Raw genomic sequence first — 144,179 nt, forward strand, 5'->3', positions numbered from 1 at the left:
ATCGTTGTAATAAATATCGCTTAAATTTTTATGTTTAAAATATCGAAGTATAAAATATAGATGTAGTAATATCGTTTGTAGATAATATCGATGTATTAGTGTTGTGAGAAATATCGCAAAATAATATATAGCGGTGCCGATTCCGATCCTGTAAAACCCAGGTACGAATGGTCGTACGGAGCGTATTCTCCGTACGACTCGTACCCGGGAAATCCTCCTTACAAACCAGCAAGTACGATTCGTACAGAAATACAATTTCTGTACGATTCGTACAAAACTACGTGCGGCTAAAAAATACCCACAATTCCGATCCGGGACATCGCGTACGTGACGTCCGGACGGAGTCAGGCAGCGTTTTACGGACCAGCAAGTACGATTCATGCCTACGTCACTCCGCACGGATCATTTTTTACGGCAGCCAAAAACTCCCGGGAAATTGAGGACGACGCGAAGAAGGAGCACCTGTACGCAACGGACAGCCATGGACCCCATCCTACGTGTAATCCCGGCCTTCCTAGCCTACGACCTGGTGCACAGAAACCGACGCAGACGCCGCAGAAGGTCAGAACAACACCAATGGTCAAAGGGAGGGGGCGAGGGGCATGAAACTTAACCCCTACCCAAATTATACCACAGATATCATGTACATACAGTACCTCCAGGGTCTGGTCACTTCGGGGGGCGTGTCCACCAAGCCCTGCATCCCGCCACAACGGAAATGGACGTGGACGCGTCCCGTCACCACAACAATGGTGGTACGGCCCGTACCCACGCCCTCAGAGCGTGGGTACGGGTCACACCACGCGTACCCCTACATCACCCCAAAAATGGTGGTACAGGCCATACAAACGCTCTGGGGGCGTGGGTACGGGCCGTACCACCATTGTTGGGGTGACGTAGGGGTACGGCCCGTACCCACGCTCTAAGGGCGTGGGTACGGGTCATACCACGCGTCACCCCAACAATGGTGGTACGGCCCGTACACATGCCCTCAGAGCGTGGGTACGGGCCGTACCCCTACGTCACCCCAACAATGGTGGTACGGCCCGTACCCACGCCCTCAGAGCATGGGTATGGGCCGTACCCCTACGTCACCACAACAATGGTGGTATGGCCCGTACCCACGCCCTCAGAGCGTGGGTACGGGCCGTACCCCTATGTCACCCCAACAATGGTGGTACAGCCCATACACACGCTCTGAGAGCATGGGTACGGACCGGACCGCATCACTCGTACGCCTAGGGCACTAGTACATTAGTGATACAAGGCGTACACACGCCACGAATGTTGTCATAGGGCCTGGAGCAGCAGCTAACCAGTATATTGGGGGGGGTGTATGCCCAGGAGAGCAGTGTACTGCACCAAGGGTGCAGGCGGGCGGGTGGGTGTCTGCCTAGGATTCACATCAGTGGACAGAGACATGTGAGGGGTGGGTGCCAATCACTCCCAGCAGTGGACAGACATATGAGGGGTGGGTGCCTATCACTCCCAGCAGTGCCCAGACATATGAGGGGTGGGTGCCTATCACTCCCAGCAGTGCCCAGACATATGAGGGGTGGGTGCATTTCACTCCCAGCAGTGGACAAAGACATGGGGGTGGGTGCATATCACTTCCAGCAGTGCCCAGACATATGAGGGGTGGGTGCATATCACTCCCAGCAGTGCCCAGACATATGAGGGGTGGGTGCCTATCACTCCCAGCAGTGCCCAGACATATGAGGGGTGGGTGCCTATCACTCCCAGCAGTGCCCAGACATATGAGGGGTGGGTGCCTATCACACCCAGCAGTGCCCAGACATATGAGGGGTGGGTGCATGTCACTCCCAGCAGTGCACAGACATTTGAGGGGTGGGTGCCTATCACTCCCAGCAGTGGACAGAGACATGGGGGTGGGTGCAGAGGAATACCAGAAGTGGATAGAGACATGTGAGGGGTGGGTGCCTATCACTCCCAGCAGTGGACAGAGACATGGGGTGGGTGCAGAGGACTCCCTGCAGTGCCCAGACATATGAGGGGTGGGTGCCTATCACTTCCAGCAGTGCCCAGACATATGAGGGGTGGGTGCCTATCACTCCCAGCAGTGCCCAGACATATGAGGTGTGGGTGCCTATCACTCCCAGCAGTGCCCAGACATATGAGGGGTGGGTGCCTATCACTCCCAGCAGTGCACAGACATATGAGGGGTGGGTGCATATCACTCCCAGCAGTGCCCAGACATATGAGGGGTGGGTGCCTATCACTCCCAGCAGTGCCGAGACATATGAGGGGTGGGTGCCTATCACTCCCAGCAGTGCCCAGACATATGAGGGGTGGGTGCAGAGGACTCCCAGCAGTGGACAGAGACATGGGGGTGGGTGCAGAGGAATACCAGCAGTGGACAGAGACATGGGGGTGTGTACTTCATCCTCAGATGACCACAACTCCATGGGTGTATGAACGCATCCCCATGTGCGACGACGTTGAGAGTGCCATAACAACACATTACTGACAGCAGTGTCCCACTCCCATGAGGATGGATGTCCTTCCCCCACTGCATGACACACCACATGTGTGTGTGATGACAAATGACACATGAATACCCACCCCTGGCGGATGCAGCACAATACACACACTGAGATCATGCCACAAGACTGTATAGTCATGCTAAAGCCTACTAAACTAAGAGAGCCAAAGGGAACACACACTGTCACGCACATTCCAGGACTGATAGAAATGTACAGGTGCTGGGACAGCCACCAAGTTGTTCTCTCCCATGGAAGGAATAGGGTGGAGTTCCCATTGATACAATGCCCACAATTGTGAGTCAGGTGCCCAAATACCCTGCAGAACAAGTAACATATGTGTGCTAGGTTGGGAGTACACACATGCATAGTGCGTAAAAGGGACCATTTCTACATGAAGGCATGGCAACATACTCTATACACAAGTACAGTGACTACCAAGGATGGCACAGACGATGCAGGCGGAGACATTGCTCAGCAGGCATGGCCATAGTTGAAGGGATCCGTCACCCACCAAGGAAATGTAGACACAGGTCAGCACAACAATTGTGCAACTCCCTGCAGGGAAGATGTCAGGTGCAACAGAGGAAGGAACACTCCTTGGGACAATGTCTCCAAACACAATGAGCATACACGACCAAAGAATCTTTGCAGAGACCTTGTGATGGCACACAGATACCAGGGTCCACCCCATGAGCAGCAGACTACAACATTTCCCAGACACCTAACACATTATCACCACCCCAACTCATGGAGCATCAGCACCAACATCAATACCAGAAAAGCAATAGTGTTCAAAGGAAAAACAAAATGCTTTATTCAGCATTAAATTAAAACGTCTAAAAGGACACTATTTACAAAGGCCATAGGCCAGTCCAGATGCGAAGTCCTGGGGGGGGACATATGGCCACGCGTCTCCCCTAGCTTGCCTGCACATTAGACACTTCATGTTCATCCACTGGGGGGGGGGTATCATGTGGGGAAGGACCAGGGACAGGAGGGGGAAGGGTAGGTGTTGTGGGTGCAGGGACGGACGACTCCACCACAGGGGGTGGGGCAGCGCCAAAGGTGGTGGTTAGCACGGCGCTGCACACTTCCGCAAGCTCGTCCAGCATCTCCCCTGCACCCGAGGAAACCACAGGCCCCATGGAGGGGGGGTTCAGAGGGATGGGTTGCAGCGCTACTGGGGGAGGGGGTGGACAGGGGGGGGGACTCAACTCCCCTACCCGTGGAGTGCCTTGCCCGTTTGCGGGCTGGTGAACCAGTGGGGCTGAGGCCCAGCACAGCCAAGTAGGTCTCCTTCTCAGATTGTGGGGCAGGGGAGCCGAGGGGAGTGACATTGGAGGGACTGGGGAGTGAGGAATGCGGACTCCGACTGTGGCTGCATGTCTGCCTGTGTGCCCCAGACCCAGTGGGTGTGCCTCCTTCCCCCTGAGTGTGCGTGACAGGAGGTGTGCGCTTGCCCTTCCGTGTTGGTGTGCTGCCTGTGTCTGGTGGGGTGCGTGCCTGGGAATGTCTGGGTGTGCTTGGGACAGGCATGGGAGTGGGAAGTGTGGATGGTGCAGGGGTAGGGGGGGGACGAAGCGCTGCAGGAGACTCACTGCTGCCGTCAGTGACGAGTCCATGGACCTCAGCAACATCCGTTGGTCAGACATTGCTGATGATATGCCCTCCATGTACAACACCATCTGTGTCAGCAGTCTGGTGTGGCCATGGAGGACACTCAGCAGCGATGTCTGGCCAACCTGCAACTGCCGCTGAATGTCCACAGACACGGCAGTGAGGGCAGCAGGGGAGACAGGGGCAGGGGGTGCGGTGCCTGGCACGAAGGAGACATGTTGTTGCCCTACATGGACAGAAGGGACCGGAGCAACTGGGAGGGTGGTGATGGGAATGGAGGGGGCGGTGACAGATGTAGTGCTGCTGCCAGCTGTTGGAGCAGCCTGCGCCCCCTCTGGGAGTTCAGCCTCGGACCCGTCTGCGTCGTAGTCGGTGTTGGTACTAGACAGGTCCTCCGCCTGACTCCCCTCGCCCTCCGTGCCACTTGCTGCGCCAGACTCGCCAGCACTGGTGGCACCGGTGCTGGATCCCTCCTCCACGTCCGTGCAGGTGTCTCCCTCGGTGTCCCCCGATGATGCTGTGGGCAAGGTGAAGAGACAGAAAATAATCAGACACCTGTATACATATGACACATGAGTCCAAACAAAATAGGTCACAGTGCATATCATGAAATGCATCATGAGTAACATCTAGAATACTCCGCACATATGTAAGCCCTGCACTCCCCAGTTGCTTGACCCATCATGCCACTTGGAAACAATAAAAATCAGGACACAACAGCAAATAACTCGATATCCAATTAGACAGAGGATATGGTGTCTGGGAATTGTTGAGCACAGCCAGACTATGAATGCATGCCACCTCTTGTTCACTGTGAAAGAAACAGTATTGGTGCACCCAAGTGCAAATAACAGACGCCAATGCTGAAGGTGTCCCCACACTCAGAGACCTGTGAGTAATTTGGAAAGCCAAAAGAAATACATTGTGAACCCTTCGGAATCACAACACTTTACACAATCGACGTGTTTGGAATGTGTGAATGTGCCACTTTTTGATCAGAAGACACATGTGCCTGTATAACAGAAGTCACACAAGAAGGTGCACACAAAACTACATTTACAGTCATTGTATGAGCTGGCAGCCTGAATCAAATAAGCCACTGCAAAGAAGAAATGGGGTATCAGTAAGTACATATACATGGCACCATGGTGGTCTGGATGACTTGACACTCGTAAGTTGGTATCATCAACAACCAAGGACTTACCCAAATGCAACCACACAGTGGGAACATGTATATGTATAATCTCTAAACAAATATTTTTCCAAACTGTGCCTTTGTTTTAAATGTGCCAGCGTGTCCCAGAAAAGTGTAAAGGTGGTGTCTTGAGCACTTCCTTGGGAGACATCTGTTATGCAGGCACATTATTATCATTCACCACAAAACATCAAAGTCATGCATATCAACTATTGAGACATGTTGACAAGTGTAGTGAGTGCCAACGTACAAGACTTCTTGACTAACAACTTGAATCATGCCACCTGTCACATGGCCATCCGTACCATCTTGACACATTTGGCAACACATCTGACCCACTACCTGTCATGTGGAGTGGCACACATGTCCAAACACAGGACAATGCATTAGCTAATGGCCCTGCAATTGTGTTGGAATAAGGAGCACCTGCACTGAGGAGACACCCTCATGGGAACCAAGATTGTCCACACAGATGTCAGCACACACAGACCAAACTACGTAGCATCTGGACCACACACCGTTGCCAAAAATGGATGAGCAGGAACCATGTCTTTTAACTTTTGACACATGCTGCAAAGCACAAACATTAAACCCTGCACAACATGACTGGGTCACTGCATGTTGAGTGTCTGTCCAGACAATTATCACACACAGGTCAGACCTGTTTTGGACATGTAGGCCTTGCCCGCACAAACCCCCCCCTACCTGAGACAATGTGATTGAGACAGAGCAAGTACTTACACCTCTTAATCTGGGTTTACTAAAATGTGCATCAAGAACTCCTAAATGTACTCAACATCACCTCGTAAGGCTGACCACACATATTAGTGACAAACAACCATCATCAGATAGTTGTACATAGAAACACCGGCACTGGCCAGTGTGAGTGTGCACAAGCCAAATGGGGTCACCCTGTACAGTGGACACATGTAGCACACTTTACGTAAATACAAATGAGGGCAGGGAACAATGCCACAGAGGCCAACCTATGCTGAACACACGAGAATGTCCACAGTGTTGGATGACACACATGATTCCTAGGAAAAGGTGTCTCAGGGGACTGTAGTGGGCACACTGCTCCATGGTCCTGGAATGATCTGACTGTAACAGGAGCAACCGTCCCGGCACTATGCATATCTCCCACTCATGCACATCATGTCTGAGGCCACAACATCAGTCATGCATGCTGCAAGTCTGTTCATTTTAAGCCTCACACTCCTATGTTGAGACATAGCATCAGTGCCAACAATTATGGACCCCCACATTACTGAACAGGACAGGGCACAGGCAAGGTACCAACACATGTCACAGACCACCCCCACACATGATACAGCAAGCATTGTGCACTTGGATTAACTGCCAGCCTAGATGACCATGTGCAAGAGGGATTACACACAGACCAGGGAACACATGTCAAGGAGGGAACGGGAGGAAGAACAGCCCCGGTTGACTTGGGGCAACAGGATATGCACTGCACATATAAACCCTGGCAGTGTATCCATGCGACTGAGCAGTTCCTAAAGCTGGTGACACACAACAAACACACATGTACCTACCCCCTCCTTGCTGCTGTCCCTCCTGTAACCGCCTATCCATGTCAGGGAAGACCACCGCCAGGACACGCTTCATCTGGTGGGTCAGTCGTCGATGCCCGCCGTGGGGGCGTGGAGGTGAGTCCCCCAGCAGGACCCGGGTGATCCTCCTGGTCCAGCACCGGATGTCCTGCCAGCGTTTCCTCACTTGGGGTAGGCGCCGACAGCGACCCTCCACCGACATCACAGCCCTGACGGCCCGCTACCAAATTCTCCCCTTCTCGTAGGCGGTTACCTGTGAGGATGACAAAGTGAGACAACATCACTACACCTGCCCCATTCACAGAGACACACATATGAACATCTTTGCTTTTTTGAACAGGGCATTGTATGGTGACAACTAATAGCACCTTTGTCATAGGGACATTAGCCTCTGGGGAAGCCCTAATGCACTACATGGCATTGAAAGTACACAGGCGGCATGAGGGGTGTGACACACTCCCTGATCATGGCTCACACTGTGCATCACAAGCAACACAAGGCTGATGGACAGCACCTCATAGCAGTCACATGCCCCAGGCCACTGACGCAACCTCAGCAGAGTACACAGACACACACAGGCACAGATCAATCACCTGCCATTGGCAACAGCGGATACAAACCTCAGTCTGCACATGTGCCACTTGCCTGGGGGGTGTCACAGGTGTGGGGCTAGCTCAGCATGTCAGACACACAGCACGGCTTCCTTCTCACATCAGATGGGTAGAGCATTTACCTCCTCCATGCAGGTGTGGTGCAACACTCCACATAGACACTCACCCACATGACAAGGAACATTCACACACATCAATGTCCAGGGGGCGTACACATCATTTGGACACTCTCACCACAGCTCCACTCAACTCAAACACATCTGTGGGTACAGTCACCTGTCCCACCGGGGGGACCACTGAATCACATCAGGACTATAGAACAAAAATGCCCAAGAGGATTAGCCAGGCTGAATGTGCCATGCACCATGCAGTGATTGTCACAGTAAGCACAATGCAAGTGAGGAGTGCAGACATGAACTACATCATGCTCTGCATGAGAGACATAAGGCATTCCCCCCCCTGGGACCCACTCTAAACAACATTGCATGTCTGTCACACCTGGACACAATGCCAGAAGTGACAGTCACAAAAAAGGTGCACAGTCAAAGCTAGTGGAGTCAGGACTCACCTGCTCCCCTGGTCTCCCATACAGGCTGGGGTACTGTGGGAGGATGACATCCAGCAACGCCTCATTCTCCTCCTGGGTGAATGGCTGGGCCCTCTCCACAGACCTGGACATGGTGACAGAGGAAGCAATGACAGCAGCAGTGGTGTCCAATGACGTGTTGTGCAGGCAAGTGCCCTCTCATGGGTTCTGGCTGCCTTATATCTGCTTTGCTGGGCTGTTTCATTTACAGGAGTACAGAGTGATTGGTCAGACTCATTTGCATCCTACGTTTCCTCCAATCCCTTTAAACATACACCAGTGAGTGCCTTTGCATGGTTCAAAATTTGAGCATCATGTCAAGTCAACAACCACTTTGCAACATTGTATATTGTCTCCAACCGACTTTTGCTGGCCACCTGATGAAAAAAATTGAACTGGAAACTCGGTCTCCATGACAACCAGCATGCATTTAGGCCATAATACTTGTCCCTCATGTGTCCCCTATGTAATTTTACAATCCACACACAGGTACGGTGCGTTTGACACGTACCCCTACGGCACCAGTTGCACAGTGCGTTTGACACGTCCGTGTACACACTGGTCGCAAACGTACATGTACACATTGGTCGTACACGTACGTGTACGACCAGTGTGTACACGGACGTGTACGACCAGTGTGTTCCCGGACGTGTACGACCAGTGTGTTCCCGGACGTGTACGACCAGTGTGTACACGGACGTGTACGACCAGTGTGTACACGGACGTGTACTACGGTAGTACACGTCCGTGTACACACTGGTCGTACACGTACGTGTACACACTGGTCGTACACGTACGTGTGTCCGGTCCTTACACATACACGTACTCCTACGCCAACACCAATATAGTGATACGTACCGTACACATGCCCTGAGAGCGTGTGGACGGTGCGTTTCACATCTTCCACTGGTGATAGGAGGTGCACAGGACAGGAATGGAGGTCTCAGACTCACACAAGGCTGTACATCAAGTCATTGTCAGTGCAGTCCTTCTTGTGCAGGGCCTATGTGTGTCAGGCAGTGATATGGCACATGTCTCCTCATGTTTTTGCACAATAGTTGTGTGATGACCTGTGTACACATGTCATGTGTGATGGGGCACTATGTGGCACACTTCCCCTTCACATTTTGCACATGTGTGCATGTAGTATAAACGTGTCAAGCACTGCATCACTGGTATGGCACAGTCACCAACACCCGCAACTGTCCCCTGATGCCAGGGACAGGGACACTGACACCTGACATCTGACTACCAGCGTGGCCCGATGTGACTATGTTGTGTGTGTCATGTGTTCCCATGAGCTTGCTGTTGGTTCCGTCAACTGCATCTGCTGTTGCTGCATCCAACATGTGTCTGTGCATAGATGGCCATGGCACACATATACGCACACCATGCCACATGTGGATTCACACGTTACGTGTGTCTGGATGCTTCGAACATGTTCTTTTGACATGAGGACCTATCTGCGTCATCTCCATGTCAGTGTTTTCTTTTTTCACGTGTACCCCTTCATCGCAATGTGTGTGAGCTGCTAATTTTTAATGACATGTGCCCTGTGCGTCTAGCTTGCCGCCAGCTGTCTGTATGAGATGAGATCCTTCAAATGCAGATATGTGGATGTATGTCACTCCTGTGATGTCTCTGGCTGTTCACTTACACTGGGCCACAGCTTGTTTCAGGGCATGTAATGTAGAACTTGACCATCATTGGTTGTAGCTGGCTCATCGTAGGAGTCTCATCTGGCTGGCATATGTATCCTGGATGTATTGCACAGACCAGACTCTGTATTTCGCAGATGTGTATTAGCTGTTGAACATGTGCTCAGTTTATTGACATTGGTGGTGTGATGTACTCACTCTTCGTTATTCCTTCCAAATTTCTGCAGGGCACCGCCTCTCCCCCGACCAATGCCAGACTTGGGTGCCATGAGGGAACGTGACTGCATAAGACGCTACCGCTTCTCGCAAGAGTTGATTGAGCACTTGACCGCCCGGCTAGAACCACAATCCAAACCGCTACACAGGTATCCTACTGTGCTGACCCCCAAGATGAAGGTGATGGTAGCCCTACATCTTTTTGCCACCGGTACGTTTCAATTCACCATAGCTGATGTGGGTGGCATGTCCCAGACCATGTTCAGCCGTGTCCTGCATGATGTTTTAGAAGCCATGTTGGAGCACCTGGATGATTTCATCCATTTTCCGACTCGTGAGCAGTTGACAGGTGTCAAGGGTGATTTCTATGCCCTGGGAGGGATGCCCCATGTAATTGGGTCCATTGATGGGACACATGTGGCTTTGGTACCACCACAGGCACAGGAGGTAGCCTATCGAAACCGAAAACATTATCACTCCATTAGTTCCCTTGTGGTGTGTCTACCTAACATGCTGATTTCCCATGTCTGTGCACGTTTTCCAGGGTCAGCACACGATGCCTACATCATGAGGCATAGCAGGGTGCCAGAAATGTTGCTGCGGCTGCACAACGAACGAGCATGTCTTGTTGGTGGGTATACTCTGTTTGTCCTGTATTTAGCGGTATCTTTGTATCTTACTGCATTTCCTGACCCACTTCTTTACATGATGTTTCCATGTAGGGGACTCTGGCTATCCCAACATGCCATGGCTGATGACGCCTCTCCGCAACCCCAGAACAGCTGCAGATCATCGTTACAACAACACCCATGGGCAGACCAGGCGAGTGATTGAGAGGACGTTTGGCCTCCTGAAGAGCCGATTCCGGTGCCTTCACAAGACAGGTGGATCCCTCCCATATGCACCGGTGAAGGTCTGCAAAATCTTCATTGTGTGCTGCATGCTGCACAACATGGCAGTGGAGAAAGCTGTGCCACTCATCCTGGATCCGGATGAGCAGGAACATCCACCCGTGGAGGATGAAGGGCTTGGTCACGAGGCAAGTGAGGAGGAGGAGGAGGAGGAGGACATCCGGAGTCAGCTCATACACAACTTCTTCTCATAATGGTGAGTCCCTGGGTCTGAGTGTGCACGCTTTGAGCCTTGTGTGGCATGTGTTGCGATGTGTGTGCCCAGCTGACTGTATGCTAAGTGACTTAGAGGTGTGTTCTGATGTGTCACTCGAGTGATGATGTCATTCCACACATTGTAGCTGAGACAGTAAATTTAAAACTAGCATGGTGACAACCTTATTCCTGTAGAGTCAATGACCTTGCATGTGGTTGACTATCTTTTCGGTGACTTCTTGTGTGTCTGTCATCCCCAGGTAGTTGCGCATGCTGTCTGCTCGTGGCATCGTTGGGCTCCTGCTATTCCTCATGAGTATTGCAACGTGTGCTGAATCAGCGTGACATGCACGGACATGGTGAAAAGTCTCCTTTGTGTAGGATTTCAGCAAGGCATTTTGGGTGTGGTAGTTGTTTTGAATGTGTGGGCACTGCTCCTGTGCATGTTTTGTTACTATGCATACATGTCGACTCACCATGGGGCACCTGACATGTAGCATGACTCCCATGAATTGATAGTCACCCTACGTGACAGTCATCTGTAATGGGATTGTGGATTGTGAGGAAGGCATCAATGTGTGTGAAACTTCCCTCTGAAACATACGGGAGGCTACGGGTGGACATAGTGTGGGACATCCCCATAAGAGGCTCAATGGGGAATTGCAGCCTCTCCGTGTGCAGCAGGGGTTGTTTGGCTCACCCCCTTCACTTGTGTGCCAGTTCAATGGATTTACAGCATCTGTGGTGTGAAGGGGGTGTCCAGTGTAGGTCCCACATGTTCAGCCAAATGACCTGTGAGTCCGTTCATATTGATGCATTTCCCTTAGTGTGGGCCTGAGTAATAAAGGTGTTCCTCACCCTCCAAGGTGCCTCATCTCTGTCAATGCAGGTCTCTTGCCACTGTGCATGCGGCATCTCTGGCATAGTTGTCAAAGATTGTGCATATGAGTCTATGTGTAGATTAGCAACATGCATGCTGTTCTACATGTATTAGAATCTCTATTGTGCATGATGTCCATGGTTGTGTATGTATTTGGTCATGTTGGTCCCCACAACGGGCCCTCAACACCTGCTGAGGGTGTGTTTCCTGTGCGCAGCTCGGCCTTCAGTTTCCTCATCAGGTGTCAGTCATCTTTGGTGATTGTGCATCCATTGTCTCTGGGTGTGCCATGGAAAACCGGACAGTCCTTCCTTTACATACGCCTGTTGCAGTTGGCCTTTCTGACATCCTTGTCTTTGTGTGCAACTTGTGGCATATTTTCCAGGACATGCCGCCTGCTGCTGCAGCACCTGCAGCAAGGGCACACAGAGTTTCCGGATTTGGCAACACACACGCCTCAAAGATGCTCCTCCCTTCCTCCCTCCACCCATTCATTTGGCTGTCATCAGCTTGTCTGTGCCACTGTTGCGGCCACGTGGTGCCAAAGGCTGGACCGTCTGCACATGCAACGTGCACATTGCACGACCCTCATGTCCTTGCATGACCCACATCACACTACAGTCTGATGTTGCAGCCACCCTCCATGCAATGTCCATCCGCATTTCTACCGCCTGCTCTCAGGCATACACTAAGTGCACACACAACACCTTTGCATGATGAGTGTGCAAATCCGACTGCCTACACAGCGCTGCCACGCCTTCCAGGCCCTGTCACACCAACCAGGTCATGTCCCTCCTACTCCCCACCGGCTCTGTACCCCAGCAAGGCCATGGGAGTGGGACTCAAGGCTTCTGCATGTAGTATAGTGTTGTCATCTGGCACATGGCACAGGTATCATCTCTCAGCGTGTCAATCTACAATGTGTCCAGGACCCCCCTCACCACCATCACATGCGCACAGCACCTCATCATCAGCTCGTATGCCATTGACAGCCAGGTGCTCCTCACCCTCACCAAAGACGCCGACATTGCCAGTTCCAATAATCAAGAATGCATGAGATCCATTGATGAATGGCTGAACATCAGCCACCTGAGGCTGGACTTGTACAGGACTGAGGTAATCATCTGTGGATTGTCCCCTTACAGCTGGGTCAACTGCTTGTGTCCCACCCGCAAGAGCCCTGCACAAGCACCCAGTGGGCACGCACACAAGATGGTGTGCATCATGTATTGCTCGCTCACATTTGCCATGGTAATCACCAGCATCTGTACCTCAGGCTGCAACACCCTCTGCATTATGCACATGATCCACAGATAGATCCACTCCAAGGAAAGACAGACCATCCCCCAGCTCCACAACAACATCCGTGTCAAATACTGCCCTGCCCTCTACGGAGCAAGTACATCCAAACTCCCGGGAAACTAGTACACATCCAGGGTGCATCTGCACACCTCAGCTTCAACATCCCGCGCCCCAGCCACATCACCGTCCAGCAGAGATAGCTGCAATGGATCACTGTGTGCTGCAGGATGACCTTCAGACTCCCCACCCACACTCAGGAGGCAGGCCACAACCCCGACCCAAAACCAACCTTGTACCACTGTCATCCGAGACCCCGTTGGGCCATCTCCGTGCATCCAACCTTGCCCTGGCCACCATTCTTCACATCCACCGTACTCCAGCATGCAGGACATAGTTCTCCCACCTGGGAAACATACCTGGGACTCCCTCCCCGGGAACCTCCACATGAGCCATGACCTCTATGCCTTAATGATACTCTTCCAAATAGGTCTGTCTGCACAGTATTGCAAGCCCACCCTCAGCAGCTTGAGGCCATCACAGGTGAGTATTGTTCTCCATGTCTGCATTGAATGATACATTGTGACCCATGTGTGTCCTGTACCAGACTCAGATCCAAGGGTATGGATGGGTGGAGTTAGTTCAACACTCAGGCATAGTTTGACATTTACACACACATATGTTGTGGACTAATGCAAAATGACTGCAACATCTCATAATACAAAATAAATCTTTTTATTTGCGGTGGGGTACGTGTTTTGGTAGATAAAATAAGGTGCTCTACCGGGTGCATGGAATCCAAAGTTCACAGGGGGAGATGGTATCCTTGTCAGTTGGAGTCATCAGAGTCCAGACCACAGTGTTGGTCATCATTGGTCAGACTGTGACCAGCAAGTCCATGTGGCAGAGAATTTCATTGGATGTGGTGCTGCTGTTGCGTCAGAGGGCCAGGTGCCAGGCCAGGTGACCTGGGAGATGTGGATGGTCCGCTGCCTCTCACGGTCTTTTCCGTGGACGACCCACCTTCCTCCGGGGACACTCAGATGCAGGCCTTGACAATGTTTGGGACGCTCCGTCGGACGAATCCTCCTCCTCCCTCCCTGTGGCTGGTGCTGGTCTGCGCCTGGTGTCACAGGAAGGGTTGCCCATGTTGTCGGCGATCCGACGGAGTGAATGGCTTAAGTCCCTTTGCACCGCCAGGAGCTCACCCAGTCTTGCCTCCATCCGTCCTTGGTGTTGTTATTGACTGGCATGTTGCTCGGCCTGCAGGTTCTTCATCTTGTCGAGGGTCCCCTTCATCTCTGTGAGGCTCCCCACTACCTGGCTGATGCCCCTGGTGTCACGCCGGTATGTGTCCAGGATGTGGCATATGTGTGACATACCGGTTGCCTCAGCTGGCTGGTCAGGTTTGCGCCTCCGCCTGCCTCCACTCCCACCACCCCTGCCCACACGAGCCTGGCCTGCCGTTGTGGGCACATCGGGTCTACGGGACCCGTGAGGGATGGCATTTGCGGGGTTGCCTGCCTCCTCCTGGGTGCCTGGAGAACCTTGTCCCTCCTGGTCAGACTGGCTCTATTGTTCAGTGCGAGCAGGGCTCCTGGGTGTCTCCTGGGATGTGGCAGGAATGGGGGTGGTGGTTGGCACAGATGTACCTGAAGCAGGTGCTGCAGGGGCTTGGGCACCAGAGGGTCCAGGTTGGTCGGGGTCATCCACGGAGTGGTGAGAGTCGTCGCTGCCGGTGGGATCATCTTCACGCCGAGCCTGCGACTGTGATTGTTCCCCCCCATTGTTGGGGGGAGATCCATGACATTGCCCTGTGTGTGAGAGAGAGACAATGTCAATGCTGTTTCATGCGACATCCATGTTTCAGACATATTCAAGTTGGCACAGTTCCTCCAGGTAGTTGGATGTGCCTAGCATTTCTCTCAATGTCCAATTGTGGATGGGTATGTTGCGGGGGACAGATTGATATGTTCTCCTGAGTGTTTGTAGAATTGTGGCTAGGATGCTTATTTGGCTATGGATTGGTCTTGTTGTGTCACATGTCCATTGTGAGAGTGGATGAATCCGTTGCCTGCCCCAGGGGAGTGTGCTTGTGTAAGGGGGGGTTGTGACTGGGCCTGCTGTTGTGTGTAGTGTGATTTGTCATTGGGTCTCCCAGGTGATGTGTCTGTCCCCTCATGGTGCATGCTGGCATGACAGTGAGTGTGAGTTCCTGTGCTAGATATCTGAGTTAGTGGAGTTGGTGTTTGAGTGTACAGTGGTCACAGGAGGGCCTTGTTCTGCATACAGCAGGGCCAAGTGTCAGCTACCTTGTCAGTACTTTGCCAGTCCCTGTGCCTTGGGCATGGTGCATGGGTATGTACCTAGGCCATATGGGCTGAGGGCATTGGTGTCTGCTTCTGAGTGTCACACTGTGTTTTGTGAGGCCCACCCTCCCAGCATCCCGGACATCCAGTCTTGGGTTTGTGGTTTGTGTAGCCTGGGACATGGCATGGCCTTGCTTTGTGAATGGAGCATGGACATGTTAGTGGCATGAGCGTGCTTTTTCAGTGTGGTTGTGTCCGGTGAGGGCTTGGGGGTAGTTGCGTGCATTTGGTGTATTTGGGGTGTGGATGCCATTGCCCCCATGTTACGTAAGTAGTTTGTGTACTCATCAGGCTCTGCTACTCCTTTGACTCCGTGTACTCCCACCGGCGGAAGCAGGGCCATCACCTTCTCCTCCCAGGAATGGTAATGTACGGGTCTGCGGGGCAGCCCACCTCCAGTGATGTTGCTCTGGGCGTATTCCTCGTTCATTTTCCGCTTGACTGCCCTGCGCAGATCGTACCACCTGGCTTGGCATTCATGCCTGGTCCTTCGGATGGGCGCAACAGTCTTCACCTTATCGACGATCCTATGCCACAGGCTTGTTTTTTGGGCTATGCTGGTCTGTCTGACTAATGTTCCAAACAGCTGTGGCTCGACTCTGATGACTTCGTTGACAAGGAGGTCCAGCTCCACCCTTGTGAGCTTTGGATTCTTGTTTGTGGGCATGGTGTGGGGTGTTGGTGTGGATGGTTGTGGGTTTGTGGGTGTGAATGTGACGGTGTTTGTGTGAATGTGAAGAGGGGGTGTTTGTGAAGGAGGTTGTGTGAAGGTGTGTAAGTTAAGGTGTAGTTAAGGTGTAAGTAAGGTGCAGTTGTTTGTCTGTGGGGTCTGGCAGCAGTGGGTCTGTTGCAAAGGCTCATGGGTTGTGTGTGTGGGCCCTTTTTATTGGTCCATTTGTGGGTGTGGCTGGGTTTGAATTTTTGGTGGGTGTGTTATATGAGGCCTCTGTTTGCCTGTTTGGATGTGCCAGGTCAGTCATTGAGATGTATTTTGTCATGTAGACGTGTTTTGTGGTGTTGTGCGATCCGAATTGACCCTCCTTGTGCTGTTTTACAGTGTCCTGGTTCTGTACGAGTCTTTTTCGCGTAGGTAAGGTCCGTACATACGCGATGCTGGGTGAGGGTGCTGGGGTACGGTGTTGGGGTACGGTGCGTACAGGTACGGGGCTGGGGTACGGGCCTGGGGTGCGGCGCGTACAGGCACTACGGTCCTGGGGTACGGTGCGTACAGGTACGGGGCTGGGAGACGGGCCTGGGGTGCGGCACGTACAGGTGCGGGGGCTGGGGTACGGTGCGTATGGGTACGGGGCTGGGGTACGCGCCTGGGGTGTGGCGCGTACAGGTGGGGGGCTGGGGTACGGGCCTGGGGTACGGTGCGTACAGGTACGGGGCTGGGAGACGGGCCTGGGGTGCGGCACATACAGGTGCGGGGCTGGGGTACGGTCCTGGGGTATGGTGCGTACAGGTACGGGGCTGGGGTACGTGCCTGGGGTGCGGCGCGTACAGGTGGGGGGCTGGGGTACGTGCCTGGGGTACGATGCGTACAGGTACGGGCCTGGGGTATGGTCCTGGGGTACGGTGCGGAGAGGGGGTACGGTGCTGACATACGGGGGTACGGTGCTGACATATGCAGGGGGAGTGGGGGCTGTACGACTCGTATCCGGGCACAAGTTTACTCGTGTACATGTGTGCTACTGCGTTCGCTCCGTACGGGGCCTTTTACATGCGGTTGTGTATTCGGACGGGCGGTAAGGATCGTACTTGCGCGCTCGGACTTCTGTTTTACGATTTGCACGTAAAAATGTCCGGCTCCCTCTCGTACACTTTTCCCGACGCTATTCGTATGTATTTTTAACGTACGAATCGTACTTCGCCGGTTGTAGGGCACTTGTACGATTCGTACGTAAAAATATACGGATACAAGTCGGACGCAAATTTTTTTTAACGGATCGGAATCGGCACCAGAATGTGCAAAATATCGATTTTCTATATATCGAATTAATAAATAGTTTTATTTTATGTATTATTACTTAAATTGTTTAAATATTATAATTAATTTATTTAAATAATTTTATGTAAAATATGTTTTAGGAGCGGGATGTTGGGTTATTAGGGGATAAGGGTGGGGAGTGTTTTAAAAATATTAATATAAAATTACATATAAATTACGAAATTTAGAATTTTAAATAATTAAACATTTAGAAATGTAAAAATAATTTCGAAATTATATAATTTACATTTGTAAGTAAATGTGAAAGTTATATTTGAAAATGTATTGAAAGATTGAGAATTTAGAGTTATAAATGTTAATTAAACTTTTAAGTAATTATTTTGTTTGAGGAGCGGGATTTGGGTTAATAGGGGATGAGGGTGGGGAGTGTTTTAAAAATAATAGTTTAAAATCAGATATAAAATAAGAAATGTATAAATATAAATATTATAAAAAAGCAAAATTTTTATTTAAATTAGAAATTATATATTTTTAATTTATAAATTCAAATTTACAAAAAAATTGTAAAATGCATAGTAATCTTGATATTATGGTGCCGATTCCGATCCTGTAAAACCCGGGTACGAATGGTCGTACGGAGCGAATTCTCCGTCCGACTCGTACCCGGGAAAAGCACCTTACAAACCCGCAAGTACAATTCGTACAGAAATACCATTTCCGTATGAGACGTACAAAACACCGACCGGCTAAAAAATACCCACAATTCCGATCCGGGACATCGCGTACGTGACGTCCGGACGGAGTCAGGCAGCGTTTTACGGACCAGCATGTACGATTCGTGCCTACGTCACTCCACACGTAGCATTTTTTACGGGAGCCAAAAACTGCCGGGAAATTGAGGACGACGCGAACAAGGAGCACCGGTACGTGACGGACAGCCATGGACCCCATCCTACGTGTCATCCCGGCCCTCCTAGCCTACGACCTGGTGCACCGAAACCGACGCAGACGCTGCAGAAGGTCAGAACAACACCCAGGGGCAAAGGGGTGGGGGGGCCGAGGGGCAGGAAACATAACCCCCCCCAAGTTAAAACATATATATCCTGCACATAACTTATCCCCATGGTCTGGTCACTTCGGGGGGCGTGTCCAACATCCCACGTACCGCCACAACGGAAGTGGACGTGGACGCGTACCTGTCACCACTACATTGGTGGTACGGGCCGTACCCATGCTCTGGGGGGCGTGGGTATGGGCCGTACCACCATTGTAGTGGTGATGGAGGTGTACGCGCCGTACCCACGCTGTGGGGGCGTGGGTACGGGCCGTACCACCATTGGGGTGGTGATGGAGGGGTACGCGCCGTACCCACGCTGTGGGGGCGTGGGTATGGCCCGTACCACCAGTGGAGTGGTGATGGAGGGGTACGCGCCGTACCCACGCCCTCACAGCATGGGTACGGCGCTTACCCCTCCATCACCACTCCACTGGTGGTACAGGCCGTACCCACGCCCCCCAGAGCGTGGGTACGGGCCGTACCACCATTGTAGTGGTGATGGAGGGGTACGCGCCGTACCCATGCCCTCACAGGGTGGGTACGGCACGTACACCTCCATCACCACCCCAATGGTGGTACGGGCCGTACCCACGCCCCCCAGAGCGTGGGTACGGCCCGTACCACCAGTGGAGTGGTGATGGAGGGTACGCACCGTACCATCGCCCTCACAGCGTGGGTACGGCACGCACACCTCCATCACCACCCCAATGGTGGTACAGCCCGTACCCACGCCCCCACAGCGTGGGTACGGCGCGTACCCCTCCATCACCACCCCAATGGTGGCACGGCCCGTACCCACGTACGGCGTGTAGCACCAGTGGAGTGGTGATGGAGGTGTACACGCCGTACCCACGCTGTGGGGGCGTGGGTACGGGCCGTACCACCATTGGGGTGGTGATGGAGGTGTACGCACCGTACCCACGCTGTGAGGGCGTGGGTATGGCCCAGTGCCCAGACATATGAGGGGTGGGTGCAGAGGACTCCCAGCAGTGCCCAGACATATGAGGGGTGGGTGCAGAGCCCTCCCAGCAGTGCCCAGACATATGAGGGGTGGGTGCAGAGGCTTCCCAGCAGTGCCCAGACATATGAGGGGTGGGTGCATATCACTCCCAGCAGTGCCCAGACATATGAGGGGTGGGTGCAGAGGCCTCCCAGCAGTGCCCAGACATATGAGGGGTGGGTGCATATCACTCCCAGCAGTGCCCAGACATATGAGGGGTGGGTGCAGAGGCCTCCCAGCAGTGCCAAGACATATGAGGGGTGGGTGCAGAGGCCTCCCAGCAGTACCCAGACATATGAGGGGTGGGTGCATCATCCTCAGATGACCACAACTCCATGGGTCCATGAACGCATCCCCAATGTGCGACTATGTTGAGAGTGCCATATCAACACATCACTGACAGCAGTGTCCCACTCCCATGAGGATGGATGTCATTCCCCCACTGCATGACACACCACATGTGGGTGCGATGACAAATGACACATGCATACCCACCCCTTGTGGAGGCTGCACGATACACACACTGAGATCATGTCACAAGACTGTATAGTCATGTGAAACCCACTAAACTAAGAGAGACAAAGGGAACACACACTGTCACGCACATTCCAAGACTGATAGGAATGTACGGGTGCTGGCACAGCCACCAAGTTGTTGTCTCCCATGGGAGGAATAGGGTGGACTTCCCACAGATACAATGCCCACAATTGTCAGTCAGGTGACCAAATACCCTGCAGAACAAGTACCATATGTGTGCTAGGCTGGAAGTACACACATGCATAGTGCGGAAAAGGGACCATTTCCCCATGGAGGCATGGCAACATACTCTATACACAAGTACAGTGACTACCAAGGATGGCACAGACGATGCAGCCGGACACATTGCTGAGCAGGCATGGACATAGTTGAAGGGATCCATCAGCCACCAAGGGAATGTAGACACAGGCCAGCACAACAATGGTGCAACTCCCTGCAGGGAAGATGTCAGGTGCCACAGAGGAAGGAACACTCCTTGGGACAATGTCTCAAAACACAAAGAGCATACACGACCAAAGAATCATTGCAGAGACCTTGTGATGCCACGCAGATACCAGGGTCCACCCCATGAGCAGCAGACTACTACATTTCCCAGATACCCAACACATGATCACCACCCCAACTCATGGAGCATCAGCACCAACATCAATACCTGAAAAGCAATTGTGTGCAAAGGAAAAACAAAATGCTTTATTCAGCATGAAAACAAAAAGTAGAAAAGGACACTATTTACAAAGGCCATAGGCCAGCCTAGACACGAAGTCCTGGGGGGGGACACATGGCCATGTGTCTCCCCTAGCTTGCCTGCACATCAGATACCTCTGGTTGATCGACTGGGGTGGGGGCATCATGTGGGGAAGGACCAGGCACCGCAGGGACAGCAGGGGGTAGGGCAGGTGTTGAGGGTGCAGGGACGGACGACTCCACCACAGGGGGTGGGGCAGCGCCAAAGGTAGAGGTCAGTACTGCGCTGCGCACGTCCGCAAGATCTTGCAGCGTCTCCCCTACACCCGAAGGAACCACAGGCCCCAAGGAGGGGGGGGGGGGGTCGGAGGGATGGGTTGCAGCGCTACTGGGGGAGGTGGTGGACAGGGGGGACTCTACTCCCCTACCCGTGGAGTGCCTTGCCCGTTTGCGCGCTGGTGAAACAGTGGGGCTGAGGCCCAGCACAGCCAAGTAGGTCTCCTTCTCAGACTGTGGGGCAGGGGAGCCGAGGGGAGTGACATCGGAGGGACTGGGGAGTGAGGCATGCGGGCTCCTACTGTGGCTGCGTGTCCGCCTGTGTGCCCTAGACCCAGTGGGTGTGCCTTCTTCCCCCTGAGTGTGCGTGACAGGAGGTGTGCGCTTGCCCTTCCCTGTTGGTGTGCTGCTTGTGTCTGGTGTGGTGCCTGCCTGGGAATGTGTGTGTGTGCTTGGGACAGGAATGGGAGTGGGAAGTGTGGATGGCGCAGGGGTAGGTGGGGGGACGAAGCGCTGCAGGAGACTCACTGCTGCCGTCAGTGAACAGTCCATGGACCTCAGCAACATCCGTTGGTCAGACATCGCTGATGACATGCCCTCCATGTACGACACCATCTGTGTCAGCAGTCTGGTGTGGCCATGGAGGACAGTCAGGATCGATGTCTGCCCAACCTGCAACTGCCGCTGAATGTCCACAGACTCGGCAGTGAGGGCAGCAGGGGAGACAGGGGCAGGGGGTGTGGTGCCTGGCACGAAGGAGACACGTTGTTGCCCTACACGGACAGAAGGGACCCCGAGCAAGTGGGAGGGCGGTGATGGGAATGGAGGGGGCGGTGACAGTTGCAGTGCTGCTGCCAGCTGTTGGAGCAGCCTCTGCCCCCTCAGGGAGTTCAGCCTCGGACACGTCTGCGTCATAGTCGGTGGTGGTAGGACCCAGGTCCTCCGCCGCACTCCCCTCGCCCTCCGTGCCACTTGATGCTGCCGACTCGCCAGGTGTGGTGGCACTGGTGCTGGATCCCTCCTCCACATCCGTGCAGGTGTCTCCCTCGGTGTCCCCCGATGATGCTGTGGGCAAGGTGAAGAGACAGGAAATAATCAGTCACCTGTGTACATCTGACACATGAGTCCAAACTAAATAGGTCACAGTGCATATCACGAAAAGCATCATGAGAAACATCTAGAATACCCAGCACATATGTAAGCCCTGCACTCCCCAGTTGGTTCACCCAACATGCCCCCTGAAATAATGAAAATCAGGACACCACAGCAAATAACAGGATATCCAATTATACAGAGAAGCTAGTGTCTGTGAACAGTGGAGCACAGGCAGACCATGACAGCATGCCACCTCCTGGTCACTGTGAACGAAATAGTATTGGTGCACCCAATGCCAAATAACAGACGCCAATGCTGAAGGGGTCCCCACACTCATAGACCTGTGAGTACTGTAGAAAAGCAAATGTAATAATATCTGATGCATTGGGAAGCACAAAACGTTACACAATTGACATATTTGGAATGTGTGAATGTCCCACCTGTGGAACAGAACACACATGTGCATGAATATCAGAAGTCACACAAGGAGGTGCACACAAAACTACATTTACACAGTCATAGTATGAGCTGCCCGCCTAATGGCAAGAAGCTAATGTTAAGAAGAAATGTGGTATCAGGAAGTACACATACATGGCACCACGTGGTCGGGATGACTTGACACCGGTAAGTTGCCTTCAGCAACAACCAAGGACTAACCCAAATGCTAACACACTGTGGGAACATGGATATGTATAAATCCTAAACAACTTTTGGCCTGAAATTTGCCCATGTTCTAATTGTGCCAGCGTGTTCCACAAAAGTGTAAAAGTGGTACTTGTGCACTCCCTTAGGAGACCTCTATCATGCAGGCACATCATTGTCCTTCACAAAAATCAAAGTGAAGCATATAAACTATTGGGACATGTTGACAAGTGTAGTGAGTGCCAGGGCACATGCCTTCTTGAATAACAACTTAAAACATGCCACCTGTCACATGGCCATCCGTACCATGATGACACAGTTGGCAACACATCTGACACACTACCTGTCATGTGGAGTGGCACACATGTCCAGACACAGGACAAGGCATTAGCAAATGGCCCTGAAATTGTGTTGGAATAAGGAGCATCTGCACTGAGGAGACACCCTGATGTGAACGAAGAATGTCCACACAGATGTCAGCACACACAGACCAAACCACATAGCATCTGGAGCACACACCCGTGCCAATAATGGATGAGCAGGAAACATGTTTTGTAACTTGTGACACATGCTGCAAAGCACAAACATGACACCCTGCACAACATGCCTAGGTCACTGCACGTTGAGTGCCTGTCCAGACAATCATCACACACTGGTCAGACCTGGCAAGGTGACATAAGGTATGGACATGTAGTCCTTGCCCGCAAAAACAACCCATACCTGAGACAATGTGATTGAGACAGCTCAAAAAGTGACACCTCTCAATCTGGGTTTACTAAAAAGTGCATCAGGAAATCCTAAATGTACTCCACATCACCTCGTGAGGCTGCCAACACATATTTGTGACACAAAACCTCAACAGATTGTTGGACATAGACACACAGGCACTGGCCAGTGTGAGGATGCAGAAGCAAAATGGGGTCAGCCTGTACAATGGGCACATGTAGCACACTTTAGATAAATACAAATGAGGCCGGGGAACAATGCCACAGAGGGAAAACTATGCTGAACACATTGAGAATGGGCACAGTGTTGGATGACACACATGATACCGAGGCAAGGGTGTCTTAGGGTACTGAAGTGGGCACACTGCTCCATGGGCCTGGAATTATCTGACTGTAACATGAGCTACCGTCCCGGCACTATGCATATCTCCCACTCATGCACATCATGTCTGAGGCCACAACATCGGTCATGCATGCTGCAAGTCTGTTCATTTGAACACTCACACTCCTATGTTGAGACTCAGCATCAGTGCCAACTGATATGGACCCCCAAATGACTGAACAGGACAGGGCACAGGCAAAGTAACAACACATGTCTCCGACCCCACCCCCACATGATGCAGACAGCAATGTGCACTTGGATTAACCGCCAGCCTAGATGACCATGTGCAATAGTGATTACACACAGACCAGGGAACACATGTCAAGGAGGGGAAAGGAGGAAGAACAGCAGCGGATGACTTTGGGGAACAGGAAATGCAATGCACATATTAACCCTGCCAGTGTATCCATGCGACTGGGCACTTCCCAAAGCTGGTGACACACAACAAACACACATGTACCTACCCACTTGCTGCTGCTGCATCGCCTGTAACCGCCTATCCATGTCAGGGAAGACCACCGCCAGGACACGCTTCATTTGGTGGGTCAGGCGCCGGCGCCGGCGGGTCTTGCCTTCTGGTGAGTCCCCCAGCAGGACCCGGGCGATCCTCCTGGTCCAGCACCGGATGTCCTGCCAGCGTTTCCTCACCTGTGCCAGGCGCCGACCGCGACCCTCCACAGATCTCACGGCCCTGACGGCCCGCTTCCATATCTCCCCCTTCTCGTAGGCGGTTACCTGTGAGGATGACAAAGTGAGACAACATCACTACACCTGCTCCATGTCACAGAGACACACATTTGAACATCTTTGATATGTTGAACAGGGCATAGTATGCTGCCAACGAATAGCATCTTTGTCATAGGGACATTAGGCTCTGTGGAAGCCCCAATGCACTACATGGCATTGAAAGTACACAGGTGGCATGAGGGGTGCGACACACTCCCTGATCATGGCACACACTGGACATCACAAGCAACACAAAGCTGATGGCCAGCACCTCCAAGCAGTCACATGCCCCAGGCCACTGACCCAACAACAGCAGACTACACAGACACACACAGGCACAGATCATTCACCTGCCAGTGGCAACAGCCGATACAAACCTCCCTCTGCACATGTGCCACTTGCCTGGGGGGTGTCACAGGCGTTGGGCTAGCCCAGCAAGTCAGACACACAGCACGGATTACTTCTCACATCAGATGGGTTGAGCTGTTGCCTCCTCCATGCAGCTGTGGTGCAACACTCCACATAGACACTCACCCACATGACAAGGAACATTCACACACATCAATGTCCAGATCATTTGGACACTCTCACCACAGCTCCACTCAACTCACACACATCTGTGGGTACAGTCACCTGTCACACGGGGGGAACACCGTATCACCTCAGGACTATAGAACAAGAAGGGCTAAGAGGATTAGCTATGCTGAATGTGCCATGCAGTGAATGTCACAGTAAGCACAATGCAAGTGAGAAGTGCACACATGAACCACATCATGCTCTGCATGACAGACATGAGCCATTCCCCCCCCCCTGGGACCCACTCTAAACAACATTTCATGTCTGTCACACCTGGACACAATGCCAGAAGTGCCAGTCACAAAAAGAAGGGGCACAGTCAAAAGTAGCGGAGTCAGCACTCACCTGCACCCCTGGTCTACCATACAGGTTGGGGAACTGTGGGAGGATGACGTCCAGCAACGCCTCATTCTCTTCCTGTGTGAATGGCTGGGCCCTCTCCAAAGACCGTGACATGGTGCCAGAGGAATCACAAGCAGCAGCAGTGGTGTCGAATCAAAGGTTGTGCAGGCAAGTGCCCTCTCATGGGTTCTGCCTGACTTATATCTGCCTTGCTGGCCTATTTCAGTAACAGGAGTGCAGAGTGATTGGTCAGACTCCTTTGCATCCTACGCTTCCTCCAATCCCTTTAAACATACACCAGTGACAGCATTAGCATTTTTTCAAATTTGCAGCATCATGTCAAGTCAACAACCCCTTTGCAACGATGTATATTGTGGCCAACTGCTTTTTCCAGGCCACATGATGGAAAAATTTGAACTTCAAACTGGTTATCCATGACAACCAGCATGCATGTAGGCCCTAATACTTGTCCCTTATGTGTCCCCATTGCAAATTTAAAATCCCCACACAGGTACGGTGCGTTTCACACGTACCCCTAGGACACCACTACTCTAGTGCTACGGGCCGTACCCGCGTGTGTACGGCCTGTAGCACTATGGCAGTGTTGCAGTAGGCATACGCCATAGTGCTACGGGCTGTACCCGCGTGTGTACTGCCTGTAGCACTATGGTAGTGTTGCCGTAGGCGTACGCCATAGTGCTACGGGCCGTACACACGCGGAGAAGTGTGGCTCACTGGTTAGAGGAGGCATACCATGAAGCAGAGGTCAGACCCGGGACCAGGGTTCAATTCCCGACGCAGCAGGGTCTGAGCCCAAGTGTCCACGGACTCGATAATTCTCACTTCGGTGCCTACTCGAATCATGGGTTCACACTCTGGAACTCTGGGCAATAGCTTTCTTAATCTCCACTACGGCCCCCCCCGCGGCGGGATGCCTGGCTTTCACCTTGGGGATGCCCAGTACGGGTTATCTCACAGGGAAAAGCCAGGACGGGTTCCCAATGCAAGTGCCGAGATGCCCAAGGGTAAGTCGAGCGCTTTATAAGAACACACATACATACATACATACATACACACACGGGTACGGCCCGTAGCACTATGGCGTACACCTACGGCAACACTACCATAGTGCTACGGGCCGTACACGCGTGTGTACGGCCCGTAGCACTATGGTAGTGTTGGCGTAGGCGTACGCCATAGTGCTATGGGCCGTACACACGCGGGTACCGCCCGTAGCACTATGGCGTACGCCTACGGCAACACTACCATAGTGCTACGGGCCGTACTCACGCGGGTACGGCCCGTAGTACTATGGCGTACGCGTACGCCAACACTACCATAGTGCTACGGGCCCTACACACGCGCGTACGAGACGTATCTCTATGGCGTACGCCTACGGCAACACTACCATAGTGCTACGGGCCCTACACATGCGGGTACGAGCCGTATCTCTATGGCGTACTCCTACGGCAACACTACCATAGTGCTACGGGCCCTACACACGCGGGTACGAGCAGTATCTCTATGGCGTACGCCTACGGCGACACTACCATAGGGATAGGACCAGTGTGTACACGTACGTGTGTACTGTCCATACACACATGCGTACTCCTACCCAAACCCCATATAGTGATACGACCGTACACACGCCCTCAGAGCATGTGTACGGTGCGTTTCACAGCTTACACTGGTGATAGGAGGCGCACAGGAAAGGAATGTAGGTGTCTGACTCGCACAAGGATGGACATCAAGTCATTGTCAGTGCAGTGCTTCATGTGTAGGGCTTAGGTGTGTCAGGCAGTGAGCTGGCACATGTCTCCTCATGTTTTAACCCAATAGTTGTGTGATGACCTATGTACACATGTCATGTGTGATGGGGCACTATGTGGCGCACTTCCCCTTCACACCTTTTACATGTGTGCATGTAGTTCAAACTTGTCAAGCACTGCATCACTGGCATGGCACAGTCACCAACACCCGCAACTGTCCCCTGATGCCAGGTACACGGATGATGACACCTGACATCTCACTACCAGCGTGCCCCGATGTGACTATGTCATGTGTGTGTCATGTGTTCCCATTTTCTTGCTGTTCCGTCAACGGCATCTGCTGTAGCTGCATCCAACATGTGTCTGTGTGTAGATGCCCATGTCACACTATTACACACACCAGGACACATGTGGAATAACACGTAACGTGTGTCTGTATGCATCGAACAGGGACTTGCGAGCTTAGGACATATCTGCGTAGTCTCAATGTCTGTGTGATCATTTTTGACATGTACCCCTTCATGGCAAGGTGTGTGGTCTGTCCTTTTCCCATGACATGTGACCTGTGCGTCTAGCTTGCCAGCAGCTGTCTGTATGAGATGACATCCTTCAAATGCACATATGTGGATGTATGTCACTCCTGTAATGTGTCTGGCTGTTCACTCACACTAGCCCACAGCTACTTTCATGGCATGTCATGTAGACCTTGACAATCCACGTTTGTAGCTGGCTCTTGGTAGGAGTATCACCTGGCTGGCATACATGTGCAGGATGTATTGCACAGACCAGACTCTGTATGTAGCATATGTGTATTAGCTGTTGAACATGTGCTCAGTTCATTGACATTGGTGTAGTAATGTACTCAATCTTCGTTATTCCTTCCAAATTTCTGCAGGGCACCGCCTCTCCCCCGACCAATGCCAGACTCGGCTGCCATGAGGGAACGTGACTGCATACGCCGCTACAGATTCCCCCAACAGTTAATTGTGGACCTGACAAACAGGCTGGCACCACACCTCCAACCGCGACACAGTTATCCGACTGCGCTGACCCCCAAGATGAAGGTGATGTCAGCCCTACATTTCTTTGCCACCGGTACGTTTCAATTGACCATAGTTGATGTGGGTGGCATGTCCCAGACAATGTTCACCCGTGTCCTGCATGATGTTTTAGAAACCATGTTGGAGCACCTGGATGAATTCATCCATTTTCCAACTCCTGAGCAGTTGACAGGTATCAAGGGTGAGTTCTATGCCCTGGGAGGGATGCCCCATGTAATTGGGTCCATTGATGGGACACATGTGGCTTTGGTACCACCACAGGCACAGGAGGTAGCCTTTCGTAACCATAAACATTAGCACTCCATTAATGCCCTTGTGGTGTGTCTTGCTAACATGCTGATTACCCATGTCTGTGCACGTTTACCAGGGTCAGCACACGATGCCTACATCATGAGGAGTAGCAGGGTGCCAGAAATGATGCTGCAGCTGCACAACGAACGAGCATGTCTTGTTGGTGTAGACTCTGTTTGTCCAGTATTCAGCGGTATCTTAGTATGTGACGGCATCTCCTGACCCACTTCTTTACATGATGTTTCCATGTAGGGGACGCTGGCTATCCCAACATGCCATGGCTGATGACGCCTCTCCGCCACCCCAGAACAGCCGCAGAACACCGGTACAACGACACCCATGGGCAGACGAGGCGCGTGATTGAGAGGACGTTTGGACTCCTGAAGAGCAGATTCAGGTGCCTCCACAAGACTGGCGGCGCCCTCCCATATGCCCCGGTGAAGGTCTGCAAAATCTTCCTTGTGTGCTGCATGGCAGTGGAGAAGGCCGTGCCACTCATGCTGGATCCTGATGAGCAAGATCATCCACCCGTGGAGGATGAAGGGCTTGGGCACGGGGCAAGTGAGGATGAGGATGAGGACATCCGGAGTCAGCTGATCCGCAACTTCTTCTCATAAATGTGAGTTCCGGTGTCTGAGTGTGCACGCCTAGTGCCTTGTGTGGCATGTGTTGGAATGTGTGTGTCGAGCTGACTGTGTGCCAAGTTACTTGGAGGTGTGTTCTGATGTGTCATACAAGTGCAAATGTCATTCCCCATATTTGTGCAGGTACACAAAAATCATTATTCCCTTGGTGACAACATCAATCCTGTAGGGTGCATGTACATGTGTGCGGATTACTAGCTCCTCGCTGACTTGTTGTGTGTCTGTCCTTCCCAGGTTCCTGCGGCTGTCGTCTGCTCATTTCATCATTGCACTCCTGCTATTCCTCATGATTTTTCCAACGTGTGCTGGATCAGAGTTACATGCACAGAGATGGTGAGAAGTCTTTTTTGGTAAGGAGTGCAGCAAGGCCTTTTGTGGGTGGTACGAGTTTGTGATATGTGGGTACTGCTCCTGTGCATGTTGTGTTACCATGCATACATGTCGACTCACCATGGGCCACGTGACGTGTTGCATGGCCCCCATTAATTGATAGTCAACCTTCCTGACAGTCATCTGTCATGGATTGTGGATTCTGATGAAGGCATCAATGTGTGTCTAACGTCCCTCAGGAACATACGGGATGGGCATGCTGGACATGGTGTGGGACATCCCCACATGAGGCTCAATGTGGAATTGTAGACTCGCCGTGTGCAGCAAGGGGTGTGAGGTCAACCCCTTCACTTGTGTGCCAGCTCAGTAGGAATTACCACATCTGTGTGTTGCAGGGGGTGTCCAGTGTGGGTCACACATGTTCAGCCGAATGACCTGTGATTCTGTTCCAATGGATGCAACTCCATTACTGTGAGGCTGAGTAATAAAGGTGTTCGTCATACTCCAAGGTGCCTCGTCTCTGTCAATGCTGGTCTCTTGCCACTTGGCATGCGGCATCTCTGGCATACTTGCTGTAGATGATGCATAGGAGTCCCTGTGTAGTTTAGCGACATGCATGCAGTTGCTCATGGATTTGGCTCCCTATTGGGCATGTAGTACATGGTCGTGTATGTTTTTTAGCGAGGTCAACCACACAATGGGCCATCACCAGTTGCTGAGGGTGTGTCTCCAGTGCGCAGGTCGACCTTCAGTTTCCTGATCCTGTGTAATGGTTCTTTGGGGATTGGGCATGCATTGTCTCTGGGTGTGCCATGTGACACTGGACACTCCTCACTTTACACACGCGCCTGTTGCAGTTGCCCTTCTGACATCCTAGTGTTTGTGTGCAAGATGGGCCATTTGGCAGGGGGATGGCGCCTGCTGCTGCAGGCCCTGCACAGGCACACAGTGGCCACACTCACAAGATGTTGTGCATCATGTTTTGCTCGCTCACATTTGCCATGCTAGTCCACAGCATCTGTACCCCATGCTGCTACGCACTCTGCATCATGCACATGATCCACAGATAGATCCACTCCAAGTTACGACAGGCCATCCCCCAGGTCCATGACGACATCCATCTCATATACTGCTCTGCCCTCTACGGAGCAAGTACATCCACACTCCAAGGACACTGGTCCACTTCCAGGGGGCATCTGCACACCTCAGCTTCTACGCCCTGCGCCCCAGCCACCTCACTGTCCACCATAGCTGGCTGCAGTGGATCACTGTCTGCTGCAGGATGTCCTCTGCACACCCCACCCACACTCAGGAGGCAGTCCACAAACCCGACCCCACACCAACCTTGTACGTCTGTCATCCTAGATCCCGTTGGTCCATCTCCGTGCATCCAAACTTTCCATGGCCCCCGTTCTTCTCATCCACCGTACTCCAGCATACAGGACATAGTTCTCCCACCTGGCCACAAATCCCTGGGACTCCCTCCCCGGGTACCTCCACATGGGCCATGACCTCTACGCCTTGATGATGATCTCCCAAATAGGTCTGTCCGCACAGTTTAGCAAGCCCCCCCTCAGCAGCCAGAGGCCATCACAGGTGAGTGTTGTGCTCCATGCCTACATTGACTGATACTTGTGACCCATGTGTGTCCTGTACCAGACTCTGTTCCCAGGGGATGGATGACTGGAGTTGGTTCAACACTCACGCATAGTTAGACATTTCCACACACATATGTCGTAGAATAATGCAAAATGACAGCAACATCTCATGTGCAGAACAATGTGACTTTATTTTTGGTGGGGTGAGTCTTTTGGTGGATGTGCTAAAGTGCACTACCGGGGGAATAGAATCCATAGTTCACTGGGGGAGATGGCATCCTTGGCATTGGAAGTCATCAGAGTCCAGACCACAGTGTTGGTCATCATTGGTCAGACTGGGACCAGCAAGTCCATGTGGCAGAGGTTGTCATTGGGTGAGGTGCTGCTGTTGCGCCCGAGGGCCAGGTGCCAGGTGCCAGGCCAGGTGACCTGGGAGATGGGGATGGTCTGCTGACTCTCACGGTCTCTGACGTGGACGACCCACTTTCCTCCGGGGACCCTCTGATGCAGGCCTTGTCGATGCTAGGGACGATCCGTCAGATGAACCCTCCTCCTCCTCCCTCCCTGTGTCTGGTGCTGGTCTACGCCTGGTGGCACAGGGAGGGTTTGCCAGACTTTGGGCGATCTGACGGAGTGATTGGCTCACGTCCCTGTGCACCGCCAGGAGCTCAGCCAGTCTTGCCTCCATCCGTCCTTGTTGTTGTTGGTGACTGGCATGATGCTCGACCTGCAGGTCCTTGATCTCATCGAGGGTCCCCTGCATCCCGGAAAGTATGACCACGACCTGGTCGATGCCTCTGGTGTCACGCCGGTATGAGTCCAGGATGTTGCGTAGGTGGGCCATACCGGGCTCCTGAGCTGGCTGGTCAGCTTCGCGCCTCCGCCTACCTCCACTCCCACCATCCCTGCCCACACGTGCCTGGCCTGCCGTTGTGGGCACATCGGGTCTACGGGACCCCTGAGGGATGTCATTGGCAGGGTTGTCTGCCTCCTCCTGGGTGCCCGCAGAACGTTGTCCCTCCCGGTCAGACTGGCTGTGTTGTTCAGTGCGAGCAGGGATCCTGGGTGTGTCCTGGGATGTGACGGGAATGGGGGTGGTGGTTGGCACAGCTGTACCCGACGGAGGTGCTGCAGGAGCTTGTACACCAGAGGGGCCAGGTTGGTCGGGGTCATCCACGGAGTGGTGAGAGTCGTCGCTGCCGGTGGGATCGTCGTCACGCGGTGCCTGGGACTGTGAATCTTCCCCCCCAGTGTTGGGGGGAGATCGTCGACGTCGCCCTGTGTGTGAGAGAGGGACAATGTTAATGCTGTTTCATGCCACATCCATGTTTCATACATATTAAAGTTGACACAGTTCCCCCAGGTATTTGGATGTCCCTGGCATTCCTCTCAGTGTCCACTTGGGGATGGGTATGTTGCGGGGGACAGATTGGGATGTTCTCCTGAGTGTGTGGCCTGTAGATAGTTGGCTCTGATCAGGCGCGCAACACCCATTGGGCTAACCGGGCTTGTGCCCCCCCCGTCATGTGTGTCAGCCCGGCTGAGACAGCCTCGCGGGCTGGCGTCCGTCTAATTGCATCCAGACCCGAGAACTTCACAGGTGTATGGTAGACCATTTACTCGAACATTTTGTTGTGTTTTCACCCATTCTTAAAGCCACTCTGCCTAGGGCTGGTTGATTTGCCCCCCCCCCCCCCCCAATCTTTTACTGCCCTCCCCGGAAGTTGGCTGTAGTTGCCCGCCTGGCTCTGATGCTTACTTGGCTCCGGATTGGTCTTGTTGTGTCACATGTCCATTGTGGGAGTGGGTGTATCCGTTGCCTGCCCCGGGGGTGTGTGCTTGTGGGGGGGGGTGACCTGGCGTGCTGTGGTGTGTTGTGTGAGTCGTCATTGGGTCTCCCAGGTGATGTGTGTGTCCCCTCATGGTGTGTGCTGGCATGACAGTGTGTGTGGGTTCCTGTGCTGGATGCCTGTGCTTGTGGATTTGGTGTTTGAGTGTACAGTGGTCCCAGGAGGGCCTTGTGCTGCATACCGCAGGGCCCAGTGTCAGCGACCTTGTTAGTAGTTTGCCAGTCCCTGTGCATTGTGCACGGGTATGTCCCTATGCCATATGGGCTGGGACATTGGTGTCTGCGTCTCATTTTGACAATGTGTTGTGTGGGGCCCACCCTCCCAGCCTCCCGGACATCCTGTCTTGTGTTTGTGGTTGTTGTGGCCTTGGACATGGCCTTGCCTTGATTTGTGATGGGTGAATGGTGACGTTCGTGGCATGGCCATGGTTATTGAGTGTGGTTGTGTGCGGTGAGTGCTTGGGGGTGGGTGCGTGCATTTGTTGTGGTTGGCAGGCGCGCAACACCCATTGGACTCACAGGGCTTCAGCCCCACCCCCGTCGTGTGTGGCAGCTCGGGATGAGACAGCTTCCCAGTGCACTCACAGCCGCACCCGAACACTTCACAGGTCTTTCCGAGGCCATTTGCGTGTTAATGAGGCCTCGCGGTTGTTTCACCCCTTTGACAGCCCCTACAGCTCCACTCTGCCTATGGCTTACAAGATTCCTCCCCCCATGGCAATTTTTCTTAGCCTCCCCCGAAATTTTGCTATAGTTGCGCCTCTGGTGGTTGGGGTGTGGATGCCATTCCCCCAAGTTACATGAGTTGTTTGTGTACTCACCAGACTCTGCGACTCCATCCACTCCGTGTACTCCCACCGGCGGTAGCATGGCCATCACCTTCTCCTCCAAGGGATGGTACTGTACGCGTCTGCGGGGCGGCCCACCTCCAGTGATGTTGGCCTGGGCATGTTCTTCATTCATCTTCCTCTTGACCGCCCTGCGCAGATCGTACCACCTGGCTTGGCATTCATGCCTGGTCCTTCGAACGGGCGCAACAGCATTGACCTTGTTGACGATCCTCTGCCACATGTCAGATTTTTCAGATATGCTGGTCTGTCTGACCATTGTTCCAAACAGCTGTGGCTCTACTCTGAAGTCGACGAGGAGCTCCAGCTCCGCCGTAGTGAACTTTGGATTCTTGTCTGTGGGCATGGTGTGGGGTGTGGGCGGTTGTGGGTGTGTGTGTGTGACTGTGAAGAGGGGGATGTTTGTGGGGGAGGTTGTGTGAAGGTGTGTGAGTGGCAGGGTAGCAAAGGTATGAGTTCTGTGGGGTGGTTTGTGTGTGAGCTCTGTCCGCAGTAGGTCTGTTGCAAGGGCTCATGGTTTGTGTGTGTGGGCCCTTTTTATTGGTCCAATGTTGGGTGTGGCTGTGTTTGAATTTTGGTGGGTGTGTTATAAGATGTGGTTGTGTTTGGGGCCTCTGTTGGCCAGTTTGGATGTGGCAGGTCAGTCATTGAGCTGTGTTTTTTAGTGTGAACGTGTTTTGTGTGTTTGTGCGAGTCGCTTTGGACCTCCTTGTGCTGTTTTCCACTGTCCTGGTTCTGTATGTGTGATTTTCGCGTTGGTAGGCGCCGTACATTCTCGATGGTGTGTGAGGGTGCTGGGGTTCGGTATTGGTGTACGGCAAGTTAATGCGGTGGGGGGGCTGGGGGTACAGTGCGGACAGGGTAGTATACGGTGCAGACGTATTGGGGGGGCTGTGCGGCTCGTACACGGGCATGAATTTACCCGTGTACTTGTGTGCTTCAGCGTTGGCTCCGTACGGGCCTTTTTCCGTGCGATTGGGTTTTCGGACGGGCAGTCGGGATCGTACTTGCGCGCTCGGACTTGTGTTTTACGATTTGTAAGTGGAACTGTCCGGATCACTTTCATACACTTTTCCAGACGATATTCGGACGTGGTCACTTTCCGACGCACGCTCGTAGACTTTTCCCAACACTATTCATAGTTATTTTTCACCTCCCATTCGTACTTGCCAGTTTGTACGGTACTTGTGCGACTCGTACGAAAAAAAATACGGATGCGAGTCGTACGGTATTTTTTTTTACCGGATCGGAATCGGCACCTTAGGGTTGATTTTTGCAAATGTCTCCACAGACTCTGGTTAAAATGATAATAGCAACCTTGTATTGCTGTGTGTGGATAATTTTTTAGTATAGCATTTATCATGGCTAATTCGAAATCAATAATTATTTTTAGTGGACCATAATTATTGGTTTCTTGTTTTATTTTAGTTAGGATATCTATGTATGTAGTTTGCTGTTTATTTGGTAAAAGGGCATAGATGAATGGAATGTTAGAATGTTGGTACAATCCATGCACTGTGTAGAGCTGGTAGAATGGTTTTGGGCAGACTTTGAAAGTTCCATCCATCATCCAGGTGTGACATTGTTGTAATTTCACTAAATTGTTTGTAGTAGCAAACATAATTATTCTTTTCTCAGGGCATTTGTTATCAAAAAAATAAATGGTTCTTTAGTGTGAGTAATGCTTAATTCAGGGGAATTACTATTTCTTCGAAGGTCTTAGGGGTAGGTAGAGTACTTGTTGTTACTTTTTTCTGTCTGGAAATAGTTCTTTTTAAACAAAGTATTGAGGGTAATTGTCCTGATGAATGTTGAGGTATTTTTAATAATTCCTCTTTGAGTATTTGGGTGGTGGGTTTATCAGTACTAGTACTTGCTTCTTTAATACTTTCCAGAGCATTTCTAACCTCAATCTCAGTTATATTGGGGGGGTGATTATGTTCTTTTACAGAAAGAACAGTAGTTTCTTGAGTAGTAGCTCTACCATAGCATTTGTTTGAGTAGTATTTGCTGCACCAATTTGCTTTTCTTGTGTATACACATACCCCATATAACATAACAACATTTAATTTTTTGAGACATTATAAATTCTGCACCTTCAGTCATGTTGTTCTGTGTTATGCTAGATTAAAAAAACAAGGTTGTAAATATATAAAATGATACATATTTGTTAAATATATTTACATTTGAGTGAATATACTTACAATGTTTAGTTTGATGCGCCCAAAAATGTTCAGGAGATGGTTTCAAGCTTTCTGTTCAATTTAGAAGAAGAATTTTCTGTTGGTAAGAGAAAAAAAGATGTTAATAGTTGTATTAATTTTTTTTATATGTGATAGGGTTTTAGGGGAAAAGTTATATTTGGGTGGCTATTTCAAGGTGTTTAATGATTGTGAATAATATACTTACTTTTTTATTTTTTAAAGTAGGTTCTTGTGTTGAAAGTGCTTTTGGATGGTTTTGCAGTTTTCTGTAATAAGTAATAAAATATATTTTAGAAAATGTTGTTTTAATTATTTTTCTAGGTGTGTAGGAAAAATAAAAATAAACTTACATTGATCAATATTTGACTGGTGGGTATGTAGAAAATATCTTGCTGTGTTTAGAAAGTATCTGTAGAGGAGACATGAATGTAATTAAATAAAGGTTAGTAAATTGTGTGTTAGAAATATTTTGATCTGTAGCTTAGTAGTCTTGTTATATTTTAAATACAGTTTAACTTACTTGTGTTGTTGTGAAAAATTCTTTTGGAGTAGAAATATTCTTTCAGGATACAGTTGAGCAGCGTTTCACATACCTCTTTATTTTCGGTTAGTAGTGTGAAAGTGAGGTAGAAATGTAGTGTTTTTATAGTGTTTATTTAATTAGTTGCTTCATTTCATTGGTTTAATTTAAAAAGTGTGAAATTCATTGGTCTACATGAATGGTTTTCATTGTTTTGGCTGTTTGTTTCCATATAAGGGAAACGCTAATTAGTAGCTTATTAGTACAAAGTGATGTTATTATTTTCAGTTATAAATGTATAAAAGATTGTTTTGAGTTTGATATAATGCAAGTATGATAATTTGCAAAGCTTTTATGTTAGTAATTAAAGTTTTATTGTGTATGATATTTGAATTTTTATATGTACATGTGTTTGTAAAAAAAATAATCATGTTATTTAAGTGTTTAGTCATGTGTTATAATGCTAATGTACATTATCTGCTAAAACTATATTTTATTTAGCTGTTTTTAGATAGTCGATATAGTGAAAAATCCGATATTTTGCTTGTCTATATTTAGGTTTTCGATAATTTTGTTAGTTACACTTTATTTTGATGTTTGACGATATTTTTGTTAATGATATTTATTCATTAGATATTATGAGATACAATATTTTAGTTCGATGATATTGTGTAGTCGATATTATTGTTTATTTATAAATAAGTATTCTGACTCGATATTATTGTACTCGATATTTTGACAACGATATTATTTGTACTCGATATTGTTGGTATCGATATTATGTCAGTGATCCCTATAAAAGCAAACAAACAGTAAACTCGGAAGAGTGTACCAGATATTTAGAATCATGAAACCTACCGAGCCTATCAGAGACAGAAAGTGCAGCGCTAGGGAAACCCATTTCTGAAACTGAATTATCTAACTCTATCAAATCTCTAAAAAGTAACAAAGGCCCAGACGGTTTCTCAGCTTCCTTCTATAAGGCATTCGGTGGGTCCCTACAAACAACATTGTTAAAAGTTTTCAATACCATAGCCAGGGAGGGACGCACATCCAATGTAATGAAAGAAGCCAATATTATCGTCATACCTAAGGAAGGGAAGGACCCCCTATTATCTAAAAATTATAGGCCAATCTCACTGATCAATGTGGACTGTAAAATCTATGCAAAACTTCTAGCAGTAAGACTGAATGGGGTTCTTCCAAAGTTAATTAGTAACTCCCAAGTTGGATTCCTCAAGCACCGAATGTCTAATGATAACACTCGCTTATTATGTCACATACTCGAGCAAGCAAAGATGAAGCCTGACTCATCTATAGCCATCACCCTGGACGCAGAAAAAGTGTTTGACAGAGTTTTGTGGTCATTCTTGAGACACTGCATGCTGTCTTTTAATCTAGGTAGTTCGTAAATCAACATGGTTATGGCTATGTATTCAGCACCTACTGCCTGCATAGCGATCAATGGAACCCTCTCTGATGCCTTAACACATGAGCAAGGAACTAGGCAGAGTTGTCCTCTTTCCCCTTTCCTCTTTCTCCTAGCCCTTGAGCCACTAATTCAGGATATTAAGCGTAATGACGAAATAAAAGGAGTACGTTTTAAGGACTCTCGGGTGAAACTGGCAGCTTATGCGGATGATATTCTTATTGTTACGGAGGACCCGAGCTCTTCCATTAAGGTCCTGATGCGATCCATAGCAGTTTATTCATCCCACTCGGGTTATAAGTTAAACAGAGACAAATCCGAAGTTAAGCCCCTGAACATTCACTGCACCAGGGAGACACTGGGAGACTCAGGCCTTGCATGGCAGCCGGGTTTTATCAAATATCTAGGGATAGAATTCGGCGGTACTATTTTAGAGTCTCTTCAACAGAATGAAGCCATCACCCTGGGGAAAATCAAAGATCTCCTAGACGCATGGTCCCCAAGATTCATCACGTGGTAGGGTAGAATTGAAACCATCAAGATGATGATCACGCCCTTAGTGAACTACCTAATCACCATGCTCCCTCTCTTATTGACTGAGGACTTTCACCGTAAGTTAGACATCCTTATATCTAAATTTCTATGGCAAGGGAAAAAGGCCAGAATTGGTCTGAAAAAACTCAGATTAGACAAATCCCTTGGGGGGGTGGGGGGACCACCTAGCGGACTTTAAACTTTACCAAACAGGGTTCTTAGCTAAACAGGGCTCCTATTGGCTCGTACCACCTGCGGAGTATACCCCAATCTGGCTAGAAATTGAAACTTCCTTGCTTAATAATCTTGCCCCAGCAGCCCTGCTTACCTCCAACTTCACGAACGTCAGCTGCTCAAAATCCATATTTAAGAACACAAAATCAGCCTTACTGAAATTGGATAAAAATTAGACATCGGCATACGACGATCTAATCTTGATTCACTATGGGACAACCATAATATTTTATATAAAGGGAGTACACTACATAAGGAGGCCTGGATTGATAGAGGTATCTTTTTTCCATACCAATTGTTTGACTCAGCATACCCCATTACTTTCAAAGAACTACAGTCTAAATATAATCTGGACTCCCTGGAGTTTTATAACTTTTTAAAAGTAAAGGCAGCACTAACGAAAGCTAAATTACTGCCCTCACCCGCTTCCCTCCGACAATACGTAGAGAAGTAAAATAGGCTGGGTTACCAGGTTTCTTGGATCTACAAACTACTCCGTCCAAAACAATCTGTCCTCAATAAGAAGTTTATATCATTTTGGGATTCACACTCCTCTTCCCTGATTTCCGAAGCTGACTGGACCAAAACATGGAGCTCTGTCTCCATGAATAAAATGTCACCAGCCCTTTCACAGACATAATTCTGGCTCCTACATAGACTTTTTGGTCACCAGCCCGTCTCCACTTACACAAGATTCGTGAAGACCCTAGCTGCTGGAATTGTAAGGAGGAGACAGGAGACCTTGCACATCTGATAATATTCTGAAAATGTGTGGAACCTTTTTGGGACAGGGTATTTAACTTTACCTCTAAACTATTCTCATGCTCCCTCAAAAGAGAACTTTCCACGCTGACATTCGGCTTCCTCAGGGTAGATTCATTGACCGATAAGGATAGGGCACTATTGGACCTGTTCCTGACAGCAGCGGTTAAGATTATCGTGAACAATTGGAAGGACACACAAAAAGTGTCTTTTAATTGCTGGCTAAACTTGGTCTCCAATCTTAAGGGTACTGACAACATTGCTCTCCAAAATTAACCATGGAAACCCTCCTCAGACATATGTGGGATAGCCTTGATCTATACTTCAAATCACATAAACTGCCATGAACCACAAATCTCGGCGGTTCAGCTAAATATTCCCCTAAAAGGGACGTACTTGAACAATGTTGCTGTATTATAGTAAAAGATGCATACTGTCAACGTATAATTTGTATTATTGTATTCTTTTTCTTGGATATGTATTGAAGTTTAGTATATATCATGTGACTAGTTTTAAAGTGGCCCCTACAGCCCTTCATTTATCCTCTCAAAGGGTTTGTCATAGGTTTAGGAACGCAGTACACAGAATGTCATGATACCACCTTAACCTCACCCATCAATGTATTATATCTTTTTATTGATTTCATGTTGGTAATTTGTCTGTGTTTGGTTTTATTATTTGTATTAATTTTTATGAAAATAACCAATAAACAACTTTTGAACATAAAAAAAAAAAGAAATTAGCTGATTGGTCTTCTGATTCTACGTTTAAGCAGTTTTATTACAAACCTGTGGGCGATATTGCATCTGTTGTTCTTGAGAAGAGTTAAACTAGCATAATCCGAAGCCTCTGGTCCTGTAATCGAATAAAAATTTTGCTAGCAATCGCACCAAGAATTTTCAATTCTATTAAGGACACGGAGGAGAGAATTATCCCGCCAAATATGTAATTATCATTACAGTTGTAATTTATTACCCGCCCTTATATATGGGTATTTTTTCACAGTTATTACAGGTTGATTTTCTGTTTCAGGTGCACAACAGAAAGGAGGAGGATTCTTCGCCACGTTGTGGGTCTCAGTTGACACTTCGTGTCTTAGTTCACGTTTGAACTTCCAATGAAGTTGGCTTGGATTTTCCTACAAGCTGTCGATGTATGACAGTAGCGTATGTTAAGTATAGTACCCCTTTGAGACAAAGAAAGAGGATATGGTCTGTCATGTGGAAGGTCCTAGTTATAGGAACAGAGGCACTGTGATTGGTGGATATGCACCATGGCATTATGGGAAATTTCGTTTTTCGTATATAATTAAAGTTTTTCATTGGCTGCTGAAATTCACAGTGAAAAAAGAGAAAGCATAATCCTCATCTCCGTGTCCCTAATTGAACTGAAAATTCTTGGCGCAAATGCTAGCAAATGTTTTATTCTTTGAACATGTGCGTTGGTCTTTGTTTTCTTTTTTGCAGGAATTATAGAAGCTGAGCAGGAGTGGACACAACAAGTAATTAAAAATTTGCGAACATACGTGACAAGAATTTTCAATTCTATTAAGGACAAGGAGGCGAGGATTATGCTTTCTCATTTCTTTACTAGAAATGCTCAGCAGCCAATAAAAACACAGTATATGTAATGAAAAAACTACAATACCCATAAACACAAGGGTATGACGTATATAACCATAGAGTCCACAGTATAAAAGGTAATATGGCAAGTACAACATCCTCTTTCTTTGGTGAGGAGAGCAGTTCAAATATAAGGGAACAGTTCAAGAGTCACGATGACCAACAGGAGGGACAACCATCAATAACCGCAGGAATCCATAAGGAAAAAACACGCAGCACTGGAAGACCACAGGATCCTGGTAGCAGAAAGCCAGCGGATGCAGAAGAAGCCAGGAGAAGTAGTAACATCATCACTTCGGGTCAGAACCTGAAAAGAGACAGACTGCCATAAAAGCCATCCAATATATAATAAAATATAAAAAGGGGGGAAAAAATATCAGAGAGCAATGAATTATCAGACAATATATAGTACATTTGCAAAAACATCAGTATAAATGCAAAGAAATACATCAGAAGAAACACAATGGGTGGGATAATCCTCGCCTCCTTGTCCTTAATAGAATTGAAAATTCTTGTCACGTATGTTCGCAAATTTTTAATTCTATGTCAGGACAGGAGGCTCCGATTATGCTTGTTCAAAGCTTATCCACCACTACTGCGGCCACATGATCAATAGGTTTATAATAAAAAGATTTAAACATGGAATCAGAAGACCAATCTGCGGCCTTCATAAAGTCAGACAAAGTAACACCCATTGAAAAAGCTTTAGAAGCCATAGCTCCCCGTGCCGAATGAGCACCAAAAATGGACACATCAATGCCGGCCTCAGACATAAGCCAGCGAACCCAACGAGCTAAAGTAGCCGGGGTAACAGGGCGAAAGGGCTTCTGCAAAGCAATCAACAGTTGACCCTGCAAATCAGAACGTAAAGAAGCAGTACATACCTCATAATCCTTGACGCATTGGACCACACAAAGGTTGGGATGGAGAGGAAAAGAAGGATAGGAAATCAATTAAGTATTCGTTTTGGTACGACGAGAGAGTCGAAAAGTGACACCCTCAGGGGTAAAACAACGACCAGCCAAGTCTAATGCTCGAACATCAGACACCCGTCTGCAAGAGACAAGGCATAACAACATGGTCAGTTTGGCAGACAACTGTTTGCGGGAAAGCAAGGAGTTGGAAGCCCAGGCGTCCAAAAACTTCAAGACAATAGATACATCCCATAAACGCCCAACTTGTTGACATAGCGAACCGCGGACACATTGTCCATGCGGAGAAGAATGCAACAGTTGGACCGAAGAGGCGTGAAGCAACGAATCGCAAAGGACCCGGCCAGGAGTTCCAGACAATTGATGTGAAGAGACAACTCCTGAGGGGACCATCGACCCCCCGTTGAAATTGGACCGCACCGGGCTCCCCAGCCCCACAGGCTGGCATCGGACTCGATCACTATCTCCGGGGAAGAACCGAACAGGGCTCGCCCATTCCAGGCCTCCATGTGGTCCAGCCACCACTGCATCTCGCACCTCGCCTCCTCTGAAAGAGGAATCTGATCTGAATAGCGAAGACCCTGCTGGAGATGACGGATCTTTAACCGTTGTAATGCCCTGTAATGCAGAGGAGCTGGGAAAATCGCCTGAATTGAAGACGCTAAAAGACCGACTACACGAGCTATAGATCTCAATGACACAATCCGTTTGGAGATAATCGAAAGCAACTCCCGTTTGATGTAACGAATCTTCTGAGTGGGTAAAAGAAGCTGACAGGTCAGAGAATTGACCTGGAAGCCGAGAAAGTCTATCACCTGAGAAGGAATGAGGACAGATTTCTGCGGATTCACAAGAAATCCCAGAGATTGGAGAAGATCGATCGTCCAATCGAGATGCAAGATCAATTTGTGAGGACAATCTGCCATGATCAGAATGTCGTCCAGATAAACAATCATGCGGAGACCACGAGCGCGTGAGTGTTCCACCACTGACTTCAGAAGTTTCGTGAAGCACCAGAGTGCCGACGAGAGGCCGAACGGGAGGACTTGGTATTCGAACCAGTTCACTTGCCACTGGAACTGGAGAAACCGCCGATGTGGCCCGAAGATTGGGATTGACAAATAGGCGTCCTTGAGATCTAGACTAACCATCCAATCTCCCGCTCGGAGAAGATCTCGCAAAAGATGGATCCCTTCCATCTTGAAATGTCGGTAAACCACTCCGCCGTTGAATTCTTTTAGATTGAGGACCAGGCGGGAACCGCCCCCTCGTTTCGGAACCAGAAACACCGAACTCACAAATCCTCGAGGATGACGGGTAGTCTGAAGAATAGCCCCTTTCGAAAGAAGGGAGGCGATTTCCGATGAAATGATCTCCCGATCCTGAAGAGAAAAAATCAACGGGGTGGGAAGGAGGGATTGAGGCGTGGGCTGATAAAATTCTATTTTGTAGCCCTGAACAGTTTCGAGAACCCAAGCATCGCTGGAGATTAACTGCCAATTGTGGAGAAAAAACTGGAGCCTTCTCCCCAAAACCACTTCTGAAAAAGGAATCAGCCTCACCTGAAGTGTTGGAGTCGTGATGACCTCCTTGTTGCCCTCCGAAGCGACCCTTCCGGAACTGTTCCCTCCCTTTACGGGAGGGATAGAAGTTTGAACGGGTGGTAAAGCCGGAATCTTGTCCACCTCCACCGTGGGACTGAAATCCTCGCTGAGAATTTTGCTGGGATCCTCGGCCGAACGAACGTCCCCTAAGACGTCCGGCCTTTGCAAAAACCGGCCGAAACGTCCGCCGCAGCGAGGCTTGGGCCTTGTCAAGGCCACTGAAAGTGGCCACAAAACTGGACAGCTCTTTGAGGAATGGTTGACCAAATAAGAGCCCCTGAGCCAAGGGACCGGCCTACGAAGAGGAGAGCTCCGCCAGCCTGGGATCCAGGCGGAGAAGGATGGAGCGGCGTAGTTCACATGAAAGCGCACAATTGGCATTGCCCAATTGACATATGGCCCTCTGAGCCCATTCAGTGAGTTCATCCGGGTTTACAAGAGCTGATGACTCCTTAGCCAGAACACCCAAATCCAACATTTTTGTGAGTGGGCCCAATAAATCCAATAATTTATCCTGGCAGGAGCGCCAAGATCTGTCCAAACCTTTTTTGGGGTCTCTGGCGTATTTCTTAAGGTAGGTAACCATGGTAGGGTCAACCTCCGGGGTCTCGGCTAAATGGTCCGCCAGATCTGGACGGGGACACTCCGATCTCATGCGGGCCCGGACATCCTTATCAAAAGGCTGGCGAATGTGTGATTGCACATAATCCGCCACCACTGGAGAAGGCAACCAAGAAGAAGAATGGGGATGCATAATGTCCGAAGGTTCAAATGTTAGAATGGGAGGATTTGAGGGAGCGTCAACAAAAGGCTCCTTGCGAGCCTTTTTGCGAGGCGGTGGTTCAAACTCAGAAGAGGAGGAATGCGCATCGTCAGCATCAGGATCATGGAAGGATGAAAAAGAGGTCCCAGCCGACCCCTTAGTAGAGGCCGAGTCCGAAGACAGTGTTTTAGCCAACCGCTGAAAATCAGACCTATGAGGGTTGACAGGGGACTTTGACGCACGAGCAGGTGGTAACCAACCCTGTTGCTGTGCGTAAAGCGATAAATGATGCTTCAAAGGATTAATAGCGCGCACAAGCACCTTATTCACGGAGTGTTGCACCCCTTGATCGAGCACCTCCACCAAAACCTGCTCCAAAGAGCCAGAAGGATCTTCCTCGTAATAATAGTCATCCTCCTCATAATATTCCGCCATACTGACACAGAGTGTAACAATATTCAATGCCCACAGGAATGACTAAAAATCAATAGTGGCCAAAGGCGCAATGCAGGGGGAGTGAAAAAACCCCACAGCAAGCCAAAGTGTAGATTAGAAATCTGAACACTTAACCAAATAAGTTCAAATGTGGAGGGAGGGCTTGCTGTCAGAAAAATCTAGCACTCTAGGCAATGCCTATGCTGAATTATGCAGCCCAAACGTTTTAAATATCAAATGGGCGTAAAATGGGGCAAATACTCAGGCTGTGGGCTCTCGGCGCGAAGCAACCGGTCTGACAGGCGAGAAACACCTGATTTTGTAAACAAATATGGCCGTCGCGCATGCGCGGTAACAACCGCCTGGTATTTCAAAAATACGGAGCACTCGCAGCGCTAGTGCGAGCCTCCAAGCCCCTGTCTCCCTCTCCACAAAACAAAGACACGGGCGCGAAGCGCCCGCCCCCGGGAGGTGAAACCACACGCTCCCCGCACGTTAAGGCAAGCGCGGCGAGCGGAATGAAAAAAAACCACAATGCGTGCCGGTAAAGTAACCATGGAGATGTAAACACCCCACTTCGAACGCCACAAATGAAAGCCTGGAAGCAATATGCAACAGTAGCAAGCATGCATACAATTAGTCACAGGAAATGCATTAGAAAAAGAAAGAAGCACTTAACTGGCTGCGGAGCAGCAAATAAAGAGGATGTTGTACTTCCAATATTACCTTTTATACTGTGGACTCTATGGTTATATACGTCATACCCTTGTGTTTATGGGTATTGTAGTTTTTTCATTACATATACTGTGTTTTTATTGGCTGCTGAGCATTTCTAGTAAAGAAATGAGAAAGCATAATCGGAGCCTCCTGTCCTGACATAGAATTACGGAACACCAAAAGAATACCGCTTTAAAGGAAGACCCGATGAGAGACCGACAAAGACGCTGACGCACTGTGCAGTGACCCAGAAGAAACAGTTGAATTAACTGACAAAAGGAAGCTGCAGCACGAAAACACTGAAACGCCAATCAGCATCCTGCTGGAGGTTCCTGGCTTTAAACTGGCCGTGCTTCGCCCCACTACTTCTGGTATACAGATGCCTCAGGCGCAACATCCCGTTGGCTCTGCCCCTGCTGCATAGTAGTTCCCAGAACCCTAAGTTACCTTGTGCAATAACTTGTCAACTTCTTCCTGCAGGGGTGCAAGTGCCCTAGAACCGGCTTGCGAGAAAGCAAGGTTAAGGAGACCATTCCTTATCTAATGCAAGATTTGGAATATCACCATGGTCCATATAAGATTCCATGTTAGGGAGGGACAGAGCAAAAAATGTGTAATAAATTCGCCCAGTAAAACTCTTATGGGGCAGCCCCTTCGCAGGTGCTCCAGAAGTGATGCCACAAGGACTTGGTGGGACATGAAACAACGGCCGGGAGGCCGAGAAAACGGAAACCAACCGCCGTGGAATTGTCAGCCAGGGTTGGAGAGAAAAAAAGTAGTCAAGGATGCCCAATGGGGTTACCTGCTACATATTTCCATAACACGCCTCTAACCAATCAAAAGGGCGCAGCACGCTGCCCTGTCAGGTCGCGACACGCTCAGGAACCGTCAGGCGGTGCAAAGCAGCGCCACCTAGCGGACCCGCTTTGAATAAAGACTAAGGTTCGGGATGAAATCTACTGCCCGCGTGGATCTATTACAATATACCAGCAATAAAATATATCTGCAAACACCGCAATGTCAACTATGCTAATAATATCCAACAACTCACGAAAAAATCACACACAAAAAAAATATATATAGTGTACATACTACTTTTGGGATTGGTCATTGACATTATTCCCTATAGCTCATGGGATATGTAGTGCCTATTTTCCCTTTTAGCCTTTGAAACTGCTGTAATAAAAAGTGAAGTAAGAAATGCATAATCCTCGCCTCCGATCCAGTCATAGAATTTATAAATTCCGATCCCTGGGCTAAGAAAGGTTTGCACGGAGATCGAATACATTCCTGCATTTGTAGAGCTGCCCTTCCGTACCATGACGGAAGAAAGGAACAGGAAGAACATACAAACACGGAAACACGATCGCTAAAACTATTTTGTCACAGGCCAGCCCGTAGCACCAGCCAGTGGGCGTGGCTTCCTATTGTCGTACTTATGCCGCATGCCACACTGTCGAACGGCCATTTTCTTCCGGTGCAGGGAAGACTGAGTGGAAGCTGCGTAGAAGCTGTGTAGAGGGAATTTCCACGGAACAAGAACGGACTTCTCCGAGCCACTTCCGCTTGGCCTCGCGGCCGAAGAGCTGGTAAGTATCTTCTTTCGACTGTGTAGACTGTTCCCCGAAGGGCTTCTCCCGCTGAGGTCTAGCTTGCCTCGGCCATTCTGGGTCCTGCTGTAAACAATGGGTTGGCGTATCTAAACTTGCTGATGTACAGTTCACTTGATCGTCATTGTTGCAGACGCCTGACGTCAGCGCGCCTGACTGTGGTCGGTGGCGGGCGACCAGAGAGGTAGAACAGTTCGTAGTCTCAAAGTACAAAAAAAGCCGCAATTTCCATTGATAAAATGCCCTAACAAGCCCGACGAATGAAACCACAGCAATAGTTCCGCGAATCGGTGAAGTGAAATTTGTGAAATGATTGGTTAAGCTATTTTAAGGACTGACCTGTATTGGGGTACCCTCTTGTATGTTTTTCCTCACCTTAACATCAATGCAGTAGCAGTGTATTTTCCCGTTTACACGGACCCAGTGCCCGAAGTGGAGCGCGGAGTGTTGGTTGATTTGACTGAGTGTTCGGGGCTGCATCTACGGGTATTTGAGTTGATGAGACGAGAATAGACTTGCTTTTGTTGGTGTAGGGTGGCAGTTACTTTGTTCCTACCCTGACCGAATCTAATCATAATCTGCAACCACGGGTTATGGCGGATGGGAATCATCCTCTTGAAAGGCAAGCTTTTCATAGCCAGTGGGTCTGGCTTGCATGTGACAAACCGTGCAAACACGCATGTATAATGTGCTGTGGTTGTAATGCTGGTGACTGTTATAGTGGAGACTATGGTGATAGTTGTGGAAATGTGTGATGTGCATTTCTTAGATGTAAAATGGTCCCCATCCATGTTAATTTAACCGTTCCGTAGGAGGCAGGATGCACGAATCAGAAAATCGTATGAAGGGAGAAAGCAATACGCTTTAGTGAGCCACAATTCAATCTATGTGCATATTAAAGAATTGATAATAGTCCGTCTTGTAGACGATTACTTTGTCAAGCCATCTCTAATAACACGTCAGGTGACCATTTAACTTGTATTTTATCATGTCTTTCTCGGTTCATTGCCCACAATCAAAAGGCGAATTTAACTTTCCACCTGGTTATTATTGGTCCTTTAAAAGCACTTTATCACCCCTTCATTTTGGCCGGATGGGCATACCTCTTTAGGCTAACATATTGGTTGTTTATTGTCCTCCATTGCTGATTGACCCTATTTTATATCATGTCTGACTAACTGAGGAAGAGAATCTGTGACAGTCTGGCCAAATATACAATTAGCTTGAGCTCAGTGACTCTGTAAAGTGTTCTTGTAGTTACGTAGGCAGCTGTAGATTGCCCATTTACGGATTTCGGCCTATGCTACACTAAGTATCCGTATTTTCTTAATAGTTGTCATAAACCTTCTCCCATTTGCCTGCAGCCATTGAGGTGTTTTGTAATGGCATGGTGCCATGCTCTCCTGGTATGTATTAGTTATGCAAACACAAGGAGATGATTGACGGAACGCTGAAACTTTTTAGACATTCGCCCCCAGTCACAGATCTGGGTTGAATCCATCATCATTCTTTAGCTCACTTTGCCACCTCATTCAGATCCAGCCATATGCAAATCGGTCTTGACCCTGTGCCTCTTGGGACCAGTCCAGCCCAAACTGCCTAGCCAGGTCTTCTCTGAACCAGAAACAAGCATCCTGGGACTGGTTTCTGGGCAACACCCTTCATCAGCCAGGCAAGCTTGAATCCAGTGGCAAAGTGAGCAAGGAACACACGTATGGATATACCCTGTCTACGTAGGGCGAACAAAGCAAACACAGGGAGATGAAGGACGGAGCACTGAAACTTTTCAGACACTCACCCCCAGTCACAGATCTGGGTTGAATCCATTATCCTTCTTTAGCTCACTTCGCCACCTCAGTTCAAATAAACCCCCAAACCAGTCCTAGGATGCTTGTTTCCGGTCCAGAGAGGACCTGGCTTGGCAGTTTGGGCTCGACTGCTCCCATGAGGCACATGGTCAAGACTGATTTGCATATGGCCAGGTCTAACCTGGGGTGGTATAGCGAGCAAAAGAATGATTGATTTAACCCAGAGTTCTTGACTGGGGCTGAATGTTTTGATTTGTTCAGCATTCCGTCCATCAACTCTGTCTTTTGCTTTCTCGCCCTAAGTGCGCTGGGTATGCCCAGACGTGGGTCCCGGGTTCACAGTGCCTCTGGATTCAAGCTATCCTGGCTGATGAGGGGTGAATCCCCGAAACCGGTCCTAGGATGCTTGTTTCCGGTCCAGGGAGGACCTGACTTGGCAGTTCTGGCTGGACTGCTTCCATGAGGCATAGGGTCAAGACTGATTTGTATATGGCCGGGTCTAATTTGGGGTGGCATGGTGAGCAAAAGAATGATGGATTTAACCCAGATCTCTTGACTGGGGTGAATGTTTTGATTTGTCCTGCTTTCCGTCCATCAACTTTGTGTCTCATGAATCAGTTGTGCCCCAGAAATGGGTATCCATTGTTCACCTATGATTTGCAAAAAGTATGGGGACTTTGATCCTGAGTACAAAGGGGCTGGGTCAGTGAGTATGGGGGCGGGATCAAAGGGGTGACAAAAAATATTTTGTAGCTATTTTGTTGGCCTTTGACCTTCTAGTTACTGTATTTAAAATAAAACACACCTTAAATAAAAAAATGAATGCTTTATTTTAAATGAAAAATCAAGGTAAAATAATCAGTGAGAGGTGCACTTTTTATGTTGTGAAACCTCCTCCATTGGTTAATGTGATCACTGCAGATATATATATGTGTGTGTGTGTGTGTGTGTGTGACCAGAGAGCCACAGAATTGAATTGTGGTCGGTGCAATGGGAAATAGTGACCAGTGAGGTTTTTAGTGTTAATAGGTCCCAGCATATGACAGAAAGCACTGTGAATATATACAGCATTTACACACTGTAGAAGATAGACTGCCACAAAGTGCACAAACTGATTTAGGTTTAAGATAAAAAGGTAGTCTATAATATAGTTTTGAATAATATGTAGACTTTACATAGTGCAATCATTTTTTTAGGTCTCGGCTCGAAGGCTGCGCTTGCGCAGTCTCGCTCCGAGATTTAATGACTTGGAGAAGAGGGGCTTGAACCCGCCTCTCTTCTCCCCTCTTCTCCATTGGCTGGCCTCTTGAATGCTGGCCAGCCATTGGAGAAGAGCTTCGTCACTCCGAACAGGCCCCGTCCTTTTCGGATTCGGGGGCGTGTTTTTTTTCAACTTTTCTGATTATCTCCTCCAGCCAATGGCAAGAGGAGAACACGCCCCCGAATCCGAAAGCGCCGCTGCCTTTCTCCGAGGCATTTCTGCTTCGCCTCGGAGAAAGGCGGCCGCAGCGTTACACACATTCGTGGTACTCTGTTTCCACTATTGAATGCTGCAGTCCTTCCCTTCCCTGGCGCTTTATGTGGTGGCAACTCTTCGCTGAGGTTCGTGAAGGACGGTTGGTATGCCCCTGCCAGTCGGCGCATGTTCCCGGATGCTATGGGTCTCGGTTTGAATAACATGCGCAACTGGCAACAATTTTGATAGGCTTATTCTACCTTTTTACAGCCGTCCGTTTAGTTCTATAAAGTACTAGGCACTGACTCAGAGCAGGATACGACCTAGTCACGTGACTTTTTTGTCGTTGCTAAGGATTAACCCTTCGAGAGAGCCTAGTTTCTATCACGTCGATAGGCCGTAGGGCAAGATTTATCGTGTTTGCGTCACTTCCTCCTGAAACGTCGCAACCCTTCCTCGGCGCGTGCTCTGCTCAACCTACCGGGTCCTCCCTTCCTTTCTTTTCGGATTCTGGACATGGCGGCTTTTGAAGGGCCTCTGGCCGTGCTGGGCGAGCGCACCTCGGGGGAGGCGGTCCTCAGCCAGAATGGTAACTTCTTTGTGTTTGTTCGCTCACGGGTGGGCAGGTGACGGTTCACCCAAGCAGCTAATTAGCTCTTCCAACAAGCACGGTGCGGCTAGGGTCTTTGCCCAGGACTCTCCAACTGCCGTTTTGAAACTCTTTTAGACGTTCAGATCTAGTCGCCACCCAATTCTTATGCACTGCTGGCACTTTTGGGGGATTATGACTCTTTTGGATTTTTTTTTATTGGCACAGGAGGCCCGCATCCTCAAAGCGGCTGCCATAGAGCTTCCTTTCGATTACAACAGAGTGCAACATTCTATGATTTTACTGGACTACGTTGGAAGTTAATTTTCTATTAAATGGCAAGGTTGAAACAAAACATCTGACTGGCTACAAAATCTTAAAATTAGTTGTAATCTTGATAGGGACCTCTAAATGAGAGCTCTTTGAATAATTCTGAAATGCATCACTTGTGTACACTGTTCGTTTTCTAATGAGTGTGATGCAAACTGCAGATTCATCGGCCTACACCCACCCTTTTTTTCTACCTCTTCCCTTTTATGGCTACGGCGTTTGCAAGAGACCTAGCAACTAACCAACAGGCAGCGTCTTGAAAGCCTACGCAGCTGAGCTATGGTGTTTGGGAAGGTTATGGCGGTTGATCAGTTGCTTCTGTCTCCATAGAAAGGCTGCCCATCATTGTACATTATCCCATAATCTTTTTCATGGTGATGTGCATTTGCATTTTTCATTTATAAAACAGCACTTTCCTTTATAGAGAAAGGAAGGTGTCATTGTTATACACTTAAAACCTCTGCGTGCCAATGAGTGTCGTCCTGCTTTTCACTTTTCCCTAGAGTGTCTTAATTTAACGTTGTTTGGTCATCGCTTATAAATATCCTTACGTTTTATAAACTTCAGATTACATTTCGGCCGAGAACACATAGTTGGTCTAAGACAATCTCCGTGACATACAACGCTGAGACCTAATGATTTCTCGCAACCTCTAATTTGTGGTGAGGCAAAATTTACACGTGTCACATCTGCACCACGAATCGTGACTAAAGCCCCACCGTTATTGACCATATTTCGACCATTGTACTAAAGTGGACATTTGATGCATGGACTCTTAGCAAATTAGAGGTCTTTTACTAGAGGCAGCGGAATGTTCTAAAGTAAGGTGATCGTAATGCATGTTTTCATTGTCCAGGAACTTGGTCACAAAAGAATAACGGGTATGGATAATTTCTTCCTTGACGTCCTTGTTTGTACGATAATTGACGGACAGCAGTTTTATATTTTTACCTGTTAAATTAATATCCATACTTTTGGACCGTGAGTTTTCACTTTGCTTGTTTGATTGTTTTCTTATTGAATAGTTGGTGCTGTAGCTTGGCGGCCTAGTTTCCTATGCATTTCCATTTATTGAGCTAACAAGTTTCATAGTCCTACGGTTCATCGATAATACAAATCTCAAAAAATTTTTATTTTAAAAAGCATCTTTCGTTCAAATAACAATGCATTAAAGCAGCAAGTCACGATAGAGTTCCGATTAAAAAATAGTTCACACAAGGTTGCCTTTCATTTATTCCAGGACAGTGAAAGGTTTTAACACAGCCATGTGATGGCCTGAGGTACTACTAATTCTATAGAGATCGGCCATTGGACCATCAGAAATCACATTCGTTCAATTTCACGTCCAATTGTAGAATTATTGCAAAGGCACCTTGCACTGAATAAACAGATACTGTCAACACTAACGGCATAAAGAACGATCAACAATGCGGCTGTTAGATTGGCTGTTAAGATTGTCAATGTGGCGTAAAAACAATACATTTTGTGATTTAAAATCGGGTATACTTTATACCATCAACTAATGCAATGTAAGTGTTCTAAAAACCCAGACTGAACGCCACCTTTGTGTACTACCTACCACTTAAAATCTAAGTTATTACAATGCAAGTCAGTGACCATATACAACCCGTATTACAAAACCAGCATTTACAATGCAACGGTCTCGCCATTGTTAAAAGTTAGAGCTATTGGCATTGCTCATGACAATGCCGTTTCTTTAAATGTTTTAAAAACAAAAACAAGCAAAAATAATGTCATGAGCAATGCCAATAGCTCTAACTTTACCAATGCAGAGACCATTGCATTGTAAATGCTTGTCTAAATTTCCTTCACAGCACACTCCACAGCTCATCAGGTCACCTTACAATACACCCCAAAAACAGGGGTGTGGAATTTAATAAAATATCAACCTGTCAATGGGGCAGGTTGTTTCACAAATCTACTTGTCCTGTAACAAAATCCACTTGTCCCTTCGGTGCTATGTAGTGCATCGACAAATAATGGCAGCAATCTCATTATATACGAGCTCTGTTATAGCCTCTCTGATTATTCCAGGTCTCATACCATAGTAGTGTTTGTATACTTGCAATCCCCTTATGATGTCACGTTTCCCCAGATCTACATACTGAGGCTGAAGGTAGTGCTAAGCAATAGTTTCAGGGTTAGAATGTCCCTTTGAATCTGTGCAAACCTATTAACTTGCATGTTTTAAGGGTTTTCAATAACTCTTCTCTATCTAATCTTTTCCCATGCGTAGACCTGTTGGAAATTTACTCCTGCCATTTGCAGACGTAAACCTTCCAGAGTTTGGGGGGGGGGGGGGAGTGGTTGGAGGGAAAATGAACTTGCAAACACTCAGATTTTCCAATGAACAAATCTACACATGCACATTTGTTCATGCTAAAATGCAGTTCACACATATTTTCAAGGAGTACTATTTCTTATTCCACTTCTGTGAATTCATCGAATTCACAAAGCTGTATAGCTGCACTTAATGCAAGGAGATATACCTTGGGTGCACTTTTGAAACTTTCTTTAATAATTGGGACCCTAATTTAGTCTGGCGTTGACCATGACCATTTGCGTTTATTAAAATTCTGTCTCTCTGTATCAGCTAGCTTCACTGTGAATGACAGCATTCTGCTCTTTCACAAGGAGCATATCGGCACACAAAGTAGTTTTTATTCAGTGACAGTAACTACTGTGGCAGTGCGTGCTTTTTGAGACCAAAAGCTATTTTTGCTTTTGCTAATGTCTGTTACAATGGTGAGGGCCTGGAAGCTCTCCCACCAATAAGGTTTTACAAAAACCAGGGCAAAATTCACACGTTGACAAAACTAAAAGGCTGACCACCAATTTCAGACCTACGGGCTTTTCCAATGCTTGTTTGTTTATTTTTGTTTCTCATAATCTTATTGAAACTGGTTACACTGATTTTCCATTATGAATATTTTTAGGAAATACTAGCATGCATCAACACATGTTACTAAATGATGCTGCAACTAAATGGTACCTGAAATTTTACAGTAGTTTAGTGAAATGTTTTTTTTTTTCCTGCTTTCATTTTTTTTTTATGAACATTTTATTTTGAAAGCAAAGAATCCTCAATCTTTCTTTCAAGCTTCTGCAAATATTTGCATCAAATCAGAGCATTCTGGGAGCATTATGCATCGCCCCATATACTGCTAAACTTTGAAAATGTGCATACTGGAACCACTCTCAGTAGTGCAGTCGGAGATTACAACATTTACTTAGAGCGCTCAATACTAAAGACTTTCAATTCATGAACCATAAATACTAGTTTGAACAGCATTTACATATGGACTAAAATATTATCTTAACTGCAGACAGTGCCCTTCCCTGATCCATAATGTGGAACTGCAAACTGGCAGCCATAGGGTTTGTGCTGCAGGTTGTTGGGCCTACTTGCCCCAAGGACAAAATACACGAACACTTTTTGCCCTTGACCCCAAACAATATGCCCTGGGAGTAGGGCTATAGGAATTCCATATCCCTTCAAAAAGAATACTCTTAAAGTGACTCCATCAATTAAATCCAATCTTGGCTCCCAAGCAGCCTTTACGTTTTCAAAATTACCTAATGAGCCCACTTACATTTCTTGTAGGTAGGAGACACCCTGGCAAGAAGGCTTGGTTCTTGTTCAGATGTCTCCCTCCCTCTGCTTCACAGCACAAGAGACTACCTCCCTTCCACTTCAACTGAGATATCTTAAATGTCGGAATTAACCCTCCCGGGGTGGTTGCAATTTAACATTAAGTAGAGTAACTGTTCTGTCAAATTGAAAAAGTATGGGCCCGCCGTGCCCCTAAGATTCTGCCCACTTCGATCTCTATCGGTAAGTCATAGGCTGCCAGAACTTTTGCACTGGGTATTGACAATGGTATGTTGCAATTCTACTCAGTAATGACAGGGCCGCTCTGTCTCCTCTCCCAGTGGCTAGGCACAGGTGTTGGTTATTGAGTGTCTTCAACTAAGACATCCATTCCTGTGAGCTACACATTGTCCCACAGGTGCACCTTCATCATGGTTATTCCTTAATGGCCCTGGTGTCCTACCTGGACAACTTTGCCTTACAGCACTCCATGGAATGCAAGGTTGAGCTTTTTTATGACAAAACCATCACCTGTGGCTTAGTTTGTCTAAATTTCCAAAGTGGTATAGAAACAAAAAGCGAACCCCCTAAAATAGGATAGGTGTTGAGAGAAGGAAATTGCAGTAATGATAACGAGAAAATCCCACCTGACCTCAATTTTTTTTAACCTAAATATACACAATAGTTTATACAAAATGAAAGCAAGAACATGAATAAAGGAATCTTTTTATTTTATATATATATTCAGTTAAAATGAATTTTTTACTGTTCATTGAATCAATATAAATAGTTCACACACTGCTAATATGTAAGCTTTGTGCAAAATATTCACAATTCAAGTCATGTTTACAAAAATTGTCAACACCTCACTAAAATCCAAAGACAAGTTAATAAAAAAAAATCTCACTAATGTTCATCTTCCGTTCTACTCGCCCATACTACCTAAATAAAAACTATAGTCACAGGGTGTTATAATGTACATCCATTCACCTAACATGCATAAAAGTCCTGCTTTGAATCTCCGGTCAGCAGGCTCTTCCAGCTCTGTTGTCAACACGCTTTTTGCTGTACACAGGCCAATGACTGGTCACCTTCATCAGGACACTTGGACGTCTAAAATATCGGAGAAATCCCAAATAAACATATAACAAAAAACATGACAGTCCACAGTGATCCAACAAATGTCTCCCAAAGGGACCACCCCTCAACAAAAACGTGCTAGCAACAAATTGTAGAAAACATTGGCTTTATAACATGAACGTATAATAACATTCAAATTGATCACACTTTCATCATCAAATACCCCTCAATATGACCTACTGATAACTTATTTTGTCCAAAAAAACAAACTGATAAATAACAGGCCTAGAAAAATCATAAAAATGTTACTAGACCCACAGTTCTAGTAACTTGAATAATCTACTTGACCCATAAACTGGTCTCAAATTGTTTGTTTGATTCCAGGCAAATGCTTTATTTCTTTTAGTCGCCTTTTTTTTCGTTTCCGCATTTGTGCGCACCTTCAAATGTGAGTTCAGCATTTGCTGTACATCAAGATCTTTTGTTTGATTAATTACACTAAACATTCCCTCCATGTATAATAAAATGTAGCGCACATGACCCTTGTCTTGCCTCTTACTTCAGGACTATTTCTCAGTTCATGTTTACTACTTTAATAAATGTATTACTAAAATATGATGCAGTTGTTCACTGTTACTTAAAAACATCACATTTACCATGGAAATGGCCCCAAACCTTCCTGCTAACGTTGTTTTACTGATAACAAATATTTAATATATAAACAATCTGTCGAAATTGAGTTTCAGCTAAAACATTTGCACCTCACATAGAATTACAAAAATGTGCTTTACTAACTACTGAAATATATTTCGAAATGTTTGTACAGTTAACTTACAAGCTGTTTAAATGTTCTGTGTTAGAAATATCCCTACATTCCACAGCTTAGTTGGACACTTTGTACAGCACGATTGCAGTCAGTGAAATAGAAGTAATTGTAAGAAGACAAACTGAACATTGACTTCTCTCTATTATCTGGATGATTTAATTGGGCATTTGCCCTCTAACACTGTGCAGAGAGCAGGAAATGAAAATGGATAGCACAGAGAAGACAAGCCATTGAAGCTGTGACAGTAAACACTATGCAAGCTGGTAACCAAAGCAGCAACACAATTAGTTTTATGATCCAGGACTCCAGTGAAGCTATCCTTTTATTCTACAACACGCAGCCCACATACAAATAACAATCTGGACACGGACCATGAATTCCAGCTGACTGGGGGGTGGGTGAAGTTGGGGAGGTTTCTGTGTTAAAACAAGAAACACAAAATCTGATTTGATATTGCAGCTATAAGCGCTGGTTAGACAGCCAACATTGCTTGCTTAGGTAATGAACCACCAACAACTTGAAGGAAGTTTTTATCTGGAAAAGGGCAACTTGTGGATGCAAGGGACACCGTGGCAGTGGGCGGTCAACCTGCGAGTACTTGAAGGAAATGCCTAGTGCACCGCCCAGAGCAGGGCAGAAACCCTGTCAACCACAGGCCAGAGGAGGAAGATTTATAGGAGGTGCTGCCGGGCCAAAAGGCACTAGAGATAGAAGGGGCTGTCGGACAGCGGGCTGCAGGGTGTTTACAGGCCAGGAAATTAATAGGTGTACTTCCATTCACCATTATTGTGTTGAAGTGTGGCAATCCGCTCTGCCGTTCCTTAAACTTAAAGTGAAAGCAGTGCCATACAGTAAAATGGTCATTTCTTGGGGCTGGTCTGCCCTCCTGAAGTGAGAGGTTATAGAGGCAGGAAGCGCAATTATCTGAGAAGAGGAATGAATTAGAAAAATGAGAAACAAGATGGAATTCAGTAAACGGCCAACAACAGTGCGTCGGGCTCGCACATAGCTGCTGTTTTTAGAAGCTCAGCACTCTGCTCTGCTGCTTCTTAAATTTAAAGTGAAAGCAGCGCTGTGCAGAAAAAAGGAAGGCATGTGGCGAATGCTACAGAAGTAAATAAAGATGCACAGAAAAGTCTTCCGAGAATGGCTACCATAATAGGTCAATGCTCCAAGTGAGGAGTAAGACACAAGAAGGTGGGCATAGAACCACACAAAACCATGGAGAAGAGAACTTTTCGGAACCCCACACCCTTTAACCAATCAGCAGCAAGGGCGTGGCCAAAGCCCGTAGAAGTGAATACAGGATGCCTCGCACATGCACGCTGCTAGGCTAGTCCTAAACCCAACTTAAAGTCCTCTTTATTGCTCTCTCGCTTTCTGAGTGAACAAAACAACTGTTCCTTGTCAGCTCGCCAGAACAGGCCAGTAGGCCCTAAAAATGTCTTTCTGATATATGATTTTTCATAGCGAGTGGGCAAGTACATTTCTCAAGGCCAGAATAATATATTAGAATAAGAGGTAGGCAGTCGATAAAGGTGGAATAAGTGCCCCCAGCTCCATACTCTGTGATCACTGAATTCACATTAATAGGTCCTAATACAGTTTCGCCAAACAGGCTATTTATAGGAAGTATCTAAGGTTGCTAGACTATCCCAAACCTTACTTTTGTACACCTTCCCAGGCGGTCATTGAGACCTACCAAATGTGCCTGGAGAGTAAAAACCCATGAACGTCTCTACTTATATAAAGTTTACATCATCTGTCAAGATTCCACCTGCCTGAATCTACAGGTTTTCTGCAGATATGAAGAGTCCCTTCAAATCTCTTCAGGTTTGCCTGCAACTCATCACTGCCTCTTGGCTGTTGACCCCCAGAGTAAGAAGGATTGGGATAAAACAAGATGTTGAAGCTTTCTTATTGACTTGCCCCTTTTTCTGACTTCTTGGGATAACTTCTCCCTTTTTTTTCCAATAGCCGGTTCTAGTTTTGTCTGGGGAAATCCCTAAACTGGATTCTGCATTAACAAAAGATGACCAGCATTAACCTTGTGAACACTTATTTGTTTTGTCATAAACCCCTCACCCTTCCTTTGCCTCTCCAAAGTAAGGTTTAACTCCCCAAGAACCCTGAAAGTAATATCTTTATGTTGAAGTCTGGTTCTGTTACTTCAAAGAGTTCTGTAGTTCTGTTGCTAAATCACCAAGTTCATTTTTATAAATTTCTCACAGTATTTTTCTGTTGTTCCCCCAACCCCCCAGGTCTTCAAACTGTTCACTTTTGCGAATTGTTTACTCTTGAACAACTCAACTATCCTAGAACAAGCATTTGCAGCGTAATAGGTCTCACATTTACACAAGTTTACGCTATTGGCATTGCAAATGACAATGCGTTTTATTTATGTTTTTAAAAAGACAGAACATTAATTAATAAAAAGGCGTGATCATTTACTATGCCAATAGCTCAAACTTGTGTAAATGCGAGATCTATTGTATTGCAAATGGTAGGTATCACGGACACAAGTCACAGACCACAGACAACGGGAGGGGGGTAAAAAAGGCACAACAACGGGAGGGAGGGCTGTGGGGGGGGGGCGGTAAAGAAGGCACCAAAGTATATCGTGCCTGCAGTAAGAGAAACTCTACAAAGAAAACCGTGCTTATAGACAAAACAACTGGTACCGTGTAACAGCCGAAGTAAAAGGGCCAGTCGCCATGGGAGGTGACAATTGAAGACTAGGCGGTAATGAGGAGGGACTAATGAGCCTATTTACGAATTGGAAACCAGCATTTAGCAAAGACAATGACACAAGCCAATTGCAAATATGGGGGAGCTTCTATTCCCTACTCTACTACATGTCTCGCAGCGCATACGCGCTGACTCTAGGCTTGACCTAAACAAAAAGGGTCTTGTTTGTCAAGTCTTGGGAGGGGTTCAGTGTACTGACCTCAGTGGAGCATTCTCGTCGTCTCATATCTTTTTCTTTTGTTGGTTTGATTGCTGAGAAGGTGTTGCTTGTCAGTGCGAAGAGATCTGGAGAAAACCTGTGAAGACAGGACTAAGGCCGAAGTACTGTTTCAGTTGTAACTAGACTGGTAAGTAAGGGAGATGGGAGTTTGGAGCTCTGTTCTCTGGAAAGACTCCAAGCAAGGCTGGGCATGGTGGGTACAGTATTTATAGTACTGCTGCCAAGATGGCCGCCAGGCCTTGCAAGAGTTTAGAAATCTTGCAAGATATTTAGCATGGGAATTCTGGCAGTGTTTCAGGAGGACAGAAGGCCTTTTTTGTGATGGGTGAATGATGAAAGAAATGATGGGTGAGGTGATGATTAGGATATGCACACATTAAAGATGATCTTCTTGGTACTTGGGGGGGAAACAACATAAAGGTCCAGGGTTCATTTGAGAAGTCAGATGGCAGGGGAGAAGGGCAGGGCAGGGCTGGGGGGGGGGGGGGCAGGGTCAAGCTGGGATGATCAAAAGATCTTCTGACAGCAAAGCAGAAACATGGAGAGACCAGATTATCCAGCAGATAACGGATGCGGAGTGTCGTAACATCATCCCCGCCTTCATGGTTCCTAATTTTTTGCACAATCTACTAACATGGGCTTTTTTCAGAATGTTTTTTCTCCTTACAATTTTGGACCAAGGGTTCTTGTGTCGTCTTTGTCATTGAGAAGAGTTTTGTTCACTGTTCCTCCTAGGTAATTTGTGAAACCTTTTTCCATCATACCCCAGAGACAGATAATGAGGAATACGACATTGCGAGGCTTACGGTTTATCAGCTCCTTAAGGATTACCGAGTCCTCTTTTCCACCTTCTTCAATACTATTGCTGCATATCACACATGACCCTACCTTCACCTATGCTTACTAAATCACATTTGTTTCTATATAAACACCTGTTGTATGGAAACACTTGACTGCACTAGTCTATAAGGTTAGTATTCCTATGGAAGTAAACCAAGGTTTGGATAACTCTGGATTATCATGATTCATACTCCAAATACACCTGTGTAAGTCCATAATTTGTCGTAATTATGTTATTCAACATAGAGTGGCGGGTAACACACACTGGTTTATTGTGTTTTTGTATGTTCTTTCTCTATAAGCATGGCATCTCTGTTGCAATATTTGTCTCTATTAAAGGCTTCGTTAAGCAACATTTTTGGGTATCCTCTAGTTGGAAATTTATATGCAAGGACCTCTGCACTGAGTACAAAATCATGCAGATTCATACAGTTACGCCCCAGGTGGAGATGTGGGCCAAAGGAAATCGCATGCCTTTGGCTCTGAAGGTGAAAGCTAAAAAAAAAAATTGGAGGAGCATATTTCTATCAGTTGGTTTGTGTACTAGTCTACTCTAGTGTTCTTTTCTCTGTCGAGGATCCAAAAAATCAACCTTTTCCCTGAGGAGTAAACTTAAGGTGGTGTACACAAGTTTATTCATTGTGTAAATTCATTAACTCATCCCTTGTTTGAAGTTTCTTTTATCGATTAAACGAGCACTAAATACACAAATGCACATAAACTTACATGTTTAGTAGCATTACAAGATTGCATAATTTTTCCCAGTGACCCGATACAATACTGTCTCCTTCCTACAGAGCTCCTGGGTCAATTGTCTGAGTTACAGTAAACCCGTTTATTGCTAATGTATATTGCTAATGTATCTATTAGAAAATATCCACCCCCTCCCCCAATCTGCATTCCAAGATGACGATCTTTCCTTTTTAACATTTTATTTTATTTTGTTGGACATCCTCCTCCTTCAAATAACTTTTTTTTAGGTCTCGCCTGAGCTAGCGCATGCAGTGCTCGGAGAAACATTTAGTATACGGGTTTCCAAAGTACTACCAGACCTCTCTGACCTAATGCTTGCCTTCACGCGAGCGTGCACCCGGCAATCACTGCTGCGCGCGCACCACTCGCGTGCTTACCAAACAGCGCGTCCCGTCCTCGCGATCACTTTCATCGCGATTACTTTCACTTTTACGGCCGCGCAGCCAATGCTTGTTCTTTACTTTTGGTATAATCGCAGCACCCGCGCTTTACTTTTAACATTAAAAGGAAAGCGCGGGTGCCGCGATTATAGCAAAAGTAAAGAAATCGATGTTTTTTTTCTGTTTCTTTACTTTTGGTCTAATCGCAGCACCCGCGCTTTACTTAACAGAGGCAGGAAGTGCAGAAGCTATTGCTGCACGGGGAGCAGCTCAGGGCTGGACCAGTGTTGTGGGGAGAAGCTGCTGTGTTCAGCCGGACTGGGGGAGCTTGGAACCTGTGGTCCTGGGTTCTGCTTCTGGTATTAGCCATTGACCAGATGCGAGTAATTCTCGGAAAACCGCTTACTCCGTACGAGCTTCAAGCTTTAAACTGGGCTACCATAAGAAATGTGTAACGCAAATACCTACATGCCCATTTATGTATGCATTCTGCTTCCTGTTGATGTTCTTTAACCTCTTTGATGCGTGTGACGGAGCGGTTCCGTCATGCGCATCGGGTGCGCTGTGCGCATGACGGAACCGCACCGTCACGGCCCCGCCCGCACAAGGAACCATTACCGCGCCGCGGTGAAGGGGTTAAAGTACCACCCTCTGAGTGACGGTATAGCAATGGAAGAATAGGAGGGAGAAGTAAGACTGCTGCCCCGAGCCCCTGTTCAAGAGCCAACCTTCACTGCTCGGAGCCTCGTCGGTGGTAGGAAGCGCTATATTAATGCAATTTAAAGAAAGCAGGGCAGGTGAAGGTGTGGTTCCTCGCCTCTGTTTCCCATCCATTCCATTCCATTACATGCATACACTAGAAACTGCTACGTGCTTCTGGACGGGTTTGCCTGCTGTACCAACTATGTTTCCTTGCAGGCAGCCCCACACGCCCTGTGTGCTTGTTCAGGGAGACATGCACTGTTGACTGGTTGGCCTGTAAGCCTGCAGTATCTCGGGCTGATAGGAGGACACAGAGCATGTCTACTCATTGACTAGAGGCTTTGAAAGGAGCTGCAAGGATGCTGGGGGAGTGTTTGTCTTCCCAGTCAATGGGTCTGCGTGCTCCGCTCTCCCCCTCTGCATCGCTAAGGAGGGCAATAAGATTTTACAACCGGACGCCAGAGTGCAGCAAACATTAGTGGTGACCCAGCTGGCTGCCACTGCCCCATCAATCATTCCGATCACCTGACCTGCTGGGCACAACTCCTCGGATCCATTTTATGGCTGCGCTTCCCTCTCTCCCCTATGTTCCGAGTTGTCCCAGCACAGAGCAGGAAGTCGTGCTGGCTTCACACAAGCCTGTCATTTTCCTGTCACCTGGCGCAGGGAGTCCTCTGGGGCCATATATCACAGGGCTCGAGTCTGGCCTCCCTGGGGGTACTCCTAAAGGACAGCCCCGCCCCCCTTCATTGTGTGCGAAGGATTATCCTATCTTTATAGGTTAATGCTCATGGAAACAGATTTTTGGTCACACTACAGGATACAAAAAAGCGACAATTAAGAGCACCCCATAACCTGGCCCAAGAACCGAGCATTAAACAATAAGATATGCCTTACAGGGCTGTGGATTAATATTTTGAATGAGTAATAAACAAAAACTAACATGCTATAGAAAATGGCACTCAAGAATTAAAAACACCTTACCAGGTAGTATTGCTCATCGATACCACACAAACCGAGGTCTAGTTATTTTATTCTAACAAATTACCCTTTCTGGAAATGTACAAATGCACTTGCAAAACAGACCATGGTTACATCTCTGGCATATTTTACCAGCTGTATAACTAGTTGGCAACTAACCCACTAGAAAAAGCAGAAATGCCCCAAGGTACATTGTGAATGCAGACAATACCCCATATTTCCTCGTTGCTACTTGTCTTTCACTTTTATTGCAGAGTGAATCCACTATAGGAGCTCTTTCTCAAGAATTTGTATTATTCCGTGTTTCACTTCTATGCTGTTGCACACAGTGATGGAGTGATGACTATTCATCACACATACCCACTTAAGTACTTTTAGGTGGCTTTGGGAGTTCTACTTTTCAATGGGTCACATGGTTTTTTACTTCTATGGTTTATCTATGGGCTATAACTTTATAACAAGCATTGGCATAGCCAATAGGTCTCGCCTTTGGGACCTTATAAGTGTTTAGCTATGCAACAGTTGTTTTTGCACCAAGGATATTGTGTTGCATAACTAAATACTTACAAGGTCCCAAAAGCGAGACCTATTGGCTATGCCAATGCTTATTTTTTTCTCTCTGCCAACATCCCACCGGAAAAAAAAAACACTTTTGGTCCAGTTCACAAAGTTCGTTGGTAGACTACACCATAACATCTATCCTGATGTCTTACTATCTGGAGCTAAAATGTTCAAACCCTTTTAAATCATACTTGGACTTTCTACAATCGGAGTTAAAAATAACTTTGTAAAGTTTAGGCTGGGTAGTCCTACCTGCCTTTAATTATACAAATAATGGCACCATTCAATGGACCACTTGGCGCTATGCTCTTTGCAGTTGGGCAGCCCCACGACAGTTTGGCTTTAAGCTTCGTTGCACAAAAACAGTTCTGCTAGGGAAACAATCCCTGCGGTCTCGGTTCATGAAATACCAAATTAGTCATTGGAAGGAGGCAATGCCCTCTTGTCGGCAGACCGATGAATCATGTGTTTTCTTCCCAGTGGCATCTTATCTTACATTGTCTCTTCTTGGAGATGCGAGACATATGACTATCTGCCTGCCTTTTATTTTGGAATTATTTTTTGCCTTGATTAACATGGTCAAGTTAATCGTATGACTAATGTATTTTTATTAAGGTTACTTAAATGTAATGACTTTTTTTTTTTTTTTTTTTTGGGTCAACATTAAGCAAACTTGATGTATGTTAAATTCCTGGTCTCGCCCCAAATTTAACATCTCTCCTCCTTGGTGATTCCGCTTACTACTGTTACACGTAAGCCTCATTTTCTGCTCTCCAGATATTTTACTCACCCTTTAGCCTTTCCCATTTACTCTGCCTCTTTCTCTCAGCAGTTTTAGGTCGAGCCTGTAACAGCGCATTCGCTGTTCTGGCGACGACTTTATGTACGGGCTTTCAGAAATCGCACCAGACGCTCGTGCGTGTGCTTTTAGTTTTGCCCCAGGCTATTTGCCTTTGCGTGCGTCTTTTTAACAAAGACCGCACGCAATGGCCAAAGGCGGGCGCATTGCTCCACTCATGGCCTATTGGTTGCGGTTACCCGCACGGGCAGCATGTGTTTTGAATTATCGTGCACAGATGCGTGCGCGATAATTCAAAACACATGTCTCGATGTGGTGCGCGCACCACTCGTTTTTTTTTTTTACTTTACATTGTGTCTTTGGTGATGTGGGGGAAGTAGTTCTTACTGCGCACACAGCTAGCGCAGATCTCTCTGCAGCAGAGTCCCCTTCTCCGGTCCTCAGAGGGGCTTCCCACTGGGGGCACGTAGCCCTGCCGGCTGCACTCGCCCTGATAGCTGCACATACCCCAACCTATCGCACCGAAGGCTGCTCCTCTAGGTGACCACCCCTTCTCCAGATCTTGTCCCAGGTATGTTGGCTTCACCAGTACTTGTCACTGCATGTAGTCCTGTGCCAAATGACCCACACTGTAACTGGATTTTACAGAAACCCTTTCTAACTGGGCAATGCAATTTAATAAGCGTCTTGCAGGTAGCACAGGAAACATTAAGGCCATGTCCTTTTAAGTTGGTATTCTTTTCTCAACACGAAGACTGATTGAAGTCATCGGAACACTCTCTGAGAGTGAACGTAACCGAAGACGGAAATACGTGGTTTGAGGTCACAAATTCAGCTGCCTTTATTACGATGCACTCACTCCTTTTCTGCTGTGTTACAGTCAAAACTTAAGTAAATATTATTGAAAGGGGAAATGGCTCAGGTCGACTTACTGGCAGCATTTCAGCAAAGTTTTCTGATTTCACATTAACTGATGCAGAGAAACGATTGACATTTTTTTGTGACCTGAAGAAAAAAAATTTTTAATTTTTTTTATTGACATGTAGAATGAAACAGCGTTTCTCTTCTGTTTTTTCCTGTTCGTCTTGTTGGTCCAGTATCACATCCGTTTTTAATATAGCTCCATACTCAGCTGGTCTAAAAAGAAAACATGACTTTTTATTCTTCCTCGCAGAAAAAGAAAACACTTGGACTTCTTATGGATTGGTCGACTCAGCTACGAAATGTAACTTTTTGTATGCTGCCAAAATGGAGTCTCTTGCACCATACTTACTATAAGCCTCCTATTTTTGTAGCTCTTTTCAATCTCTTGCATAGCTGGATTAGAGTAGCACCGTTTGCCTTCTTAACACCCCTTCATATTTGGGGTACAAGTGAGAGAGATGTGTTCAATACATCTTCCAACATTTTTTAATTTCTCGCAGTTGTAAAATCGTTATTGTGTTACTGTTTACCTTCCTATGTGAAAATATAAGATCCACTTAACTTTTACGAATGGACTAGGTCCTACACGTCTTTGAATGTTTGGTAAACATATGAAGGTTTTTACATTTTAAAGAATTAATGCACTTAAATATTGCAATGCAAATTAAAAATATATAGAAAGTAATACTATGACACTCTTGAAAACGAGCACTGGCTTTTTAATAAGTAGAACACACTGTTTTTCAATTTCAACTATTTGTATGCGTTTGCTCGAAAGATTGCAGATAAAGTTGTTTTGCTTTTCAGTGTTTGATAGAAAAAAAATAACTATAATGGGTACATAAAGCTGTACTACCCCCTGGTGTTTTTGTAGACTAGTGCGATATGCGAGAGCTGTTTGAACACGGCAGAGGCTCACTATTCAAGAGCATTAGATAACGATGCCTGTGATTGTTTTAAGCAGGTTCAAAAGATGAGCTTTTATTTCCCCCCCCCCCAGCCATTTTCTCGTCCGATAGCGTTTTCTTTTTTGTTTTGTTAAACGTTTTACAGTTGCAGTTGTTGAAAACCACGCAGAAGAGTCACAATTCTTATCTGCAATTTTGGCCAGGATTCCTACTTTAAAACCGGGACCTCACTCAGTTTTGCCATTCCAGGCTGCGCAAGTAGTGTGTTTGTGCAGACTTGTAAATATGAAAGAACCTTACAGAGGTGTCTACGAACCATAGCCAGGTAGACCTATTCAGAGGAAAAGGTATGATTGACAAGTGTTATCACGGTCTTGTTACATCTCAGAGTGATGTAAGGCCTTGGAGCCTTGTAGACACCATTCTTGGAATGTGGAATTATTCATGTTTGCAAAAATAAACCAGCATTAGCATAGCCAATAGGTCTCGCCTTTTGGACCTTATAAGTGTTTAGCCATGCAACAGTTGATGTGGTTGCGCCAAGGATATTGTGCTGGATAACTACAAAGTTCCCAAAGACTAAACCTATTGGCTATGCCAATGCTTGTTTATTATCTCCTTCCCTGCTGGTATTTTCCCTTTTTTAGGTCTCGCCTGGCGTTGGAGCGCGCATGTGCTCCTCGCCTGCGACAGATATTGTATATAAACATTTCTAAAAGGGACTCTAAGCCCCGCCCCTCATTTCCATTGGGTAGCGTCAGCGTTTATGGTAAACGCTGGCTTTCCATTTGAAAGGAGGGTTTTTGGTTGCCGCCTTGTCAGTTTTTTTTAGACTGCCACTCCGGACACCATTGTCTGCTTCACGGCTGTCGTGAAGACTTTTCTTATCTGCTTGTTTATTTAACAAAGCTGTACAAAAGGGGGTGGTGAGGCACAGGGTCAGACTGATTTGCATATGGTCATGTCTGAACTGGGGTGGCAGAGTGGGCTAAAGAACGGTGATGGATCAAACCCAGATCTGTTGACTGGGCGTGAGTGTTTGATTGGTTCTGATGCTCCGTCCATCACCACCCCCTTTTGTACCGCTTTGTTTATTGAACAAGCAGATAAGAGAAGTCTTCACGACAGATGTGAAGCAGGCACGGAGTGCAGAGGCGCACGGGGTCCCTGGGAGGACAGGGGGAACCCGGCAGACTGTGTTTTTCTGTCGAGGCAGCAGCGTGTGGTTTCTCTGTGAAACCTATTTATTTATTTTTAATCTGTCTTTGCTTGTTCAGACATGTTTCCCCCGGTGGAAGGCCGGGGTGATGATTAATAAGAACGGTAATATACTGAAAAATGCCCACAGTGCAGCTGTAGTAAACACTGCTTAATCTCACCTTTATTGCAAGGACTCCGCCTGCTGCCAAGAGTGGCACTTAATCAAAGCGTTATCTCCTCCGGAGCTCGCAGAGCTGTAAAGAACAGCACTGCGCCAATATTAAACTGAGTGTCAAAAACTACAATCTATTACAGCCTCCACGGCAGTGTAATTCATATCGAGCGCAGAGCGGGAGTTGACCTGGGACGACTGGGCTGGTCAGTCACAGGAATTTTCCACCGCACCCCTCGCTTCAGAGAGAAATGGTACTGCCCTGTGCTTCCGTGCAGCCTCTTTCAAATGCACCACAGTGGAGCTGCAGTGTGCCCTTCTAGCACCAGGAGCCCTTCCCGTCATGCTGCGTGAAATTCGGGAGCGCTCTCCTTTTTCATGGTTCAAATCAAATGCATTTATTTATTATGATTCCAATTAACTGGCCACGCGATGTGATCATGAAATTCAGTTACTCGCCCTTTGTTTATTTCCCTTCCCCCACCGACGACAGAGCAAGCGTACAAAACCATGTTAACCGCGCTAGCTAATAACACGGAGCAGGTCACCCCAAGTTTATTAAGGGAGCGAGGACAGGCTGGATGGTTTTCAAATCTCGCAGACACTTGAAGCAAGGAGCGGAACTATTAATGGCACCCATTTTGTCTCAAGGAGCTTTGCGGTTCATGCGTGGGAGTTGGAAATCTTCTCCGTCCCTATTCTGTGCCACAAGTCACGTTTTTGGGGCTATATTCCCATACAGGAGTAACGTTTTCGGGGCTATACTTTGCTGCTCCTTGTTTGTCTCCTTCTTCCCGACTGCAGCCACCCTCCGCCATGCACTCTTAATGCACAGATGTGCCCCGTGCAAGGTAACTCCTTCGGGCCGCCCTGGGTGTGGTGTGTGCTGCCACCCCTAGAACTTGAGTCCACTATTAAACCTGGGGGTGTTGTGCATCAAATTCCACCACCTTTCAGCAGCCCTTCTTGCTAAGCAGGCACCCCTGCCCCCAAGGGCCCCTACACAGGGTCTGATTGGGTTTAAAAATCGGCCTGGGAACGCTAAAAACCAGCATTTGCAATGCAATATGTGTTGCATTTATGCAAGTGTAAGCTATTGGCATTGTAAATGACAAAGCCTTTTATTTATGTTTTAAAAACAAACCTAAAAGGCATTGTTGTTTGCAATGTCAATAGCTCAAACTAGCTTAAATGCGAGACCTATTGCAATGCAAATGCTTGTTTTCTGCCTGCAGCAGTTCTAATTTGCATGTTTAATACGTCTCTCTGCAGTAGTGCTATCTACTAAGGAATCCAAATTTATATACTTCATGTGGAAATCTCATTTTTTTCAGCATGTACTACTGTAGATCACATGTTGTATACATTTCTACTACTCGGGGTTGTACAGCACGTCACTCCGCCAACACACTCCAAGGTCATATCCTCGACCCTCTCTTCGCTACATCACCAATAATCTAATGCAGACCACAAACATCCTATGACTGTACAGATCACTTGCCATCCATGTCTGGCATCCTACCGACAAACTCGGGTCAAAAGAAGAGAAGACCAAACTTTCATGTCTCTTAAAGAACTTTTCCTTGGGCACACTAATGCTTGAACTCATCTGTCACCAGATCAACTCAGTGTCCTACTCCAACACCCTGATAAACCACGTAAGCAGTTTTTGGCTAAGCTGCGTGAACATCCCCGTCCTAATTACAACACGCAAGTGCAAGTCCAAGCTTTCAGCACCGTGGAAATCCAAAGCCCATAAAGAATTCATATGCAGACAGGAAAGAAAATGGAGGATAATTAGAACTCCTGTGGACGGCTAGAAACAGACGTCCTTCCGTTCAACATGTAAAAAGCTCATCCCATCAGCCAAATAAGCCAGTCAGTTCGCATTTGTATAGCTCAGCACTGCCACCCCTATGGTGTTGTCTCAGTTGAAAAGCCAGGTCTTCAGCTTCTTTCTGAAGTCTGCCAGAGAGAGTGCTGTACGGAGGTGGAGGGGCAGAGCATTCCAGGTCTTGGCAGCAGTGTGGCAAAAGGAGCGGCCCCCGCTGCAGCTGCAAAGGATGCGGGGGTGTGCGAGGGTGAGAGGCTGATCACAGGTGTCTTGCGAGTAGGTGGAAGTACAGTCAGTGGTTGATGTAGGATGGTCCTTGGTTGTGTAGGGCCTTGTATGCGTGTGTGAAGATCTTGAACAGGCATTTCTTCTGGATGAGTAGCCAGTGGCGGTTTCTGAGGTGAGGGGTGATGTGGGTCTGTCTAGAGAAGTCCAGGATGAATCTGCAGAAGCCACCAGCAGAAGCAGGCTTTGTTCAAGACAATCCAGCATTACATCAACACCCCCTTCTTCCCACGCCGGACCCACCTGTTCCTTGCTCTGCAGAAAAGTGCAGTGCCATCAACCTCTAATGTAAAAAAAAATAATACTGAACCGCATGTCAACATCAAGCCTGCTTCACTGCTTACACCCACCCCGTCCTGTCGAATTCCACAATGGTCCGACTTCAAAGCTCTGTCTCTCCCTGATCTCGCTGACATGCTAGATTTCCGCAAAGCTGTCTTTTTATTGTTGTAAATTTGTCCTTTTTGTAGGAATGCGTCAATTTTTTTTTTTTTCTCCAGTTTTTTTGTTGAACCTTATTTCTGATGACTAAAGAACTATGTGCACTTTACCATTCTAACCAGTGGTGAAATGCTTGTGCTCTTCCTTTCAGCATGATAAAATTGGTCTACTTCTGATTGGTATATTTAACTTACCAATAAGCCCATAGTATATTTATTTATTTTGGAATTTTATATAGCGCTAGTAAGACCCGAAGGTATTGGAGCGCTTTGCATGTTATGTGAATAAGCTTACTCTAACTACTTGCAAGGAGTCGTGTGGGTAACACAGTCCACAAAAGAGTAAAGAACAATACATCATTGAGGAAGTCAAGTCACAAAAGTATACAACAATGTAGCATTAAGGTAACTGCGTTAGTGACAGATAAGAGATTGAGTCAGTTGAATGCAACGAGGCATCCTGATGAAGAGGGTCCGATCGTTGAAGTGCATTAACTCCGGTTGTGAATGTGTTGAAGTAGTTGTTAACCAGTAGCGATTTTTAGGACTCGCTTTAAGCAGGAAAAAGAGGGATTGCAGCGGACATCTTTAAGTAGTGAGTTGCAGATATGAGGAGCATTTCCTGAGAGAGTAAGCCATGGATGATTCCTTCTTCATCTTTGGAGGTATGAGTAGAAGTGAGTTGGAGCATTTCAGTGCCCGGCCTTTTCTTGGTCTCGACAGTTTCGCATCTAGGTGCTTGGGGCTCTTAGTATGAAGGTCTTTGTGAGTGATTCAAGCTGTCTTGAAGATGCATCTTCTTTCAGTGGGAAGCCAATTGACTCTTGAGGGCAGTTGAGATGTGATTAAACTGATTCCTGGGAGTAGTTTGGCAGCCGCATTTATGGTTCCAATTAGGGATGCAAGGTGACTTTTTGGAGTTCCAATGATGATGGCGATTTGCAATAGTAGAGTTTCGAGTGGACAAGTAACGTCTTCTAGTCATCAGGGGGAATAAACGGTTGGGTTTTCTTTAGACGTTTTTGTGTGTAGAGTTCTCCTCTGGCTGAGTTGTTAATGTGTTCCTTCATTGACATGTTTTTGTCCAGGGTGATACCCAAGGACTTTACAGAATTAGAAAGTAAGAGGACCGTTTAGTGCATCCATATTCTTGATCCAGTCTTGTAAAGGTTTATTATTTGGAGAGGAGTAGTAGGTCAGTCTTGTTGGGCTTTCAGCTTTAGGTAATTGGTGTTTAATCAGACCTGTATCATAGTTCATGTGGTATTTAGATGACTCGTGTCTCTGGGTGATGTTATTTTGTAGTAGAGTTGTGTGTCAGCCGCATATAGGGGATCTTTGACCCCATGCTTGGTTCAGAATAACCATGAGCGGTTCAATGAAGGATTTAAATAGGGCTGAAGAGGGGATAGAGCCTTCAGTTGCACCTTGTGGAACTGGGGCCGGCTTTGGGAGACAACTGTTGATTTTTAGGTCTCGCCTGGCTATCGTGTAGGCTATCACGTAAGCGATCGCTCAGCGAGACTGATGTAGGGGCTTCAGAAAAGGCTTCCCAGGCGGATCGGGTGGCGGTTACGCGCACAACCACGTGCATTCCATTTGCCACCAGCTACTTCCTGCGTGTGCGCCGCGTCACGCATTCAGAGAGATTTAGTAAGGGGCACAAGACCTTAGGAATGCGGTTTATGGCCAGTGCATGTGAGGCATTCAAGCGCGAAGCTGGCATCGGACTTGAAAGCAGCCGACTGCTTTCGCCAGCGCGCGCTGGGCCTCACTTCCTGCATCCCCTCTTACAACAATTAACTTTAGTTATAACTCACACCCCATATGCTCGTTCCCTCCCACCCTTCCTTTGATGTCCGCTTTTCTTGTTTACAAACCACGCCGCGCACTGCTGCACGCCGCACACTGCTGCATTACTCACTGCTGCACGCCGCACACTGCTGCACGCCGCACACTGCTGCACTCCACACACTGCTTTTATGCGAGTTTATGCTACTGACATTGTAAATGACAATGCCTTTTATTTGTTTTAAAACCAATACCTAAATAAAAGGCATTGTAATTTTACAATGCCAATAGCTCAAACTCTTATAAATGCGAGACCAATTGCATTGCAAATGCTTGTTATTTGTTGAGAACGATGTTGCAAGTAGGACGTGATTTAGGTCTAAAACGGAGAGATGATATGGTTGCGCTTCTGTATAAGGGTGGATGGGGTGGGGGTCAGTGGAATGGGATGTGGGCTTCAGTTCCGCGACTATTCTGAAGATTACTACTTCTGTCATCAATTTGAAGTCTGGCCATTTAGCATTGTTTTTCAGTTGACAGCGATCATTATTTGCTTTAGTTTTTTGGGGGGCACTCGGTTTATTATTTGAATCTTGGGGTGGATTTATTGTGGTGGTGGTGGTGGTGTCAATGGGGCAGGCGTTCTGGGAAGTTGGGAGTTGTCATGGACAGTTGAGTTTCATTTTTGCAACTTTGAGAAGAAGTAAGATATATTCCATCACAGTATCCCGCGGTGGCTATTGTTTCATGTCGGGAGGTAAGGGTAACTTGTTGTATTAGGTTGAACAGCTCCTTCGAACTGTTCTTCGCACAGGCAAGTTTGTTGCGAACGAAAGTGGCTTTTTCTCTGTAGAGGTGTTTTTTTATTATTTATTTATTTTTAATAGGGTAACCGTTCGGATCTGAGGAGTGGAAGGTTTGCCGGTGAGAGGTTCTGTTCTGCCAGTCTTTTTCTCCTCTCATTGTTAAGTTCGGAGTTGAACCAGGATCTGGATTGGTTTTTCCTAGATCTCTTGAGTTTGAGCAGGGCCACTTGGTCAAAAACATCTGTCGTTGCTGTGCTATAATGGGTGGTGAGCTAATCTACGGTGTTAGGGAGAGGTTGGAAATGTAATTGGGTGCTGATCCTGGGTTCCAGCTCAGTTTGTGGGATTTGTTTGAGGTTCCTTGCCCAGTGCGTGTTTTTGTTGGTTGGGGCTAGGTCGAATCTGGAATAAGCCCTGAGAGTGAACAGTGTTAAATGGTGGGCGACCAGTTAATGGGTGTGATGGATCTGAAGGAGACATGCTAATTTCTGGCAATTATTGCATATAGAGTAGATATTCATTGTGGGGCTGTTTGTTGCAGAGTTGCTGGAGGATGTTGATTTCAAACTGCAAAGTAGGTTCATTAGGTTACAGACTGTGGCGTCTTTCGGATCGTTCCAGTGCAGTTTAAAGTCGACTAAATACACGTAGTTGGTGCAAGTTAAGGAGAACTGTACCAAGATGTAGTCGGGCCTGTAAGTTTAATGTCACAATTAGACTGCAGCACCCATCGTGCCATCTACTACAGTGATAATGTAAATATGACTGCAGGTCTGCCACCAGTCGCCTGGCTATGCAGGTTTTAACTGCAATTTCAGCCTGTCCAAATGTTCCTTTTTTGACAGTACCTGAACCGCCCTGTTAAATATTTATAAGTCTCCTCTAGATCAGCGTTTGTTGCTTATAAGGCAGGGTTCATGGTATTTCCAAGTAGGCCATATAAAAGTAAGTGTTAAACATGCCCCAAAGGCTAGTTTCAATGTAGCAGGGTTGACTGTTCCATAGGAAAACCTTGGGATACAAAATGACGTTTAATAAATGTTTTATCCACCTAGAAAATGGCTACAAAGTAATTTCTTTGACTATATGAAATAGTTATTCCATGTCCATTTCACTGGTTGAAATCAAGATTCATAAGTAATATTTTAGAAAGTCGACTTTTACAGTTACCTTTGCTTTGCCTAAAGTCCCATGTTACTTTGATTTGTTCTGGACACAACCTCACCTTCAAGGACGATATTTCCAAAAATCAGACATCCTGGCATCAGCTTTATCTTCTAAAAAACAGTCAAACTATTTTTTCCAGAAAATAACTTCAAAACTGAGGTGCAAGGCTACGTACTGCCCTATCTGGATGGTTGTAATGTCTTGCGCCCTGGCCTCTTGAGATGCCATGCTGGGATCCCTTAAGCATCCCACATGCTGTAGCAACAGCGCCTGAAGAAATATATCGTTCCCCATCCTAATGGAGCTCCATTGGCTTGCCTTGCACCCAGGATCGTGAACGACATACTTGTATTCATCAGGACCGCTCCTACTCTACTGCAGTTTAGGAGAGAGTCGATGTCTTCCCTCTTTACAACCACTACATTACAATGGATTAACCATCCTAAACCCAGCTCGATCTCCCTATACTCGTTGACCATTGACAGCACTCTGCTGCCTTTTGGCTAGGTTAGGCTTTACGATACTATCAGAGTAGGGAAAAAGAAGCTGAGATCCAACCGGCTTCCGGCTAGTCATAGATAATCAAAGGAGGAAGGATCACTAGTTACTGGCACCAGGGTTCAAGTGGTTGTCTCCGATATAGGTAAAAAACCCTCAATCACGTCAAGATATGTAGGGGCGGTATATCTTGGTTCTCCGCCTTTAGATACGTGATAGCATCATCATTGGGTTGATTCCATGCATCCTCCACCCGGAGGGAACCACTGTATTCTCCAGCAGTGATCAGGGAAAAAAATGATAAAATAAAAAAGTGAGGAGTGCTCAAGTGAGTGATAAAAAGGAGTTGTTCCTCATGCTACCTATAAAAAGTCTTTATTCTGATAGGTGCTGGGGAAACGTTAAAAAAGGTCAAGTTGCAGGTTGGATGTATAATGGACCCTCTGCGACTTTAAACGTGGTGATTGGTCGACATGTTTCAGCTCATGTAAAGCCCAAAGGTCAGGGAGCTTTCTTCAGGACCACAGGTGAATAATGTGAATTGAAATTACAAGTAGAAGTTCCAAGGTTGATTCAGATGGACTTCATCAGGACTAGTACCTGAAAGTTTCAATGTACGAGCTCCGTACGAGGATACAGGCAGCGTTCATACGCAAAGGTCCGCTACAACTTGTGCTGACTTACAGGAAACTAGAGTCAATTCACATTATTCACCTGTGGTCCTGAAGAAAGCTCCCTGACCTTTGGGCTTTACATGAGCTGAAACATGTCGACCAATCACCACGTTTAAAGTCGCAGAGGGTCCATTATACATCCAACCTGCAACTTGACCTTTTTTAACGTTTCCCCAGCACCTATCAGAATAAAGACTTTTTATAGGTAGCATGAGGAACAACTCCTTTTTATCACTCACTTGAGCACTCCTCACTTTTTTATTTTATCATTTTTTTCCCTGATCACTGCTGGAGAATTCAGTGGTTCCCTCCGGGTGGAGGATGCATGGAATCAACCCAATGATGATGCTATCACGTATCTAAAGGCGGAGAACCAAGATATACCGCCCCTACATATCTTGACGTGATTGAGGGTTTTTTACCTATATCGGAGACAACCACTTGAACCCTGGTGCCAGTAACTAGTGATCCTTCCTCCTTTGATTATCTAGGTTAGGTTAGAAAATACTATACGCATACATAAATGTAGTGTTGGGCTTGGGACAAATTAGGTCTGATTCTGAGATGACTTGTGATCACTCCCCCGAATCCCACAAGGCACCAGGACTCAGACTCCACCATAGATTGTCTCCCCCCCCCCCCCCATAGGGTTTAGGCATGCTTTAACGGCCATGTACCAGCTGCACACTGAAGTCCCGATTTTTTTCGCCAGAGCACCGATATTCAAGACTGAGTACATATCACAATCAGCAGTGATGGCTGGATCAAATTGTTTGGCGGGCCTGGGGCCAGGGTATGGAGATTACACTTTTTAGGTCTCGCTGAGACGGCGCAATTTTCTAAGTGGGTTTTCAAAACTGCTACCCACATGGTTTTGCTGGCCTAGAGCTTGCGTGCACGATGGCGTGCACAGTTGCTCCTTGCATTCCCCCCCTCCCTTCTCACCCAGCCCTTTGATGCTCTGCTCGCATCTCCCTCCTCCTCCTCTTTTTTTCGTCACTTGTATTCAGGCTCTTCGCATCCCTCTCCCCCCCCCCCCCCCCCCCCCCCCCGCCCTCACCTCCCTTCTCGCCCAGCCCTTCTTGTTTTTACTGCACTTCGACCTCTGGGTAAACATCACAATCATTTAACGTGGTGTGTCAAAACAAACAGCTCCTTGCTCAAAGCAATGAAAAACAAGCATTTGCAATGCAATAGGTCTCGCATTTACGCGAGTTTAAGGTATTGGCATTGTAAATGACAATGCGTTTTTATTTATATTTCAAAAACCAAAACATAAATAAAAGGCATTGTCATTTATAATGCCAATACCTTAAACTCACGTAAATGCGCGACCTATTGCATTGCAAATGCTTGTTAAATTCTGCCGTCTTGTACTAGTAAATTCCAGTGGACAGACCAGCATCGGGTCTTCTTCCAAGGGACTCCTACCAAAAAAAGACTGTTTGGCATTGATGGGGTTGCAGGTGTGCGCACTATACCTCCGTGCAGTGCTAGAACTGTACCAAGATACCTAACTGTTTAAAACCCTGTTTGTCGCCTGCTTAATCTGGAGAGCAACACTCTCCAGAGGCTGCCATAAAACCTGCACCTAGAACTAAAGTTTCCAATATTTGTTTCTCTAATTCTTTTTTAAATTAATTTTTGTTTTACATAAAAGCAACAAAGCAAAACCTACCACAACAATCGGGTTTACTAGATTTTCTAAGTAGTCTTGTATAGTGGTCATCACAGCGTTACTATTGCAGGAGAGATGGTAGGGTCTGGAGCTCGGATAAGTTCCTCATGCTCTCCCACGGTGGCGGAGCGTGACCCCCATCCTGTCCCTGACTCAGTCCATCCTGTTTTGGAGTAGTCCCAGAGGCCGTGGCCTCCCAGTACAGATGGTGATCAGCCTGCCGCAGTCCCCACTTAATGAATTTCCTTGGACAACCCCATAGCTCATATACCACCCTTTCTGCCTCCATGCAGCACGTCATGCTGATCTTCCACTTGTTTTTTGTGGCGGGCTAGGGCTTCCCCATTTGCTAGCTATATCCCTTTTTGCTATGCAGAAGCCTACAGCGCAGAGTAGATGCTGCCTTATTGGGAGATCTATGTCTCCTGGTATTCCCAGTAGTAAGGAAAGTGGTGTGGCGGGAACGTCTGCATCCAGAACCTGTACGAGCTCACCCACTACCGCCACTCGGTATGCTTGTATGTGTGGACACTACCAAATAACGTGGACACCGGTGCCAATGTCCTCACCACATTGCAGTTAGGGGTTCGTGCCCTATCCACTGTGTATATTTGTGGTCTAGTATAATACACCCTATGAAGGATCTTGAGCTGTATGCGTCTCAGGCTGGCTTTAATTGCCACCTCCCATGGGTGTCAGTGCTGGTTCCCAGCAAATGTCCTCCCTGGAACCCAGGTTGGTTTCTCACTACTTAGCGAGCCAAGGTTATCTGGCCTGTTTTGGAGGATGCGATATGTTGGTGAAATAACTTTGTAGAGCAGTTCATCCCGGAGTTGCATGTTTTCACGGGGGTTGCCATACTCTGTTTTATCCCACGGTATTACCTCTGTTTGTAGGACATGGTGTATGTGAGTGTAGCAAAGATTTATGTGTCTTCAGATCACACTCTGCCTATAATTCCCGAAAAGAGTTAACCCCTGCCATTCCCCCACAGGTCTCCAAGTGTCGAAGTCCTTATCTGGCCCCATAAGGATTTCCCAGGCAGCACTTCAAGCTCTTCTAGTGTGCCCCCTAGCCAGAGCAGGGTCATCAGGGAGGGTTAACTCCTCCAACCTACATAAATGATAGCTTTGTCCTAGGCCTTCAAGGTCCTTTGGTGGGCCAAGCAAGTGTGAGCGGGATCATTTGCTATAAATTTAGTGCAGGTGAGACTACAAGATAGACCTCTCCAATCACATCGCTGGGTCGGTGTGGGGCTTTCTAAGCTGAATCAGATGTCATTAGGTCTCGCCTAATGTTGCAGCGGGCATGCGCTGCTCGCTCTGTGAGGCATATTGTAGGGTAGCTTTTAGAAGCTGAGTGGAAGCCCCGCCCATATTTTTCATTGACTGGCGTCCTAGTCCATGGTAAAAGCTGGCTTCCCATTGATAATGAGGCTTCTTAGTCCCACCTTGTTACTGACCTGTCTCCTTTTGTGCCCGCCCATCAGGACTGGATCTTTTACCTGCGGTGTTACACCGGCTCCTTCATTAGTCGGTAGGCACTATGTTTGTCAGTCGCCTTTGGCAAAGGCGGCCACGTGTTTATTTTTGCTTCCCGCTTTCACTTTAACAATAGCTGCCGCCGCCTACCCTGCTGAGTGCTGTATGGGGCGGCAGCTATTGTAAAGTGAAAGCGGGATGCAAAAATAAACACGCGGCCGCCTTTGTGCAATGGCGACAGCTTGTTTAAAGAGAAGCTGGTTATTTTTAACTTCTTTAGCCCAATCCGCTAGATATTTTTTTGGGTGAGGACAGATGTGATTAATTTTTTTAGAACTTGTGCCATGAGTAGACCTAAGGTATAGTAAATCGAGCACACAGACTGCCGTGCCTTCAGCCACAGCACAGTCCAAGACATCACAAATGCAAGCATCAAAGGTGTGAATCAGGTGTGCGTTTGGGTGCAAACATAGAAGTTTATGGCACAGTGGTGAAACCATCTTCTGAGGCACCCCCAAGGGAGGGTCGGCGTTGTTTCACATTTTTGGGAGATGGTTTATCGGAGTGGTGTCTTCCTCTGTTTCGTCTGTTGCATCTTGCCGACTGATGGGGAACCCAGCCGGGCCATTTCTTGCGTATGTTTAGTTGTTCTTGACCCAGTCCCAAGCGCTTTCAGTCCTGAGCGTCTTGGGTGTGCCAAATGCCCCCTACAGGAGCCCGGTCTTCCCACAAGTCGCGGATGATAAAATGAGGAGTGACAGCTCCTCGGGCAGCACCTCAGATGCCAGTGGCCTCAACCTGCAGCCAGTTGGCTCGGGGGCGCCGAATACAGACTCCTGAAACCTGGGGGTCAAAAGTAGGGCTTTCGATTAAAGGCAGAGAAAAAACCCTGCGCAGTTTGACGACGTTTAGAACCGCAGCCCAGCATCACGCGACAGCAATTAGAATAATAATGACAACTTGTTTTTCAAAGCGCTATGCCGTGGTGAAGTAGGGTCATAGCGCTACTGGTAACATGTATTCGATTGCCCAATGCCATGTCTTTCATTTTTTGTCCTCGGAAGAAAGGACGGCTGGTAGGCTCTGCCAGCACTGGCACCCAACCACCACAAACTGTGCACAGATATATACGACTTGTGGATTATCACACCGGATTACCATGCCTGCCTCTCTCTCATTTAAAATCATTGATGCTGTTGAACTTCCAGTACTGCAAGGCGCCACCTCAGAAACTGACCTCTAGGCGCCTCACGGAGACCTGGAGCACGTGCCCATCAGCCGCACGCAGATCTTTGCACCAGATCTCCGGGCTTCAAAGGATGACGCAGCAGGGCTCCCATGACGTGGGTCTGTCGTTCCTTTGGCGCAGATGACATCACTCTTTTTCCCCAACTAAATGACATCAGCTAACAGTGTTTGGTTTGTAGTAGCACCCAGCCCTGCTTGCCCTCCCATCTCATGACCATGCCAATGATGCCACCTCGCCCAGGAGGCCCATAAAGCGCCCCCTGGAGGTACAGGAGGGCACTTGCACAAGAACAGCCGAAGCCACTTATTAAACATGTTTTAATTCTTTGTAGTGCTGTATTACCTATTGCATTTTTCCATTTTCTAAATTCTATTCACCTCACAATCAATCTGGCCATCAACAAAAAGCAAGCAAGGGTAACTTAGAATTACTTTCATAGTGAATCGTGCCATGTCTTTTAATTTCTGTCTGGTTTTTAAAGGAACTGTCCTTCCTTGGTCATTATGGTCATCGGAAGCATGTAGTTACTTTGTGTTTGTTTGTATCTATATACCCTCTGAGGTTTTAATCCAATATGACACTGCCGTATATGTTATTTATTGTCTTACCCTTTACATAGTTTTGGTGGTTAAATAAGTAGTTAGAATCCAATTTCGCTGATGTGACCTGTCAATGAGTGCACTGACTTTTCTCTATAATGTACTTTTCGAATTGTGCGTTCTCCCATTCATTAGGGGTTCTGTAGGCATAGGTTTTTATTGCATTTTTTTCATATATAGACACTGCATTTATTATTGTTATTGATTTACAGTTCGAACTTTCTGTATATGAAAACGCTTTTTTTTACATTTTCAACAATGGCTGTTTTATCCACAGGCTGAGCGATACGTTCACCCCATGTCCACATCTATCAGTCAAACCATGCACAGATTGGGTCCCTTTAATGAATAAAGGAGATGGGTAGGGTGCACGCTGACATTTGGAATGGGAAGGCTGTCTTTGACTTGCAAACCTCATCTCAGGCATGTAAACCTCTAATCGACCAGCCTTAGAACTGTTTCCTGCTCACCAGCAAGTGGCACTGGACCCGCAGGTTGACATTGGGAGCAAGTCTTTGGACCATAAAGAAAACCACTTTATTTTTATGTATTGAATAAAAGTACATGCATATTTTTAAAACTGATATTTTAATTTTTTGATGTATAAATTTTTTTAAATAACCAATGCATTATAAAAATATGAACAAGATTTGCATTAGGTTTGTCTTAAATTAACATGACTGTTTTTTTAAAGTTCGTAAAAGCCTAAAATACAAAATAATTTTGCTCTATACTTTTTGTATTAATATCCTATTTACTAAAATGAATTAAATATTGAGGGCTATCTGATAGGAGTACTCTGTACTGAAACAGCACCAGTTCGCTGTTGAAAATGATACTTCAGAAAGTCCACACTATTGGGCCATTCGAGGCAAACATTGGTGTCTTTTTGGTAAGCAAAACCTAACAGCACATTAAAAACTGAGCAATGTGGCCTGTCGTTATTGAGTCAGGGTTCAGGCTGACCACTGGAGGTGAACTAAGATGGATCCATGTTGAGATTATCACGCTATCAGGAATAGCATGGACATTGCACTGTAAAATAATAATAGTCAATAATAAAGACTATAAATTATACTCTGAACACTTTGTGAACTGAACACATAAAGGTGAATACGTGCAACAAGTAATTAGGCCTTCTTGATGTGCAAAGTTTGTAGAGCGCGCTTATAGAGTATCGTTTTTAGGAAAATGCATCTCATTTTCTGGATAGCTCGCCACTTAGAGCCTTGTAATGAAGATTAAGAGAACTTTAGTTGCATGTAATAGTATTTTCTTGCTATCTTAATGTTTTTTTTCCCTTCTCTAATTCATCTCCATTACCTTTTCTTGAAGCTCCTTCAAAGTTGTTGGGGTGTTTGTAGTCTCCTTTAAAAAAAGTAATTGAAGGGAGAACAGTACGAGAGATCTAGAAATAGCGAAACGTCATGTTGTATATATTCCATATTCCCACTTATTGTATTCGCTATCTACTCGGCATACACGGGAGACATGAGAGATGCGCCTGCTGACTATTTTGTTATCTTTTGTATGTTATTTCAAATACAGATAAAGACAGTATTAGAAAAAGTAATAAAAAAAGGCATAGTGAACTGTGCTTTAACTTGTGAGTGGGTGATTACACTTTTATTATGCACTATGAGAAAACTATCTTTGAACTTTGTCTTGAATGTAGTGGTGTAAATTCCAGACTTTCTCATTTAGGCAACAATGGAAATGGAATATATCCGCATCACAGAAGATGAGAACGATGAACCCATGGAGATCCCCTCTGAGGACGATGGGACAATCTTGCTCTCTACTGTTGCTGCCCAGTTTCCTGGAGCATGTGGCCTCCGATACCGAAATCCAGTCAATCAGTGTATGAGGGGTGTGCGGTTGGTGGAAGGAATACTGCATGCCCCAGAAAATGGTTGGGGAAACCTGGTTTATCAAGTAACTTATCCTAAAGGTATGTTTCCTCTTGTTCTTTATGGTTGAAAGCACCAATCTAGCATAGTTTAGGGCACTTGTGTTTGCTACTGTTACCATTCGCTGTTTTTAGTGGGAACAAATGATCAAGTTCAATTGTTTATTACAGACAACAAAAGGAAAATGGATGAAAATGATGCATCATCTGCTGTTAAAGTGAAACGTGCAGTGAAAACATCAGACTTGATTGTTCTGGGCCTTCCTTGGAAAACATCCGAACAGGACCTGAAAGACTACTTCAGTACCTTTGGTGAAGTAGTCATGGTGCAGGTCAGTGCAAATTACACATTAAGTTTCACAGGTCAGCAGCGCGTGCTATACATGTTGCTGCATCTTCCCACAATCCACTATGGTAGATGCAGCTCAATAACTTAATTTCAATTACATTTCAGTTATTTAAGCAGTCAAGTACATGCTCAACCACTGGAGGAAATCTTCCACAACAGTTACATGGTCCTTGCCACTCAAAGACAGACTATTACTGCATTGGAGTGCTCTCAAGCTTGGCAATCGTCAGAGCAGAGTTTTTCTTCCTTTTAGAGTTGGCTACAAGCCAAGTAGCTAAGATTGTAATGTATGAAGTAATGCATAGGTGCAGCCCCAATGGATCAGACAATTGACTCGCTCCTTCTCAAAAGGATTCTTTTAGTGTTTCTCAGGTGTGAGATGCACCATGAACATGTGGCAATAGCCCTTGTGCGATGCAGTACAGCACGTGCGGTTCAGTTAGTATGGCTCACTCTGGAATTGTTCCCACATGTGTTCATGGCTTTTGAAGCTCATCAGAGAAAGTATTCCTTGAAGAGTATCTATTGATTTTGGGTGTATCTATCGAAACCAATTACTAGCATCTTTGAAATTTTAAAAAAAGCATAGGCCTACTCAAACCATTGTAATGTGGGTAAAATTAACCGACTAGGCTGTCTCAAATCCCTTTCTGCCCTTCAAATACAGTGGTTGAAATACATAAAAAATGTAATGGGTGATCTGGGGCATCCTGAATTTTTTTTTTGATCAGCCTTAAACCCTTGAACATATTAGTAGAAGGGAGCTTAGGGCCTTATTTGTTTGGCGGTACAAGTGCAGGACCGCCCTATTCCCGCACTGACAACCCCGTGTTTGTACCACCTGCCATATTTTGAGTTTTCTCCTCTATGGCGGGGGGTACTTTGGCAGTGCCTATGAATTAGGCACTGCAATGGGAACGTCGGAAGCAGCACCCACACGGCATGGACTGCTGCAGTCCATGTGTTGCAGGTATTTGGGTGCATGCGCACAGGGGGACATAACAGGTGTCCCCACCCCCCCCCACCCCTCCCCCCATCCTGCATGCACCCCGAGGCACAAGGGACCCTGTAAGGCCCCCTTTGTTTTTTCACCACCACACTTTTTATGACCGTTGTGAATGTAACCAATCCTGGAGCTGCTCTCTGCATGAGAGAAGCCCCAGTAGTGGTTTGAGCAGGCTAACCCAGGGCTCCTTTTGAGTTTGGGTGCTTGCAATCCCTGGCAGGTTACCACCGCTGTGCGTTGTGTGGTGTGAAGAGCGCTTGACAGGCTGGCCATCGCAAGACGGCCAGCCAAATCGACATGCGCACTAGCAGCCAGCTTCAAAAAATCACCCCATCCAGCTATTGCCATGGGCCCTGCCCTCAAACTTTGACAGCATGCGCATGCCTGACTGCCTGTAATTATAAAATAGTAATAATGATCTAAAGGGCGGAGTTCGGTTTTCTACAGACAGGGTGACGCTCCTCTGCCCTTTAGAAGGAACCCCAGCTGTTTAGTACATTTTTTACTTGTTTTTACAGTCCTTTCCTACTGTCTATATTTGTAACATGTCATGGTTTTATTGGCTGTTATCAAGCGTAGAAAGACTCTGCAAGTCTAAAAATAGGAAAAAAAATATTTTCCGCCAAGTCCTAATTTTTCAGTATTGATGTATGTTTTTTAATGTACGATCTTATTGTTATGCTGTACATTCTCTAATGATTTTTAAATTAAAAATCGGATCAAGCTTATTTTGACTTGACTACATCTGCCATAATGTTTTGTGAGGGGTAGTGCAACATCTTAAGTGTTTGAACCACTCTTGTGCCTCTACTTGGTGTATAACAAGCTGGTGTCAGACTAGTGGGCCTGTTATTTTCTCTTTCTTTCTTTCATTGCACATGTACTATTTAGATCTCTTCGCTCGTTGCTACTCATTTATAGCTAAATGGCTTGGGGAAATCCTATCATTAGGAAAAACAAATGTTTATACTGGGACTATTTATAGAGTTATAACTGCCTTTTGTTTAGTTTGTGTTTTTAAAAAAAAATTATTTAGAACATTCTGTATACTTCATTTTTAAATCTGTAGTCCCCCTCCCCCCACTTAAGGTGAAGAAAGACACTTTATTCTCAACGTTTTACGCTCTAAATCCCCTTTAGGTGAAAAACGATGCAAAAACAGGCCAATCAAAAGGATTTGGGTTTGTGCGGTTTTCAGAATATGAAACTCAGGTGAAAGTGATGTCACAGCGCCACATGATCGATGGACGATGGTGTGACTGCAAGTTCCCAAACTCAAAGGTAAATGGTGTGGTTTGTGTTTATTATATTGAAGGGATAAGTTATTGTTTGAAACCCTTGTAGCTGTAGATCACCGGCCACCCAGTGTTGGGCCTTGAATGTTACAAGTTGTTTTATTTTCTAAGAAGTTTCGGTTTCCAGGTGATCTATGGGACCATCCCTAAAATCCACAATGCACCAGGATACTGACTCCTCCAGCTCAGACTTGTTTTTCCAGCACCTGGGTCTGTGCTTTGAATGCTTTGTTTCCATTTTGCATCGTTGCACACTACAGAAATGTTTGACATATTCAAAATAATAGTACACAGTATTTATTGATATCCAAAAGTAGTAGAAACATTTACAAAATGATAATTATATAATCACAATAATATGGGAGTTCTGTCTGTGGCATGGCTGGAAATCTAGACTTGAATATGGCCAAATTGTATGTGTCGACAGAACGTGAAGGTTTCAGACTATCACATGTGGACTAGTAATAGTTTGCTTCCTTTTCAGGCAGCACAGCATGTTTATCGCATGCATGCAACATTCGACACCCCACTATCTGTCACAATAGAAAATGTGATCATGGGCAGAAATTGGGGAAATAGGGTTAGTGTATATAAGGACCACAGACAGTGAGAGCAAAAGTATGTGTGGCATAGACCGTAGGCTATTACTATGCACAGTAACTTACTTAAGGCTAAAGTATGGGGAAATGGCGCAGTTAGCATGGAGGGTGCAGAACAGCAGTTAACAGAGTGTCTGTTTGTCCTGTGGGACCGGCAGAGCTGAACCGTTGGTGCGTCGTCTCAAATATGACCAACATTGAGACTGGTAGTCGGCAAGTCAATATTTAATATAATAGCTCCTCTAATAAGAACTTTCTGGGAAGTATTGAAATTGCCGACAGGTGAGAGATCCGTTGTGGTGGGGAGTCTAAGTGTAGGGGAACTCGCACCAAAAGACAGGCATGTGATAAGACCTTGAAGATCTAGATCCAAATGGAGAATCCAGTCTTCATCTGGTACGTGATCATCTTGGAGATCTTGAGTGACTATGTGATCTTCACCTTGATCTCAATGTAGACTTGTTGGAGCAAGGTCTGGTATGACATGACGAAGATGTTGCACGAATAGGTGGAGGTACTACTGGTCCAGAGACTGTGTTGGCCCGGAAGTAGTGCTATCATTGCCGCTAGAGTTAACGTAGGAGGCGAAGAATCCACCAGTCGCTGAGGCGACGGAGTTCAGGATGATGACTGGACTGGAGAACGTGGTCTTAAAGGAGAATAGGTCCTGGAGTACTTTATGCTGTCTTCCTGGAAAGAGGGACATGTCTTGACGTACAACCATGTCTCAACTTCAAATTCGCTCTGGAAGTCGATGGCTCCCTCTTCCTCAAAGTTGAACCAACCTGCAAAGGTGAGCAAACAGCCTACATTACATCTCTTGTCAGCGTGGATGTTATCGATGTCCAAAGGGGGCATCATTTCTTACCAGATTTTCTCCTTTTGCACCTCCCCTTGTGGTAGTGGTCAGAGGGTGAGATAAGGGTTCTGGTAGAGGGAGAAGCCTCTCTTCACCCCATAGATGTCATTCTGAGCAGGAAATCTGGTCTTCATTGGTGCGCCACCTGACCATGCAGGCCCTTTCTTTCCTCTCCTCTCCTCCATCCAGGGTCCTACAGTGGCGACATGTTTTAGAACTGAGGATACAGATCTGCTGTTCTGTTTGTCCCATTTTCCTGTCAGTCTGGGCATTTCTAAAAAAAAAAAAAATGGTATTTTGCAAACTAATACATTTTCTGTATGGAAAATATTAGGAAATACTCTTCACCCTAAAGAACGTCAAGTAAAACACTTTGAAAAGGTTTCTAAAAAAAAAAAAACTGAGGAGAAAAACCTTTAAAGTCAGAGCTTTGCTCGAGGATCCTGTCAGCAGGAGCCAGAAAACTACCACCTACAGGGGATGATAGGTCATTGTAGGTCAAGAGGACCCAGTGTACTACGTCTACAAATTGTTTTCAATGTAAGGACGTGAAAAGCTTTGTTTAAACAAGTCAGTTTGTGCCAAAAATTGATAAAGAAACGTGGATGCCACCTTTTTCTTATGTTGCACTAAAACTTGAATAATGAAAAAAATCACAGTAACTTACATTTTCTCTAATATTTTCTTCTACCCACACTACAGCATGGCAGTTAATGCCCTCCTGATTTCTTTTTGTACAATGTGCTAATGTTCTGGTCCCTGCTTTGCTATCACAGGCCTCTCCATTTTTTTTTTCTATTTTTTTTTTTATTTTTTAGTGCTCCATTACTATTTATTACATTTTTTTCCCCATAGATTTGGCCATGGCGAATTGATTGAACTTTCCATATTGCAACCAGTATACCATGGCTCCATTCATTTATAACGTATCTAAGATTCTTTATTGTTTTAGTTAATTTAAAACCATAACAATGTGCTTTGGCTAATGATATAAAATTATAGTAAACATTTTAACATCAATTGATTCAAAGTGCATTAGTTACACAGTTCATTTAAGCGTATCAAAAGATGACAAAATGCAGTAAAACTCAGGCCAACTTAGTCTGTTTTGTGAATGACCGTCTCCATTCACTGGATTTATTGGCATACTAATGTAAAACCATAAAAATTAATCTGATATACTACTAGCCGCAGATTCCTTTACGTAGAATTCTCCCCAGGCGTGACACTGGCTCCGGAAACTTTTTCCCACAGCATCCCTGCGCGCGGGATGACACCACGCGACTCCGCCCAGGCGTCGTCTGCGTACGTGATGTCGGCGAGGTCACATAGGACCGCCCGGCGCGCCCACGTCAGTTTTTTTCCTTTTCCACGTTCCTTGCTGCGGGCCTGTTTAAGGCCCTCTTTCTTCCATTCTTTTTGGTGGACCAGTGTGCGAATGCCTTCGGGCTTTAAAACTTGCCCGTTTTGTGGGTGTCTTATGTCGGCGACGGACCCTCCCCTCATTTGCATGTGGTGTTTGGGGGAGGATCACGGCACCTTAGATTGTGCGGCAAATGCCAAAAGTTGAAGCCGAAGTCGCGGCGGGAGCGTCGAATTAATCTTCTCTCGGCGCGTCTCTCCAGGTCGACGCCCTCCCCTCGGTCTGCTTCGGCGGACGGCTTCAGGTCCAGCTTTGGTCGTCGTCCTCTCCTTACTCCGATGTCACGTGAGCGTCGCTCCCTGGTGGGTAAATGTCGCAGTTCGTCCCCGGGGGTTGGTATCTGGCCTACCGGGGGCGTGGACTCTCCGCGGGTGATGCGGCCCGGCGTGTCGTCCTATCCACCGTTTCCCTGTGTTGGGGCATCGAGAGTCCACATGGAGACTTGCGTGGCGGCTTTGCAGGCCTCTCTGGCATCTCCTCCTCCTTCCCCTCCTGGAGTGTCAGCGGATCCCTCGCCTTGCGCAGGGCCCTGCGCCGACTGGGTCGGATCCAGGCTTGGAGGATGTGGTGCTGTTGGGGTGCAGCTCCTCTGGGGCACCTCCTCTGGGGCACCTCCTTCAGGCCACGGCGTCTCTGCCTCACTGCAAACCCCCGCGGGGGTCCCTGTGGTGTCGCGGGAGGTCGCCGGGGCTCGGGTCGCATCCCCGAGCCCCTGGTCCCTTGGTCCTGTCTAAGGCTGAGGTGACAGCGCTACGGCGCCAGCAGCAACTGTACTGTGCGGAGCCACAGGGTTCGGTGGACTATTCTCGTTCCGCTCCGGGTTGAGGGCGGACCCCTCGTCCCTCTCCGGGCCCCTCTCGTACCTCCTCACAGGCGGCTGCCTCGTTGGAGGGCGAGTCGGGGTTGTATCGTCCCTGGCGCCACCACAGGGGTTGCCGGGCAACCTTCACCTCCTTCTGGGCTGCAGCCGGCGGAGGGCTTCCCGTTCCGTTTCCTCACGCCGGTGGGTACCTCGGTGGGGGTCGGTCCGGCGCCAGTTTGCCTCCAGCTCTACTCCGGTCACCGCTCCGATCTCTGGTGGGCGATGACTAGGAGGTCCCTTGTCCGGTGATGCCGGATGGCACCGGTATCCTGCCTCACGCAGCGGACTTTACGGCTCCGCAAGGGGCGTACCGCAGAGTAGTCTTCGGACGCTCCTTCTCCGGAGGCAGGCTGCATATTGGTATCGTCCTCCCCGGAGACTGGTCGCCGTGTGGTGTCCTGTTCACCGGCGTCGAAGGGCGGCTCCCCGCCCTTCCTGAGGCAGGGGTGTTCGTCGGAAGAGCGGCCGGTCCCTCATTCTTCGGCTCCTCCTGACTTTCAGGTCTGGCCCTTGCCCGCCCCGCTTGGCCTCGGGGACGGCCGCCTTAGTTTGCAGCCGTCGCCCACGGAGTAGCTGCTTTCTCCACTGCGGGGCCCTATGGATGCGGGTGTGGCCTTCGCTCACGCGGTGTCCACGGCTGTGGGCATCCTATGCATGGGTGACCCGGTGGCTCACTTTCCGGTGACCATCTGTTGGCGGTCCTCCACTAGGGCTCTGGTGGGAGGGAAATCTTGCTTCCCTTTGAAGGTTTGCTCCTTTCTGCCTTGACGGGGGCTTGGAGGCCCGCTGGCTGGACACTTGGAGATGCAACATTTTTGCCTCTACCTGCGCGGCCATGCGGGCCCTTAATACCTTGTGTGTGCTGGCTAGGGCCTCCTCCTGTTTGTGGGACTCTGCTGAGTCTCTGGGGTTTGCAGCGTCTGCTTAGGTGTATTTGCGGCACCATGTATTGGATGGCCGGGAGCTTGCGGCGTTTATTCTCCGCTCCGCTCTGGACGTCTTGAGGCGCTGGGCCGAGCCATGGCTGCCTCAGTTGCTCTCCGTCGCCATGCTTGGCTTCGGGATGGCGTCTTCCCAGAAAATATTCGGGAGAGGCTCATTGATCTCCCATTTGATGGCAGTCTGTTTCATGCCCCGGCCGACTCTGCCATCCAGAGGCTCTTGGCAGGGCTGCCTCCTCCTCCTGCTTCTTCTGCTTCTTCCTTGGGACTTTGGCATTGTTGGCTGCTGGATGGCCCTTTTGTTGTGAGTTCTGCAGGAGTTGTTGCGCAGACTTGGCCCTGAGATTGGGCTTTCTGCTTTGCTTGGGCTGCTGTCAAGCCTGTAGCGGGGGTGCTCCCCCATCCCCCCCGTGGTTCTTTTGTTTCTTCCTCTGCTGCGGAAGTTCTTCCAAAGAGGGTTCCCATATTTTGGGACTTCACGTGCCCTATGTGGGGTTATGGTAGCCTTCGTGTACCTGTTATCCATGGTGTTTACGTAGGTTGCTTGTGCTTCCTGTGGTTGTGTGCGTGGCCACTCGTGGTGGTGGCCCGGCCTCCCCCTCATCTCCCTGCTCCTGTTCTGCGGTCTGGGATGTCCCTGTGTTCTCCCTTGCCAGGTGTTTTCTACTTGGCCTTCCTGGGGCCTCGAGATGTTCTTCTTGCTTCTGGCCTTGACTGCCGGCATTGTTCTGGCTGGCAGGCTGCACTCCATCTGGAATGGGCTCGCCTTCTTCTCCTTAGATTCCTTGGGCCCTCTAGGCTGCTCCGTCTTCTTCCGTCTTCCTGTCTTGGCATTCGGCGGAAGCTGTTACCTTGTGGGGGGAGTGGGGTGCTTCGGCCTCTCCGGCCTTGCCCTTGGTTCCTCTGCTGTGAGTGTATGAGCCTCTTCAGCCTTCTTTCCCTCCTATGTCCCCTTGGGGTCGGCGGGGCTCTGCTTGTTGGGGTTCCCTTGGCCTGGCAGGGGGCGAGGTTCTACCTGGTTCACAGATCTGGTCCCCTGTGGGGCCCTCTGTTCTGCATTCGCTGGTGGGGTCCTTTCGCAGACCCTCCTTCCCAGGGGGGGCCCTCTGTTCTGCATTCGCTGGTGGGGTCCTTTCGCAGACCCTCCTTCCCAGGGGGGGCCCTCTGTTCTGCATTCGCTGGTGGGGTCCTTTCGCAGACCCTCCTTCCCAGGGGTATTGCTAGGGTATCTATTCTATGTGAAGGAATCTGCGGCTAGTAGTATCTATCAGATGTACGATTTACTTACCTTCGTTAACGATGTATCTGGTAGAGACTATTCTAGCTGCAGATTCCTTCACGGCCCGCCCTTCCTCCCCTATTCTGCGAGGACCCTTGGGTTGGTTTTCGGTGCACACCTCCCTGTGGGGGGCTGTGTCTCCTGTGAGTGCCTTCCTTGTTCTTGACGGGTGGCTCTCTCTGGGGGCGGTTCATTCCTCCTTTTGGAGGATGGGGTTCCGGTGCCTTGCTGCTCTGGCTACTCCAGGTTTGGGGAGGGATTGCTTTCTATCCTTGTCCTCCCTCCCATCCCTTCCTTCCCTTGCTATCCTCTGATTAAGGGTCATCTGGCCTTGTCTTGCCCATGTCCCTTGTGGGTGGTACCCTCTCGGTTGGGGTGGCTTGGAGGTTTGTTGTCCCTGTCTGACTTGGGACTGGTCCCATTCCTTGCTCACGAGGAGGGGGGTGGGCTTCCTCCGTGTGCCGTGACTTTTATGCCGGTTCTTCCCTTCGGGGCGCAGGGGTGGGAGGTTGTCTGTGTGCGGGCAGGGGGCTGTGCAGGTTTCTGCTATTTCTTCTTTCCCTACCCTTGGGGTCTGCGGTGTTGGCACTACCCTGGTGGTGGTGTTAGTCACTGTTTCTTTCCATTTTTTTCTGCTCTTCGCACACTGTTTCCATGCTCCCACAGTTTATCTGGTGGTTCCGCTTTGTGGTGCGGAAAAGTTCTCCAAAAACTGACGTGGGCATGCCGGGGCGGGTCTTATGTGACCTCGCTGATGTCACGTACGTGGCTGACGCCTGGGCGTAGTCGCGTGGTGTCACCCCGCCCCCAGCGCGCAGGGATGCTGTGGCAAAAAGTTTCCAGATCCAGTCTCACGCCTGGGGATTATTCTACGTGAAGGAATCTGCTGCTAGAATCGTCTCTACCAGATGCATTGTTACCGAAGGTAAGTAACTCGTACGTCTGGACTGGAAGCGGACTCTTGTAAAGTGCGTTCCCTGCAAAATACTAATCTGTAACTCCCTTTGGGCCGGAGTTTACTAATTTTTCATACAGGGTTAAAAAGTTACCAAATTACAATTGAGCTATGAATCATTTGGATCGAGACATTTGAATATTGCTGCTCAACAGGTGCAAGTGCCACTTATGTTGAAGTGTTTTTTTAATAACAAAAGGCGGTATGGCTTTAGGTTAGGGCAGACGCAGATTAAATGTATTGCATCCTGCTTCAATGCTCCCCTAAAGACTGCATGCTTTCGAACCTTTATATTGCCAACTTGGTTGTTCGGCATTTGTTGGAATTGAGTCAAGACGTAATGCTAAACTGTTTTTAGATACGGAGCATATGTCTGACCTAAATAGATTGCCGGTTGTAGTTTGGTATAAGATTGCAGAGCCATCCATGCATGGGATCTCTTAATTCAACTTGTTTTGTTGTCTGTTAGTGAGTGATTCATGGCCTCTTTCTTTAGCATTAGCTGGAAGGACGAGAATGGAAGATTCAATTGCCAAAGACTTGTAGTATTTGTAAGTTTTAAAGATGATCGTTAGTACTTGGTGTAGGCAGACTGAGGATCATTTTCTAGAGCCGTCCACAGTGCAATATTGATTTGGATTTTCTGGTTGGACCAAATTTTGTACCCTGTTTTAATAGTTATGTATCGTCTCTGCACATACGGCTGCTGCAACCCAAACTCTATCCTCACCTGGGCCGGGGAGGAATTACGGAGTAGAGAAAATACTATTTTATAAGCTTTTGTTTGTAAGGTGTGCAGAGTAGCCTCATCTTTCCCATGCTGAATTTCACTTGCATATGCCACTGTGGGGAGAAGTTTCACTTAAATAACGGTTAACAGCGGAGTAAACGATGGAGCTTCAGGTACCTTGCCATTGAACAGAAGACGAATATTAGCCGGTTTCCTTTTTTCGTTTGGATCTCATTATGGTTTTGAAAAGTCAATCGGTTATCCATAAGCACGCCCAGATATTTGTAGGTGCTAACTACTTCCAACTGTATATTGCTGATTTTAAATGGGTTATTTTTCCGAGCACGGCGACTTATAATCATGGTTTTAGTTTTTGAGCTATTAATTTACATCAGATTTTATTTGGCAAATTGCGCCAGTTCATTCATTGCCCTTTGTAGCGCTATTTGTGTCTGGCTTAGTAGCACTATGTTGTCTGCATAAGCTAGATTTATGGGTGATGGGCAATATGCCTAGGCGTGGGGGATGTGAATTCACCTCATCTAGCTTTGGGGGGAGATCGGCCATGAAAAGATTGAACAGGTGTGGGGCCAAAACCCACCCTGTTTTAAACCAGCATTTGTAAAGATCTTCTTAGTGAACTTGTTGCCATTGGCAAATTTTACTTGGATCCAGGTATTCGTGTATAGTAGCTGTATGGCTTAGTATTGTTTCTGTGAGTCCCCATTGCACCAGTTTATGCCACAGTAAACCTCAGTTTACTTGGTCAAATGCTGCTTTAAAGTCTATAAACCGTAGAAATAGGCTCTTTTGTTGTCGTAAACTCTCATCATATATAAAGAGAGGGAGGAACCCTGATACTAAGGAAAGGGACAGGGTAATGCAATAAAGAACCAGCATTAAAAATGCAATAGGTCTCGCCTTTTATTAAGTTAAAGCCATTTGCTTTGCTATACAATACCATAAGCGAAGCAAATGGCTTTAACTTAACCAAAGGCGAGACCTGTTGCATTTTCAATACTTGTTTACGTTGCTGCTGGCAACCATGCCTAAAGCACGAAGATCATCACCGCTAGTAATCCTGCATATGGTGGCCAGTAGTCTTGTCTGATGTGGTTACTACTACATCTCTAAAAATATAAGTAGTTCAGGAGGATTTTCATTGAACACAAGTAGCTCTCGCTACAGAGAAGGTTGGAGATCCCTGTCCTAGAGCAACAAATATAATAAGCAGACAAGGTAGGTTCCTCTAATACACAACAAAATTGTTTCATCCAAAGATGGCCTCCTTTGTTTCAGGGGAGGGTGATACTCCACGGCGAAGGAAGTGGTTTCAGGCACATGAATCTCAGTATAAACCTCCAAGACAGTGGTACAGAAGCCACAGAAAAATACTCAATTGTGTCTAATAAGATATTGAGCAAAGTTATGTCAGCCTCTTTATACAGAAATACTAAAAGCCACAGATGCAGCTTTTTGTTTTGTCACTATCTTGCGTCCCAAGCCCACTTCTTGATAAATGCTGCCAAAATCAGTTGTGTGATAATCTATTTTTATTTTCCAGATAAAAAGGGAGCGTAAATTATGGGTGTGAGATATGTGGAAGGTGGGGAGGGTGTGACAGAGTGAGAGCTGTGTGTGGGAGTGGAGTGTGTGTCTACTACTGTCTTACAAAACTGGAGGGTCGCCGAGTTCCAGGAGATCCTTTGTTTTCACTTTAAACGTTGCTGTCAGGTGAATCGCTGCTTTAGCCATTACTTCCAGCTTTGCTAGCTAAATCTTTTAAGAAGTTTACTTTAAGGCGAAATGTTCAGGTTCTCGGTACACGGGTTCACTTGATTGTAGAACGAAGTGTGGTAGCCATTTGGACAAATATTTTCCAAAGGAATGAATGGCATTTGCAAAGGGTATTGACAGAATTTGTAATACCAGGTTTATAAAAAATATATGACCACTATCTGTAAATTATCAACAGATGCAAAATAGCTGAACTAGATGATGAATTGTTTTAAGTTGCACTAAAAGCTGCCATGCATCAGCTGTAAAGTTCTAAGCTGAAGCCAGATGTGAAGATTAGCCGCTGAACTTCCTGAACTATTCATGTGTTCCTCTGTTAACTTTTATAACAGGCATGGATTTATTGAGAGAGGGAGACAAAGACTTGAACGCTGAGATCCTGAAAAGGGAGGGGGGGGGGGGAGAGAGACAGGAGACCACGGAAGAGAGAGTCCAAACGAGAGGGAAAGATGCGACGGCAAGCAAGAGTAGAGAAAGGGTGAAGGGAGTAGACCCGAACACGAATGGGCAGGGAAAGAAGGGATACATTGACATCTGTTGAAAGGGAGAGTAGATGGAAAGATTGTGAGGCAAAGAATACGAGAAAGAGGCAGATAACGAGAACAGGGAGACAGACGAGAAGAAAGACAGGGCGAAGACCAGCATTGAAAATGTTGTTGATCGTCCGGTGCTGCTGCAGCCCTGAAGATTGTCATGAGTCCACTACAGGGCAGCACATCATAAGTTGAGCGTGAACTCTGTGCCGGAATTTAAACAAAATGGAGTCTGCCTGTCCACATCGGCGTGCGCGTGCATATTCAGCTTTGGCTGAATCTATTACAAAAGGCTCTCGCATGACGAAAGCAGCTATGCACTTTGCAAACTTTATTGGATTTGGAACCAACATAAGCTTCTTTCTTTAAAAACTCCATATAATTTGATTTGCAACATCAATCAATACAATTGTTACTACTGAGCCATATACAACCGCAAACCACATGGGAGACCTCTTTATTAAAATGCATGCAAGTCCCTGTACACTGGGTTTCCAGCACATTACATGTCAGTTGCAAAACAGATCTAATGATGGCATACTTGCAGATGGTCACCAGAAGGTGACCATTCCACACATTTGATTATTTTCCTCAGACATGTATACCTTTCTATGTAGTTATGTCTCTATATATTTCTGTACTCCTACTGTAGGGGGAAACTTTGACTCCAATGCAATGCTGTATGTCTCATGCTATACCTCTCTCAATCTCACAATATATCCTCCAACTCCACTCTGACTCATCCCAAACCTCATTGTACTTATGTGATCTCCCAAATAACCCTTTCTAGACTCTTCCCTCATTGGCACACACCAAAGCTTATTTTACTACTATGACCTCCCAAATAACACTTTAGACTCTTCCTCCATGTGTCCCTCGTTTGACCAATCCTAAACCTCATGTTCGAGGCATATGAGCTGCAGATTACACACTGTGCATAGATCGCCATCTGGTGTTGGGCCCGGATGTTGCAGTGGTTTTTCTCTTGGAAAGTCTTTGGAAGTCACGCGGTCTGTGACTCCTCCTTTGGATCGTATTGCGCATGGGCTTCGGCTTCATCCTCAGATTTTGTTTTTTTCCGCCATCTGATGTGATCTTCGCGCTCCTGGTTCCGAACAGTTTCCAGTTCTCCAATCGACGCGCAATCCTCCCCCTTCTTTCGCGGTATTGTTTTTGATCGCGATCTCCACATTCAACGCGGCTCTCATCGGTCCAGACCTTCGATTAGTCGTTGATGGCCTTCGGGCCTACCCAAGCGCCGGTCCTGGCTAATGGAAAGGACTCCCTTCAAGAAGTGCCCTCGGTGGGTCCAAATTTCCCCACACCGATCTCCACGAAGTATGCAACCTCTGCCTCTCCCCTGAACACGAGGCTCGAGACTGTCCGGCGTGCAAATCCTTCTGGTCCAAGAAAACCATTCAAGACCGAAGGGCACGAAGAACTATGGCACACTCGTCGACGGCGATCCCAGACGACCTCTTCTGAGAAGGCGTTGACGCCCCAGAAGGACAACACACCGACGAGGGCCTCGAAGCCGACGATTCAGATGTGGAGGAGGGTCGTGAGTACCGAAATCCACCCCCACCCTCTGTGACATCTGAAAAGGCTTCGGTTACGCCTTCGCCTCCGAGCCTAGGCACGACCAAGAACACTGCTTCCCACACCGCACCTTCCGGACCAGTAAAGAAGCCTATTAAGCCTTCCGGCGGCTCTGGCTCGAGCCAGCCCACCGTTGGTGCAGAGAAACACTCCTCCGCACCAACGCCGAAAAAGAAAATGGCCTCCTCGGCACCAAGCTCCATACCGAAGCACTCTGCGCCGAAAACCAGCACCAGCTCCTCGGTACCGACACCGTCCCCGGAACCGAGCAAAAAATACAAGGCCACCGACACCCATATCTTGAAGCCGAAATCCATCTTGGAGCCGAGTAACCAACCAGCAAAGCCGCATAGTTTAAAACAGCAGACTAGTGCAGACTCTAAAACAAAAAAAACCTACGGCCTTGATGGCTTCGGTGCCGACGGACAGGCCACTCTCTGAAGAACTTTTTAAGCCTGATCCATTGCAAAAAACACTGTTCAAGGATCCGAAGACTGGACATTTGATGCTTAGCATCAAAGAGACCGCTGGACAAGCCTGCTCCACCTCCAAAGAGGGAAGACTTTGGTACCTCCCCTTTGAGAATAGCTTTGCCCCCTCCTCCACCTCCCCTTCCACCTTCTCCCCCCCCCTCATCATTCCCCCACACCCTCTCCGGATGATGACAATGATGTCTATGATGACATCGGAGACCAGCCCTATGACCAACCTACAGGGACTCCACTCCTACAGGCTCCCCTGACCCATGGGACGCCTATAACATTCCTGACATTCCTAACGTCCCGCAGGATGATCGCTACCCTTCAAGACCATCCCCACCAGAAGACTCATTGGGGTTCAACTACCTACTCCAGAGGGCTGCACACTACCATGGTGTGGATCTCCATACCGACCCCCGTGGAGGTGGACTTCCTCCTTGATACTTTCGACACGACACACAGGGCCACCTCCATCCTGCCCATGCTCAAAGGAGTTATCAAGCTCGCGCCGGAGGTCTTTAGAGATCCAGTCAGAGCCAGGGTCATCAACCCTCGCATTGACAAAAAATATAAAGCCGCCCCTACAGATCCCGCCTACATCAGAGGGCCAGCACCACTAGATTCTCTAGTAGTGTCTACAGCACGAAAGCGAGCAAACTCCCAAGCATCAGACGAGGCACCACCACCTGATAGTCAAAACTCTTGGACGCATCGGGCGAGCGCACTGCATCCCAGGCTGCCAACATATGGCGCATCGCAAATACACAATCGCTTCTGGCAAGATATGACGGGGCACATTATGACGAACTAGAAGCCATAATGCAACACCTCCCTGACAAGTATAAAAATAGAGCCAATGAGTTAATTCAGGAGGGCAAAACCATCACCAATATCTCCATACGCTCTGCCCTAGATGCAGCTGACACCGCCTCTAGGGCAATTAACACCAGCATCCTCCTCCGTCGCCATGCCTGGTTAAGGATTTCAGGTTTCAAACCAGAGGTGCAAGCTTCCATCCTGAACCACCCTTTTGACCAAGAACATCTGTTCGGCCCAAAAGTAGATGAGGCCCTGGAAAAAATGAAGAAAGACACATACGGCGAAATCTATGGGAGCCTTACAATCGCACCCTCCCAGGTGCTCTTTTTGCCGCTCTTCCTTTCGAAGCACATACAGAGGCTACTCCTCTGACACCGCTTCCACTTCCTATAAGGCCCCTACCCAATCCACCTTTACAAGAGGTTACCAAAGAGGCAGCTACAGGGGCAACAATAGCAGAGGCAAGACAAACACCTCCCGCTCTGCCTCCACCCCTACCCAATGACTTCCCTCCACTCCCCCCAGACCATCCCACTCCGGTCGGGGGCAGACTCCAAAATTTCCTTCCTGTCTGGACTACAATCACCTCAGACAAATGGGTAATCCAAATAATTTGGTCAGGATACTGCCTCGAACTAACATCTACCCCCCCCCAAACATTCCACCCAAACAACGCCCAATGTCACGGGAACATTTAACATTACTACAGCAGGAGGTAATCTCCCTCCTACAAAAGGGTGCGATAGAACCAGTGCCTACCAAGCAACAAAATATGGGAGTTTACTCCCTATATTTTCTCATACCAAAAAGGGACGACACTCTAAGGCCCATCTTTGACCTCAGACCCCTAAATCCATATATACACTCAGACCACTTCCACATGGTCACACTCCAGTAGGTACTTCCACTTCTCTCCCAAAACGACTTCCTGGCCACTTTAGACCTCAAAGACGCCTACTTCCACATTCCAGTTCACAACGCTCACAGGAAGTTTCTCAGATTTGTGGTGGACGGCCAACACTATCAATTCAAAGTGCTCCCCTTCGGAGTCACCACTGCACCAAGGGTGTTTACCAAGTGCCTAGCGGTAGTGGCAGCACACCTGCGACTGCAACACATTCATGTCTTCCCATACCTAGATGACTGGCTCATAAAAGCCAGCTCATACAACCAATGTGTACAACACACCCAAGCCACTATCCAATTACTTCACGACCTGGCATTCACAATAAATCACATGAAGTCCCCTCCTCAACCATCCCACGTAAAGCTATACCTCGGTGCCACCATAGACACCGCAAAAGCGCTAGCCTACCCCAGTCCGGCCAGGATAGCAAGCATTCAGGCTCTCCATGCCAAATTCCAGCCAGAACACTCTCTTCCAGCTCGAGTGTTCATGGAACTAATGGGAATGATGGCCTCTTGCATATTCATAGTACCCCACGCAAGACTCCAAATGCGTCCTCTCCAAGAGTGCTTAGCGCGCCAATGGAACCAGGCCCAGGGTCAATTGACAGATCTGGTGTTGGTAGACGGTCGGGCCCATCACTCTCTGCAGTGGTGGACCACCACAAACCTTTCCAAAGGGCGACCGTTCCTGGACCCGGTTCCTCATAGTGCTGACAGCAGATGCATCGCTCTCCGGCTGGGGAGCTCACCTATTACATCACACCATGCAGGGCAGGTGGACACCTCAACAAACGTTACTCCACATCAACCATCTGGAGTTACTAGCCATATTCTTGTCACTATAAGCTTTTCAAACTCATGTCTCAGGCAAGGCCGTCTTAGTCCGCACCGACAACATGACAGCCATGTACTGTATACAGAAACAAGGCGGCACACGCTCTCCGCAGCTCTCTGACCTAGCACAGAGCATATGGAGATGGGCCATACGCCAAAAAATCTTTCTCCTGGCCCAACATGTCCCAGGAGTCCAAAACACTATGGCCGATCTGCTGAGCAGACCAACACAACAGATCCACGAGTGGAAACTCCATCCACAAGTTCTTCACCCGTACTTTCAAATGTGGGGGCATCCACAGATAGACCTCTTCGCCACCCACAAACACCAAATGCCCAAGCTTCGCCGCCAGATATCCACACCCATTGACCAAAGGCAATGCAATATGGATGAACTGGTCAGGCATATTTGCGTACGCTTTTCCGCCTCTCCCACTCATTCCATTAGTGGTGCGCAACCTACAACAGCACTCCCTCACTCTCATATTAGTAGCTCCAACTTGGGCCAGACAACCGTGGTACACCACACTGCTGGAACTAGCTGTAGTACCGCACCAAAAGCTACACCTCTCTCCATGCCTCTTAACCCAGAACCATGGAGAGATCAGGCACCCGGACCCAGCTCAGCTCAACCTGGCTATCTGGCTCCTGAAATCCTAGAATTCGGTTATCTAAATCTTCCCCCTGACTGCATGAACGTCATTAGAGAAGCCAGGCGACCCACCACTAGAGCTTGCTACGCTGCCAAGTGGAAACGTTTTGTGGTCTATTGTCCCAACAACAACTTCAATCCCCTAGATGTGTCCATTCAACACATCATAGGCTATTTACTACACCTACAAAGATGCAATCTAGCCTACACGTCTATTAGACTGCACCTTGCAGCCATAGCAGCTTATCTACAAAACGGGCAACATCTCTCACTCTTTAGAGTACCTGCCATTAAAGCCTTTATGGAAGGCCTCAAAAGAATAATTCCCCCCAGAGTGCCACCCTCACCTGTGTGGAACCTAAACCTCGTTCTCACCAGACTAATGGGGCCTCCCTTTGAACCTCTACACAAATGTGAACTTCAATTCCTAACATGGAAAACTGCCTTTCTTGTAGCAATCACTTCCCTCAGAAGGGTCCGTGAGATACAAGCACTTACCATTCAAGAGCCTTTTCTCCAAATGCACCATAACAAGGTTGTTCTCCGTACTAATCCAAAATTCCTCCCTAAAGTCATTTCTCCCTTTCACCTAAACCAATCTGTGGAACTACCAGTTTTCTTCTCGCAACCACAGACCGTTGCAGAAAGAGCTCTCCACACATTAGATGTCAAACGAGCCTTGCTCTACTACATCGAGAGAACACAACCCTTTCGTAAGACCAAACAACTGTTTGTGTCTTTCTCACCACCACACAAAGGCAACCCCATCTCTAAATCGGGGATAGCTAGGTGGATTGTCAAATGCATTCAGATTTGCTACCGCAAAGCAAAACGAACGCTATCTGTTCCCCCCCCCTAAAGCCCACTGTACACGCAAGATAGGGGCTTCCATGGCATTTTTAGGGAACATTCCCTTAGATGATATCTGCAGAGCAGGTACATGGTCAACACCGCATACTTTCTCTAAACACTATTGTGTAGATGTGCAAACTAAGCAACAGGCTAGTGTGGGCCAGGTTGTACTCAAGACATTGTTTCAAACCACTGCAACAGATACTGGTGGTCGCCTGTTTCAAACCACTACAACAGATACTGGGGGTCGCCGCTAGGGATGGGTACTGCTATATAATCTATGCACAGTGTGTAATCTGCAGCTCATATGCCTCGAATGGCAAATGCTACTTACCAGTATGCATCTGTTCTTTGCATGTAGAGCTGCAGATCTACAAACGCCCACCCGCCTCCCCGGCTACCTTTATCTGTTCCAGTTTATCTTATTTAGATACAATACACATGGGCATCTTCACTATTATTTGTACGCTCCATCTTTCCCTGCTGGCGAAAAACAATCTGAGGATGGAGCCGAAGCCCATGCGCAATACGATCCAAAGGAGTCGCAGACCTCATGACTTCCAAAGACTTTCCAAGAGAAAAACAACTGAAACATTCAGGCCCAACACCAGATGGCGATCTATGCACAGTGTGTAGATCGGCAGCTCTACATGCCAGGAACAGATGCATACTGGTAAGTAGCATTTGCCTTTGCTATTATGATCTACCTAATACCTTTCTATACTCATCCCTCCTCTATCCCATGCAATCAAAGTAAAAGACTAACCTATCCACTGCTCAAATTAACAACTTTTTTATTTCCCTATACTAATCCACAGCTAATCCTTTGTGGGTTCCGGAGTAGCGTGCTTCAACACTTCGTCAGGAGTAGTAAGCACTATAAATACAATTACCATTTATTTTTCACCTCATGGTATTGGCTATTTGGTGTATTGTTCCATCTTCCAGGGTATACTTCTATTGGAATGCATTAGGACTATTTTACAACTGGAATGTACACTCAATCATCATAATGAATGTCACATTCCAATCTCTGTCCTAAATGCATTCATAGATAAAACAATCCTTTTGCTAAATTTTTTGCAGCAGAGGCAAAGCCAATAGTAAAGTAATTACTGTGATAAACCGCAGTTGTGCATGTAACACATGTAAACAGCATTTGTGAATGCCTGTGTCTACATGGGTTGCCAAATTAAAGTCAAACCCTTTTGTTTTGCTGATGCTTGTCTAAGCGCTGTGAGTTTTAATTTGAGGACTGTATAGCCACAACACTCCAGGGCGTCTTGAGGATCAGCCATCCTGCAGTGCCGCTCCCTACCAAAGGGTAATTAAAAGTGCAAAAGGGGGGGCGTGTCCAAGATGGCGACGGAGTAGGACGTGCTTTCTGTCCCTCCGCCGCCGTACCTGCTTAGCCTTGTGTTGCGCCTTCCCTTGGCCCTCCCGACTGACTCCCAGAGCTGGCGCTTGTCCTCCGGCGGCCCTGGAGGAGCTCTGGCGTTCTTTGCGGCCTCGGGGGCAGAGACTGGGCCACTGGCGGCATTGGGGCCTATGGAGAGGCCGGCAGCCGAGACCGGGAGCCTTGCGTGAGGTTGCGGCTGGGGGCGGAGCCTGCTGCCGCGCTCCCGCTACAGAGCGGATTCTCGCACCTGGGCAGCGAGCCTTGCGGAGCATCGACCGGCGGCTCGGCCGGAGTGGAGTGCCCAGTTGACCTCGCTGCAGGGTCGGCGCCGTGAGGGGTGAGCGCCGGCGGCCGGTGGCGGCCGCGCTGAGTGGAGGACACGCCTGCGAGGAGCAGTGGAGAGGTGTGGAGAGAGACAGAGGCCGAGATCGGAGGAGTGGCCCTGGACCGTCGAATCCGTAGACCACCCGACCCTGCGGAGAGCTGCCGTGGTGGGGTGCCCCCGGCCCTGGGAACTTAGAGGGCCGTGGGGGCTCCGCTCGCGGTGTTGGGCTGGCAGGGGACCTGCGGAGGTGTGGAACGCCCCCTTGTGCAGCGCACGGGCCTGAGCGATCCCCGTTGGAGTGAGGCCTGCTTCATCTCGCTAGAGCTGCTGCTACCACCCACCGGTGAGCTCCCCCCGTTCGACTGTCGCTGGCCCCGAGGGCCCTGGGGGGCTGCGTGTGGGGCACCGCGGCCGCTGCAACTAGCTGTGGGGAGAGGCCTGCCACCTGCGCAACTGTGGGCCTGAGTGCGGATGGTGGGACGCGCATTCCCTGCCTTGGCTGAGACTACGGACGTCACCTACCGGCCGCCTTGCCACCTGGGGACTGCGAGACCGGGGACTCTGGGGTGCCATAAAGTGAAGGTGTGGACGCTGACCTGGCCGGCGGGGTGTAGATTTGGTGGCTGGTCCCAGTGCCCTCTAGCTACAGCCTGGATACTGGCGCCCAACGGGGTACCCTGGGAGCGAGCGGCCTGGCCGGGGTCCGAACTTCATCAGCGATGAGCGGTGGTTCCTGTGGCGTGAGGAACGGGTGACAGAGCCCTGGACAGTGCGACGCGCGCCTGGTGACCGCGGGGAGTGGGCCGCCGGGCCTGTGGAGCTCCGCTTGGCCGAGTGATGGAGTTTGGGGGACGGTGATTGTCGGTGGGCCCTGCGGGAGTTCTTGGCGGGCGGTTAGAGACGGTGCGGCCTCGTGGAGGGTGCTGGAAACTGGTGGCGATCTGGCGAAGTGAAGCGGAGGACGCTGCTGCCGGCGGATGCCTGAATGCTCACTCTCGCCCTCGGGCAGAGGACTGCCGTGCACTCCTGTGGAGGTGATCTCGACGTGCGGTGTAGCGGGGGGGGGCCCATTGCTCGGGGCTCTGGTCTTGCGCTGGCACCAGTGGAGGTGTGACGGAGGGTCTGCCTATCGTGAGGAAGCCGGGGCGAGAGTGGTGAGGTCGGCACACGGTCTTGCATATCGTACGTCTGCCGTGTCGGCCACGATGTCGTCCAGGCCCCGCAAGGACAAAGCGGGCAGGGAGGGGCCCCCCGAGAGGTGCGCTGCCGACGACGCCCCCAGGTGCTAGCGCTTCTGGCGGCGTCTACACTGCAGAAGCGGCGTGAATTTCGGCCTGTGATGACATTCCTACGGGAACTATATGTGGCGTACTCCTGGGGTCATCCCTTTCGCCTCATCTTCAGGTGGCAGAACAGGCTGGTCCAGCTTGGATCACTGCAGGCTGCTAGAGACCTTCTTGGGTTGGACGATGCTGCGCCCTCCCCGAGTGGTGGGCGCTCCCTGTCGAGGCGCAGACGGCGATCTTCCTCCTGGCACAGAGTGGGGCGACTGGCGACACAGAGTGGGCCGGATACCGCGGCCAGTCAGCAGGAAAGGGATGGAGCAGTGGCCTCCGTGGTGAATGTGACGGTGGCGTCGCCGCGGGACAGCTCGTCAGCGGCTTGACTTTAGAGGGAAGGCTGTTTGGTGGCGGAGGGACGTCCCCCCCTCCATTCTGGTACCGTGGGTAACGATGTACTTTTGGGGAAGATACCCCGGATCGGAGATCGCTTGGGACACTGTCCGTTACCTGAGGCCCCGTTCTCTGAGGGTAACATCAGCCTTCTTGGTTGCACTGTTTGTTTTCTTGCCTTTCTTAGGGTGGGCTCAGTTTGTTCTCTTATCCTTTGCATTTGGGTTTCTTTTGAGTTTCTGGGGGGGGGTTCTTGGGGAAGGGGGGGGCAGTAGGGGAGGTTGGGTGGGGTTGTGTTGGGGGAGGGTCAGTGGTGGTAGCCGAAAATTGCTTATGGCAGCTGTGTGGGTCTTGCTCAGTGAGGGCCCTGAGGGGGGGGCTCGGGAGGGTTGTGGGGGTATGTCTTGTGATGCGGGGTGGGAGTCATGCTTGGTTCAGGGGGGACCTTTGGTTGAGGCGGAGGGGGGGAGGGGAGGAGCTACTGTCGTTTGGGATGTTGCTTTTGCCTTGTATTGGCTGGGGATCGGCTCCTGAGATGTCCCATGGGATGGTCTGAGGGGTGTGGTCCTGAGGTGCGCTACTGGCTTGCTTTTGAGGGGGCCTTTAGGGATGGGATAGGTCCACGGGGCAGGGGTTGCGCTTTGTATAAGGATGACCTGGGAGAGCTGAGAGTCGGTCTGTGTGACGAATGCCTGTTACCCTAGGAACTTGGAATGTGAAAGGGTTGAATTCTCCCCAGAAACGCCAAAAGGTCTGGAGGTACATCATGGATCACCACCTAGATGTGGTTGGCCTCCAGGAGACCCACCTGGCTCGGCGAGATGAGGCCCGGTTGAAGCATAAGCAATTCCCCCTTATCTACAGGTCCTCGGCGGCTTCGAATCATGGGGGCGTGGCCCTGATGTTCCGCTCGACCCTTCACTTTCAGACCTTGGGGGTTCGGAGCGACAGAGGGTAGGTGGCTCCTTGTAAAGGGGGTGCTCTTTGGTCGGACTTACTCGATCCTTGTGCTGTATGCTCCCAATGTGGGGCAAAATAGGTTCCTCCTGGACCTTCTCTGAACAATCGAGGACTTTGTGGAGGGGGCGCTCTTCGTACTGGGGGATTTTAATTTGGTGTGGGACCAGGAATTAGACTGCTCTCACCGACGGGGGGCGAAGGCCGGTGTATTCTCCGAGACGCGCCGGCGGATTGAAGAACTGGTGTTGTTGGATGGATGGTGCTCCCTGCACCCCCTCTCCCGCGACTACACTTTCTTCTCCCATGTGCACCAATCGTACTCCCGCTTAGATCACATCTTTTACAGTCAGTCCCTCCGGGGGTCCCTGAGAGAGGCCAAGATCTTTCCTCTTTATATCTCTGACCTCAGCTTGTTTGCGCTGGGACTTCAGTGGGCGCCGGTGAGGGATGTTCCGCACAGGTGGTACTTTCCGGCTTCCCTGGTGAGAGAACTTCTCCTGCAAGGCGCTCCGTACGGCAATCCGGGAGTTCTTCGAGCTTAACCCGGTGCAGGACACCTCGGTTTTTAATACCTGGGATGCCTTTAAGGCTTCAGTGAGGGGTAGTTGCTTGGCCCTTAACGCGGCTCTTAATAGATTGCGGAGGACGGAGCGGGAGGCTTTAGAGGCGGAACTCGCGGTGCTGGAACGAACGCATAAGGCCCAACCTTCCCGACAAACGTTGCGGCCACTGACTGCTCTCCGGGGCAAACTCCGGGCTCAATACAACAATGGGTCGGAGTTCACCCTCCGGAAGCTTCGTCGTCTCTCCTACGCTCAAGGGAACAAGGTGGGGAGGCATTTGGCCCGCCAACTACGCCGGAAGCGTGAAAGGGATTACATAGGAGGCGTTCGGGATGCAACCGGCTCGTTGCAGCACTGTGATGCGGCCAAGGCTGCGCGCTTCGGCGAGTTTTACGCGACCCTATACTCGGGGGGGGGGGGGGGCGTTGCCCAAGGGGACTATCTGCGCGCGCTCCCGCTCCCTCGGGTGTCTGAGGCCTGGAACGAACTGCTTTCCGCTCCTATCTCTGGTGAGGAGGTGCTGGGTGCCATCCGGTCCCTGAAGCCCCACAAGTCGCCTGGTGCGGACGGATTCACGGCCCTCTTCTATCAGACTTTTGCCGCTGAGATTAGTAGCTTCTTGGTTCAATTGTTCAATGCTATGGCTGAGTCGGGCGTTTCTCCGGCATCCATGGCGGAGGCGGTCATCTGTCATCCCTAAGCCCGGTAAAGACCCTGCTGTATGTTCCTCGTATAGGCCGATCGCCCTGCTTAATATCGATGCCAAACTTTACTCTTCCATTCTCGCGACCCGCTTGCAGGACCTGATGCCGACGCTTATCCATCCGGATCAATCGGGGTTTATCAAGGGGCGTCAAACTCATGATAACACTAGGAGGGTGATCCACCTCCTCGAAGGCCAACCGCTTCAACATCCCGGCGGTGTTGATTGGTCTGGATGCCGAGAAGGCATTTGATCGGGTGGACTGGCAGTTCCTCTTCCGGGTCTTGGAGGCATTTGGGTTCTCGGATAGATTCCTGACCATGCTTCGGGCCAATTTTAGCGGGCCCCGTTCGCGAGTCGCGGTCAATGGCTACCTCTCATCCTCCTTCCCACACACGCGGGGTACGCGGCAGGGGTCCCCTCTCTCCCCCTTACTGTTTGCTCTGAGTATTGAACCGATGCCGCTGGCGATCCGAGACCACCCGGATATACGCGGTCTGCCTTTTACGGGCGAACAACACAAGATCTCCCTGTTCACGGACTGTCTTGCTCTCGCTTGCGGACCCTGCGCATTCCCTCCCCCACGTACAGTCGGCCCTGGCGCGCTTTAAGGCAGTGGCGGGTTTTAAGGTAAATTACGACAAATCCTGTGTCCTCAATCTCACGCTTTCGTCGGCGGAAGTGGAGCGTCTCCGACCTCTGTCGCCCTTGCCTTGGACTCATTCCTCCTTATTGTATTTGGGGCTGCACTTGACCCCCACAGTGGGGAAATTGTATTCGGCCAATTTCCCCCTCTCCTGGCTACGATCCAGGCCGACTTGATCCGTTGGAAACCGTTGTTTATCTCCTGGCTGGGTAGGATACATGCGATTAAAATGACGCTCCTCCCGAAGCTTTTATATTTGTTCCAGGCGCTCCCTATTGCCCTGGACCGTGATTTCTTTCGCCGCGTAAAGGCTCTTATGCTCCCCTTTTGTATGGCGGGGGGGGCGGGCTAGATTTTCCTTTGCCGCTCTCCGGCGCCCTCGGGGAGAGGGTCATGTGGGCCTCCCGGACCCGCTCCTCTACTATAAAGCTGCGCAGCTGCGGATATTGGTGGAATGGACCCAACCGCTCTCAGAGAAACACTGGCTCCACATGGACAGAAGTGTGGCGGGGTGCACGATATGGGATTTAGTGTGGAAGCCTAAGGGGGACAGATCCCGGAATGCATACATCAGCACTCCTACCGGCACCACCCTTAAGGTTTGGGATTCTGTTTCTGGGGATGAGCGATGGACTACGTTCCCGTTGCCTTTTACTCCCATACATTTCAACCCGGCCTTCCCACCGGCGATGCAAGAGGGTCCTTTTGACGCCTGGAGAGAGGGGGGCTTTCTCGCTCTCTCACATCTGTTTCATGGCCTTGCCCCGCTCACATTTGCCAACTGTGGACGGGATTATGGGGTTCCCCAGACGGAGCAGTTCCGCCACGCACAAATGCTGCACTGGGCTCTGTCGCCGTTGGTTCGAGATGCGGCGACTAGGCCGCCCACCCCCTTCGAGGCCTTTCTCTCGCGCACCTCGACGATGTGAGGTGCCATTTCCTTTATTTATGGCCACCTCTTGGCTACCGCTCTCTCCCCGAGGCCGCGCTACATGGGCTTATGGGAGGACATCCTGGAGCGGGCCATCACAGATGAAGAGTGGTCCCACTTGTGGAGAGACTTGGCCAAACACAACCACTCAGTGGAACTGCGCGAAGCGCATCTTAAGACCATGATGGACTGGTACCGCTCCCCTGCCAAACTACACCGCATCTTCCCTACCTCTTCGGACAGGTGTTGGAGGGGCTGTGGTCTCCTGGGGGACTTCCGCTCTATTTGGTGGGACTGCCCGGTCATCCGCCCCTACTGGCAGGAGATACTGTCCCATATTAAGGAGATCTTGGGATATCCGGTCGCGGATTCCTTGGCTCACGTGCTATTGGGCCTTCGAGATCCCCTCCTCGAACACCAGACGCGTGCGGACAAAAAGATCCTTTGGCTGTGTGTGGGGGCGGCTAAGATCACCCTGGCGGTGGCCTGGAAGAAGGAGGCCCCGGCGATCTCTTTGTGGCATGCGAGATTGTGGAAATTGTTGAGCATGGAGCGGATAGCTGACTTCTTCCTGGGGTCCTTTTAAGAACTATTTTCTGCAGGGGACCGCTGGTGCGCTTTCTCTCTAGGGGGTTGCCAGCGGCGGTGTGTCCGCCCTCCATTCGAGCCCCCCATCTATTTCAGGTATGAAGATTAATATGAGACGCAATGCGTATGATTGGGAGCTACCACCACGGGTGGGTGGGAGGGTTGGGGGAAGTTGCGGGGCGGGGGGATTTCTCTTTTCTTTTTGAGTTTGGTTCACTGTGGCACTCTTGGAGGGGGGAGCCGGATCGTATTCGGTTTGGCGTGCCCAGGCCCAATAGCTTGAACTCTGCAGGGCCATACTGCTAAGCGGGAGCTGGGCTCCTCCATTAACTTTGACGCTCCAGGCCGAGTATTGGGTCTTCTGTCGCTATATGTCTGGTTGCTTGGCAAGGTCGGAAACCCGGATGCTCTTTCTGCTCTCTGGCCTCCCCTCCTATTGTGCGTACCCCCTGCGAGGGAAGGTGTGCAGGATTGTCGCATGGTTTCTTCTTTCTGTGTTTTCTTACCAATAAACATATCTTTTACAAAAAAAAGTGCAAAAGGCCTGCAGACACGTGTTGGGGGTGGGGGGGGGGGGGGGTGAGCCCTGCGTGAAAGTCTGCCTGCAGCTAAGGTCTGAGCTTCACTTTTGTCTGAGAGACTACACAAACCTCTCTTCTGCCAATATGAGTAATTTCGTTTTATTGAGATGTTTAGCCTCTCTTGAACTTGTCTTTGAGTCAGGGAAGTGGGTGATATCAAAATAAAACAGATTGCCCTCTGTTCCCTATACTTAGTAATTTCTTTTCTAAAAAAATGTCATGTCATATAGATTTACCATGCAATAAATGTATTTAACCCAGTATATTCATTTAGCACTTCATGAAATTAAACACACAGCATTGCCCTGTGGTAATAAGCAGAAGAAAGCTGGAGGAGCCCATCGAGTGGCTCAACAGCACAAGTAAGTATAACTAGGAGAGCTGGCTGCAGTCCCAACTTCGCTACTTGACCTACTGTTGCCGTATTAAACTATTGTATTTGTCTGTACCTACTTTTTACTGATCATCCCATTCTAGTGCATCTTGAAATAATTCAGGGTGTGTGATCTGAAGAAAAACCTTTTTTTTGTAATGTTGCGCCATTTATATCAGCCGTCGTAAAGAGGAGCACATGGCAACTGAATTGCCTCTTGGGTCACTAATGGCGTCCTCATCAGGGAAGGAGGAGGGCGGTTCCTGAATGTTTATAAGTTCACGTTTCGAAACTATCCATTCTTATAAATGCCACTCAATGCAGGGACATCATCTAATGTATTAAAGTGAAACACTTCTAAATGGTAAATCAATACACTTGTATGTTTATATCACTTTTGCTGTACGATTCACATGCCAAATATTTTGATGACCTGACGCATGCTCTGATTCTTGGAGACAAGCCTGACTCTGGGCTCTGCTAAGGCCTTCTTATAAGTGGTCCTAGCAGATCGCACTCTGGCCACATCTCCCGACTTAACTGCCTCACTAAGCGCTCCACGGGTGCTTCTACATTCAGTGTTATACCACTGATGTTTACAATTTGTATCTCTCATTCTGGCTTTGCTGGGTCTTTGGAAATTGGGACAAATGTATGGTAATAATGGAGTGCAATTGTGTGATGTCTTTTAGCGATTGATGGTTAACGAGAGATCTCCATCGCTTTTGCTGAGTTTGCTTTTTTTGAGTTATAGAAAGTAGGACTGCAGGGTGTTCTAAGATCATAGGCCATTTTCCTTACCGCATGTTTAAGAGCTGGAGTTCACTTGTGGTATGGTTTTTACTAGATGGTGAATGTGGCCTTATGTCCCTAAAGAGCAAATTCAGAGCACAGGGGATTATAATCTCCCTCCACTCGTACCTGCACAACCATGTCCTCAAGGGTATGCCAAATATTTAGACCAACTAAGATCATCAATACGGCTTGAATGTTATCCGCTGTTGTGTGTACCCCTTGTCTGTCTGATACGGTTCTACCATTGGCGGCCCTGAGGCCATATTCTAGACAGAGGGCTTTCATTTGGATTACTGCCTCGGTCCATCTTTTAATTGGCATGCGCTCAAGCAAAGGAACACCCCAGAGCTCATCCTCCTCACTCGCCACTTAATTATCCACGCTATCAATGGGTTCAAAAGTTGTATTTAAGCCCCCAGCTATGATTACAGAGGCTTCCCAAGACCAGGTTTCCAAAAGTTCTCCTAAGGCATTAATGGTGTCTGATTTCCGCCCCTCACTGATGCGTCTCGCATATACATTGTATATGTCAATGGATCGATATTAGCTGTTCTTGAGCCTGATCGCTAGGATGTCATTGTTTGGTAATGCCCAAATTTTGGGGTTAATATCTTGTTTAACCCAGATTGTGAGTCCCCCCCCCCCCCCCCCCCGATGGCCGACCTCTAGGGCCCTGGACTGCTGGGCTATAGAAATTAAGATATCCAGGCTGGTGGATAGGCTAGGTAGACCAGGTTTCCTTGACTTTTACAATTGGCCTTGAAGGAATTTTTAGCATACAAAGAATAGCCTGTTGTGTCTAATCCGCAATATGTTTTTTTTATAAGCTACAAAGAACCAAATTCACTGCTGAATTGTTTTTCAAGAAATTCTATTTTAGTGTGCACATAGTTATCCATTGATTCAAATACATGCAATATGTTTGACTGGGATACACAAATAGTTATTTGTAAATGGTCAATAGAGGGCCTAGATTTACTTAATACATAGAACCACTGTGTTGAAATTACATATGCAGTTTGATCACTAATATCTGTAAAAAATTCTCTAAGGGATGATCGTCAAGTGTGAGGTCAGGGGCTTGAGGAAGAGAGGCGGGGCGGTTGATGCGCTGGCGGCATCTTGAACTTGTATAAACTACTTACCTTCTCAATCCGACGTCCCAATATAGTAGATGCACAAGTTTTACACAAGTCTTTAGCACATATCATTTATAAAACAGATTTTAATAGCATTTTATATAGCTTTGTTCTCTCTCAAATTTTGGATCTCTTAAGGGGCCTTACAAATTAAACAATGCCATGCAGTTATTGAATGTTTTCTTTGTTTTTGTTTTCTAGCATTTATAGTTTTTTTTTTTTCTTTCTATTTTGAACCTTTGCAATGTGGACTTTTGGAATAGAAAATTTCTTTTCTACATTCATAAGTTTTATGACCTATATGTTGGTAGTGATTACAATATTTTCAATTTGGTTGTGTAGATTTGATGTAATGTAAATAATATTGTGATAGTTTTAACCCTTTCACTGCTAGGCCTCCCCATTGTGCTAAGCCTTTTTTTGGCAATTAGGAGTAGTTTTTTGCTTAGGCATCTGTACCCGTTTGTCCACATAAGGTATCCACGCCAAGTTTGCGTCTTTTCTTCCAACATCTTGAGGATTTTAAAGGTATCCAGGCTTTGTGGATTCCTTTGGAGGAGACCAGAAATTAGCCAAAATACGGCAACATTTGTTTGGGGGGAGGCGGGGGGGTGGGGGGGTTCTGCAGAAGTAAGCGTCTCGGATTTTCACTGGCAATGTTATCAACTAAGTTTGTGGTGCTGAAATCCCCATCTTCCCAGTTTTCAGGGACAGGCAGACTTTTGTCAGAAAACCAAACTTTGCTACAGTTTTGTCATTTTACTGGGACATAGCCTATATTTTATAAATAAAAAGAAATGTAAAATGCGTGTTTTTTTTTTTTTTTTTTTTTTGTGTGTGTGTGCTAAATTTGAGGTTTGCATGGGATTCTGAATAGGAAAATGTTGGGAGAGCCACGCAAGCCACACCTCCCCTCTCTAGGTGTTTAGTTTTCAGAAATGTTTGGGTTTGGTAGGTTTCCCTGGATTGCCACTGAGCCCATGTCCAAAAACGCAGGTGACCTCTTGAAAAACCAGGTAGTTTTGTGATTGATAGATGGGCACCTGAGTTTTTGGTCCTGGGCTTGCAGACATCTAGGGGAACCTAAAAAACTCAGCCATTTCTGAAAACAAGACACCCGTGGGAGTCCAGCGGTGTGTGGCTTGTGTTGATTCCCCAACATTTTCCTTCTCAGAATCCGCCGCAAACCTCAAATTGAGTTAAGAAGTCACATTTTCCTCTAATATCTGTGTGGGAAAGTTGTGCACAAATTTTCTACCACTCAGCGTTCCCCTCAGTCTTCCGATTAAAAATGATACTGTACTTGTGTGGGTGAGCCAAGTGCCTATGACATGGAAGGGCCAAAAACATGTAGAGATTTCGGGCAGCCCAAGCGGATGCATATTTAGGCTGACGCTACTTTTAGACACCCACACAAGTGACTGATCATTTTTCTCGGGAGAGCAAGGGGAACGCTGGGTGGTCAAAAATGTGTGATTGCGCTGTGATCCTACAACTTACCCACACAAATGTGAGAAAAATATGACTTTGTAAGTAAATTTGAGGTTTGTGGGGGATTTTGGGTAAGAAAACGCTGGGGGATCCATGGAAACCACACCGCCAGCCAAGAGTCAATACACGCACACCATCAATGCTCCCCGCCAGCCAAGCGCCATCAACGCTCACTGTCTGCCAAGCGCCAGTCCATGTACACCGCCAGCCAATCGCCACTCCAAGCAAGCGATCGGGCTAGCACCTATCTACACACAGTCATCCAGCGCGAGTCCCCCACACCATTAGCCAAGTGCAAGCCGCCCACACCGGCAGCAAATTGCCAGTCAATGGTCAGTACAGGCAGACCGTCAGCCAAACTTCAGTTCAGGCACACACAAGCTCTCGTGGCATCTTGGGGGGGGGGGGGGGGGGGAGAGATTAAGGGGCTATTGTCCTGATCTGCCTTTTGGGGGGGTAAGAGGGCAGAACGACTTTTTGAGGGTGGGGGTTATAGCATGCTAAATCTGTGCAGACCCCACCCCTACCTATAAAGCAAACATAATTCCTGGTGCCTAGTGGGCATTGGGGGGGGGGGGGGCGTTGGAGGCATTGGCATGCCCATCTTGGGCAGCCCTGAACTTATAGCCATAAAACATAAGCCTAGTGTGCTTTCTGCCACCCTCCCTGGGACAGGTTAGGGGCTATTGCCCCCCCATCTGCCTCCGGGGGGGGGGGGGGGGACAAAGACTGAATTATGCCCAAAGCATTGGGGAGGAGAAAAATCCCTTGCCCAAGGGGCTGCTCTCCCCTCTCTGGTGCCTAGTGGCTGGATCCCTGCTTGGGGATCGCCCTCCTTTGGCGAATCCCAAGCGGGGATCCACTAAGGAGGGGTACCATTGGAAGGGGGAGATTTTCCCCTTTCCAATGATACCTCTCCTGTCTTGCACAGGAGCTCCGATAGCCCCATGAGCAGGTAGGAAGTGAAACAGAAATTAGCCGATCGGCTCATTTCAATTTGAGTTTCAGTTTCACTGAAATTACCTCAGTGCGACGTGTGCGCTGATCATCATTTCAGTGGAAAAAAAGTAAACAGCCTCGGAGCTGGGGAAGCTCTTCCCCAGCTCCAGATGCTGTTTATGGGTAAAGGAAATTCCCGCACCCGAGGGACTTCCAGTGCCATGTGCTCGGACGTCTGGGAGCCGTCCGCACACCAGCACTATGGCATTGGACAGCTCCCGGCCGTCTGACGCATGGAAGGGGTAATGTTTGTTGTGCCTTATTGACATAAAATCAAACACAACAAAAACTGGAACAAAACATGAAATCTGGTGCGATGCTCTCCGAATTCGACCACAGTGTGTTGTCTATGTTCTACCTCTCTTGGTACTTTGCCTTCCCTTTGTATTTCAGTGAAGGAAAATGTTAGCCATGTGCTGTGGAATTTTATATATAAAGTAATGTACAACTCCACCAGCTCTGCAGTGGCTCACCAGTGCTCAAACAGCCCATATGTTTTTCTAGGGAGGTTTACAGCACATTTGATAGTCCTCTGCAGCAACTACTTTGCATGACGTATCTTCAAAAAAGTGTTGTGGCATTGACTACAGAGGCAGAAAATAACAAAATCAAAGCAGTGTTCTCAGAATTTTTTTGCACGAACAGTCGAGACTGTTTTCCTACAAACGAGGATCTAGATTTAGGTTAAGTGTATAGAACCTAAGGCTCGGACTGGCTCAGTTTAGGAGAAGTGAAAGGCCTATTCAATCTAAAGAAGTCCTTTGATTTTTAGGTGATTCGTGTCAACAGATCAGTACATACATTATTCTGAACGATGGCCAAGGATTCTACAAAAAGGAGACCGTGACCAAGTCCGTGTAGAACTGTAGGGGGTTAATTGAAATCGATAGTTAGTGACTGTCTGAAACGAGTGTCTGCTTGTTGGCCACCACCCTTCTCAGGTGAAGGCAAATTCATATGTAACTTACCCCTATTCATACTAGGAGTATTGTGCCAGTCTTAGTTGACAGAGGTGTTGAATTCAGTTTTTAGAGTTAGATGTGGTACTGTCGCCATACATGTTTAGTAATAAGTTCTTGACTTGAAGTACCAAAGAAATCGAGAGGGATTGTTTATCTTTTGATACATACACCTGGTTTGCTTGTGGAGTACATTGTTGTCCTAACTATGGTGTTTAAGGACATTAAAAGACCAAGGCAAACGGAAGAAGAATAAAGCATAGCACCTGGAAAGTCCAAAGTAGGAAACTTTGAACATTCCCACGATGGCTTTGAAAAGAAATGCTGATGTAGCTGGATGGGGTTGTCTACTGTGTAAAGGAAGAGTTGCAGGATTGTACCTATTCATACAGCTAAGCTTTTGGTTTTCAACAGCTTTAATAAGCAGTTCCCGATCTTGCCACTAGGTGTCACCAACACAAGTAATTTAGGAAGTGGAGAAAATCAGGGTATAGCTCCTGTATTACTGCTTGAGGCTTGGAAGTGCAATAGGTGAAGTGAATTTTTTTTGTTCTTCAGACTTGCTTTTGCACTAAATCTACAGGTTTCATTTTCTCACTTTCGCTCACAGGGTCCAGATGAAGCTACGCGCAGTCGGAAGGTTTTTGTAGGCCGTGTTACTGAAGACATATCCGCTGATGACCTCCGACAGTTCTTTTCACAGTATGGCGAAGTTGTGGAAGTCTTCATTCCCAAGCCTTTCAGAGCGTTTGCTTTTGTTACGTTTGCTGATGATGAGGTACAGTACAAATGAGAAGATCAGTGAATACCATAGCTCATAAATCTGCGATTTGCTTGAATGGATTTTGATGGCTTCCTTTGTTTTTTTTCTTTTTCTTCAGGTTGTCCAGTCTCTTTGTGGAGAAGATTTAATCATTAAAGGTGTCAGTGTACATATCTCTAACGCTGAGCCTAAACAGAATACCAATAGGCAGTTTGCCAGAGGTGGAGGCCGATTTGATGGCAATATGGGAGGCTTTGGAAACCAGGGTGGATTTGGTCCTGTCCGTGGGGGTGGGGGGGGTGGTGGTGGTGGTGGTGGTGGTGGTGGTGGTGGTGGTGCAGGTGCAGTTTCTGCTGCTGCTGCTGCTGCTGCTGGTGGTGGTGTTGGTGGCCCACCAGTAAGCAATATGGGTGGTGGTGGTGGTGGAGGAGGCGCAGCTGGCGCAGCTATGAATTTTGGAGCATTTGGCATCAATCCTGCAATGATGGCAGCTGCACAAGCTGCGCTGCAGAGCAGCTGGGGAATGATGGGAATGCTGGCGGGACAGCAGAATCAGCCCGGTGGACCACCTAGGAATAATCCTACACAAGGCAATATGCCGCGAGAACCAAACCAGGGTTTTGGATCAGGGGCCAACACCTATGGATCCAATATGGGATCCGTAGGATGGGGTTCATCTAATCCGGTGCCTGGTAATAGTTTTAATAGTGGAGGCTTTGGCTCTTCAAACATGGAGGCTAGATCTTCTGGGTGGGGTATGTAGTTTTTATGTTCATGGTAAGTATGTTGTAAAGTACATGTAGGACAAAGCATTTTTTTTACTTTATTTTTCCTTTTTTGGATCAAAAAACGTTCTTGAGTTTTAATCCATGTTTTTGTTCATTTGAGGAATTCATATATTCAATGGAAGTGAGATAGTGTTTGTTGTTTCTGTGAACAATCACACAATAAGACGTATGGAAAGATTCATTGGTCAGCTGAAATTTACATTGAGTTACAGATCTGTTTAGTCAGGCCTTTCGTTAAGTGTGGTCTTGGACACTTTGTCTACAAATTTAGTGATTTGCAGAACATGTCTTCAAAATTGAGATAGTGGTTTTCTAGACACCGTCTTCCTTCGTCTTCAAAACACCCTCGGAAGCTTCAGCTGGTCTCTACACTCATCTTGCAACCTTAGACCTCGAAAGGCCACCTTCTGCGAAAGCAGTGCTGTAAATGTTCTGTCCAGGATTATTTTTTCTACTTGCTATCCAATGAGCTACACTCGTTTCACATACTACGTCTTAACACGGTGGGTGTTGCATTTTTATCCACTATTTCATGGATTCATACCAGCGCTAGACACGCAAGGCTGAGAGATGGACCAGACGGCTGTTTGAACTTTGTGGAATTGATGGTGGTGCCAAGGAATGAGAGGTTTGGGTATGAGCGAAAGGAGAAAAGAGAATAGCGCATGCAGAAAACTGGTGTTGCATTCATGGATTTTCGATAAACATGGCAAGATTGCATCTGGACTCTGTGGCTTTGGTGAGAAAGTGTGCAGAGCAATGGGAGCAAGTAACGTACGAATGTTTCCTCCACTCGGAAGACCGCAGATCTGTTGGACGACTTGCACAGGCTTCCATGCGTTAACCTATGTGTTTTGAAATTAATTTGTATTTTCCCATTCTTGTATACTGTTGTGAATGATCTACCTGGTGTAATTTCTTTTCATAATCTGTAAGCGTGGTAAAATGCACTGTAGCTTGAGTTTATGGAGCAAGCAGTGAGATGTGTGACAAGGGACTGGTATGTCACAATATGGAAGTCTAAATGGCTGTAAGAGCTAAAATGCCTGTAAGAAACCTATTAGAATGATGTCTGCTGCTGTTATGCGTTGTGCGTTCGAATGTTTTTTGCAAGTTTCAAATGGTGGTAACTCTTAAATAAAAGTTTTTAAAAAAAGATTCTCTTCATTTTGTTAACTGAGGACCAAGTACTGTTGGGGATCATTAATTTGTGATTGATTTGACAAGATATGGTATTGGGGAATTAAGTGTGCATTTTCTAAAACCATTTTAGAAATTTCAAGCTGATGTTAATGGTTTTGCTAACACAACGAACATTACTAACAAACTAATTGAATAACAATGAAGTCAAAAGAAAGACCTACTTAATGTGTCAAAGGAAATCCTTCTTTGTAATTGTAAAAAAAAAACACTAGTACGAATCAACATAAGCCACTGCAAAAATGATTTGTAAAACCGCCTTAGAAAAAGTGAAATTACTCAACAGTTTGAGAGCAAATGAAGAGGACAGAATTAATTAGGAGTCTACAAAATATAAAAAAGCATCAGTGCCGTAATGACTGGTGGATTTTTAAATTATAATTTTTTTGATTTAAAAATTACCCTAATTCCTGACATGTTTTTTGCAATCCAAAATATCTTGAATAATGCAATATCAAAACAGGTCTTTATTGGGAGTGCCTTAGAGCATTATATCTTTTGCTGCATTTGCACGTAAAGTGTAGTTTGGCTTTCTGAACAGGCATGTTGGAGTTATCACTGTGTCGGAAGGAGCTGGAGGATGAGAAAGAAAAAGGAATAATATGTGATGGAATGCAGGATAGTGGCATAGTTGGAGAAGGTTTATAGGTAAACATAGGAGGGTGGCATTGGTTATTCTAATTGAATTTTACAGGAGTTTACTCTCCTGTGTCCTCATTCCACTGTCTTGGTCTCCTCCCTCTTGCATCTCTTCTTATACACTTCCACTGTATGGGAAAACAAGATCACCCACTTCTTCCGCACAGAAAGAGGCCTGGGGCTTTTAGGAAGGAACCCAGAGGCCTCCCTCACTCTGCTTTGCATCACTTATACGGACAAAACAAATGCTACATTGGCCACATACAAGCAACCACGCATAACATTAATTTGGATGGGATTAGTTGACCAGCTATAAATCTGAATGCACATTGCCGGAACCTTCTCAGCCAGGCCCAAATAACACTTTTTTGCGAGTGTGAAAACCTTATGATTACTGAATAGTGAAGATAGATATTTAAATGGGACCTTTTTTCAGCACAAACTTCCATTGGACAGCGTATAAACCCTGTACCAAGGTTGCCATGCTCCAGACTTTATTTAAAAGCGCAGCACTAGGCTTGGCACGCAACCGGTTCAGGCTCTTAATGTTTAAATGAAGTGTACACTGCATGTGTAAGCTTTCTGTCCCAGATACGGAGCACGATTTATGTTTCTTTTTACAGCTTGCATCCTCCAATTGCTTGCTAGCTCAGAAAGCCTTCTTCCACTATACTTTTAAATCCCTGCATTAAAAAATGTAGCTACTTCAACTTGATTCCTCTCCGTTTCCAAAGTGAACCCTCTTCTTCCCCTCCATCCTCTGCATACTTTCTATTTCTTAGGATAGCCTCATCTCAATCTCATGCCTGTCTGCCTTAATTCTTCCTATTGTAATTCAGCAATTTGCTGATCCCTAATTTCATTCATCACAATCTCTCATCTTTAAACCCTATTCCTTTAACATAACAGAGCCCCCACTAATGAACACACCTAACTGGTATTAATGTGATCTATCATTAAATAACTGGAGAATCATTACCCGCATACCATCCAACATGCTTCAGTGGCAAGCAAATAGCCAAACTCAGTTTGCAGCTGCAATCGTCAGCAAAAATTACGTTAAGGTGCCCCACATATCTTTGTGCCTAGAGGCCCATGGGAGTTCCTCTGCATAGCTAGTTAGTTGGTATTTACAATATGCCATATCTTTTTTTTTTTTCCACATTTCCAACTTCTGGGACGGTTTCCCACCCCAGTTAATAGACACTCTCCTTTTTGTATGCAACAGTGCCCCTGCCACAAGTCTCCAATTTGCTGGCCGGAGAGACTTCAGGCCGAAGAGGACCATCTTGGGGGTGCATTCCACCTGTTCCATCACCATATCAATGAGGGCCTGTGTCCCTTGCGCCCAGTAGCGATTAACGGACCTGCAAGTTCAGGCCAAGTGAAGAAAGTTAGCCGTAGGGTAGAAACAGTGGGGACAGTTCACTTCTGCTTCCAACCCATATTTTTTTAACTGGAGAGAAGAGTAGTACATCTGTTGCAGGGATTTAAAGTGAATAATCCTCAAACTACAATTTGATGTAAGCCACACATCAAGACCCAAAAGGATTCCCATTCGACTAATTCTAGTGGATTTTCTAAGAGCATTACATCTATCTAGTGCAGTGTTCATGGTCTCAGACTTCTCATGCTGAGAAGCATTGTATAGTTTGATAAGGAGTTTCCTGCGATGTGTGCAGGTAAGATGGATCTGCATGGACCCCAGTGTCCATTCCTGTGGAGAAGAGGGATAAAGAGCGCTCCTAGCTACGCGCAACCGGTGATAGATAAACATCGAGTGGGGTGTGCTTCTTGGTACCCAAGAAGTCTTCAAATGAAATAAGTCCATCCAGGGTATTTGTCTCCCATAGTTTTCAGTCCTACCTCTCTCCATATAGAGGGCACTCTGGGTTCTTGTGTGACCGATAATGCTGGATGATGTAAAAGTAGCAATGCCTGGTCATACGGTTGGGTCTTACCTGTACATGTACTAACTCCAATCCACTCCTTCATTGTGCTACGGACGGTGTTTATTTCTGCAACTTTGACGTCCGTGCTCACATGTTGGTAGTTTAGCCCTAAGGACTGCAGGGTGAGCGTCATCGCTTTCAATCACTATATGTGGCATATCTTTCTTTTTAAATCTGTTTATTAAAAGCTTTCAATCTTGTATCACAGTGTGAAAGCATTAAACAATTTTCAACATAATATACAGCTGGCTTCATAAGTTAACACAAGTTTGGAATTGGCATCATCACTGTGCTTCATGTTTATATAACCCTAGTGGTTATATGATCAATTGTGCCTTACTGCCAACTGTTAGCTGTAATTTTAAACAATCAACAGAGAACAGTAAGAAAAGATAGCGAAGGAAGAGGGGGTATGGGGTAATTTCAAGCAAGGGGTGCCAACGTTTCCCATCAAGATCTAAGGTGTGGTTGACGGGCACCCTGCCGTATCTTGCTGAAGAGTCTTGTGCAAAGTGTCAGTGTACTGTGTTGTTGTATCGTCCTTGAATAATTGGAGGGCGAGATGCTTAGGTGAAGTGAAGCATATATGTTGCAGTTTGAAAAAGTGATATAACAGAGGTTGCCAGGTACTTGCAAATTTAGGTTTAGTATGTGTCATCCGAGATGTAAGGAGTTCAATCTCCATAGTATGCCATACACCTGAAACCCACATGTCGATGGGCGGTGTGGCTGGCTTTTTCCAATAAAATGACCCTAGTGGGGATGTTTGGTATGGGAAAGCCTATGGGGTCCTTAATGTGGCTTAGCACTTCCTTCCAATAGAGGGTCAACAATGGGCAGGTCCACCATATATGTAAGAAGTCTCCGGTTGCAGTTTGGCAACACCAGCAATTGGGTGAGGAGGTAAGGAACATCTTGTGTAAGCGTTGGGGAGTATTGTACCATATTGTCATGAGTTTGTATGCGGTTTCCTGCTGGGGTATGCTTTTGAATATTATCAGTGTGTCGTTTCATAATTGCTCCCATTAATTTTGGGTGACCTCTTCTGTAATGTCTGTTTGCCATCGCATTTGATATGTGTGGGGTCTAAGTGCTGCAGCACTCCACACCGATTAAAGTGCAAGAGATCAGGCCCCCGAGCCGTCATATGAGCACACTAGTGTTTTAAAGGGCGTGAAAGTCTGGGTTGACCCCTGAGTGTTTAATGGTGTGTGTAGCCAGTGTGTAATCTGGTAGTATTGTAATCTAGCCTCCTGAGGTAGGTGGTATTCTGTCTTGCATTGCTCGCAAGTTTTAAACCTATCTCCCTCAAAGAGGTCCCGGAACGTGCGGCATTCTCCCTCTCTCCACGGCAGAAAAGAATGTGGTTGCAAGGCCGGGGGAAAATTCGGATTACGTGCCAACAGTGTGTTGGGAGGGGGGGAAAGAGGTGAGGTCCTGGAGACTGCAATTTTATCCCAGATTTCTAGCACTGTCTTTGTGGGTGCAGCTATGTGAGCACTACGAGGTCGGGCGCCCCGTGGAAGCCAGGCTAGGTCCTAAAGCAGTCTGCATAGCACTGCCCAATCCCTATGAAACCAGTGCCTCTCGTGGACCTCCCATTCTGAAATGTATTGGAGGTGTGATGCCTAGTAATATTTTAGGAGATTGGGACATGCTAACGCCCTTCTATCTCTAGGCAGCATGAGGAGTTGATTTGAAAATCTTGTCCGCTTCCTTCCCCATATAAAATTGGTTAGATTGTGTTGTAAGCGTTGTATGGCAGCTTGCAGTAACGGGGTAGGGAGTGTTGATATTGGTATAATATTTTCCGCAGGATGGACATTTTAATTGTGTTAACTCGTCCCAGCCACGAAAGTGGGAGCGATTTCCAGGTTTGCAGATCCTCAAGCAGTAATCTTCCTACATTCCGGCAAGTTTGCCTGTGTCCATGTAGACAGGGAGGGGGGGTCAAGTTTAGCCCAAGACAGCAAATCATATGTGATGCCCATTGGAAGGGGGTGAGAGATTGCATTTCCACGATGTCCTTGTTAGAAATCGTCCGGTTCAGTGTCCATGACTTAGCAAGGTTGATTTTCAGTCCAGAGGCTGCTTCGAATGATTTTAGAATTATCAATGCCGGCAGCGAGGTCCTGGACTTCGACAAGGTGAGTAAAAGATCATCCGCAAATAATGCTAACTTATGTTTCCAAAATGTATGCCCCTAACATCTCCTGATTGACAAATGGTTCTTTCTAGTGGCTCGATCGCCAGGGCAAAAAGTAAGGGCAAGAGTGGACAGCCCTGTCTGGTGCCTCTGGTTGTGTGAGCTGACCATTAACCCTATCCTGCACGTGGGGAGAATCATACAATGCCATAATTCGAGAGGCCATTATAGGTCCCAGCCCAATTTTCTGAAGAACTGCCTATTGAATGACCCAGTCCACACGGTCGAAGGTTTATTCAGCATTTAGGAATAGTAGGCAGGCGGGAATACCCAGAAGATGGGCTTTTTGTACTAGATGGACCAACCGGCACGCATTGTCTGCCCCTTGGAGTTGAAGTTTGAACACCACCTGATCGGGGTCGATCAGACAAGGCAGGTAGGGCTCTAGTCGGTTGGCCAGGATTTTTGTGTGGATTTTGGTGTCTGTGTTAAGGAGTTCAATTGGGCGGTATGATGAGCATAAGGCATGGTCCTTTCTGGTTTGGGGATGAGGGCTATTTCTGCCATTGCCGTTGTAGGTACGGTGCGGTCTGTAAATGAGTTAGTCGTAATAACTGGTCCTTTATTTGTGGTAGAAACATGCGCTAAAAGTGGACCAGAAGTCCATCCAGTCCCAGGGTTTTACTAACTAGTTGATCCTGTAGTGCCCGTTGAAGCGCTGTTAATGTTATTGGCGCTTCAAGAAGCTGTGAGTGTTGCTCATTTGGGGGTGGTCCACGGGCAGTTTGAGAGAAGAGAATGTATACCACTTGGGATTGAGGAGCCTCTATCGTATAGAGCGGTGTAGAAGGCTTTTAGTTTGTCTTGCTCAGTTATGGCCCAGGTGTCTTCTGCAGTTTTAACTTTTGCCATATGTGCCCCTGCCTCTAGCCGCCTCAGTCTACGTGCAAGAACAGACCCCACCTTGTACCCCCCCCCCTCCCCCCATAATACCTCTGTTTTAGCACCAGCAATGTTCGTTCCGCCCGATTTGTCCTGTGCCCTCAGTTGACCCTGAAGCATTGCGAGGCACCGTTTGTGCGTTCTAGAGCGTGTCAAATAGTCCAGTCGCTCCAGTGCTTTTAATGTCGCTGGCCAGGCCAGCCTCTACCAATCGGGCTTCACAACTGCGCGCTATCGAGATTGATGTAATAACACCCCTGGTTTTTGCCTTGAAGGCGCGCCACAAGGCAGAGCGGGGTTTTTCAGGGAGGTCATTGGATGTGAAATAGGCTGAGCTCTCTGTATCTCTGCCACTCTACGTGATCGTGCAGGATGTGGGCGGATAATCGCCATCGTGGTCTGGAGCAGGCCAAATTTGTGTGTCCTTGCAGTAGTACTTCCAGGTTAGCGTAGTCAGAAATGGCGATATGACAGATTGCTAGTGGTGTGGATTTGGCCTGCAAAAGAACCATTTCCAAGGGACGGCTGCCGCTCCTGTGTTGCCGACTGTGACAGTGGCTTGATATCGCCAGGATGTTCATAAAGGGAGAAGGGCAAGACAAGACGGAGAGAGCAAAGGCCGGGACTAGTAACAGCAGACCAAAGCCTCATTAAATCCTATGTAACACCCACCTTCAGCCATGGATCAACCCGATTCGGGATGGTCTTCCACCCCAACCCCTCGTTAGGTGGTGAAAGAAAAGAATAGAAAAATAAAGGAAATCGTCAACAATGAGAGGCAAGCAAGATCCATTCCAGTCCAGGGATAGCCCCATTGCCGGAGCACGGGCCATTCCGGAGAGGTCACTCGCCCGAGGGTAGGATTGGTTAGTGCGGGCTGAAAGAGAGGGAGTCATCATAGTTCGAGGGTCCCGTTCCCTGCAGCCTGCCCATGTCAGGACAAGGTGGGAGTCCTCTCACTTAGTCTCGTTCCATACTCCTTGCGAGGCTCTGGACCGAGATCGGGCCGCTAGCAGTAGGAGGTACCAGAGCTCGAATGTTCATTCTGCCTGTTTAAGTGTCCGTTGATGCATAATTTCAAAGTGTCGCCCTTCTAGGCTTTAAGCAGGTATGCTTGGGTAGGGGTATGTTCAGAGTGGATGAGCGTTCCGTTACTCTGACATGTCCGGAGGGTGTGTAATGTCATTCAGAGCCTGCCGAGGAATGGGCAGGTGACTTCCCGCCGTCTATGGTTTAAGGTGTTGGATGATATCTTGATTGGTTTCGGAGGAGGATTGTTCCCTGGCCTGGGCTCCCTGTCGTGGCCTAAATACCATGGACCACTGTGGGTGTGTGGGTTCCTTAGATGAGGAGAGTGGTGGAGAGGGGCTAGCTTCCCGGGAGAGCACTGAATTGTCAGAGCTGTTTGGCCTATCGTAGGGAACACATTACTCAGTGTCTGCCCTCCCAGGCGAAGATCAAGGCAAAAGGGTGACCCATTGATATTTAATGTCCAGTTCCCGCAACTAATCTGTAATTGACTTGAACTCCCTATGACGTTGCAACGTTACCGAAGCTATGTCCTGGTAAAGCTGGATAGTGTAACCCTTATGAGTTAAAGCTGAAAGCGTCTATTAGTTATGGATTCCTTATCTTAGAATTACCCCCAGGCGTCCGACTGGATCTGGAGAAATGTTTTCAGAGCAGTACCTCTGTGCGTCGGTAGGTGGCGTAGGTCAAGTCCGTCGTCTGTCGTGATCGCCTGAATGATGTTGCGGTATCTACTCGGACACTGCCCTCTTGCGTTCTTTCTTGTTCGAGGCATATGAGCTGCAGATCACACTAAGGATAAGATCGCCATCTGGTGTTGGGCTCGGATGATTGCAGGTTGTTGTCTTCGGAAGAAGTCTTTGGTCACGAGATAGGTGACACCTTCTCTGGACACCAGTGCACATGTGCATCCACTCCATCCTCCAATTGTTTTTTTTCCCGCCATTGGGTTCGGATGAACTTTTTTCCGCTCCAGCATAAAACTTCTAACAATCAAAACAACTCTCAAAATTAAACTCAACGTCGAAATCCACATCGGACCGTATCTGGACGCTGCTGATGGAAAGGACACCTTTTAAAAAATGCCCCCAATGTGGAGCAAAGTTTCCTCATAGTGATCACCACGAGGTCTGTAATTTGTGCCTCTCACCAGACCACAGCAAATCCAGCTGTCCAGCCTGCGCCGCATTCCGTTCGACGAAAACTATCCGGGACCGAAGAGCTCGACGCCATATCATGGCCAAGCCAGTTCCGGAACCAGAAGACATCTTTGCACAGGATGTCCCTGACGACGACTCCGAAGACCTCCAGATCGTTTCCGAGGCCGACGATTCTGATCCGGGGCAGCCTGTGAGTACCAGCTCCCTTACCCCAACCCCACCAAAAAAGACATTGGTCAAGACTCTGCCAGCTGGGCCCAGTCGCGATCCAAAATCATCTTCAGAAGCCCCGCCCTCGGGCCCGGCTCTGAAGAAAAGTAAGCCTGCAGATGGCTCGGGCTCGAGCAAACCTCATATTATTGTGCCTATAATACCTTCGGCACCGAAGCAGGCTCCGAGACCGAAATCTCCATCGGCCCCGAAACGTCACTCGGCACTGACGTCACCACCGGCACCGAAAAGTTCTTCGGCACCGAAAAATCCACCGGAACCGAAAAGTTCTTCGGCACCCAAAACATCCTCGGTGCCAAAACAAGTCAATAAAGAACAAAAATCAAAATCGGAACCAAAAAAGTCGGCGCCAAAGCCGACTTCGGACACTGAGGAACTCTTTTGGCCAGATCCAAAGCAAAAACGGATTTACATAAATCCGAAGACTGGACATGTCACAGCGGTGCCCTACAAGAAAAGGAAGCTGGACACGACACCTACTCCAGCACCTCCAAAGAAGGACTGTGCCACTTCACCCATACGTCCTTCCTCTCCTACATTACCTCCTATTCCATCCCCTCCCACCCCCACCGCCTTCACCTCTACCATCTCCTTCTCACACACCACCTCCACAGGATGATGATGATTTAGGGGGAGGGGGAGACCCAGATTTCTTTAATGATCCCACTGATCCTACTGATCCCTTTACACTCCCTGACACAGCACCAGTAGATGACTGGACTTGCCCTATGCCTGATATGCCTGACCCCACTCCATACCCTTCAAAACCCTCCCCTCCTGATGACCATTTAGGGTTTGGTCAGCTTATAAACGGAGCGGCACAGTTTCATGGCGTCACCATGCACACCGACACGCCTGAGGAGGATTTTCTCCTCGACACTTTTGAGCAGTCGCAGAAGACAGTTCACATTCTACCCATGATTAAGGGAGTGATAAAGCACGCCAATGAGGTTTTTAAAGACCCTGTTAGGGCCAGGGTTCTCAACCCCCGAATAAAAAAAAAAATACAGACCGGCGCCACAAGATCCTGCGTACATCAAGGCGCAACTCCCCTTAGACTCACTAGTCGTATCAAATGCCAGAAAGCGGGCGAACTCCCAAACAACCGGAGACACGCCGCCCCCAGACAAAGAGTCTAAACTCTTGGAGGCTTCCGGCAAAAGGGTTGCCGCACAAGCTGCTAACCACTGGCGTATTGCCAATACACAAGCCCTATTGGCCGTTATGACAGTGCTCATTATGATCAACTAGAGGACCTTTTGCAACACCTGCCTGATCCATACAAATCACAGGCCACTGACCTCATCCAAGAGGGCAAACTAATATCAAATGCCTCAATCAAATGTGGATTAGACACAGCGGACACCGCCTCTAGGGCAGTCAACACAAGTGTATTGCTTACACGCCACGCATGGCTACGCATTTCCGGCTTTAAGCCGGAAGTACAAACCACCATTCTTGCTCAACCCTTTAATCAGGAGCAACTATTCGGACCTGCAATAGACACTGACTTAGAAAAAATGAAGAAAGCTAATGAGACTGCCAAATCAATGGGAGCATTGCAGTCTACTCAACCCAGAGGCTCCTTTCGTCGCTCCTTTTATAGAGGAGCTTCCAAAAATGTGGGAACAGACAACTCTTCCACCTTCAAAACATCAGGTCAAACATCCCCTAACAGAGGATATTTTAGAGGAGGTTATCGGGGAAACAATACTAAAGGCCGAGGACGGGGCAACAACAACACCCGCACCTCTCCAGCCACCAAACAGTGACTTGCCACCACTCCCCCCAGACCATTCCACTCCGGTCGGGGGAAGACTTCAACAGTTCCTACCTGTCTGGAATTCCATCACAACAGACAGGTGGGTAAGACAAATTATCCAGTCTGGCTACTGCCTCGAACTCCTAAACCCACCCCCAAACATACCACCCAAGCACCGTCCCATGACGTCTCACCACCTCACGCTCCTCAAACAAGAAATTCAGTCTTTGCTTCAAAAACACTCAATAGAACCTGTTCCACTACAACATCAGGGCACAGGAGTATATTCCCTATACTTCCTCATTCCCAAAAAGGACAAGACCTTAAGACCCATACTGGACCTCAGACTACTAAACCAGTACATACAATCGGATCATTTCCACATGATCACTCTCCAACAGGTCCTTCCATTACTTCAACAAGGCGACTTCCTTGCCACATTAGACCTCAAGGACGCATATTTTCACATCCCTATGCATCTCGCTCACAGGAAGTATCTACGATTCGTGGTAGACGGTCAGCACTATCAGTTTACAGTTCTCCCATTCGGAGTAACAACCGCACCCAGGGCATTCACCAAACGCTTAGCAGTTGTGGCAGCATATCTCAGAAGACCACAAATCCATGTCTTCCCCTATCTGGACGATTGGCTCATAAAAGCCAATACTCTAGACAAATGCGTTCTCCACACTCACCGCACTATTCAAACCCTACACAGCTTGGGATTTACCATCAACTATCCAAAATCTCAACTACAACCCTCCCATGTACATCAATACCTGGGAGCCACCATAGACACATCCAAGGCCATAGCTTATCCCAGCACAGCCAGGATAGCCAACATACAAAATCTCATAAAAAAATTTCAAACACAACACTCTCTCCCCGCAAGAGTGTTCATGCAACTCTTAGGCATGATGGCGTCATGCATCTCCATAGTACCCCACACACGCCTTCAAATGCGTCCCTTACAGGAATGTCTAGCACAACAGTGGAACCAGGCCCACGGACAACTTACCGATCTGGTGTTGGTGGACAGCCGCTCTCTTCGCTCGCTGAAGTGGTGGAACACCATCAACCTGTCCAAAGGGCGACCGTTCTTGGAGCCTCTTCCACAAGTTGTGCTGACCACCGACGCATCTCTCACAGGGTGGGGAGCCCATCTCCTTCAACACACCACTCAGGGCAGGTGGCCCACTCAACAAAAACAGCTCCACATCAATCACCTAGAACTTCTAGCGGTGTTCCTAGCACTGAAATCCTTCCAAGTGCATCTACAAAACAAGACTGTCCTCATCCGCACGGACAACATGACCACAATGTATTACATACAGAAGCAAGGAGGGACACATTCTCTACAACTGTCCTAACTTGCACAACAAATCTGGAGATGGGCAATTCCCCAAAACATCTACCTGCTAGCAGAACACCTCCCAGGGGTTCAGAACCAGGTGGGCGACCTCTTAAGTCGCCACACACTGCAAATGCACGAATGGGAATTACACCCCCAAAGTCTTTCTCCCATTCTTCCAAAAGTGGGGACAACCAGACATAGACCTGTTTGCCAAACAAGAAAACGCAAAATGCCCAACCTTCGCCGCCAGGTTCCCACGGTCAAAGGGCAATGCAATATGGATGAACTGGTCAGGCAGATTTGCATACGCTTTTCCGCCTCTCCCACTCATTCCATTTGTGGTACGCAAACTGAAACAACAGTCGCTAACACTCATCCTAGTAGCTCCCACTTGAGCACGTCAACCCTGGTTCACCACACTTCTGGAACTATCGCTAGTTCCACATCAACAACTGTGTCTCTCCCCGGATCTTTTAACCCAGAACCATGGAGAAATCAGACACCCAGATACTCAAACACTGAACTTGGCAATCTGGCTCCTGAAGTCTGAGTTCGGGTACCTCAACCTTCCTCCAGACTGTATGAATATCATTAAAGAAGCCAGAAGACCTACTACTAGGGCATGCTATGCTGCAAAATGGAAAAGATTTGCAATTTATTGCACTAACAATGACATACAACCACTGGATGCTTCCATCCAAAACATTTGCTATTTACTACACTTGCAAAGATGCAATTTAGCATATTCCTCTATACGTCTACATCTAGCGGCATTAGCAGCCTATTTGCAAAATAGACAACACCTGTCCCTCTTAAGGTACCAGCCATTAAAGCATTTATGGAGGGTCTTAAAAGAATTATTCCTCCAAGGTTACCACCTTCCCCAGTGTGGAACCTTAATATTGTTCTAACAAGGCTCATGGGTCCCCCATTTGAACCAATGCACAAATGCGAACTGCAGTTCCTAACATGGAAAGTTGCTTTCCTCGTCACAATCACATCCCTGCGAAGAGTAAGTGAAATACAAGCCTTAACTCTTGAAGAACCCTTCCTACAACTACATCGTAACAAAGTGGTTCTTAGGACGAATCCAAAATTCCTCCCTAAGGTCATCTCCCCTTTCCATCTAAACCAGTCAGTCGAACTGCCAGTCTTCTTCCCTAATCCAGATTCAGTAGCTGAGAGGGCACTTCATACCTTAGATGTTAAAAGAGCCTTGCTTTATTACATCGACAGAACCAAACCTTTTCGGAAAAGCAAGCAACTGTTTGTTGCTTTCTCTCCACCACATAAAGGCAACCCTATTTCCAAATCGGGTATCGCCAGGTGGATAGTCAAATGTATCCAAATGTTACCAAAAAGTTAAACATACTCTTACCGTTCCCCCGAGGGCGCACTCCACGCGTAAAATAGGGGCTTCTATGGCATTCTTAGGGAACATCCCCTTAGAAGACATTTGCAAAGCAGCCACATGGTCTAACACACACACCTTCACTAAGGATTACTGTGTTGATGTGCAATCCAAACAACAAGCTTCAGTAGGCCAAGCTGTCCTAAAAACTCTATTCCAAACTGCTGCAACGGATACAGGTGACCACCGCTAGGGGAGACACTGCTATATAGTCTATCCTTAGTGTGTGATCTGCAGCTCATATGCCTTGAACGGAATATGCTACTTACCAGTATGCATCTGTTCTTGGCATGTAGAGCTGCAGAGCCACACATGCCCACCCGCCTCCCCGGGACCTGTATCTGTTCCAGCATTGTCTTAATTAGACACTACACATGGACATCCTTTCTCTTTACTTCTTATACACTCCATCATTTCCCATCATGGCGAAAAACAATCTAAGGATGGAGTGGATGCCCATGCGCACTGTTGTCCAGAGGGGCAGTCACCTATCTCGTGACCAAAGACTTCTTCCGAAGACAACAACAACCTGCAATCATCCGAGCCCAACACCAGATGGCGATCTTATCCTTAGTGTGTGGATCTGCAGCTCTACATGCCAAGAACAGATGCATACTGGTAAGTAGCCTATTCCTTTCCGTGCCAGCCAGCACAGATCAGGAGAGAGTGGTACCTCTAGTCACTTTTTGACTATTTTGACTTTCGTCGACTTGTTTGAGTCGTTCGACTCCTGGTGCATGTAGGGATGTCCCGTCCTCGAACCGGCTTCAAGGCTTGCGACTCCTATCACAAATTGATATCTTTACGGATCCCCACCCGTGTGCCTTTGGTGTTTGGAGCACAACCACGACCCGAAAGCTTCTCAAGGCCCGGCAGTCTGCTCCGTGCCACTCAAAGTCCCGGTTGCGGAGCCATCACCACCACTCATCGTCAAAGTCTTCATCTTCTGGTAAGTCGAAGCACAAAAAGAAAGGCGAAGAAACATTGTCGCTCTTTGCGTTCTCCCTGTAGTAGTCGTCCGGCTCTGTGCCTGCGAAGCCTGTTGGGTCGACTCCGAGCCTCCCTCCCTTCCCAGGAGCCGGAGCAGCCCCTGCCCAACTTTGTAGTTTTTACGAAGCCCTCCACTCGATCTTTGGGCAGCCCGACTCCGCTGGCGCGCCTTCTGGCCCCACAGACTCTGCTGGGGGTTCTAGGCCTTCGAACCCAGCGGCTTCGGCCCTGGCGCTGCAGGGCCCCCAGGGATCCAGGCCTGAATCCAGATTGGCACCGGTCGGCCTTACAACACCACCTCCGGCGTTGAATCAATGGATGACACCTCCGCCCCCTCCAACGCCGGTTGTGTCCCCAGCCGGCGTCTACCCCGGCTGAGTTGTACCATTGTTCTATCCTGGCGTTCCTTTTTGCCCTGAGTGGCAGCCAGAGGAGGACTAGGAGGGGTTTGGTGACCCTTTAGCTGACCAGTTGAGTGAACTGGACTGGCGAGAGGAGTTGGGTGATGCCAGTTGTCTCGATACCTCACCAGACTCTGGTATGCTTTCTCCCCCTACTGTGGCTACAGAGGAGGGAGCCTCCTACACAGTGGTGGTGCGTAGGGCTGCTGAGGTCTTTAACCTTGAGCTTCCTGCGGTGGCGGTCAGGACCAACCTCCTGACCGAGGTGCTTCAACAGGCAGCGGCCTCTTCGGAGCCCCTACTACCAGTCAATGGTGCACTGACTGACTTCCTTCTGGGCACCTGGTCCAAGCCCACTACAGGGGCTCCTGTGTATAGGATGATTGCCCGATGCTACCGCCCGGCACCGGGTGAGCCACATTTCCTCTCCAAACACCCTACCCCTGAGAGCTTGATGGTCCAAGCCTCTACTTCTAAGGGCGCATTCCCTACTGCTCTCCCAGATAGGGAATCAAAGAAGCTGGATCATCTTGGGAAGAAGATGTGTTCTTCGTCCAGCTTGGGATTGCTGTCGGTGAACACTGCATGTCTTTTGGGCTGTTATTCCTACTCTGTGGGCTATGATTGCGCAGGTGCTGCCACAGTGTCCAGAGGAGGCATGGGCCACTCTCTCCCGTGCAGTTGCTGAGGGCGTAGATGCAGCGAAGTTCGTTGTGTGGGCTGGACACCGCCGACTTGCTAGGCAGAACAATTTCAACGTCGGTAGCCCTGCGACACTACGCCTGGCTGAGGTCCACTTGCTTTATTGGTGATGTCCAATCGACTCTTTTGGACATGCCTTGTTTAGCGAAAAAGCAGACAATGTGCTCAAGCGCTTTAAGAATTCTAGGGCTACGGCCAGATCCTTGGGCCTCGCTACCACCTCTCGCCCCGTGCATTCTGCTTTTCACCCCTTTTGTGGCTACAGAAAGAATGCCCCACCACTTTACGCCCAGAGCCACAGGTCCGCGCAAACTGTTCAGCATGCGCGGCCGGAGACGTAGCGCCGTGGGCCAGTCCACCAGCATCCCCTCTTCAGCAGCCTCCAAACCCTCCTAGTCTGTCCTTTCAGGGCCACCAGTTGCCAGTGGGTGGCAGGATCCGCCATCACCTCCCCCCTGGCACACCATTACATCGGACAGGTGGTTTTTGCAGATAGTCTGAGGGGCCTACTCCCTCCCCTTTGAGACTACCCCTCCATCCAGGCCACCACAATTCCATTGCATGTTGGTGGATTACTTGGCCCGTCTCCAGGAAGTTACGGCTCTTTTGGCCAAGGTGGCTATCGAGCGAGCTCCTGCCCCAGAAGTAGGTCGTGGCTGTTATTCCCACTACTTCCTTGTACCCGAGAAGGACAAAGGCCTGCGTTCTATCTTGGATCTAAGGAATGTCCACTGCTTCCTCTGGAAGGAGATTTTCAAAATGTTGACATTGGCTCAGGTCCTGTCTGCCCTCGACCCAGGAGACTGGATTGTGGCGTTGGACTTGCAGGACACCTATTTCACATCCCTGTCCTGCCGGCCCACAGGCGTTATCTACGGTTCATGGTAGGCAACGAGCACTTTCAGTTTACTGTGCTCCCCTTTGGCCTTACCAGCACTCCTCCGGCGTTCGGTCTGCCCCCCCCCCCCCACCCTCTTATCTTGATGACTGGTTGTTAAAGGCGAGCTCGCCCCAGGCTGTCGTCACCCACCTCCAGACTATGTCAGACCTCCTGCACTCGCTGGGGTTCAGTCAACGTGCCGAAGTGCAACCCGAACCCTTCTCAGAAGCTCCTTTTCATTGGAGCGGTTCAGGACACAGCGCAGTTTTGGGCCTACCCTCCTGAGCATTGATTGTGGGATATTCGGGCTAGGATACCGATGTTTCAGCCTCTATCCCGGGTTTCTGTCAGAATGCCCCTGAGGCTACTGGGCCTCATGCCCTCCTGCATCCTCCTGGTGGATCACAGCAGAGCAATCTTTCTGATTGCGTCCAGATCTCGGAGCATTGCACACCAATTGCAGTGGTGGCTAACGAACCAGGGTTGGATTACCGGCAGATCCCTCTCCCTTCCTCATCCTCAACCAGAGTTCACAGTGGTGACCGATGCATCGCTCCTTGGGTGGGGCGGCCACGTGGAAGAGGCGGAGATCAGAGGCCTCTGGTCTCCAGCAGAGTCCAGGCTCCACATCAACCTTCTGGAGCTCCGGGTGATTCGTCTTCCACTGAAGGCATTCCTTCTCTCTGTCTGGGGAAGAGTAGTGCAGGTTTTCACGAACAACACCACCGGCACGTGGTACTGCAACAAACAGGGCGGTTGGGTAATGGACTCTATGTCAAGAGTCTCTCTGCCTTTGGACATGGCTGGAACATCAGGGATTATCTCTAGTTATCTCTGGTCGTTTAACACCTGGCAGGTTCTCTGAATGCGAGGGCGGACAAACTCAGCCGCAGGTTCATGATGGATCACAAATGGCGTCTTCACTCGGAGGTAGTGCAAGGTCTCTTTTGGCAATGGGGAGACCGTTGGTTAGATCTATTCAGTGGAGTGGAGTGGAGGTCTTCTATACGCCTTTCCGCCTATACCACTTCTGCCCAGAGTGCTGAAGATCAAGAGCGACCGGGCCCAAGTCATCCTTGTGGCTCCGGATTGGGCACAAAGAGTCTGGTATCCTGAGCTGTTACACATGGCCATCGATCCTCTGATCAGACTGCCTCTTCGGGAGGCTCTTCTGTCGCAGCAGCAGGGGACGGTCCTCCACCCGAACATGTCCAGCTTCCACCTCCTTGCGTGGGGATTGAGCGGTGCCAGTTGAAAGCTTTCAACCTTCTTCCAGAAGTCTGTAATGTTATCTTGGCAGTCAGGTGTCCCTCCACCAAAACAGTGTACGGCTGTAGATGGAATAAATTTGTGGCATGGTGCATAGCAAAGGCTGTGGATCCCCTTTCTGCCCCTCTTTCAGAGGTCCTGCTCTTCATTCTTACCTTGGCCCAGTAGGGCTCTGCTCTGGGCACTCTCTGGCTATGTTTCGACCCTTTCGGGCTTTCTTCGGTTTCCAAATCAACCTTCTGTTTTCAAGTCCCCTATTGTAAATAGTTTCCTTAAGGGCATTACTCGCTTGTTTCCTCCTATTCGTTTCGTAATGCCCCAGTGGGACTTGAACCTTGGTCTGATTTACCTTGTCTGTGCTCCTTTCAAGCCGCTACATAACTGTCCTCTGACTTGACACTCATAACTGACTTTTTGGTTGCCATCACCACCCAAAGTGGTTACCTCTTTTCATATAGGACAAACCATTACTTTGCCCACCTTCTTACCGCCCCTGCATCCTTCTAAAGAGGAGAGTCTTCACCGTCTGGATCCAAAACGTGCACTTAAATTCTATCTGGATCGCACAAAACAATTCCGGGTGGCTGATCAGCTCTTTGTTGGCTATGTGGGGTGAAAAAAGGTTGTGCCGTGCAAAAGCGGACCATCTCTCGATGGGTTGTTCTTTGCATCAAAATTCGTTATTCCTTCACGAAAATGGAACCTCCAGTAGGGTTGCGCACCCATTCCACCAGGGCGACGGCAGCCACTACTGCTTTGGGACGTGGACCCCCCTCCCTTAATGACATCTGCCAGGCAGCCACGTGGGCTTCATTACACACAGTCGCCAAAGATTACTGCCTGGACAGCCAAGTCCAGAGACTGCTTCTTTGGCCGCTCAGTTCTCCAGTATTTTCTGGTGTGAACTTGGTTCGCAGACTCTTCACTGGGGTTGGTATTGCTGGGGTATCTATTCTAAGGTAAGGAATCCATAACTGTCTCTTTCAGATGAACACGTTACTTACCTTCGGTAACGATAGATCTGTAAGAGACCTATTATTTATGGATTCCTTACCACCCCACCCATCCTCCCCATTCTGCGAACTGACTTCTAGTGTAAGGTACTGCCTTTCAGGGCCCTAGTTTTGTGCACCAGTGTTCAGTGTCTTGCATGGCGCTATGCTTCTGGTGTGGAAGTTCGTGTGAAGAACTGACGTCAGGGCGGTGTCTAAGTAGATACTGTGATGTCATCCTGACGATCACGACGCCGACGACTAATGAGTCGACCAACGCCACCTACTGCTACTAAAAAAAAAAATCTCCGGATCCAGTCTGACGCCTGGGGGTAATTCTAAGGTAAGGAATCTATAACTAATATGTCTCTTACAGATATATAGTTACCGAATGTAAGTAACTTGTTTTTCTGTCCTACTTCGTGAGGCCTTCAAGATGGCGTTTTTCTCTTTGAATAAATGTCAGACTTGATGTAGTTTCTTTACCCACTTTGGTGCGTGGCGCATTCCTGGGGAGGTTCCCACTCCAAGTGCAGCCGAGACTCCCCATCTCCAGGAGTCTCCCTCTCAGCCCCCCGTGCCCCAGAGGTCCTGTGACGGGTACAGTCTTCTGGCAGAGTTGGACACCTGGGAAGGTTGCAGCCAGATGCTACAGTAGCCCCAGTCTTCTTGGAGTAGGCTATATGACCACCCAAAGCGCAGCGCTATGCTGCAGGTCAGTTCCTATGGTGTGGATAACACCCCAGCCCTGTCCGACGTGAGAAGGCGCTCAGGGATTTTAGTGGGCAACTGGTTATGCTGACGCCTGTTGTAGGGTAAGCCGTCACACCACAGTTTTGAGCGAGTGGGGGCTAAGGCTCTCCAGAATTTCTTTCCCTGGTGGCTAGGCAGGGCCACAGAGCGATAGGGGGTAAACCTATGAAGTTAAGTGTGCGAGGCGATAGGGGGTTCAGAGTGAGCCAGGCCCAGGCATTAACTCCCAAAATGTCTCCGGAGCTACAAGGGAGGTAGAGTCCTGATCTGTTGTAATGAAGAGGGAGCCAGACTGCGCCACAGGGGCAGGAAGGAGGGGGCGAAGCAGACTGCGCACTCAGTCAATTTCCCCCTGTGCCCAAAGACACGATTGGCTCCCAGCCAGGGACTCCCAACTAGCCAAGACTTCAACCAAGCAATCTCATCAATAGGCCAGGGGCAACCGCAAACAGTAAGGAAGCAGGGGCGTGGAGGCAATCCCGCTGCACGATCCAACAGCTCACCCCTTACCTCTCCGATGCGATCGTCTCTCCATCAGGCTTTTCCAGTCTCCAGGTGTTCCAGGTCGCCCAGTCAAAACACGACCACACCCCCACCCTTACCCTTCCCAGGGCTCAGTCTGGGTCCCAGCGTCAAACCCCATGGGGCAGCCCGTTGCAGTCTCTGGGCTAAAGGGGTCTATCTGATCCAGCCAAGAGGGGAGCAGGCCTACACCTTCAGCAGATCCCACAGGGTATGGGTGAGGCAGCACTAAGGGATCAAAATCCATGGTCCGCCACCGCACTCGAGCCGGTGGCAATAGCAAGGGCCCTCAGGCCAGAGCAGCAGGGATCCTAGGCCAGACTCAGGGCAGCAGCCGGAAGGGCCGTCACACTGCCCACTGATCTTGAGCTAGGCCAGTCCCTGTGGGTGTGCAGTCATTTAGCGGTTCCAGGCGTATCGCACAAGGCCACGCAGACTGCTCCAGGCCACAACCCTCGTACATCTCTTCAGGGCAGCCGTGTGTGACCGGGTACTTCTGTCAGGTCTGCCGCAGAGCCCCAGGACCACCAGCAGGAAATCTCTCACCTCTCTCTCTGAGACACCGTCCTTCCCCCTGGCACGCCTCCACTGGCGATACAGCCTGTTCAGTCTGCTCAGTCTGCCCTCAAGAAGCCATATCTGGGTGGCCTGCCAGGAGCGGAGCAAAGGGCCTCCTGGGCACGCCCAGTATGGTAGTTCTGCTGCGATCTCCAAGATGGCGCCTGCAGTCTGATAGCGCGTTTAGTCTTGCAGCACCGTGGGAGTTTTCGTGCGGCAGACAATTGATCAGGTTTTTATAAAGCACGCTACTCACCTGTGAGGGTCTCAAGGCGCTTGGTGGGGGAGGAGGGGGTGCAGCTTCAGATCAGTTGAAGAGCCAGGTCTTGAGGCTGTTCCTGAAGATGTGCAGAGTAGGGGAGTGTCTGATGTTGACTGGGAGCTCGTTCCAGGTCTTTGCTGTGACTTAGGAGAAGGATGTTCAGCCTGCTCTGGTGCAGCGGATGCATGGTGTCTCTGCCAGGGCGAAAGCTCCTTTTGGGTACGTGGATGGAGACTCGTTGAGGTATTTGGGTCCGATGTTGTGGAGCAAGGATTCCCCAGGTTGTTCTCTTCCCCACAGGTATGCAGGGAGCCTGAGTATAGGGTGCCCCCGACATTCTGATGCTGCAGGCTTGGCTTTAGAAGGCTGCAGGGACACAGACTACAAGACACGTCTCACTCCATGCACTGCAAAGCCACGACCCTGTGACCTATATCTTTGGGGTTGATACCAGTAGTGTGCGAAGTGCGCTTGTGCGTACAGATAATATAGGTAATGGTCTGGGGCTCAAAAAACCCCCTTGTGTATACGGTTGTGTAAGCATGTGCCAGCAAATTCTAGATTGCTATCCGGCCCTTGCGAGGGTCATCGTACAAGTATGAGAGTTCTAAAGACGGCTTGAGTCAGAGGGATGGGGATATTTATGAACAAGTAGAGGAACTTGGGAGGCATTACCCTCTTCATAATGGCCAATCTGCCCTCTAATAAGGGAAGGTGAATATATCAGGCCTGTATACAAAATAGATCTGATCAGGGGAATCCTTTACAGATCCAGAGGGCCTTACTCAAATGAAAGGTATTCGTGAGATACATCCTCCCTAATACATTAAGCATCAGACTTACAAGTGTTCCACCTAAGATGCCGGGTGTGATCAATTCCAGAAGTGAGAGAAAGGAGGATGTGTGGTCTCCACAGTGGGTCCACGCTATTTAGTGCGGGAAGGAAATAATCCTTTTCTTTAACCCCTTCGCTGCTAGGCCTTTTCCCCTCCTGTGATAAGCCTTTTTGGGCTATTTGGGGTAGTGCGCGCTTAGGCCCCTGTAACTTTTTCACCACATTAGGTATCCACGCCAAATTTGCGTCCTTTTTTTCCAACATCATGGAGATTCTAAAGGTACCCAGGGTTTGTGGATTCTCCTAGAGGATTCCCAGAAATTAGTCAAAATATAGCAAAATTTAGTTTTTTTTTGTGAAAAATGGGAAAAACGGGCTGCAAATGAAAGCTTCTGGGTTTTTCTCTGCAAATGGTATCAAAAAAGGGGTTGTGGGGCTGAAATCACCATTTCTCCAGCTTTTAGGGAGTGACAGAATTTTGTCAGAAAACCAAAATTTTTCACACAGTTTTGGCATTTTTCTGGGACATACCCTATTTTTGCTATTTTTTGTGCTTTCAACCTCCTTCCAGTTAATGGTAGCAATGGGTAGAAAAACAATAATGGATCCTGGAAAGCTATACATTTTTGAAAAGTAGACAACATTCTGAATTCAGCAAGGGGTCATTTGTGTAGATCCATCAAGGTTTCTTTATAGAAACTAACAGTTAAATATAGAAAAAATTAAAAATTAGTTGAAAAAAGCAGCCTTTTGAGTCAACGTTTTCACCTGTAACTTCTTCTAATTATGACATCTCTTAGAAAGCAATGTACCGTTAAATCCACTGGACCTTCCTGGTTGTGGGGATATATAGGACTTGTAGGTTCACCAAGAGCCCAACGAACCCAGAGTAAAAAACTGAGCAGCATTTTGTAATGGTTTTTTTTTTTAGTTCTGGGTATATAGCAATTATAGTGTGAAAATGTATACATGGAAAAATTGGTATGAAAAACACCTTTGTATTTCTGAAATGGGAACAAATTACAGAGTTTAGAAACAGTGTATATTTGCACTTTTTCGAAATTGGGGAATACTCATACTTGCATGACAATTATTAGTCATTTTTCAAAATGACTTTTTTTTTTTACACAATGTCTTTCATTTGGAAGGGAGAAATGCATCAAAAATCATTAGGTAATAACAGTTGCTTTACAAATCTGAACTACCCTAAGTCTCCCGATAAAAACGGTACCTCACTTGTGTGGGTAGGCATAGTTCCCACGACAGGAAGTGGCTCAAAACCTAAGGTGAACACACCACATTTTCACACTGAAAATTTACACATTTTTTGCGAAGAGTCTAGCTGTAGTTTTTGAACCCTAGCCCTGCCGGCACCTAGGGAAACCTAGCAAACCTATACATTTTTGAAAACTAGACACCCAGGGGAATACAGGATGGGGTGACATGGTCTGTTACCCAGAATCCCTTGCAAACGTAAAAAAATGACCCAAAAAACACATTTTCCCCACATTTCTGGGATGGAAAGTTCTGGAATCTGCGTGGATCCACAAATTTCCACCCACCCCGCGTTCCCCACAGTCCTACGAGAAAAATGGTACCTCACTTGTGCGGGTCGGCCTAGTGCCCGCGACAGGAAACTGCGCAAAACGCAACGTGGTCACACCTCAATTTTGCAGTGAAAAATGACCCCTTTTTGGCAAAGTGACTAGCTGTAGTTTTTGAACCCTAGCCCTGCCTGCACCTAGGGAAACCTAGCAAACCTATACATTTTTGAAAACTAGACACCCAGGGGAATCCAGGATGGGGTGACTTGACTGCCTCCCACCATGGTCTGTTACCCAGAATCCCTTGCAAACGTAAAAAAATGACAAAACACATTTTCCCCACATTTCTGGGATGGAAAGTTCTGGAATCTGCGTGGATCCACAAATTTCCACCCACCCCGCGTTCCCCAAAGTCCTACGAGAAAAATGGTACCTCACTTGTGCGGGACGGCCTAGTGTCCGCGACAGGAAACGGCGCAAAACGCAAGGTGGTCACACCTCAATTTTGCAGTGAAAAATGACCCTTTTTTGGCTTAGTGACTAGCTGTAGTTTTTTAACTCTAGCCCTGCCGGCACCTAGGGAAACCTACCAAACCCAGACATTTCTGAAAACTAGACACCCGGCGGCTTCCAGGGAGGTATGGCTTGCGTGGATCCCCCGATGTTTCCTTACCCAGAATCCCCTGCAAACCTCAATTTTAGCTGAAAAAATCACTTTTTTTCACACATTTTGGGGTGGGAAAGTAGTGGCATCACCGGGCTCACACAAATTTACCCCCACCCAGAGTTCCCCCAGGTCTCCTGGTAAAAATGGTGCCTCACTTGTGTGGGAGGCACAAGTACCCGCGGCAGGCAAGGGCCCAAAACGTAGTGAGGCGACATCAAAATGGCCTATCGCAAAACCACCTGGTTTTGCAAGGGGGGGTCACTTAGGTTTTTGGCCCGGTGCGCGGCGGCCATCTAGGGAAACCTACCAAACCCACGCATTTCTGAAAACTAGACACCCGGCGGCTTCCAGGGAGGTATGGCTTGCGTGGATCCCCCAACGTTTCCTTACCCAGAATCCCCTGCAAACCTCAATTTTTGCTGAAAAAATCACTTTTTTCACACATTTTGGGGTGGGAAAGTAGTGGCATCACCGGGCTCACACAAATTTACCACCACCCAGCCTTCCCCCAGGTCTCCTGGTAAAAATGGTGCCTCACTTGTGTGGGAGGCACAAGTACCCGCGGCCGGCAAGGGCCCAAAACGTAGTGAGGCGACATCAAAATGGCCTATCGCAAAACCACCTGGTTTTGCAAGGGGGGTCACTTAGGTTTTTGGCCCGGTGCTCGGCGGCCATCTAGGGAAACCTACCAAACCCATGCATTTCTGAAAACTAGACACCCGGCGGCTTCCAGGGAGGTATGGCTTGCGTGGATCCCCCAACGTTTCCTTACCCAGAATCCCCTGCAAACCTCAATTTTTGCTGAAAAAATCACTTTTTTCACACATTTTGGGGTGGGAAAGTAGTGGCATCACCGGGCTCACACAAATTTACCCCCACCCAGCATTCCCCCAGGTCTTCTGGTAAAAATGGTGCCTCATTTGTGTGGGAGGCCTAAGTACCCGCGGCAGGCAAGGGTCCAAAACGTAGCGAGGCGACATCAAAATGGCCTATCCCATATGTCCCATCACTACGTTTTGGGCCCTTGCCTGCCGCGGGTACTTGGGCCTCCCACACAAGTGAGGCACCATTTTTACCTGGAGACCTGGGGGAATGCTGGGTGGGGGTAAATTTGTGTGAGCCCGGTGATGCCACTACTTTCCCACCCCAAAATGTGTGAAAAAAGTGATTTTTTTTCCAGCAAAAATTGAGGTTTGCAGGGGATTCTGGGTAAGGAAACGTTGGGGGATCCACGCAAGCCATACCTCCCTGGAAGCCGCCGGGTGTCTAGTTTTCAGAAATGCGTGGGTTTGGTAGGTTTCCCTAGATGGCCGCCGAGCACCGGGACAAAAACCAAAGTGACCCCCCTTGCAAAACCAGATTAACTATTGTTCCTACAGCGTGAGAATTTTGGAATAATATTGCAAAGAAAATGTGGCAGACATTTTGAGGTTTGCAGGACATTGGGGATAAAAAATATTTTTGAATTCACAAGAGAGACATCACCATGAACTCCCATGGGTTTTCAACAATATCTACAGTTGGTGAGTTATTCTTGCATGGAAAGTGTACCTTGGCAGAGAAACTAAAGACAAAGATTCCAGCACAACCATCTATTCCTCAAACACACACACACACACACACATACTGGTTGAATTTGGCACGAGGGCGAGTCTTGGTTCAGTGTATTAAATTTTATTAACGAGATTTCACAAAAAGGAACTGCACTGTCAATAATTAAATTCACAAAAAACCAAACCAATGACTAGCAGCTCATGAGCTGTAAAGCCACGTCAAGGCACCAACCACTTTACAGGCCATTCACACACCTTTCATACGTGATACAAACAAGACCAATCGCACCACCAGGCACAAAAGCAACACATTACAAAATTCACCAAAAAGGGACAAGGTACACCCTGCTTCAGAAAGACAAATATTACTGCACAGCCATCTAATCCGCAAGCACACACACATACTGGTTGGATTTGGCACGAGGGTGAGTGATGGTTCAGTAGATACAATTGTATTAGCAAGTGATTTCACAGAAATGAAATGCACTGGTAATAATTGAAAGGGCGAGAAACTGAACCATTGACTCACAGCTCGTGAGCTGCAAAGCCACGACAAGACACCAACCTCTTTACAGGCCATTCAAACACCTTTCATACGTGTGAGACATACAAAACCATTCACACCGCCAGCCGCGGGCCCATCACATAACAAAACTCACACCAGCACACAGCGCCATTCAAGGGCCCATCACTTTCACACGCCCACAATCCAGACACAGCAACTACACAGGCTGATGGATTGCGTGGAGTGACACTCAGCTAGCAGTGTGTGTAGTGACCAGCAGAAAGTCACTACTCACACACAGCCAGCCGAGCACCAGTCCACACACACCGCTAGCCAAACACCAGTCCAGGCACACCGCAAGCCAAGCGCCAGTCCAGGCACACCGCAAGCCAAGCGCCAGTCCAGGCACACCACCAGCCAATCGCCAGTCCAGGCACACCGCCAGCCAATCGCCAGTCCAGGCACACCGCCAGCCAATCGCCAGTCCAGGCACACCGCCAGCCAATCGCCAGTCCAGGCACACCGCCAGCCAATCGCCAGTCCAGGCACACCGCCAGCCAAGCTCCAGTCCACGGACACCACCAGCCAAGCACCAGTCCGCACACACCACCAGTCCACGCACACCGCCAGCCAAGCTCCAGTCCACGCACACCGCCAGCCAAGCGCCAGTCCACGCACACCGCCAGCCAAGCTCCAGTCCACGCACACCGCCAGCCAAGCTCCAGTCCACGCACACCACCAGCCAAGCTCCAGTCCACGGACACCACCAGCCAAGCACCAGTCCACACACACCACCAGTCAACGCAC

General features: G+C 48.1%; 1 protein-coding gene across 1 annotated transcript; it reads left to right on the forward strand.

Moving 5' to 3' along the window:
• Nucleotides 1-47,079: 47,079 nt before the first annotated feature.
• LOC146868357 (TAR DNA-binding protein 43-like) lies at nucleotides 47,080-118,477 on the forward strand. The gene is made up of 6 exons (XM_085609862.1): nucleotides 47,080-47,343; nucleotides 82,461-82,707; nucleotides 82,837-82,997; nucleotides 85,161-85,301; nucleotides 116,173-116,340; nucleotides 116,444-118,477. Exons 2-6 carry the CDS (start codon nucleotides 82,467-82,469, stop codon nucleotides 117,086-117,088), a joined length of 1,356 nt encoding a protein of 451 aa, XP_085465988.1. The 5' UTR covers nucleotides 47,080-47,343; nucleotides 82,461-82,466; the 3' UTR covers nucleotides 117,089-118,477.
• The last annotated feature ends 25,702 nt before the right edge of the window (nucleotides 118,478-144,179 follow it).

The sequence above is a fragment of the Triturus cristatus genome, chromosome 1_2, assembly GCF_964204655.1.
Source record: "Triturus cristatus chromosome 1_2, aTriCri1.1, whole genome shotgun sequence".
Lineage (NCBI taxonomy): Eukaryota > Metazoa > Chordata > Amphibia > Caudata > Salamandridae > Triturus > Triturus cristatus.

Bases quoted from the DNA above. Each gene is read 5' to 3' on its own strand.
- LOC146868357 (XM_085609862.1), top strand. From the start codon at position 82,467: ATGGAAATGGAATATATCCGCATCACAGAAGATGAGAACGATGAACCC. The intron at 82,998-85,160 runs GTCAGTGCAAAT...AATCCCCTTTAG, and splicing joins GTGAAGTAGTCATGGTGCAG to GTGAAAAACGATGCAAAAAC. The intron at 85,302-116,172 runs GTAAATGGTGTG...TTTCGCTCACAG, and splicing joins GCAAGTTCCCAAACTCAAAG to GGTCCAGATGAAGCTACGCG.